Raw genomic sequence first — 144,179 nt, 5'->3', positions numbered from 1 at the left:
TAATGTCGATGTATACTTTCTATGACATTATAATTGTCTTCTGGCATTGTTAGAACAGTTGAATTATATATTAGGGATTTCCTTCACATTTTATCATATGTGTAAAAATATTACGTCATTGAATCGTGTATAAGTTATATATTAACACCAGGTTTGAGTTCAGGCAATTGTAAGTGATAAGTTAGGTATATATTCAGTATGTAGAATATGACATGCACCCTATAAATATGTTGCAAAAATTATGCCCCAAAACGTATAGACTCAGGTTGCGTTTGTTTTCATTTAATATCAGAATTGATAAAGTGCAATTGTTGTTTCAGGTGTTACGAATGTGATGATGACATCACACTGGATGGAAGTCGTAAACTGACTGAATGTGTGGAATTTATCAAGAAACAAGCTGGTGCCACTAAACCAGAAAGACCTTCATCAGGTAAACAGACAATTATATATTTAGACTGATTGTGTAGGAGTTGAACCATGCTGATTTACACTGTAGTATTCATAAATGACTTTGGTATTTGGAGGTATGTATATACATGTATGTATCATTTTAGTATGTACAAGTGATTACTTATGTCAGTGCGCTTGCATATTGTTGCATAGTGTACTGGTAATTGCATTGCAGTGCATTATGGGAAACATTGTTAGCATTTCATGGACTGTGAACCCATAGTTGTATTTTCATGAAATTTAATCTGTTTCAAATAAAATGAGTCACAATGCCTGACAATTGAAGTCACTGATCCAGGAGGAAGTAAAATCAGGTCAGCCACCTTTGTCCTCTTCTGTTTTATTAAGGCCACCATTGTTATGTAAATTATTTGTCATTTAAAAAAAATCATAAGATCCAAGGTCCTATGAAGTATGATCTGGACAACCCACTGCCTCACAAGTACCTTGTCATTACCATAGCAACTGTCATTACCATAGCAACTGTGTTATTACAATAGAAACTGCTATTACCATAGCAACTGTGTTATTACAATAGAAACTGCCATTACCATAGCAACTGTGTTATTACAATAGAAACTTCCATTACCATAGCAACTGTGTCATTAGCATAGAAACTGGTGATTTATGTAGCACTGATATTGCATTTTCTGTACCCAACTACATTGTGCATTGTACTTATGCAAAAATGAAAAAAATGTTTGTTACTGATAACATGACTTCAAAAAAAGCATAGGTAGGTCAGAGTTCATTATAGTAGGTAGGTCAGAGTTCACCACAGTAGGTAGGTCAGAGTTCACCACAGTAGGTAGGTCAGAGTTCACCACACCATTATTAAAACCTGTAGAGAACCCTATGTAGTTTGAACCCTATGTAGTTTGAACATCAAAAGTGTTATTAATGGTAACAAAATGTTTTATATTAAGAAAAATATTGTCATCAGAATTTCTATATATATATTTTGTCTCTGTTTACTTAGTTTCTTCCGAACTGAGTCATGGTTTGATGTATGATTAATTTCCTTGTATTAATGGTGACTGAAATTATTTACTTCACTTCTCATTTCTTGCCATTTTACTTGTGTACAGTTTTCCCTCTAAGTTGTGTGCTAATAACACACTCACATTATCAGCTATCACAGTGAAATAGTGTTTTGCACAACCTGTTAAAATTTGTATGTATAATCAGTTTTAGCATCCACCAAAGTTGATTGACACTCTAAGTAACCTATCAGCATATATATTATAACCCTTGCCCGTGAAAATTGTGTAAATGAAACATTTTTTGCATTTTTTTGTTGTTGGGAGAAATAACGATACAGGGTCTGAAGTAGTGGACAGAACTGTAACCCATATTACACTGTATATTGTGTGTGAAGTCTGTATATGTCTGTGTATCTCATAAAACTACCTCTCTCTTTCTCTGAGTGTGTTGTTCTAAGATCTCATGGCATGCAATAAGAAGTCTGTAATAATCAAATTGTCACTTTTTGTGTATAAATCATTCAGAATATTTAGTTAGGTAGTTATTCATTCATCTTTGTATTTTCTTTCTTTATATACTGTAACCATTTATGATTTGTTCGTTTGTGGAAAATGTGCAATTTGGGCCGCTGGCTTTTAGATTGGCCATATGGATGAGGATTTGGTATTTATTTTGGATTTTTAATTTATAAAACAATTTTATCATGGCTTTCTACTTGAAAAAATCAATGTGAAGCAACATTGATCTAGTCTGTATTTGTAACTCAATTCAGAGCAAAAAGCTAAAAAAATGTGTAAAAAGTTTTGTTATTGTATGTACAATAAACAAACATTGACAGTTATTAATCATTTGCAAATTTTTTTTAGATTTTATACAAACAATGATTTGGTATATGTTGTTTTGCATTGATTTTTCAAGTAGGAAGCCATGATGAAATTGTTTTATGGGCTAAAATTCTAAAATAAATACCAAATCCTCTTCTATATGGCCACTTTAAGAGCAATAAATATATATGAAAGTTGTTTCACTAGGAACTGAGAGGAATATTTGATACAAAATTTGTTGCGGAAAGTTGAAAGGTTTATTTTTAAACTCAAACAGGAAATCAATGTGGGTGTTCCCACCGTAGTTTACTTTTGTTAATGTAGTGATATTAGGTTGTAATAGTCATGGGAGTACAGGGCAGTAATGAAAAAGAGTCAGAACTTTTATACCTGCGTTAGTTGAGATCAACTACCATACATTAATGATGGGGTCTTGTATTGCTGTTACAGGGAAAAAGAAAGAGAAAGAATTAGAATTAGTGGAGAAAGATAAACAGAATGTGACAAGTAAAGCCAGCAGTGCTGTATTACACAAAGTCAAGGTAAGAGTCAACATCATGATATTGTATATTGTTGAAATTCTATGGTTAATTCCAAAATGATATTGATGCCTTATTGTGGATGTCTGCTAAAGTAGTTATTTGTGTGCTATAACACATGTTCTGGAGAATTTAGAGAGTACAGTTACCAGTATAAAGTTTTCATGAACACTATGTACTATAATGTAGTCAGAGCTGTTTGTACCAAAGTCTGACTAAAATTGTTACTAATCAATGTATTTCTATGTTGAACGAGCTGAAAATTGGACTAAAGTCATCATGTGGCTTGTATCATGAACTGTTATCAGTCACAAATTGTGTCTGGCACTGTTTTGCTAATTAATTATTCATGAGGGCAGCCAGGAGTTGTTTGTTGTTGTTTGTTTATTCAAGTGTCTTATGAGTCACATCTAATCCTTAGATTTATAAGACAAATAAAATAAAATAAATAAATTAAAATGAATAGTTGTCACATGTCTCAATTGTAGAAGGTGTGTTTACTGTGATTGAAGGTTTGATTGTGTTTGTGTTTGTTTACAGGGCTTGAATAACCTTGGTAATACATGTTTCTTCAATGCTGTCATGCAGGTTAGTGTGCTGTCATGCTATCTACTATACTGTTTACAATTTTTGACATGTTTTTCATACTAAAGTCAAGTGTAGTATGCTGTCATGTTGTCAATGTTATTGTTTAAATACTGGTCCAACTATTATAAGCAGTTGTAAATAATGTAAAATGGGGTATTGATTTTGGGTTGAAATAGTTCAAAAGTGGGTTTGGGGTTGTCACAGTGGATTACCACATGTAGTCCCATAGGTGACGGACCCCACCCCAGCCACCCAGATGAGGGGTTATCTATGTAAAGTTTGACATAGTGAAAGTAGATATCAACTGAAAGCAATACATCATTCTGAAATTCAGTTTTTTCTTTGTCAGTGCTTCTCATGACATAATATACAGTGTTTTTTGCTAATGTTGGGGAACCCCGGTAACAGGAAGGGGAAAGGGATAAAATTTCTATAGTTTCCATGCAATCTTTCATAATTTTGTGTGGGAACCCCGGTCAAATTATTAGGGAACCAAGGTAGATTTTCCCTGCTTAAGCCCCCCAAAATAATTGTTTGGTTCCTGTAACCCGGCCCAACCTAGTATTTTACTGGCACCCAAAACATTTTTTTTAGGAAAATTCAAAACAACTTTTGAAAAATTGAAAAAATGTGCAAAGTCGCGCATGAAATAATTAGATTTGGAGACATCATTGCCTCATGTTATCAAAACAATATGGTGGAATACAATATAGCACACAATGTCTTTTGCGTATTGTACAGAAAGTTTGATTACATCAATGAGAAGTCTCTGTTGACCTCTGTAAATATGAAGAGAACATTTGAACAGATCCTCAAAGAAAAAAAAAGAAGAAAAGGAAAAAGAGAAATAAATCCTGCCTACCACCTTATTTTGAGATTTGGTGTTTATCTGAAACACATAAGTTTTTAAGGGACCTTACCACCCATATCTAAAAACACTGGTTTTCTAAACCTGAGTGAAGAGAATGGATGACAAGTCAACTTTACAATATTACCAACTTTAATAAACCAACAAATAATACAAGTGTTTGTTTTCCATTTTAGAGTATGAATCAAACCCATGTGTTAGAACCTGTCATGTTAGAACTGAGTAAGAAGGGAATTATGGTAACATTACCACTAGAAATTGATGAACCTGAGAAAAATATCAAACATGAAGACAAAAAATTGGTATGTATACATTTTCTTGTTGCCAGCCATGTCTAACAAGTGTCTGTACATAGTTGATGTCTGTTTCCAGACACCCTTGTCTTTACCATGCCACTTCATGTAACTTCATGTCTGTCTGTTTCCAGACACCCTTATAACATATTGTCTGTCTCTTTCCAGACTCCCCTGCCTTTACCATTTAACTCTGTCACATATAATGTCTGTTTCCAGACACCCTCATCTTTACCATGTAATTTATCACATATTACTGGTCTGTTTCCAGACACCCTCATTTTTACCATGTAATTTATCTCATATTACCGGTCTGTTTCCAGACACCCTCATCATCAACTTGTAATTTTATCACATATATGCTCTTCAGTGTCCAGACACCCTCATTTTTACAACCTCACTTTACCGCATATTGTTTGCCTGTTTCCAGACACCCCTATCTATAGTGTTAGCAGAAGCTGGTTCCTTGACGTCAGCCATGGTATTATTTCTGAAAACAATGAGTGAAAGTGGTAAAGGACCTGTAAGTCCTAGGATGCTGTTTAACCAAGTTTGTCAGAAGTAAGTTTTGATGGTTGTCTTGACGCTCTCTTTCTCTCTGTCTGTGTGATACTTATGACAGTGTTTATATAAAGGGCAGTAAGCAAGTCAAATCAACCTAAGTTCCTCAGGTGCTTTACCAGTGTTTCCAAATTTTGGTACAAATTATTGAAATATATACACCTTTACCACATTTCCCCCTCTGTTAGAAGGGTTCCCAAACCTTCGAACAAAAGTTCTCTTGTTGTGAAAGAAATGTTTGTTTACTAGTATGTTGACTGTTTGTGTTCACTATTTGGATGAAAACCTGTTTTCAAGAAGCAAGTTTAAAATGGTTGTAGCTTGTATGAGCACATCTTTGCTTGTAAGTTCCAATAATAATAATCGAAGTTTGTAATTGTTGGTGATTTTCTTTGGTTATGTTGGCTACAGATACCACACCACTTCTGAACAAATTTGAAAGTCGTTTTCTTTGATATGCATTCATCTCTAGTTTCCTTATTTGAGGGATTGTTAAAGTGAACAGTTTTGTGGTTCTGAGAGAGTGGATAGATACATGCATGCAACCATGTTTTCTTGGTAAACTTATGAGTTATCTTTGCTTTTTGTCCACAGGGCACCTCGTTTTAAAGGCTACCAACAACAAGACAGCCATGAATTATTACGTTATTTACTGGATGGTATGAGATCCGAAGAAAACAAGGTACAGTACAGTATTCCAGTTTAATTTGTCAATGGCAAGAGTTTGTTGTTTTTTGTCTGCGTTGTACTCACTTAATGGTTCTTACTAGTATGTATCTATTTATCTCAATTACCAAACTGGACAATGTATCACATGAAACATGTAGCCAATGAGTGTAATTGTTACAGTTGACTTGGTTGTATAGTTTATTACTTGTACATACATCACATGACCTAGTGAGAACAAATGAACGTAGTTATTACAGTTTGATCATGATGTATAAGCATATCAAATGATTAAGTTTTGATTGTCCCTGCATCATCACATGACATATCAGTTCATGTGAGACCACAGGAAACCATCTTGGTTCTACCATATTGTTACCATGGAGATGTGCATATTTTCCCACAATCCTTTATGGTATTTTTGAGTGGTCGGTTGTCTTGGCCAATGAGAACGCATTCATTTTCTGGAAGAACCAAATGCAAAATTTGTTTTTAGTATTTTACGTACTTCTTCTGATATATAAATCATTTATTGTATTGTTGTGAATAAGTTTGCCTTTCCCAGTATTCACCTTTTTTTTCTGATGTTTTTTGTACACAGCGAGTCAAGGAAGGTATTCTGAAGGAATTTGGATATCAAACCACTGTTAATCCCAAGAATGTTGATGAAGAAACTAAAGAAAAAATTAAAGGTAGGAATGACCTAGGATGAAGTTCTACAAATGTGAAAATGGAAATATAGTAACTAGTGATACTGACACTAAACTTGGTAGCCCTACGACTTGCCATAAGGCATGTTCATATTGCTTTTTTCGTGTGTTTTTTTCTCCGGCGTAAATAGGTGAGAACGATTAGTAAACAAAGGGGATCAGCTGTATGTGTTCACACATGGAATGTGACTCCATTATCCGCCGGCGTAAACGATAAGTTCAACGATAAGTGCATAGTGCGATCACTGTAAACAACATGAGTTGTAAAGATTGCCTTGTGTTTTTTATTGCTGTATACGTTCATGCGTTCGAGAAATAAGCGAAGACATCTTTTCATGCATGTTTACAATTTCACTCGTCGTCGCGTTGTGATGCCCAGCTTAACTTTCGACAAGCCACGCAACACGCTCGACGTTGACATGTCGACCAACGTGTTTTCTATTCGTACAAATTCTGAATTCAGTCACACCAGTTGTTACCTCTTTCGCTGTTGTGGACCATGGGTGTATTACTATTAGCGAGGGACATGCTGTATGCTCTGTGACGATTGATAACCTTGATTCGAATGTTGACTTCGTAATGATAGTTTGACATGTCGACATGATAGCCTACAGTACAGCAGATAGCCTACACAGCGGAGAACCACCGCCGGTTTCAGTATGAGTAAACCCCGGGAGTAAACAGCAAATAACTAATTTCTTTTCTCCGGCTAGTAAGACAGGTAGGAGTGATGGAAATGGTGAACAACCCGCTAATAAAAAAATAATATCGCAACGAGATCGCAGGCAAATTCTGCCTTCCGAAATACTTCCCACGCTAGGCCTTTCGTTGTTATGGCGGCAAATTTGCACTTCCGTATGTGATCTGTGCACTGTGTGCATGTCTGTTACTGTACATGTAACAATATCAGTATGTATCAAATCTCGTATCGTCTTTACTTTAATTTATTTGGACTGAACAATCTTCAGAGGAATAAGTGTGGCGTAGACATTCACTTGTAAAAAAGTCAAAAAATGATTCACGCAATACTCAACTTCCAAACACTTACGGCACTGGTGAAATGACCCAATATATGTTATCAATTTCACTATTGTACGTGATGTTGAGAACAAGCTGCATTTATTTGCAGATTAATTACGTGACGCCATCTGACTTGCACATGTAAAACGGGACGGGTTCCCCTAGTCACCCCATTACTTTTCCGAGTACATTCACATTCAGTCTCAGTAAAAAACGTCAAGATGGAAATATCGTAAAATTAAAATCCGAGGACAAGTACCTAAAACGTAGACATCAATAGCAACTTTTACACAAACCATATATTCACAGACAAATGCTCACAGCGTTTGAACTTTTATGGCTGTGATGCTCGCATGTCGGCCAAAATGTACCGTTAAAACTTACAATCGAGAGTTAATACAAAGGAAATCCACAAAATCTGAAGAGAATATTTACGCAAATTACGGTGCTATCTCGGCAACAACTTCTTTGATAGCAGTTTCCGTAAATACGGTGGCGAAGACATCGTGTGCTAAACATAAGGTATCTTTTCAGATAACGAAAAAACGTATCTCACACGTGTTAAATTTTGGGCAATACGGTGGTTGAAATAGCAAATTAACGAGTCTTGTTCTCCTAATAATATTTCGCGTAGTTTGGCTCTGCAATTCGACGGTTAGGAAAACCTAAAAGTAGCAACATTTTGAAACAGCGTTTTCAGTGTGACCTCGGCCATTTGCGTTACCGTTGGAGAAATTGTAGCGATTGCTTCCAGTCAAACATCGGAACGGAAAAAGGTACAAAAACAGAGGAAAGAACCCCAAAATCACAGTACACGCTAACGATATTTATGATTCATTGCCGACTTCAATGTTTTTTTTATACATTGGTGGTTCTGAATAAAGATTAGCAAGCTTACCAAAGTGTGACAGTAAAGTTGAGTATATAAATACAAATATGTTTATGCCAACTTATAACCAGTACATGAAATGGTTTCTTCCGGACAAAGTTTTATGACTTCACCCATGGTGCTGCACACCACTGTTCTAATAAACAAGAAAGGCCTAAGTACACGGCGACATCAGTTTACAATATAAACATGTGGCTCGGTAATTGTCGATCGAACTCAGATATTGCGCACTAATTAGCTGGCAACATCGGTATGTTGCTGTCCGGGAAATTAGTGCGATGACTGTAATACACCGATTGAGGGTGCTTACACCGGCGTAAAGCGTTCACACCTACAACTTAGTACAAGCTAATCCTTGCCTCCGGAGGATCTGCGGAGCTGAATCAACCAAAACCTCCGCAGTAAAATAATCCACAGATTCTCCGGAGTCGACCATTCACACACGCAAATTACCTCCGGAGTTAATTTAAGTCACTGATTCTCCGGAGGATAGGTCCTAGTGTGAACGGAGTAATAGTGTTACTATCAAGAAGCTCTCTACATGAATACTGTCACACCAAAACAAATATGGGAACCCTTGTTAATTTCTTCTCGTCCGCATCAGACAATTAGATGTCATTTTGCCAACTATCTGTTTTGTGTTATATTTCAGATTACGGTCGTTTTGCCAACCATACATTTGTAGATGGAGTGTTTGGTGGTCAACTGATTAGTACAGTGCACTGTGAGGAGTGTCGTCAGGTAATTCAACATTGAATGTTGTCATGGTAATCTTCAGACAGTTATTTGGCCTAACCACAAGACAGTTAAATTGACTAAAACTACAAGACAGTTAAGTAAAGGAAATACACTGAAGTGTGTTAGCAGCAAGTTGAATTTCCTATGAATACCCTGGTTCCTTTTGTGGTGATGACACTCATTACACTACTGTCTACTCATTTCTTTACACATATTATTATACACTCACATTCACATTGAAACAAACTCTCACAGTGGTTGCACCATGGTATTACAAACATGAACTCAGTGTTGGAATACATCATGTTATATTAGAATTCTATCCAACCACCACTTACAAATAATACTACCCTGGTAGTTATGACTGGTTTTCCAAGATAGACACAAACTAAAACGATTGTCACAACATAGTGATACAACAGTGATAAGCTATTGAATAAACACCAGTTTAATTATAGACTCAGTAGGGAGGTGTCTCTGAAAACTAGTTTATTTTTAGAGTTCCATGAACTTTATAAAGTGTTGTTGTGGGACTTCCAATGTTTACACTATGTTGATCGCACAGTGATTAGAATGGCACAACAGAGGAACCGCTATCACCTCCCCACTTGTGTAATCTACCACAATGAAGAACAATAGATTTAGTTTGCCTCTATCTTTAGTAAACTGAAGGCTGGATTACCAATGTCATAAGTACTGCACAACACTAATGCTACGTAAAAAAGACTTTGAAATTAGTAATTCTTGTCAGACAATGGTGAATATGTACTCAACATACATGACATAGGATACTATAAGTGAACACATAATTACAGTGAAACATGGTCAATGGAGTACCTAACAATATACCAAGTAATGACCCTAATGTTGACCTTGTCATCTTTGTATTACAGCCATCAGAAGTATATGAACCATTCCTAGATCTCTCTCTTCCAATTACTGAGGCCAAAGTGTGGGTAAGTGTTGTCACGGTGTAATGTAACACAGTCTATCTTCTCCAAGTTCTTTGTTTCATGTGATATGTGGTCTAGTGATATCTGTGGCATCAAATCTCAAGATCAGGAATTGGAGGGTATACTATAGAAGCGTGCGTGCGTGCGTGTGCGCGCGCTTACAGGCATGTGTATGCATGTGCTTGGGTTTATGTGTGTATACAGCATATTGTGCATGTATGTGTATATATGTGCATGTGTTCTTGAGTTTAATCATTTGTATTTCTCAGAAGAATATTCACTTTCTATACTTACAACATTTAGATCATGTATCCTATGCTATTTTCACAATCTGTCCCGACATGTACAATGTAGAATATACATATGTAGCCCACCTGTGTACCAGTCTCAGTAGGTCCAACATACATGTACATGTAGATATTTCAATTCCTATTACATTTAAGCAAATCCAAATATTGGAATTGATAAGGTGTGAAAACCTTCCCTGATGTAATAGTTAAAATATGTTTAAAGCAAGGACTCATTGTCAGTGTTTGTATGGCTGTGTCATCACTTTATAATATACATGATGTTAATTCCTGTTTGCTGTTTGTGTTCAGCCTGGCAAAGGTTTATTTCAGAAATGCAGTAGACGTGTGAGTCAGTCATCTACCAAGACGAACGGTACAGAACAAGACGGAACAGCTGACGGTACATTTGTTAAGAAAACAGAAGAAGAAACTGGAATGAGTAAACATCAACAAAAAGCTGCAAAGAAAAAGGCAAAGAAAGAATCAAAGGTAAATGTTGGAGATTGATTTATATAAAAGAATAGTTGAAATTGTTGGAGAGATTAAGTTCATGTTTATCTGTCTGGAAATAAGACTTTGGTGTCCTAAGTTTTGACAAGTTTAGACAGACAAAAACTAAAAATATACATTGATTATGGCATTGTGCTGCGGTGATGTCAATATAATCACCCAGTATATAATCAAGATAGTGTAAACACTGGTAGTCCCTGAAAATGTACACTGTAAGACTACTGGAGTAAAATGTTACATGGCTTCTCCCATAAACTGAACCATTCTACTATGAATGTCATCTATCAATATCCAGTGACAATAGTTTGAGTTTGTGTCGACCTTTAATAGAAAACTGAAGGCTCAACTACCAGGATAATATAAATTTGTTATACATGTATTGGTTTGGGACCAATCATATAACTAACCTTCAAAAAAAACCAAAACCCATTAGTGCATTTGCTTGCTCATAGTAAGCAAGGAATGAGACATTATTCATGCAAAGACTAATAATTAGTGTCAGTAATTCATCAAAGCATAAACACTACAAGAGCCAAGATCCCATGACTTTGTTTACTGGTAGTGGTAGAATACTACATGCTATAGCAATCAAGTACAACTGTTAGTGTTACATTATAAATTCCACAGATATAAACAAACTGATAAAAGCATCACTTGAACCTACATCAGAAGTACCCGCCATGTTGAATGTTGCATCATGGGAAATGTGATAATAAATACTAATAAATTCGTATTGTAAACAATACTGTTACATCGTTTACAACCACGAATGGTCAATTCATAGTTTACCCTGACTATTGTGGGAGGTTTTTTATCGGTAGCTCCAGATTAGGTATTACGATAGCCACAGACAATCCCATAGTCCTTTGCGTCTGAGCATGCTCAGTCTGGATTGTAAGTTCCCTATTTTTGTCTCTCATGCCTAATTTTGTCTATGTATGAAGTCCCTCCTTAGCTCACTTCATTCAAGTAAATGCATCAGTATTTTTTCATGGGTTGTAACTAAGTCAAATCATTCTATCTTCACACACAGCAAAATAAGAAGAAAGGCAAACTTTTAAAATTAGATGACAAAAAGGAGCAGTCAGATCCTGGCTTGCTACAAGATCCCAATGATGCTGATAGCGAGACATCGATAGATAAACGTGATTTACGACGACACACACCCCCTGCTGTACACAGTAGAGATAGCAGTGTCAGCAGTACCTCAACTGGTAGACGGGACAGTAATGCCAGCCCATTACCAGATGAAATCGTAAAAGATGAGTCGTCACAAACTACGCAGATAGACGGTAACGTACAGATCCCTCAAATTGTAACAAATGATGTGATGGGAAATGAGGGTAAAGATAGTAGGACTAGAAATGAATCGGGTGAGAAATGTCAAAATGAGAAAGATGTATCACAAGAAAGTATACCACTTATGAATGGTATACTTGACGATAATGAAACAAGTGACGGGAAGGGAAGTATTAGTGAGAAGAAAGATTTAATTGATGATTCAACTCAACAAAATGGACCACTAGAGGGCGACAGTTTAGATGGATGTGTTAGATCTAAACTTGCTGATGGCACCGACGACGTCACCAAGAAACTAGGTGGACTGAAACTAGATGAACAAAAGAAGAATAAGTCACTTCCAAATGGGGATGTGGTACAGATGGAAAGTGGAGAGGGAGATTCATCTGAAAAATTCAAAGAGAAGTCAAGCGTTCCGTTAGAAGAGCTCGGTGCTGTCGGAGGTCAGGAGGTCATCACCGATATAGAAGGCAACAGGAAAGCTATGGTAGCCCTAGCACCTAAGTATCAAAGTAGTTCACATGAATGCTCTGTGCAATCTTGTCTCAGTCAGTTCACAGCTCAGGAATTACTCACAGGAAAGAATAAGTTTGGATGTGAGAATTGTACCAAGACTAAGTATGGAGGTATGTCAACTTTCAGTTGTCTAGATTTATTTTTCCTTTGATGTCCCCACGTTGATGTAAAATGTAAGTGTGATGCTTAATCTCAGGCAGATAGCTGCTCCCATTTCAACTATGTTTTAAAAACATAGCGCAAAGATGAAAGTCTTCTAAAACTGGGTTGACGAAATTTCACGGAAATGGAGAAAGCCAAATATGCAGCATCAGCCTCTGTTTTACTACAAAAAAGGCAAAATACAAAACTTATTCATAAAATCAATTTTGTGAAAAGACAACTTTACAACTATGTGTCTTGTGCTGAAGTTAAATTGTACTATATAAAAGTTACCATAGTTTTTACTGATTGCATCATTCATTCAAACAATATACCATTTGTAAATTTGTACTTACAGGATAAGATCACATTGCCAGGGAATCTCTCTGCCTTGTAAGATTTCATCACTAGATACATAGAAAATATCTTTTTTATTATATTGACATTTGTATAATATAGGAACAGTTTAGAGCAAAGTATGTTAGCAGTATACTACATGTAGCATGCACTCATTTCACTCGTGAAAGCTGAAAGCTGTATTGCAAGCTTTTAAAAAGGTACTGAAAAATTGAAATTTGAACCTTATTACTCATAAATAAATTATCACCAATTACATAATATGAGATGAAATGTACACTTCATAGTTGTATAATTGTATTTTGTTTTCATTTTAACTTTACAGATAATAAAGGTGATAAGATAATGTATACCAATGCTAGTAAACAACTACTTATCTTTCATCCTCCTCCTATACTGACGTTACATCTCAAACGATTTCAACAAGTAAGTCAATTATCTTTTGATTTGGATGGGGATGGAAGGGGCGAAGGGGGGGGGGGGGTGTACATGTATGCTTGTAAATAGTTTATCACCTCTTGCCATCCTCCAGTACTGGTATTACCTCCTCCAATATTGACATTACCTCCTCCAGGCTCCAGTACTCACATCTCAAATAATTGTAATATTAAAGAAAGTAGCATATTGTTGCAAAAGGACAAACTGAATCTGTTGAGAGAAGATCAATACAGTATTATACCAAATGGTGTCACTTCAAGAATTGCCAACTACTGATGTGAATAACATGCATGATTCACCATGTGGAATATCACAAGAGTATTAACAGCTGTTGTCAGGTTGAATCAGAAATATACTAGAGTAGCTTCAGACCCTTGGGTTACACTACCAAATATGAAAGCAATGATGGTTTGCATAACTACTGAGAACACTGTCTGAGGTGTTGTACAAGACTACAAAGGTCCCTCAACTGGTCATTGAAGAGCACATGTACAAGACTATAGGGGCCCTCACTGGGGCCCTCATCTGGTCATTGAAGATTACTTGTACAAGCACTATAGGGGCCCTCACCTGGTCATTGAAGAGCAGTAGCATTAAACAGTCAAACTGAGTTCTAATTATTGTTAATTTATGTTGTTAGTCTGAAATAAATAAATACATTTATGAAAATTGATTTGAAAATTTGTGTTTATTTATCAGGCTGGATACAGTTTACGTAAAGTTAACCGTCATGTGGACTTCCCATTGACATTAGACTTGGCTCCATTCTGTAGTGAGAATTGTAAGGTGAGTAAAAACTGATGTGGATAATTCATCACACTTTATTGTAATTTACAACGAAAACAGCAAAGGTTTGCCATTATGCTGTATGGAACTTATATATTGTGATCAAAGTTAATTATTTGGCAAGCTGAGATTACTTTGTAGATAACAGCACATTTATTGCTGAATACAACAGAATTGTGATTGCAGAGAGAGTTTTGTTTATATTACCGGTAATTCAGCTTGTTAGATAGTCTCGGTTACCCAGACTCACCACTGGAAGCTCTGTTCTACGAGACCACCCAAATGAGAGTCTTGGGGAAATAACATTCTAATTAACTCATGCCGGAAGTCACATATTAAAGTACACTTCTTCCAATGCATAAGAAATTGGCTTACGAGGCTCGTTTGTAGTAATACAGATGTATCAGTTACTTGAGAAATGATAACCTGTTGTGAAGGTACATAAATCGTTTATGTTGAACGTGAAGTATTCCCCAGCATGCACTGCTCTAGGAGCTAGTTCCTGCTTGGGCGAGTTGAGATTCAGCTTTCCCCAGACTTTCTCTTGGGGCACTCCCGTAGGCATAGCCCCCAGTGTCGAGAGTCTGGGTAACCAAAACTACTTGTTAGGTAACCCACAACTGACAAATAAGGGTTTACAAATTGTACCACTGATTTAATCTATCCCAGAACAAAAATGTTTACATAGATGTTGATAGACTGCTAGAATTGGTTTCCAATTTCTTCACATTTGCTATAACAGTGAAAGACATTGTTCAAGTTACACTAAACATAGAGATAATACCAGCAGTAAACACCATGGTGCACACACTTAGTAATTGCCTTGTCTGGAAATACTACTAGTCCAGTGTATTTTTGAATGATATGGCTGCTATGGTAGTAAGTAATTCTGCTTTGAACATGTGCATTCTGTCACAGTTAAAATTTGTATACGCATCTACATGGACTCATTCATATACAAAATAGATGTGCATGTATCTCTGAAAATCAACGTAGTCGAGGAAAAGTAGAAACCTCCGTCTGTTCATTCAGACAAACGTATGCACAGACAGAAGGTAACAGTTGCTTTATCAGTATCCAACTGAGTTAGATCGTAAAATCATCCAGTATTTTTGTTTGGTATATAAAATGCATATGTGAACAATAGCCAACCTGAACATCAGTGATGCTCCAGTAGGCCAATCCAATGGTTAACGGTGTGCAAATATGAAGACGAACTTTGAAACCAATACTAGTAATCTATCAATATCTATGTAAAGAATTTCATTCTTGGCTAGATTAATTCAGTTGTAAGAATTAATTTAGGATTGTCATAGTATAGAATAAAGGATTTGTATCAACAAATTCTCCTATTGTCTGATTTTGGTGATAGATATATTTATAATGTTTTTTTGTTTTCCTCACAGGATGTTGCTGATGGCAAAAACAGGATTTTGTATTCACTGTACGGTGTAGTAGAACACAGCGGTGGACTCCAAGGTGGTCATTATACGGCATACGTCAAAGTCCGACAACCGTCACAGAGATTGCTTCGATTCGTGCAAGTGATACAAAATGGCAGGAATCCCAAGAAACAAAGCAACGTAAATAAAGAGCAGCAAAACATGGCAGAAACCAAGGGTGAAGATGGTAACAGTCAGGATGTTGCTATGGCAACACAGAAAACTGACCAAGATGGTGGCCATGATTCGAATGGTAATGAGGATGATAAATCTCAGGCTGAAAATGCAAAACTAGTGTCAGATTTTGAGCCTCCTATTCATCCGACAGAAGGGAAGTGGTTTTACATTAGTGATACCCATGTTACGGAAGCCACGGAAACAAAAGTCCTGAACAGTCAGGCATATATTCTATTTTACGAACGCTTACTCTGATAACCGTCGAGAAATCAGGGAAAGCACACTTCAGGAAAATTCAGGGCAAGAGAATCAGTGTTCTGGTGAGCAATATAGTTTCCAACGGGATACAATTTTAGTTGTCCTTCAAGTTTACTTTACTACTGCGGCAGTTGAGGTTTCAACTTTTTACTAAGATAGACAAACTGAAATTACTGTCGTTCAATGTGGTAGATTACAGAAGTGGGCAATAGCAGTAGTGTCTCTGTTGTGCAAATATATTCACCTTGTAATCCAGATAGTGTAAACATTGGAAGTCACCAAAAATGTACACTGCAAGATCACGGAAATCATCAGAAACACCAACCTACTGTGAGTACAATTAAACCAACATCTGACAACAATAGTGTTAGTATGAGGTTATCTTAATAAGGCGAAACATCAGTTGCCGCTGTTGTATTGCAGCAGCTGATGTACTGATTCCAAATCACTTTGTCAAGTTCTTGTCAAAAAACATGCCATAAAATATGATCATGATTATGATATTTATGAATTTTTATTACCCTTGTTGGTGCAATCAAGTGTTTCTGATTTTCTACGATTTTTTTGGTCACACCACGTGACGAAGAAAAAAGTTTTATTTTGCAACTCTGAAATAAGTAATACAAGTACTTCTATGGAAGGTTTTAGTGGATAGCGATTTGCAGTTTGAAATTTGGTCTTTTTTAAGTTTTGAAAATATGTGAAAACTGATCATGAGTCTTGCAGATATTGTAGTCATTGTTAGCATGTAGGCTAGGAATCGTAGGATAAAACCTGAGAAATAAATATATGCAATAAGTTCACCATCATTTTGGGAAGTTGTTTGATATTAAAGTAATTAGAATTATGTCAACTGAAAAAATGGACCTTCAAGGTGGTATTCCTTGAAATTGAAATGTTTATATGCATAGATGTTTGACATAAATTTAATAATCAAATCCAAACTTAGTTATTGACACAATTGCAATATTTTAAACCATCAATTTAGTTGTCACACTCTTTGCATAATTATACAGGAAGTGACATCATACTTGCAATCACAAATGCAGTTTAATAATAAACTCTTAGCATAATTATACAGGAAGTGACATACTTTTAGCCACAGATGCAGTTGTCAATAGACCCATTGCATGATTATACAGGAAGTGACATCATATTTGTAACCTCAGTGGAACTCTGAAAAAGGAAATCAAATCTTCGAAAAGTTTGCATGTGTATGAATATTTCATTTTGTTTGATTTAAATTTTTGTCAATGTTTAGTACTTTCTTGCTTGATATCTATTAGTACATGTACTATTGTGCCTTCTTAGGAGACCAACAGCATAATATCACAAAATGTACTTGTCAGTTTATACTAAAATGTATTCTACAACCTGACAATATGCAATGATTGTGTTCACTTACTGGGACCAGTCGTAAAACTCTTGACTTGGAAGTTAGCGTGACAATATGCAGCCACTGCTATGACAATGAGACATAAAGCTAGCATGAAAGTTTGCAACCATCATTATAATGGTGAGACGTAAAGTTAGCGTGACAATGTCCAGCCACTGCTAGTTGAAAGCCATGACATGTACGTAGTAGTCACAATTGCATTTGTAATGAAAATTTGTTTTGGATAAACATCTAATTAGTAAAAATGAAATTTCTACTCATAGAGTCACAGTAAAGTGAATACCAATCCAAATTTCATTACTAGGTATGAACCCAGAGTCCGTGAACATTCATTATCACATCTAATTAGTACTGTTATCAGAATCTATGACACATGATTAGCCGTGTAAATCCTCAGGTTCTTTGCACTTCTGTCTTTCGTGTTTTCTGCTGTCCTGTTAATACTCACCTCAATTTTGAAAGTAGCTATGTACAGAGAATACTGCAAGCATTTGCGCAAATGCACTTAGTGCACTGACCTGGCATTCGCATACCATTAAAGTCTGTTACATTACCTGCACCGTCATAAATGTAGAAACTCTCCAACATCATCTATGCGTGCATTGAAGTAACAGACCTGATTGGGGTTGAAATGCAATTTAGAATTGAAAAGACATGTATGTATTTCTTACTAGGAACTTGAGTGAATACAAATATAGTATATTGCAATGACAGGTACAGAGTCGTAGAGTTTTTTTCACATGATCTGCTAAAGCTGTGATCATTTTCATCAAATCTGTGTTTTATATAACCTCGTAAAGATACTTGTGATAACCATAAATATGAGAATACCATAGTCAAAAACAGGACTAGAAATGTGAAAAAAATAACCTTTCAAATTCAATATTTCTAGTCACAATTTTAGCCATATTATGAGACTCTCTTCACGTAGTATGTTCCTTGGAAATATATCTTAAACTTTGCTTTTACTTTGTCTAAGAAAACTCCAACACAATGCCAGTTACAATCAAGAAGACAAATGAAGGGGCCCTGACAAATTCTGTATAGGGGTCAAAATGAAAAAAATACTCCATTTTAGAATCCAATATGGCAACCAAATACTTTGTTTAAACTCTGGGAAAGTGAGAAAGTGTCAATTTCCTTAAAATGATATGGGGAGCCCCAAAATTTTCATTATAACTTCAAAAGAACCAGAAACAAAATTGAATAGAAATTGATACTAGACTCCGTTTTTTACAGTAGTAGTAGTAGTAGTAGTAGTACTGTAGTAGTAGTAGTAGTACATGTAGTAGTAGTAGTAGTACTGTAGTAGTACTGTAGTAGTAGTAGTAGTAGTAGGTAGTAGTAGTAGATTGTTATTACTGAAATCTAGTTTTTGAAGTGACTACGATTCCATTAGGAGGTCACCCCACCTGACCACACAGCATACCATAATTTTGCTGATGATGTCTAAATGATTCGAACGAAAGCTACGTATTCACTCCAAAAACTAGATTCCAATGAGGTGACTTTACTACTACACCCAGGAACAAGTTTTCATATGGCAAAGTTTTGAGAAATTTCAAGAATTTTGATTTTTAAGGAATTGATCTCCCAGGTGCACTCTACTGTCAATCAACTATCTACTGATTAAATTCTTCAGTATTTAATTATTTATGTCATGAATTTTCCTCTTCTGATTCCAAAATTTGTACTTTACTATAACAAAATGAGTGTACAAATGTCAGCTGTCTTACTATTAAAAGTATTTGGTACTTGCACAAATTTGCCAAAAAAAAAAAAAAGAATTTTGTACATAACTGTAGTCAACATTCATATACTAACTTATAAATGGTAATTATTAATATCTCCATATTTGGCAGTTAATTATACCTGTGTTGTCATAGTAACAGTGTTGTCAATACATGTAGTTACCATGTTGTCAATGGTTACAGTGTAGTAAATAGTTACAATGATAACAATTGTAACATGGAGTTTTTGTTGTTGTACATAAGCAAGGAATGTTGAAACTTCGAAACTATTCGAAATATTACAGTGCATGTCAACAATCAATCAATCTATCTATCACTATGTCTTGATTTTTCACCCTTTTTCTGACACAAACACTCTTGACATGTCCTCCAAAGAGAGATTTAAATTGATTGGGTCGACACAAACAATGAACTCTCAGGGCGATATATATATATACATTCTAGACAGTTTTGTTATATTACAGTATTTATTTCTACTCATTGTTTCATGTAACAAATGTCTCGGTTGTCTGCTGTTTTTTACTATAGTGTAACCCGGTACTTGTTTATAGCTATGTTTTATATTCAGTTCTTACTGTGGTGAAAAGCAGACACTGAATCAGTATGTTGTGTAGAGGTTTTTGTGACAATATACACATCATATACTCACAAATTTGACCAAGTGACTGCTACTACCTTGGTTTTTAAACAATGTACAAAGCAAGTAAGATAACAATGTTATGAAACCATCATCTAGTTCTCATGGTCAGCTAAATATACAACACACACAAAAACACCGGTACATTTGCTTGATTGAAGCGAGCTAAGGAAAGACTTCACGCAAGGATGAAATTAGGTAAAAACAATATTACAACAGATACAAAAACAACAGGAGGTGCCGCAGATGTAGTTTCATGAGAAGAGGTAGAAGCCATAATGTAACACTAAACAGTCGTACTCAGTGGTAAAACATGTAACATTCTGTCGGTAAACAGAGTTGTGAGATCCTGGCTTCTGTGGTGTTTATGCTTTGATGAATAACAGACATTAATTACATTGAATATTGCATTGTATGTCTTCATGTTTCATGCCTGCTTACCATTAGCAAGCAAATGCACTGGTGTTCTTTTGCTGGTTGTAAAAACAGTTTGTAACACTGTCATTCTTTGTAATCTAAACGTCATAGTTATAAGACTTAGTGTTACCATGTCAACAGAAACTGAATTAGTTTGCTCTTCATCAGTTTGCAACATTGTTTACAAAATTGACGATATCAGAAAGGCCACATGCAAGGCTTGAAATGAAAGCAACAGAAAAAGTGTTCTGTTACACTTGATATGGATACTATAAATGAGCATAGAACACAGTGGAGTTGTTTTACCTGAGTGTGTGTTTCAAGTTGTAAACAATTCAATCTTTCGTCAAAGATTGTTCTCTATTTTAACAGAAGAGGCATCCAGGATAGGACGTGAAACTGTTGCCATTCAAAACAAACAGCAAGTCCAGTAGGATAGATTATAATTACTTTGCTATTTATTCACTCTTTTATTAAGCACTTTCATGTACCTTTGCATGGGATCTCAAACTTCTTAACGACTTTACATTTCTTTCCCTCTGTGCACACTATAAGTTCATTTCTAAGTCATTTCATATACTGGTGGTATGTGTTGTTTTCATCTGCCTATTTCAATGACAGAAGTATTCATAAAAATTTCGAGATGTGAGAAATGTTGTCGAGGAGTACTTTGATATGTGTAAAATTTTGTACAGAAAGTGATTGGGGTATGGGTAATGTATTGAGGAAATATTTTGTTGTTAATTTTTGAGGTTCGACCATTTCAGCATTATTTAAGGTAGATGTCAAAGAACAAATTGAATGGACTATTTTGATACATTGTAACCAGTTTAATAGCAAAAGTCAAAAATCCTTCTCTTTCATGATAGATGTCATTGATTTTTCAAACTCATTTGTAATAACTAAAGATAGATATGTTACAATTGAAACCATTTTAACTGAGACAGAATGCCACCTGGTTCAATGAAATGTTTACTGATGCAACATTTTCTGTGCGTGCCATGTGATACTACCAAGTAACAGCAGATTATTATTAGTCTAAGAGTGTGTGTAAGTAATCTGATAATGAGCTAATGAGATAATATTTCACTCAACCAAAATATAGCACTGATGTTATTAAAAATTTTGTCAGGCCAGGAAATGAAATATAACTAGGAAAGATTTCTGTTGCTAAGCCAGACAATGAAATGTTACTAAGCCAGATGAAGTTTAGCAATGTTTAGTAAGATTTTTGAACCAAAATGTAGCAATGTTTGTAAAAGAATTTGCTAAGCCAGACAATAAAATGTAGCAATGTTAGTAAGATTTTTGTTGTGCCAGACAATGAAATGTAGCAATGTTAGCAAGATTTTTGAGTCAAAATGTAGCAATGTTTGTAACAGAAAATTGCTAAAGACAGACAAGGAAACATAGCAGTGTTACAAAGATTTTGTCAAATCAGATGAAATGTAGCAATGTTTGTAAGATTTTATTTGAGGCAAGCAATGAAATGTAGCAACGTTACTAAGATTTTTGCTAAGCCAGACGATGCTCTGTTTCTGGTAAAATGGTGTCAATTGTTAATCTAAATTTGTCCAATAAAATAGATTAAATTCAAAAACAGAATTATGTAATATTTTACTTGTATGAACTAAGATAAAAATTATTGAAAACTAGAGGCCAAGGAGCAATTCATCAACTTCACAGTTTCCTAGTGAATAAACACAGATGCTGCATTCTGAGTAATCTAAATAAAGATATGTATGTGGAGAGAGAAATAAATTATGTATTTAAAATTCATTATGTGGATTCTGATTTGAAATGTGCCTAAATAAACCAGGTATCCTTCCTGGAACAAAATATACAATGTATATGTAAAAATATGTAGTGTAATGTTAATATTTGGTATGTTGGACTTCCCTCCTTTGTTTCATTCCAATAATTAATGTCATATATTTGCTAATCGAGTTATAATTTTAGGCTATCAATCAGTTCAACTGTTAAAGTATTAATGGAACTTGGAGCAGATTGTTTGAATCTAGTTTTGACTCAAGAAGCTATGTATTGATACTAAGACGTCTTATTCTCTTTGTCAAGATGTTACAGTGTCTTAAAATATTATTATAGCAATTGGTAACAAAATGTCTCATTTTCTGTTCCTTGCTGAGACATTTGATGTCTTTTAAAGTTTACTCTGATACTTTGGTTTACCCATACCAGTTGATTGTGTTTTGAAGTCTGCTTTTAATTTCTGGTATCAAGGTATGACTCTTGTAATCAAGGCTTCAGGTACAAACTAAAACTATTGTGGTTCGATATGGTAGATTACACAATTGGGTGATACAGGTTCCTCTGTTGTGTGATTCTAATCACCCTGTGATCTAGATAGTGTAAACATTGGAAGTCCCAAAACAGTACACTGCAAGTTTATGGGAACCAGCTTTCAAAGAGTCGCCCTACAGAGACTATATAACTAAACCAACATCCATTCAGTAGCTTATCACTGTTGTATCACTATGTTGTGACAATAGTTTTAGTTTGTGTCTATTTTAGTAAAATGAAACCTCAGTTACCAGAGTAATATTTCTGTGTCTGGAAAGAGATTCCTGGAGATTATAGGGTGTCGGATAGATGTTCTGATGGTCACGTGATGGTGAACATCTTTTCAGACACAGATATACCTTGATACTATAAATCAAGACATCTCACCCACTACCTTTAATCCAGGAACCTTTTTTTTCATCTACATCCTATCACTATCCGAGTACATTCCAAGACTTTGTAGTGAGCTGCAAAACACTCCTGTAAAGAAATAAGTTGTGGAATATGTACGAGAAATTTGTTCAATGTGAAAATCAGAAATGTGTAATGTGAGTTTTAAATATTTTGTTATTATATATTGTTTAGTTGTATAAAAAAAATATTGTTTAACAAAGACAAAGTCTTCCATTTCCATGGATATTAATACTTTTTGTTTTAATATTTAATTATTTTCAAATTGTCATTTATACCCACAAGACTTGTATATGTAAATGTTGAGTCAAATCAGTATTGTTTTTTGAAAAACGTTTTTCGATTTCCAAGAGATTTACTATATACTGACAAGTTGTATTTCCCTGAATGGGAAGGTGTTTTTTTTATAACTGAATGTAATGCACAGTATATGATGAATATGGCCATCTACATGTATAGGTATAGTCTAGTTACTATACATGTAGTTGTTCTCTACAATCTCTTTCTAACATATAGTCAAAACAGACAAATTCTATCAAAAATCTAGCTAAATCTCCTGCTATGGAAGGGATGAACAGCGCATGTCAGTAGTAATCCAGCACACACTGACAGGTGGTTGTAATTGGTTACTTTGTTCATTTACTACAAATTCAACCTCCAGCTTGAAAGTAAGTCACATAGGGATGCGATAATGTCACCACCTTTACATCAGTGTCCCAGTACCATAAACTATTGTTATTATTGTTGTTGGTAAAAAACAGAATTCTGTGCTAGAGAAATCCATTTGACTATACAGTGGAGATAATCATAGCATGTGTAGGACTAGACTAGCATAGGCATAGCTTAGAATAACCCCCTGTGAAGAGGAATGGTTTGTGCTGCATAACCTGATACTATATCAAGGCAGTCTTGCATATTCAAATTTTGCATATTATCTACAAGGAACATTCCATTCCAGGACAGGTGTTACAGCCACAAATAACAGGAGCATATTTATGACCTCAGTATTCATCATGTCAAGCTACATTTTGTGCATTTGTTCTCCAAACACTCTCTCAAAACAAACATTATACCAACCAAACAGACTGATTTCTTGGCTGTTTTGGAAACCTAACTCAACACTTCTTAGTTTTATGATGTCTCGTCAACTCAGCTAGCATTTTTCTACCCAAAAAACTACTGTATAAAGCAAACCAATATCCCTACTGCTGTAAATGTTTGCATCCCTGGTAAATGTCGGTACTGTAGTGTACTTTTTAAACATTCATACAAATCACCTGATTGGCTGAAAATTGCAACCTAGGATACAAGTAGCCAATCATATCGAAGTTTGCATTTTCTCCCTCTAGAGATGAAATTCCTCATCGTTTGGTTGAAAGCTAGAATGTTAGTAGCCAATCAGGTCAAAGTGTACATTTTCTCCTTAGATAGATGAAATTGTTAGTACTACAACCTGAAACTTGATGTGTTTGTTGTAATGTCACGATTTGTCATGTAATGTCATGATTTATTATGACAATGTAATGTCATGATTTGTTTAGTAGTGTTGTACAGTTTGTAAGTAATGTCTACTGCAATCTCTGTCAAATAAATAACGGATATGAAACAGTATTTGTTCACTTGTATATTTTGTTGTTGTTGTTTTTGTTGCTGGTGCCTTTGGGTCCCATGTTACGAAAACCCAGCCAGTATTAGAAATAGAGACTATGTTCTGGGTGGAAATTACATGATTTATGAAAGACTCCACGTCCAGTGTAAAATCACATTGGGATCCAACAACATAATCATGTTTATATGAACACTGTAGGAGGGAGCACAGAAATCTGTGCAGACTGTTAGGGCCTTGACTAGACTGGGATAGTGATGAAGTACATTGTAGTACGGAATTCGAATATGGCCCCTGTCAGGAACTAGACTGCATCTTCTTAGTCGTTGGCTGATGAGGACACCCCTGACACAGCATATATACTCAAATGGATGAGAATTTGGTATTTACTTTGGATATTTAATGGATAAAACAACTTTACTATGTTTTTTGACGTGAAAAAAAATAAAATATAACATATACCAAGTTCTTGTTTGTAACTCAATAAATTGCAAAACATAAAAAAACTGTAAATTGTTATTGTACAATGTACATTCAATAACAAACTTACACTTTTTGCAATTTATTGAGTTACAAACATGGACTGTCACTTGCTGTATGTTGTTTCACATTATGTTAGTGTAGTAAAAGTTGTTTTCTATTAAACCAAAATAAGGCATGTTCATATTGCTTTTTTCATGTTTTTTTTTTCTTCAGCGTAAATAGGTGAGAACGATTAGTAAACAGAGGGGATCAGCTGTATGTGTTCACACATGGAATTTGACACCATTATCCGCCAGTGTAAACGCCCTCAACGATAAGTGTGCAGTGCGATCACTGTAAACAACATGGCTGACGTTGTAGAGACTGCCTCGTGTTTTTTATCTTCTCCTCTGCCCACACAGCGAGTAGAATCTGCACTTGTCACACCAGTTATTACCTCTTTCACTGTTGTGGACCATGGGTGTATTACTATTAGCGAGGGACATGTTGTACTATGCTCTATGACGATTGATAACCTTGATTCGAATGGCGACTTCTGCAGCCAACAGGAAGTGATTTCGTTTAATACACTGATTGAGGGCGCTTACACCGGCGTAAAGCGTTCACACCTACAACTTAGTACAAGCTAATCCTTGCCTCCGGAGGATCTGCAGAGCTGAATCGACCAAAACCTCTGCAGTAAAATAATCCACAGATTCTCCGGAGTCCACCATTCACACACGCAAATTACCTCCAGAGTTAATCTAAGTCACTGATTCTGTGGGGAATATGTCCCAGTGTGAACAGAGTAATAAATACCCACTGCTAATCCATATAACCATTTTAAAAACTAGAGTAGGGGTCCACAACTAATCTTTTATTCATTCAGTTTTTCATTGCTAGTTTCAAAAGAAGTAAAAATAACACAATATTTGTAAAAATGGCCTTTATTGTCAAAAGTCAATACCTCATTACAATTCTTTATTATCACTCTATAACTGTGGAAGCTGAGTACAATCTGTATCCTTACAAACTACTCAATAATAATAATAATAATAGCTATCTCAACACACGCTAATACTGTTTATCACCAGAAAAAATACCTCAAATATTTACAGTAATTTTAATCTTTTGTTTCAATATTTCATTTCATTTGTCAAGTGCAAGAAAACCACACTATAAAAGATTCGAATTTTCAGCTATATTGCAATTATATACTATAGTGATAGATTAAAACAATTTATAGGTAACATGATTTATACATAGCTTGATTTAGTATTGCTTGTGTGCGTATGTATGTATGTATGTATGTATGTATGTGTGTATGTATGTATGTATGTATGTGTGTGTGTGTGTGTGTATGAGTGTGTGTATGTATGTATGTATGTATGTATGTATGTATGTATGTATGTATGTGTATGTATGTATGTATGTATGCATGTATGTATGTATGTATGCATGTATGTACGTATGTACATGTGTGGGTATGTGTGTGTATGTATGTATGTGTGTATATGTATGTATGCATGTATATGTGCATACATTGATGTATTTATATGCATACATATGCTCCAACATATCTGCTCAAGATACAAGTGGACAGTGTGTGTATGCATACATGTACATGTACATGTACACGTCTTTTATGTGTGTACGCATAGTGAGACGAAGAAAATCCACACAATAATAAGTCAATAATACAATGCAATGGTCTTACATTTCTGTATAGTGTTTGTCACACTTTGTCAGGTATAACTGAGTTGGAGTCAAGTCAGTCATTCAAGTCAATTTGAATTCTTTGGTCATTTCAACTGCAAAAGAATGAGCTAAGTCTCCATTTATCCAATCTTTGTTCTTGGCCAGGCATTAAAATTGTGCTCCTAAAACCGGTCAAAATTCCCAAAATAGGATTACTATGTCATGTAAATTTATTCTGAGATTATGAGTGTCAAATAAAAGTAGAAACCAAATAATATTAAACGTAAAATAAAAAAAATTGTGATTTCAATAAAAAATGCACACACAAGAAACAAATGGAATGTAAATTAACATATTTCAATATTTGGATTGTATGGACGGATTAGGTCAAAGGTCAGAGGTGAAACCCTGCCAGGGTAAAGAGGTCAACGCAAAACTTGAAAACAAACTTGCATAATGCTGATAATTACCTAGAGTAATCATGGATGGAATACTTAGGAAGTAGACGTTTGAATTGCATTTAATCAAGAATACCAAATGATTTTACAACAGTCAAATTAAAACACAACAAGAGTATTCTGTTGGTGACATGGCATGGTATGCGATTGGGTTGATCAGATGCGAATCTAGTTTCTATCCGAGAATATTATAATTTTTAGCATAGTAAATTGTCTATCGCCATAGACACACAGTTCTTAACAATGGTTCCGTGAATATTGTTACATGATTAGTCGCGATCCTGGTATATAGCGAGATTCACTCCAAATATTTGATTCGCCACAGTTTTCAAGACGTCTCTTGCATTGGCCGCAACGATTATACTTATCGCACTGTTCATGTAACAACATTCCGGGACTACTGGCACGCAGACGTTCTTCTAATTCCCGGTGTTTCTTCATTTCATACGATTTCCTCCAGTCTGATTCAAGGTATTTACGCATGGCGAAATTTCGTTCATGACTTGTAGCCCGGTCAGCTATCAAACTGTAATGAAGAACGAACAAAAATTAATGAATAACCCAAAACAAAAACGTTGTTTTTGTATTTGGCAACTGGCATTGGGGAAAGTATGCACTCTACCAAGTGCCCTCAGACACTTTTATATTTATACCTCACACAAGCCAGGTTGAACACGTTTGACAAAAAAATATGACTTTATACTCTGGATGTACTACAGTATGACAACCCATGTCGACATCATTAGTTCGCAGGTGCTTGAAATTCGAATCAAACTTCAAATCACCTCTATTTTTTCTTAATTTTTCATAGATTATGATTGAGGAGGTATAATTAAATTATTCCCCAATATTTTTCATATGGAAAGTCCCATGGCCTAAGGGGCCTTGTCACTACTTGTCAATCAACTCATAGTGACAAGGCCCCTGAGGTAACTCATATTTGACAGGACAAAGAAAAATAGTGAGGATAATATAATAATATCTATAATGCAAACACATATCAAAGTGTGATAGCTACAATATCTGACTTACTCTCTACGAGTTCTTTCCAGCATATCTACTTCATCTTTCTGTCGTTTTAAGTGTCGTAGGATATTATCTCGTTTTCTCTGGGCTACTGTTTCTAGTTGTTCTTTGTACAGTTCATGTGCACGTCTACGTTGCTCTGCCAGTTTCTCATTGGTGAAGTCATTCTTACCAAATATTGGTTCTTTGGAGTCTGGCACTGCAGCAGGTAGCGGTAGAGGTTTGAAACGTACCTAGGGTATAGTGGATGAAACATGAATAATTTAATGAATGATGTCGTGATAATGCAAATATAACCATAAAGTTAGGTTTCTCAGTCATTTTGAGTAAATAAGGCTCCATCAATAAGTACTTTGTTTTACCCAAAACCTACGAGGCTTTCCCCTACCCAGATGTCTAGCGTTTATTTCAACTGAGTTGAATAATCTGTGTTACTAGGAGAGACCAAAATATCATCCTAACGATACGGACATATTACAAGAAGAAAGTAACTATATATCCATACATATCATCCTGTCTATCCACATATCAAACCTCTTATCTATTCGTCTATTCACCTATCTATCCATCTATTCATGTCTGTCTGTCTGTCTAAGTCTGTCTATCCATCAATCTATTCATCTTTCAATCTGTCTATCTATTCATCTTTCTATCCTGTCTTCACCTCTCCATTTGCTCATCTATATCTATCTATCCATCTATCTATCTATCTATCTATCTATCTATCTATCTATCTATCTATCTATCTGTCTGTCTGTCTATCTGTCTGTCTGTCTGTCTATCTATCTGTCTGTCTGTCTGTCTGTCTATCTATCTACATGTATCTATCTATCTATCTATCTATCTACCTATCTATCTATATATCTGTCTCTGTCTGTCTGTCTGTCTGTCTCTCTATCTGTCTACCTATCTATCTATGTACTAACTATTTTGAATGGTGATTCACTAAGCCTCAATGGACAACCCTTGTTGAATGGTAGTATAATCTTAGGTACTGGTAAAGACAAAGAGCCTAAGTCAGTCCTTCTTAGATCTCTACATGGATAGATTGAATTGACTGGGTCTGATGTACGACTGTCACTTGGATCGGGTAATCTACTACGGAAATGAAGCTACAATGAAGAGGAAAACAGACGAAACACCACAAAGATAAGACACGCGTAACAAAAAATGTGAAAACTAGAATTGAATGTCAATTGCTATACGATAAGGTTGGCAAACATAAAGAATACATTAAGAGCCTTTTGAATGATTGCACCTTGCTACTAGCTTATCTACACCACTGTTCTGTGACTAAGATAACTCCCTAGGAGTACAAGAGTTTTTGGAGATAAAGATCAGTGCTGTGGGTAGACTATCTTGCTGCAGGCAAAATTACTTATAAATATATGATCTGAGAAGTCTCAGGGCAGCCAAATTTAGTTTGATTCAGTTGCAAAGTTAGGAAATATAAAGCTACACAGGTGTTTATTGTATGTTTGCTAGACTGGAACTGACTAGCTATACCCTTGGTAATGGTCAGAAATTACACCAAAGTAATGATCGGACATAATTTTCTGACATTATTTGTGTTGGTAAATAGATACAAACACCACATACTTATATACATGTTTCTCAATTTCACAACCAATTTAATAAACCGGAAGTATGATCAGTGAAATTTTATGACCTTCAAGTTCAAACTGTGCTATCTTCACTGCTTCATCTTATAAGTCTACATTACTTTGAGTTTTGATCAATGCAACAAGTTGTCGACAGGAGTATAAATCAAACCTGTAGCCCAAATTGATGTACGCCATGACATGGGATTTTATACCATAAAACTTACCTGGGCTGATAATGCTCTTTGATAAGCTTCACACTGTTCATGTTTCTCTTTCAAGTATTGTTCTCGTTGGAATGCAAGGCTGCAAAATCAATCAAATTAAGATTTAGTTAAAATAATTTTCCTGAGATAAAATGTCCTCAGTCCAATCAAGTGATAGATAGCTGACATTTTGGGATTATAAACCCTTCTCTAAATGTCTTTCATGTACTGATATACACATGTATGTACGCTTGAAGTTAAAATGTCCTCAGTCCAAAAAAAGAAAGAAAAGAAAGACAGATGAAAATAAGTGACACTTTCGGATTAATCCTGCAAAGAACCCAAGTCTTTACATTTCTGAAAATGTAATAGATATTTTGGTATGTATTTTTAGTAAATATTTACAAATTGTTCACAAAAAGTGGCGCGTTCCAGACATCTCCCTCCTCCCTAGAGATAAATGATTGGTTGAACTGATGGAGGAGTTGAAATATCAATTTGACAACTGACAAATTAAAAAGTGAATAGGGAGGGGGGGGGGGGGGGGCATCTGACAGTTGACTTGTACTCGTAACAAAATTAATACTTGTACTCTCTTGTTTGCATGGGGGGGGGGCAGGAGGGAGAGCAGGGATGTAGGAGGGGCACTTGGAGACTGGAGCAACACTTCGATGTTGTCTTTGTACAAGTTACAAATTAGCACGTATTTTTCTGGGTGGGGAGAAGAGGAAGGTAGGAGGGGCACTTGGAGACTTGAGCAACACTTGGATGTTGTCTGTACAAGATACAAATTAGTACTTATTTTTCTGGGGGGAGAAGAGGGAGGTAGGAGGGGCACTTGGAGACTGACTTGAACATAGGAAGGTTGGAGGAATACGTCTTTGGACAAGTTACACATGACCATTTATTCTTCTTGTAGGGGAAGTTGAGGGAGGTAGAAGGAGCACTTCAGTCTTGAAGACTGATTTGTACAAATGAAGGTTGGAGGAATGAAGTAACAAACTATTACTTACTCTTCTGCTAGTTGAACCTGTTCTAGTCTTTCCAGGAATTCCTGGTCATGTTTTCTTTTAGTGCTGGAAACAGTTTTACTATCCACCTGCTTTCCCAACTCAACTGCCAAATCTTCCTGCTTCATATATCTTGGTGGTGTCAATGGACGATGCTGGAAGACGTAGGATCTCTGTCAGGAAAGGAGACGGATAGATAGTCAGTTATCTATGCAAATTAAACACTTTCCATTTGAGAAAGTTTATATATATACATGTCAATTATTGAAAGAAGAATTATGTCATTTATTACATGACATGAGAGAGAGAGAGAGAGAGAGAGAGAGAGAGAGAGAGAGAGAGAGAGAGACTCAGAGAGAGAGAGAGAGAGAGAGAGAGAGAGAGAGAGAGAGAGAGAGAGAGAGAGAGAGAGAGAGAGAGAGACTCAGAGAGAGAGAGAGAGAGAGAGAGAGAGAGAGAGAGAGAGAGAGAGAGAGTGTGTAAATAAATACAATCATGCAAAATAAGGATAAATTTATAGACATTAATTAAAATATATGGAACCAAATCGACAACCTTTGATAGTAAACCTAAAACTTACATGAAATTCTGAAGATCGTTCTTTCTTCTTGTGTTTGATGGCCTCTGAAACACCAAGGTTAAAGGCAGCAATTTTCTGACTCTCATGTCGGTTGGAAAGATTTTGAGCCTGTAAACAAACAAATATAAGTAGTCATTGTAAATATACATAATTAGAAACTTTATGAATTATTGCATGACTCAGTACAGAAAGATCCCAAACTACAACTGTGTACACCCTGTAACACCCATATTTTAACTGAATCCAACACTGGTCTGTAATATTAATAAGTCTGTCTACCAGAAAATACCTAAAACGCAATTATTTCATCAACTGACAGTCGTTATTGTCATGAGAAAGAAATTATGAACAAATACTTTCAAATGAATAATTTGTTGTGAGTCATTGACTTGAGTGGTTTTGTAGTGCATACAAACTTGCTCAAGTCTATGGACTATTTTCAATCTGTACTTGAATAAATATTTTGAAACATGAATGAGTTCTTTTTCTTTTCTTTGCAACAGTCACTTCAGTATTAGTGAATAAGTGGTGAGATCACATATCGCCCTTGGGAGACTACTATTATGGTAACTGGTAAAAGTATCTTAAAAAGTTGACCAAACATTTTCCTTCACAAAACTTGAAATGAATAACATTCAAAACAAGATTATGAGACAAAAACAAAATCTCCCAAGGGACTAGTGGCAGTCTATAATGCACAGGAAACTGTATCATAGATGTAGGAATTATTTTTAGTATTATTTTCCAACAACAAATTAATTTTTTGTAAGTCCAGGAGATAACTCCTTACCTGTTCTCTAACGATAGCCTCGGTATCCTTCATATGTTGAAACTGTTGTAATAAACGATCTTGTTCCATTTCTTTTCTACGTCGCTCTCTTTCAAATGATATCGGGATGTTACGACTATCACGTTGATGACACAAATAACAAAGCTCCTGTCCAGCCAATCCACTGTGCGCACATGAGGAATGGGGAGGTGATGGTGTTAGAAAAGCGACCTCTGGGGTGTGTACTCGGTCTCCTGCAGAATTGGGTCGGTGTCTTAGATCTATTTCACCATCTGTATGCGGTCTGAGTGAGTTGAGCGGTGTGCGTGGACGTAAGAGTACATCGCGAGGACTTGCTGGTTTGCTATTCGGTGGAGATGGCGATAGTCCCGACCCATGTACGCCTTTAGAAGTGGGGGGAGATAGTGGTGGAGGAAGTAAATCGTCCGTCAGACTGATTCCAGTTGCCTTGGCTGTCGGTACTAACTGCCTTGGTGGTCCTCTCGCAGATTTCTTTTGTAAATCTGAAAATAAAGAATTTGGAAATTATGATTTCTGAAAATTTTTATTGTAACACACCTGATCAGAACTGACCTGACAATCTGTAAAATAACATTCAATGACTTGACTCTGTGACATGAGATAGTAACTCTACTGTAGTTCTAGGTATCAATGGGGAACTTAATTTTAATATTTTTTTGAAGTATCTAACTAGTTTTATTCTAGAAGTAGCAGTAGTAGCGAAGTTACCTAATTGGAATCTAGTTTTTGGAGTGACTACGTAGCTTTCGTCCGAATCACTCAGATGTCATCAGTGTAGTAATGTTTTGAAAAACAAATATAGTTATCTAATCGTTATCATAATAGTTGGTAAGAATTAAACAAGGTATACATATTGTTGTGATGTAGACTAGTAAAACTTAAGCATTAATGTCAGGAAACTAACGACATCAAGTGGCCCTTCTAGGGGATAATCAGACTCAAGTCATTCAACCACCTGTTGAGTTATAGCGCCCTCTGGTGGCAACAATGATATTACTGTTGTTGTAATACATTTCTCTAGGACTAAAGTTCAACAACTCCCTACCTTCACCCTCTTTTGTCTCTCCTTCACCCTCTGCCTCCTCTCCCGTCTGTGTAGCTGATGATTTTTTACCATCAGTTGGGTAGTCCTCCTCATCGTCTTCCTTGATAGCAGGCATACGAGGTGTATCCTCTGGTACTAGTCCATCAATAGTAGTTCCAATCCTACAACACAAGCAGACACTTTGGTTAGAAAATCAAGTGATGATTTTGTACAAATGTAATGGATATTGCAGGCTATCAATTGTCATTTCGGGATGACTTTTTCAGAAATGTACATTTCAGATTATTTCAGTAATGACTTTTCTAAAATTGTAAAGTAGGTAGATCAAAATGTAACGAATATTGCAGACTATATTATAAATTTGTCAATTTGTGTTCACATTTCTAGAATTGTTCTTGTATATTGCAGACTATACTTTCTCATTTTGTGCCGGCGGACTTTTAGAAAACTATCAAGTGTGTTTAGTAAAATTAAGCAATGCTTGACACCTCACATCACTAAATATATTTGCACATTGAAGATTATGTGTGTGTTTTTCTTATTTGTATGAATTAATTTTACTTAGTTCAGATAGTTTGCTTCCATCTCTGAATGTGATGTCTGTAATAATAGTTTATTGGCAGAGTGCACTGTTAATGAATCATGGTTGTCTACATCAACTAACCAATGAAATAACCTGCTTTATCTAGCAGCCATTGTTTGACTTATAAATGCTAACTAGCAGTGTGCCCCCACCACTGCACTGATAAATTACAAACATTTTTGTTATTGGTCAAAATGACAAAAAATGCAACAAAAATGTTATTTCTCACATTGTTTCCTTGATAAAAAGTGGCTTTCTATGAATTACCATAATCATGGTAAGGGAAGGGAGACCAGATTTTGATGTGTCTCTCAACAAATTACTGTGCATAATTAGCACATCAAATTGGTTTTAGAGGGGCACACTGCTAACCTTTATACATCAATTGTACTTGTTAAATTGATTTTCTACAATTTTATTCAGGAGGTAAGAAGAGTGTGATTATTGCATTCCATAATGTCATTCAGTATATAAATACAATAATGTATATTACCATTAGATCTATGGCATAGTTTAGTTGTGCAGGACTTGCAGGATTACAGGTGCATGCATTGTAGTGTTATACTAGAAAGTGAGATATCTGTCTGATTAGAAATTGAGAAATCCCTCAATTCTTTGTTGCTTAGCAACTTTAAGATAATAATGCAATGCCAAAGTGATGCAAACAAATTGATTAAGCTCTGCTCTCCCTCCCTACCCCCCTCTCTGTCTCTCTGTCTCTCCCCCCTCTCTCTGTCTCTCTCTGTCTCTCTCTCTCTCTCTGTCTCTGTCTCTCTCTCTCTCTCTCTCTCTCTCTCTCTCTCTCTCTATCTCTCTCTCTCTCTCTCTCTCTCAATCAGTGTGAGAAAATGAAGGAATTGTGGACATTTAAACTCAACTATTTTCCAACAAAGTAAATACTTTTTTGTCATTGTTATGTCACAGCCAAGCCAATCAATACCTATTCAATAGATTATCTGGTATGATTTGAGAAGTAGGTAATCTCTTAAAAACACAATGTACTTGTGTCTTCAATCTCATTGTGATGTACAACACTCAAGGGTGTCTATTGACCACAGTCTACAATGCTAACATTATAGGAGACATTTACAGTTTATAGCAAACACATCATGTACTGAGTTACTATGTACATAATCATGTATTGTATTTCTCACCTATTTACAAACCTGTCTACATAGATCACTCTTCAATTTCTATAACTAAAACTACTCCATGGTAACAATAATACAAAATTCCAACGTAGCAAAATAAATTTGAAATCATTTGTCAAATTGATCCTTTTACTAGTAAATAATATTAGTTTGTGCTTTAGAAATATCCATGGTAACAGTAACTAATACAAATTCCAACAGAGCAAAATAAATTTGACTTTGTTTCTGAAATTGATAACAAAGATTATTTTCTTTTTAGAAAGACATGTAGCCATGGTAACACCAAATTATACAAATTCCAACAAAGCACAATTTCATTTAGTTTCTGAAATTGATCCTAAATGATATCATTTTAATATTTAGAAATATCCATGGTAACAATGATAATCATAAAAAATAAAATGGACTTTGTTGTTGAGATTGGTCCTGACAGCAAATAATTCTTTTTTTCAGAAATATCCATGGAAATAACAATACAACTTTCAACAGAGCAAAATAAAATTGATTTTGTTTTTTGACACTAATCCTAATTAATTTTATTTTGACATTTATTGATTGAAATCATCGATTCTTAACCAGTTTTTACACATAAAGGTATATGTGAATAGTAATTGGTGATGTCAACTTTAGCATTAATATTTTGATGTTTGAAAAAATAAAATATCTTTGAAAAAAATCCATATAGGCTTGAAATAAATTATTTGAAACTGTACCTATGCAATGAAAACATTCAAAACTGAAATCAATCTGCAAGTGAAAATTTCTTCAATTTCACATTTTTGGGAAATTTTCATTATTTAATTATTTTTTGACAGAGTAAAATTTGTCATGTTTTAATATACATGTAGGTATGAACCAAACCATAAAATCTATGAACATTTAGTTTGTAATAGACACTTAATTTCTTTTTTTTTTAAATACCCCAATATATTATGGATTCTAGTCCTATCATTTATGTACCGACACAAGTTTTGAATTAATCCAGAGACTTGGCTATCTGGTTTGACAACGCCGTTGTTTGTATAATATCAAGCCATATAGTCTAGAGGCTATCCGTGGCTTCGAATCACTTCTGGAGATCTGGAGATTTGAAGCCACAATTAGCCTTTAGATTAGTCAAGCCAGTATGTCTAGTCAGTCAAGTCTCTGAGCTAGTCTCAAATGGGTACAAAATACCTACTGGGTGATGTCTAATAGGAAATCAGATGACTGAGTTACTTCACAACCATGGATTTTTAACAATGACATTAGTAAGACAGGATTGAAGGATATCAATCTATTCAGGTAGCAGAGGTACAAATTACAAGAATTTATGTAATAGAGAGAATATATTAACTGCCATTGCTACTAGGCAAGTATCGTACCTGGTAGTCATGCATGGATAGATAATACATCATCATCCGACATCAATGTTTATGTTTTCATAATACAGATAAATTTACTGAATATGTTGACATTTATGAATTCACTTTTTTTAATTAAAAGTTTTTATTTTGTCCTAGTAACTGGTAAAAGAAATAGACATAGGAGAATGTATAATAATTAATATTTTGGGGAAAAATGACAAATTTGACAACCCTTTTCTCTGTCTATATTAAATATTAATCTATATAAGTATGCTTTTAGTTAATTAGGTTTTTCATCAATCATTTGTATCATGATATTATGTTTAGGGTTGATGGATGTCTGCCTGGGTAGACTACTTCTAGTACGTTTGGTAGCATACACTCATCTACGTGTTCAGTCTCAGGGTTTCGAGTCCCAGCTAACTTTTCCCCTCCTTGACTACAGCATCATCTTTCATCTATTTGGATGTTGAACTTCTTGGCACCACAGGTATGTATACTAACTACTCACTGACAAGTTGACATGTATCTGACATGTAAAGTCTGTCACCTTAGTAACAACTGACATCAATTGTCATTCACATTATATCTACCTGACAAGTCTAACAATACTGGACTTCAAGTGCACGACTACAGTTAGGATGAAGGCAAGACTGGACAACTTCAAGGTTTTAAAACATGACCTGTTTTGTAAGACATGATATGTCTTGTCACTGTATCACTAGACAGGTTATGGATCTTACAAGTTACACTAACAGTCTACTAGTCTAGTTTAGCTATATGTGTATTCAAAGTCTACTTTTTTTGTACTCCTTTATTATTGCTGGTACATGCACGTAAAACTTTAAGTTAACAAATACCCCCAAGGTAGAAAGAGGATTAGAATTCAATATTTTCTCTGAAGGAAAAAAGTGTAAACAGTTTTCAAAATAACTGAACAATGAAGATGAGGACAGTGGACAAAACAAATTGTCTAAATCTGTTAATAGAATTTCACTGGTTTTTAAACACTTTACTATAATATTAGTGCTACAGTAACTAATTCTGATAGACTATTGAACTGTCTCACATTTTACCTCTTACTGTTTCAATCCTGCCACAACAAAACTGAATAAATCATCATTTTTTTTGCACTTCAAAGACAATTTAGTTATTAATACTTTCCACCTAACAATATTAGTCAATTATAATATCATACATTTCACACTAGAAAATGAAAAAGGTAGTTGTAAGTGGAGTATTTCCACATTAAGCAGCTTTTTAAATCTTAAATTTAAGTGCAAGCAATTTGCAAAGCAGGCCCTCCACCAAGCAAAGCACACAATAATTAATTAATATACACCACCATACTACTAGTCGTTAATTTCAAATGAAATGAACTTACCTCCTGTGAAGGAGATTATTTAGAAAATGGACAAATAAATGAAAAATGAAAATTAGAACAAAAAAATAACACCAACATGCATGCATTATCAACCACAAATATTGATTAAATTAATCATATTTAAAATATTAATCTGTCAATCTTCACGCGGTTAGAATTTAGTTATCTAATTTCGTTACAAGTTTAATCAAATACACAGTTTTCTATGGGAAGTAAATCACGTTAAAATGGATAACAGTCAATTTTAGTGAAAAAATTTAGTCAGATCAAACATTGTTAGTATTTCAAATTAATTGAATGCTGTTAACTACTCAGAAACTGGTGGCGACCAACTTTGTTATTCTTGTTATTGTAAACAGAATAGACTGCAACTAACCATAAAATGTTAACTATATCAATTACACAGAGTGACATCTCTAATAAAGTGGAAAATAACTACTAAAAATATCTCTTGAATATTTATTGCTTTTATCAATAAATGACAAGGCCAAATTACTTTCATACTCAGATGTGATATTCACTACAAATAGAATCACTCCAATATGCTGTATCTTAGCAACAAAACCTATAGTTTCCATATATATGTTAAACTTGATCAGCTGTTTCAAAAAGTTTAGTTTTGATGTAGAATATTGTCACACAGGCTACGTTTGGCTTTACTAGATCTAAATCACATGTGTTTGCCTATTTTCTATTTTGTCACTGTTTTTTCCCTTTATACCTATATCAATAAACAAGGATTGTCTTAAAACTTAAAATAAATTAAAGTGGGTAAAATCTCGCTAAGTTCCGCTGTCATTTTACTAGGGTTCTCTCCTCGTAATTTTGTTAAAGATAGGTAAAATATACCTTTGTCACCCAGTCATTTTACCAGAGTTGCACACCAAAATTACAGTGTTATATAGTACACTGAACAGGAAACTGTTAATTTTACCTGATTTGCCCCTTTCTATTACCCAGGTTACCAAACTCTAACCAAAACACTGATAAGAATGATACTACCTGTGTACTTTATGCTTCATGTACAAAGTTTCAGTAGTATTATGGAGTTGAACCAAACAATATTGAGTACACTAATTCTGATCATTATGTAACATATACAGACTACAGTCACTTATGGTATGGGTTTAATCTTAGAGTTCAATATTTGATAAATTCACTAAACAAACTATTTACCTTGGTAGCACTAATGTATTTGTTGTTTGTGGTCTACAGGTGGTTGCTCTTGACATCACAGAATCAGCTGTGTCTGGTCTCTGAAAAAATAACAAGAAAGAAAAATAATCATAATTATTAATTTAAGAATAGTATACACACGATTTTATTTAATTTTACCACTTTGATTATTTTCATTATGCACAGATATTCATAACACATAATGGGGGTGGGGGGGGGGGGGTGGGGGAGTGTGAAAAAAAAGTCACAAAAACGAATAAATAATTTCAGATTTCTCCATATTTGTGATGGATATACAGTTGTACATCAAAACATAGATGTTGGAGAGAGAGAGAGAGAGAGAGAGAGAGAGAGAGAGAGAGAGAGAGAGAGAGAGAGAGAGAGAGAGAGAGAGAGAGAGAGAGAGAGAGAGAGAGAGAGAGAGAGAGAGAGAGAGAGAGAGAGAGAGAGAGAAAGAGAGAGCGAGCTCGCCATAGTCTATGATATCAAAGGTATATTTTGTTATACAAGTTCTAAGTCCAATTACTGAGTACTGGTACTTTATGTGTATAAACACAACAACTTAATTATGCATTCTTGTGCTAGATAGAACTCATTTGTAAAGCTACATAGAATAATTTCAAAAACTTTACAGGTTTTGTATCAATTAAAATTAGGCAGTGAATCATATATGAATGGGACATAGTACAATAGTAGTATTATTATTAAACAAGTCAGTATTTCAAAGGGGTAGAGTCCAACCTGTCTTTGTCAACCTTGTAACTATTTGAATAGAATGACTGTATTACAACACAAAGTACACACATTGTACCCCTGGGGGGTTGGCAACAACATCACAAACAAGCTATTAAATTCCATCATTAAAATACATGCACCATTGGAACCAGTCATAACAGCTAGCCTATGGTACTACGTAATACAGTGTAGGACTCTTACATGTAGATTATATGAAGTACAGATAAATGAAATCGAATAAATGAACTTTTTTTGAAGATTCAGGAAATGAGTAAATGCAATGATAAATGACTTGTTGGACTTTGTTGATAAAAAACACTTAATGATAACTAAATTTGAGTTAATAATCCTGTGTGAAAAGGTCCGAGGGTTTACATAGTACCTATAGATAGAAGCTTATTAACAGATTAGTTGTTGATAACTTAATTGACCTAGAAGTCACAAACCCCTGTGGATTCTAATCATGGCCAACAACAAAAATCCAAAGTCAAATCTCAGGGGGTTTCCAACAATGTAACATCACATTGGTTACCTAGGCAATCTCCTAGCAACTATCTATTGTTTGTTAGCTGATTACCTTATTGTACACCATTTTGTTTGTTCTAATAAATCAACAGTTACACACAGAGTGTGAAGTTACTTTAGATAACTGTAAACAGGATATCTTTAAAACCATTGGAGTGTCAACTCTGTACTGGTCACTGAGTTACAATAGTTTAGATTTGTAGTGGCCCGTAACAGAGTCTGGGTTCTACACTCATATGATATGGATTTAGGGATCTGAGAAGTCTCCACCCAACACTGAAGTAAATGTACTTTATTAACTTTGCGGTGTACTTGTTCAACTGTAAACAACCTTCATGACACAACTTCACTGTAGGTCTGTGTGGAATTTCAATGAATGGCAATGGGCAAATTTCTAACAAACAGTTTAGCCATGATTTAGAAATATCAAAACTTAGAAATTCATTTTCTGTGATAGAACGTAATAAAATCTGTTAAAGTCTAGTCAGAGGGTAAGTTAGCTGTCATGGTGTTGTGTTGAATTGAAATTTAACATTTTTTTTTTAAATCACTATTTCATTGGAAATATCTATCATAGTCAATTTATTGTAGTGAAAGGACATTATCTCAAATTACAATTACAACTTAGTTTACATAAGCAAAAATATGTTACGGTTCCATTATACTTGCTACTGACCTGATTTTTAATGAGTGATAAATAAAGGCTTCTAGTCTCTGTAATTCATTTGTTTGATCATATGATAACAGTTGAGTAAACTTATTGGGAATATTATGATTTTATAAAATTTATCAGGAAAATATTGTCCCTTCATACAAATAGAAGTATAAAAATGGTTGCATACTAGATGGATGCATAGAATTGTCTAAGAAAGAAGAGGGAAAAAAGTGGCAAAAAACTTACATTCCTGAGTGCTTCTGCTAACTGTCCACTTCCATCCATCATTTGTAAGAAATCTTTATAAAATTTCATTTTCACTTTACCATCACGGATAGCTAAGCGACCGATGCCAGAAAAAGTAAATTCTACATTGCGACGAGCACCAACAGCTCTGGAGAGAGCTTGCAGAACTTCTTTTACACATCCTTCAACAGTGTCTCTGTCAAAGGGTGTCTCCGTTGATAAGGCTGAGAAGTTGAGTTGCACAATTGGAATTTGTCCTGGAAAAACAAAAAACAAAAGTTTATTTTATATCAAAATTTCAGATGTTGATTTCATAATTATAAATTGTCAGGATAAACAACAGAAAGGTTTATTTTTTGTCCAATAGATTTCAGTTGTCAATTTGATGATTGGAATTTGTCCTGGAAAAAACAACAAAAAGTTTGGGTTTTTTAAACAAGATTTCAGACTTAATTTTCATTTCTAAGTGATTCTGTATTCATTTAAGTACCGGTAGGTACATTGTAAGTCCATGACATTTTTTTTAATTCTCTTTGATTGGGTTCACCTCAAAACTTGTCATGAAATACAAGAAAATCTAATTTTTCAAGACTCACATATAAATGGCATACATATATATTCAAAAGCAATTTTTAAAAAAATCGGGATTATCATCCATCCGAAATTGTCTATTGTGCTATGATTTGTAGACTCCTCCATTCAATTTACAGAAATGTGCTGCGTGATTACACTTTTGGTCAGCAGGATAGACATTTTGGTTTTCAGTGAAAATTCATTTGACATGTTTGGGGAAAAAAACCATCTACAAAAAGTTACCAATGTTATAAGTCTGGTGTATATATAACATACAAATTGTTCATACATAAAATATTTAGTCTGTATGATATGAATACATCATGTCACCTGCTGTCCTATCAATCATCATTTTGAGGGCTGTAGATCAGAATAATAATATACCCTATCTATAATCCTACAATCTAATAAACACAACAAAACTCACACCCAGTTATTTTTCTACCAAGTACAAGTTAGAATAAACACTACATAATAATATTCCATAAAGACCACTGTGACTATTTACTCTCCAAATACAACATCAACATTTGAAAAAAAGAAGAAGCTGATTATACATTTAATAACTTCAAAAGTTAGAATAAATCTCTCACTAGGCAAAAAATGTTTGGTTCCAGCTACCCGACCCCACATAGTTTTTCACCTAAACTTTTTTTATATAGTCAAGAAAAAAAACCCTAAACTGGCATCAACTTAAAAAGACGATATAAAACTGTTCTTCCAATCTTCCAATCTGTAATGGCTGTACATCTGATGAGAAGAAACCAATAACACAGAGACCATATTGAAAACAACGGAAAACATAACTACCTGAACTACACTCACTCAGGAAAAAAAATTCTCTAAAATTGAGCGCACTCGGAACTACACAATTTTTTTTAGGCCTTATCTATTTTAATAAAATATCTCTCTCTGTCTTTTTAATGAATTTTAAACATGTACCGATTTGGTAATTGTCCAATTTCAATTTTTTTAAATAAAATACAAAATACATCTTTATTAAAGTTGATCCAAAGTTATATGAGTTTACTATGTGCAATTAAATTCAATAAAAAAATATTTTCCACGCTGAAAAACAATTACTCAAAGCATTAGTGTTGCATCCCTTCCGAAATGTACAGTTGTGAGTGAGTGAAAGGAAATGAAAGGTAATAAACACCCTACCTGTTGTATGATATTTTGAATAATTCAATGCATGGGTCATGGCAAACTTTTCCGATAGTATAAACACCGGCCTTTGAATTAAAATGTATTTATTATTTCCTATGTCCAACTTTTTCTGAGTGAATGTGAAAGTTCCAAGTCCAGTTATTTGAACTCCCTGTAGGTAAACAAAGAAGAAATTATCAGTACTTCGACTAAAAATATTCACATACCAGAACATGAAAGCATGGTGTATCGGGACGGTAAACATAAACATCCACACGGTATTGTAACAAGTTTTAAAATTAATCAAAAGAGTCTAATATTTCGCTAAAGGAAGTTACAACACCTTCAAAACAGACAAAAGGCGTCGGCTGGTTTATCGCTTAAGGTTATACATTCAATTAACATTAACGTAATCGAGGCATAAAATGTCTAGTGCACAAAACAAACAATTCAAACTAATCACCGGCGACGTCGTCATGACTCACATTGACCAAGAAAACTCACCTTTTGCATGCTCATATGCCGCTCCACGAATTGTGAAACATTATCCCAAACACTGACAACATCTGAAATTTGAAATAAAAGAAGGTATTATTAACGACTGTGGCTGCTATACAAAGACACAGGTGACATATGTATATTAGTGAACGAAGTACGCCTCAGAACGTCGCCATGTTGGATACCTGCTTCGAAAACACCTCCGAGAACGAAACTTACCTTCGTCTGTCAACTTGGGAATTGTCGAAAATCTGTTCTTTTTCGCCTCCGAAACTAAAGCCTGCATTACATCCGTCATTGTGACAAGCTAATATGTGTGGGCACAAGGCCCAGCGAATTGTGAGAGCCTTAAAATTTACTCAATCTTCGAAGGCCTTGGTGGAAAATTGCCTCAGCTGATGACTGTAGTAGCGAAGTGTTGCTGGTTCCCATTGTCGATTGCATACACAACGTTACCATGACCACAGTGTTACGCGATTGGATGGACTTCGCTCATGAATATGCTAATCCCAATATTGAACTCTGACCCATTAGATCTTACGACCTTTGACCTTCTTCAGTAAAATGCACAATCTAGCGCCCTCTTTGAAGAAAAGACAATCTTTCGTGAAATGCAAAGCTTATTTTGCCAAATTCTATTGAAAACTCAATTCACCGATAAATTTTGACCTTCCATATCCCTTAACAAGTAACTACAGACATAAACGAACCGATATTCACTTCGGTTTTGGCTAAACTAGCTTGCCGAAAAACCCGACCGACAACATCCGACAACTTCCCGAAGACGTAACTTGAGCACATGATGAGGTAAAGCATGCGTGGTAGCGTAAAGTGTGCTGGCGAAGTGGGTGTGTAAGTGCAACACACAAACTAATTTCGCAAGTTTCTGCGATGCCACAGCATCTGAGAGAGTACTAACTAAGGTTTTATGATACTTGACAAAACGGAGAAGAAAGAGTTATGCAAAAAAATCCAACTTGTCCTAACTGTTGCCGAAGTTTTGGCACTCAGGGTAAGGCAGTCTATTTGTTTATATATTGTCAAACTCGTATTGGTAGATCCTGAGATAACACTTTTGACAGAGAAATGGAACAGATTTGCGTTTTAGCAAAGAAATACTGCATGTTATTGACGCAAATGAACAATAACGTATATCTCTAAATACTCACTCCGCCGTGGAGCATTTTTGTAACATTTGTGAAACCCTGATCTGATCAGACATGGAGAAGACAGGAAGTGATGACGTCAGAAAAAAGATTCAGCTGTTAGTCTCGTTTCGAAATTAACCCACACCATAATTCGAAAATAATCATATGTATCAATAATACTCTTCAACATCGACTCGATATTATCCACAGAATCATAAAATTAGAATAGTAATATAATTTATAATAATATAGTAGTAATTTGTTTGTTGAAATTCATTGGCATTTTGATCACAAGACTTCATAAGAAAGATTGCTATATCATGTTGTTGAGAGAGGTGTAAGTGCTCGGGGGTAGTGCAGAACTGTGGTGTAGCATACATTGAATACTGCACAGAGTAACAAAACCAAACGTTTATGCCACCAGAAAATACACCGGTATGTTTGTAGGAAGATGTCAAAATCAGCAGCAGTGTTTTTGTGCTTTGGGTAGAATCATTCCATTAAATCAACTGAATTTACACTTTATAAAAAATAAATTCTTTTACATCCATAATTGTTACTTTGGTAGATCCTGCAAGGCCACATGGACCTCGTATTCCATTACTATTAGGATGTGGTCACACTTTCTGTGAAGGATGCTTGTCAAAATTCGGCAAAAGTAAAAAGTCTGTACATTGTCCAAAATGTGAGGTAAGGAAAAATCATTTGGTGCAATTATATGTCAGTATGTATTTTTAAACAAATGAGTTTATCTGATTGAAAGAAGGGTTTACACGTACTGTGATGACCTGTCATTTCTTGTGTTCATGTCATAGTAAGTTGTGTACTTTGATTAATATCTCAGTTACGGTAGAATAGTAATTGATACCTGCCACCTATTTAGAGTAGTCTGCAACCATGTGACTCTACTAGGGGGTCACTTGAACATCAGATACCTTAACATCATTTCACTGATGATGTCAGTATGATTCAAAGGAAATGTACGTATGTAGTCACTTTGAACTGAATGCCAAAAGGATAACTTTATCTCTTGTATCAAAATGTTACAGTAAATGTACTGTATTGTTCTTACTGTTGTCTTTCTTTCTGCTTCTACAGATCGTAACACCACTTGGAGACAATGGTATAAAAGAATTACATCCAGACATCTATATCCTGGGATTGCTATCTTTAAACAGGAAATATAGCCATGAAGGGTATGTTGTATTTGTTGTCATTTTGTCCTAAACCATTGATTATATATTAGGTAATAGCGTTGAATCATGTAAACCATCACAATCCACCACAAATGCAAGTTATACCAATGTAAGCTGCCATGCATATGCTCATTCGTATGCAAGTTATACAGTAACCAAAGTCAGTATGCATATATGTTCTTTAATATGCAAGTTATATTGTAACCAAAGCCAGTATGCAGATATGCTCATTAGTATGCAAGCTATATTGTAACCAAAGTAGCCAATGTGCATATATGCTCATTAGTATGCAAGTTACACTGTAACTAAAGCCTGTATGCATATATATGCTCATTAGTATGCATACTATACTGTAACCAAAGCAGTCAATGTGCATATGCTCATTAGTATATACTCATTAGTATGCAAGCTGTGATAACAAAAGCTAATTGTAATATGCGTATATGCTCATTAGAATGCAAATATCAAGGAATGTGGGTTTGAGTGGTCGTTTTGAATTGTTCAGCTCACACAGTTACAAAATACATTCATACAATTATTACGAGAAATAGTCTAAAGGCATCGTTACGATTTACACCGCAACTCACGTACAGTTTTGTATAGTGAAAGTCATTACGCTAGAAGTACTGATATGCATGAGATGGCCAATTTAAAATCATCCACAGCCATGCATAGTCATTAACATAATGTCTTTTTGTAATTAATCACAAAATTCTAACCAATAACACAGAACCCCATGCCACGTGAGTGCCAATGTGGGCACCAGGGGTATTTACACTTGTGCTTGCAGTGTTTTCTGCTGCCACTATGCTTGTGAAAGTGCTGCCACAGAGAATACGGCAAGTACTCACGCAAATACCCTGAGTATATGCCACACTTTACACTTGCACTCACTTGTCATGTGTCATAGTATTGCTGCATCCATTAAAGCCAATCTCTGTCAAATAGCTACATGTCTGCTACATTCTGTATAATGGAACTAAGTCCTAATAAAAAAAAAATGTGTGGTTCCAGTTACTCTCAGTTTTAAAATAGGTAGGGTAGGTAGATTTTTTATTTTAATATATTTTTTTTTTCTGTGTTAATGTCTAGTTCAGGTTTTCCTTTGTTTTCCCAATGGTCTCTGTGTTATTTATTTTTTCCTTTCGCATGTATAGCCATTACAGATTTGAAGAACAGTTTTAGGGTGTCTTTATAAGTTGATGGCAGTTTCCGCATCCACTATTTCTCGTGAGACTTCACAATTTTTGCAATTTTATTATTTTTCTATTGATACATAAAAAAAAATTTAGGGTTGGTAGTGAAAAGCTAGGTGGGGTCGGGTAACCAGAACCAAACAATTACTTTTTTTGAGGCCTAATTTGGTATGATTTGTATTTGTTATAAGGGATTTGATATTGAGGATTTCAAAGCTGATTGATGACAAAGCTAGGAAGGAGAAGAGACGGAAAAAGAAATTGAATAAACAAGATGCATGGACTACTGAAGGTAGGCGTTAAAAATCTGTCAAGTTGGTAACTATGCATAAATTTCATATCGCTATGTGATTGAACAGATGAGAGATTTTTCAGTACAATGGATGGTTCAGAAGAATTGTTGGTTTGATATAGTTTTTGTCCAATGATCTATTTCCTTTGTGACAAAGATAGGGAAAGGATGGGATGGAGAATGTGAAAATATTTAGTTACCAAAATGTCTTTTGTATAGTAACACAGTTCATCAACTGCAAAATGTGCCAAAAATTAGTCTTTGAGAGCAAATTGAACACATCAAAATGTACAACATTTTCCCATAGCAACACATCTAGGTTTATAGTAGTATTTATTACTGTCTGTTGGCAACAAAATACCAGAAAGAATGTCCTATTAACCAATCAGTTCTTTTTTCGTTTATTATAGAAGCCATAGCAACAGAGGCACTGTGCGATGAATGTGGTAAGAAAGCTGCCAGCTGTCACTGTGTTAAATGTGAATCAAGTATGTGTGGTGTATGCTTTGATAAAGTTCACAAAGCATCCAAGATCCTAATGAAACATCAAGCCATTCCACTCCGTCTAGAGAAGTAAGTTACCTTTGTCCTGCCACATAAATACATCTAGTAGACAGTGTTTTTGTTAAGGTAGAGGAACCCTGGTGACGGAAACAAGGGAATGTTAAAAGTGGCATAGTTTCCAATGTATTGTACCATAATTTTTGGTGGGGAACCCCAGTAAAATGTCAGAGAAACTCGGGTAGATTTTACCTGCTTAGTGTCCTTAACAAAAACGCTGGTAGACGAAGTCTCCTCAACTAGCTGAACAAATTGGGACCTGCTAGGACAGAGGTTGCTATGTGAATGATTTGACCAATGTGTATACAGAGACAACATGGATTGAAAAGTCCACAGTGAGTTTTGTAGCAGTGTTTTTGTAAAGGGCAGTAAGGATGTAAAATCTACCGACGTTCCCCAGTAATTTTACCTGGGTTCCCAAACATAATTATGATAGATTGTATGTGTATGAGAAACTATGCAACTTTTAACCCTTTCCCCTCTCTATTAACGGGGTTCCCCAACCTTAGCTAAAACACTGAGTAGAACAAGACAGGGCTAAAAATTAATGTATTTTGTTTGTTCTTACTATGGGCTACCATTTTCCGAAATTTGAATAATGGTTCCATCTTCCTGAACTGAAAACAGGGGACCCCTATAAGAAATATGTGTGTTATTAAAAATCTTTCATGTCCTTAAATCTTCTGTCTACTAAATTGTCACACAATCAACTGTAAATTGTGGTGCTCCATTATAAGAATTGCTAGTGTGTGAACTTAGGACTATCATTAATTTCAAGCCCTCATAGAGCAGTCTTGGAATTATAGAACTTAACTGACCCAGACTTGATATTTTTGGATTTCAGGTCTTCAGTGGCTGTTACTTGTACAGAGCATGCAGGTCGTAAACTTGACCTGTACTGTGATGACGATGAGAAACCTATCTGTACAAACTGTGCTATCTGGGGTCATCATAAAAATCACCGAATCTTATCCATGGAAGAAAAGGTGAGTAATAGAGCTCTTTTATTCAAGACGTTTGACAAACATTTGAAATGTTTTCACATACTTTTGCATGTAATGTTTGATTCTTTAATGATGGTATAAGCCATGTTTAACTGAATAAACATAGCAAAGGTAATTTCAAGGGAAGGTGCAAATAGAGAAAAATTGTCACAGGCATGGAAAGGAAAAGTTAATTCCAGTTGTGAATTCCATATTGCATTCACTTCTAGCCCATATGAATGTATGATTTGACAAATAGAACTGTACCATAGCTATATGATATGATATGATATATGATATGATATGATATGATATGATAATTGATATGATATATGATGTGATGTGATGTGATGTGATGTGATGTGATGTGATCTGATTTGATGTGATGTGATGTGATGATATATGACATGATATGATATATGGTATGATATGATATATATGATATGATATATGATATGATATGAGATATGAGATATGATATGATATGATATGATATGATATGATAAGATATAAGATATTAGTCATCTACAAAATAGAGGGATTATTCCAAGAGTAGAAAACTAAAGCTTTGACATGTGTGCCATAGAGTGATGATAATAGAGTTTTATGATATACATCAAATCTGAGAAGAAATATGAAAGTGTTTTCATTTAGAATGTAGGAAGGAAACACAATTCAAAGTTAGCTAATTTATACTTTACAGAATATGGAAGTTGCAGCTGATATAGAGCCTGCTGTACATGTTGCCAAGGAAACCATGGGTAAACTGAAATCTGCTGATAAGGTATATATTTATGAAATTTATCCTTTTGCTGTAATTTTGGGGCAAGTGAAAAATGACAACCCGAGGCTGTGTGTGGTGCTTTATAGTATATGTTGGTCAATCTCTTGTACCATGCTTGTAACTAGAATTGCAAACTATTGATAATATGGAGTATGACAATCTCCACACATAATTGCCCATTCAGATTGTCAGCTAGAGGGGTGTCGCATATGGTCATTCAAATGAAGTGATAAGTAGATGAACACATGGACACGAAGTAACATTAACAAATAAATAATGCAGGCCCCTATCTCGATGTACAAGCATCACCAAAAATACAGTAAAGATTACCTCTCAGTGGTTCCCAATTATTATGGTGAAAGGATGGCAGACAGCCTTGTGTTTATAGGGAAGGAGAACCCTGAAAAGAAAACAGATTGCACAAATTGGTAGAATGACCTTTGATTGAACCCTAACCCCTTTACATGTACACAGCCTTGTCTATCTCAGTAGTATGTGTTCATGTACATGTTCATTTTGTTAGAACGATTATATGTGACACCCTGCTAGCTGACGCACAACCTGATAGAGCAATTATTCATGGACATTTTCAAACCATACATGTATTGTCAGTGGTTTGGAATTCTAGTCACAGGTGAGGTACAAGAGGTGAAATGGAATTATATATTGTAAGCGCTGGAAATGGGTACAAAAAACTTCAACTTATCAAATAATGGAGTTAGATCAGAAATTTAAATATGGTTAAACATAACTTGACCCTCTGGTGTCCTGTAACCCTCTGGTGGATCTTTCCTGTGTAGCTGTATCAAGGTTATGTTTTGTTGGATAAAGCTTTAAAAGGGTTTCAAACTTCCAAACTAAACTTTTTCCAACTTACTGCCCTAAAAATAAGATACATGTTTTTATTTTGATGTTCTACTAGGTGTTATCAGATGCTATCCCTGAGGTGAAACATCAAGTATCATTTCTGTTGAGTGAAATCAGAGCCTACTTCAGATTACTGCATGCATTGTTACAAATTAGGTAAGTGTTCAAATCACTTTGAGTTTGGACAAAAGAAATTAGAGGCTGTTTCAGAGTACTGCATGCATTGTTACTGCATAAGTTAGTATAAGTGATCAGATCTCTGAAATGATATCCATCATTACAACACAGGTAACTTTAGAATTGTTTACAGACTAAATGATATCATCACACACACCATGAACTTGTTTTCAATCTTTGAAAACATAGACACCCCTAAACCAATTACAAATGGTGACAGCCAAGCAGTTACAAGCTGAACTTGTTACTAACAGAGAAATTAAATAACACTTGGCACACCGTGTTGGAACTACCGAGCCTTGAATTTTACATTTCATTGTCTGGTATGGACAGTTTTTTTGCCTTTTTATGTTTACCTGAAATGCCAGGGGAACTTGAAATTTGTTTGTGAATGTGAACTATTATGTAAAGAGGCCATAAAACTGCTCTTATCAAATGATGGAAAGCAGGGTTCTCACGGTCCTGGAAAACCCTGGAAAACCTTGGAATTTCAAACCCTCCCTGGAAAACCCTGGAAAACCCTGGAAAATGATCATGATCAATCGATCGATTAATATTGACGATCGTCATGTTTGCTTGAGCCACCCATTCAAATGATTCTGAATCTCGTAAATGTGAAATGGCGAAATTATTTTCAAAGTCTTTCGCCACGGTGGTGAATCAAAATTCACGCCAATTGAACCCAGACAGTCAAACGATCGGTACACGAGACACTTTGCCCCACTGACCGTGCCTATGCGTAGTTGAATGGGGGGGGGGGGGGGGGGGGGCAATGTTTGTTTCGATCTTGCGTATATTGCTACTCCATCTCCCAGTCGTCATTTCAGGTCTGCTAACAAGATTATCGTAACATTGTAGCGAGTATCAAAGCATCATCAACCACGATTAGAAATTGTTACAAGTTTGGCGCACGAGTCGCTATACTACAAGCTCAGGCATGGCAATATACGAGGGCTAGGGCATCGGGAAGTGCAGTTGAATTTCCGGGTTGTGGAAGTACGGTTGTGACTTTTATGTCGTCGATGAATGGGTATTTGTGTTACATGTTCTAAAAGAATAAACTACTGTTTTATGTTGTCGGTACAGTAACATACGTCAATGGTCAAGTTGAGTTGAGAAATCGCGATGTTCCGCAACTCATGGCATCCGTACATAAACATCGAGACGCAAGCGATGAATGTATTCAGTTATTCATAGCTCGAAATTTCGTTACGTAAATGACGTTTTTATTCTAAATTTTGAAGTAAAAAATTATTTTAGGTGACTTATAAATCTAGTAACATCAAACCATACAATAACGAGGACAAAATTTAGTTTTTAATTTATTTTTCTGGATATGTCTGAATTAGACTGACGAATGCTGCGACTCAATCTTACACGATCAATGTACCAGCTTGACGAAACGGCTACTTAGGGGGTATGACAGAGGTTTCTCCGTTAATCTTAGCGTGCAAACGTGGTTTTGAAACCAACATTTTGCATAGTGTCGATTGTCTTTAAAATGTTTTGTGACATATTATAGGAGCTGTTGTTAATTTTTTTCTCGTCGACATCAGACAATAGTAGATGTCATTCAAAAAATATACTTTAGTGTCAACACCCCTGGAAAATGGCCAAAATCAATATGAATACCCCTGGAAAACTGACGAAAAACCCCTGGAAAGTCCTGGAATTTTGTTTTGCTTTAAGTGTACGAACCCTGTACAAGTCTCTGTAATTCCAACATGCTTTGCAAAGTGCTATTAATCCAATTCAGTTATTTATTTTCCCTGTTTGTAATGTCTCACTTGTAAATATTTGTGTATTAGAACTAATACCTTATGTACATCTGTATTAAAGAGGAGCACCACACAAGGGAATAAAGGTATTTCATAAACTTTGGATTCTGGCAAGTCATTTCATGATTTCCCATCACATAAACTTCGTGAAGTTACCTAGGGAACACCAAATTAATACTGTATTTCATCCTCATTTTGCTAGCAATGGTCCACTGCTGCTTCATGGAACTTAGCAGACATTTATCTGTGTTAGGTGAACAATGAATATTCATGACTCCTAACTGCTTATTACCTTCAGATAAATGAATGTTTATTGTCCATTTAAAACATACATGCTCATTAAGTCCCATGATGCAACAGTGGACAACAGGTAGAACAAGAGAGGTGAAATAAAGTTGCAATTTAGTGTTACTTGGCAACACAGGAAGTTTATGTGATGTAAAAATTTGTGAAAATACCTTTATTTCCTGGAGTGGTGTGTTCCCCTTTAACAGTTGTCTACATCAATTATATTGCAGGGAACAGAAGTTGGTAGAAGAGTTGGAGGAAGCAGGTTTGAATAAAATTGACCCACTGGAAGATATGAAAGATAGCATCTCTATTAACTTGAAGAAGCTAAGCCTCTTGATTGAAGGTGTGTGCTTCAAAATGTTTGCTATCTTGTCACACTTTGGATTACATTCTAGTGTTGTGATGTAGTGACTACTCATTACGTGAACTTTCATCACAAGTAGTCTGATTGCTGGTACAAAAGAGGAGAAATAATAATAATAATAATAATAATAATAATTTATTGTTGAAAGACCACTACACAAACATGTCTCAGCAGTCTGGACATTACAAAATGAGAAAGACTGGCAAAAGAGCAACAACAAAAATCTAGCATAAGAACACAATGAATATTTAAAAAGCGTCACTAAAACAAAAAAACGGATTTATAAATTAGCAATCAATTTAAAAACATAATTAATAGCATTGTCGGAAAATATACGTTTTAAGACTCTTCTTGAAAGGAGCAAATTTCTCAAGTAGTCGAAGCTCAAGCTGTAAACTATTCCACAGTTTAGGAGAGGAGCATACACACTGAAAGCCCTGTCACCATATGTAGAATAGAATTAACATTATAATGTGAAATTTGGTGTCGACGATTGCAGCCAAAGTTCCCACTTTTGAAGCAATATGAAAAGTACAAACCCAGTTCTCCACTGCTGATCAATAAAATTATTTAGTATACATGCATCAGCCCATTATTGAAATTGTCATTTTGTAAAAGCTAATTTGATTGGAGCTCACTGCAGCATGTCATCTTATTTAGTGAAGATTATCCAATCAGTGACCCTTTCATGAAATGTGTTTATTTATTCAAACTTTCATCCAAAATTAACCTTACACAATACTGGTTTTAACCAAAGTTCATCACTGAGTCAGTAGCAAATGTTCAGAGTCAATATTTGTACACATCTCTGGCAAATGTTCTGAATTAGTTTTATGAAAACATCATATTTGGTGTATATGCTCACATTTGTCTACTCAACCTGTATTTGTTTTCTGTAGATGTTCAAAAGGCTAAGAAAGCTGGCAGTGAATTGGTTCTAAATGCTAAAGAACTGGTGGCAAAGCTGTCAACAGCCAATGATATTCCATGTTATGTTGTACCTGCAGAGGGGTGTGATAAGTTTACATTCAGCTTTGATAAGACAGTTGTGAAATCATTAGTAGTACTTGGGACAGTGGAAGGTTCAACAGCACCAAGGTAGGAGAAACCACCAGCTGTAAAAAATATACTCAAATGTACTCCTTGAAATTTGAAGGGGTGTGTACTGACAACTAATATTGCAAATTAAAGACCAATTCCTATGTAATGTACTTGTATGAAAATCGAAGAAAACAGAGACATGATTCAGAACAGATTTATAAACAAATATATCTGAAAAGTAGATATTCAAATAGTCTATAGTCCAGCGTCCTCAAATTTGTTCTCGTGACAGGGTGAAGAGAGATCTTTAAAGCCACTGATAGCCTCAAGACTAATGTTCAGTCAGTGAGGTTTGACAAAGTTATAAACCTTGATCAACTCACAGAATTACATAAAGACTGAACTAGACCTCTGTTGTCAGTCATCTTATGTATTCAGTTCTTTGTACCTGAGTCAGTAAATGTAAAGAAGAGACAAAGTTTTTCATTTATAAGAGAGTTGAAAAAAAGGATATGCCAATTAATTCATGGACAGATCAATGATATCTAGGAAAGTATAATTATCACATGTTCTGTTTTGACAAAATTGAAAACATTTACTGAGAAGTATCCCACAGTTATGTGATGACTTGACTGGACCTCCATCATCAACCAGTCTATGTGTTCTTTCTACACTGAAGGTACATGTACACTTTGACATTAACATTGATAACTGAACTAAGACTGTCATTAACCAGTATTTATATTCTTTCTGTCTGTAGGTACACTTTGAAATGTTTTAATGAGTTACCTGTTGACTGGACACCACCTCCCATACCAACCAGAACACTGGAAATCCCAACAATTCAAATAAATGATGATGGTGAAAAGTGTATAGCTGGAAGTCTAGGTAGGAAAAAAAAGTATATACATGTAGCTGCAAGTCTAGGTAGGAAAAAAAATGGATGCTACTGAACAATGAATGAGGAACAAGTTTCAACTCTTATGTTTCTTCACAATTCTTCATTTTGTCACAGTGATGTAAAATTATCAAATGACTATCCAGAACCATAAATTATTAAAAATGCATTTTCTGAAGTGACGTTCCACTTTAAATTGAAATACTGAGAATTGAGAAAAGTGCTTTATTTGTAAACATTTCTGCAATGGGTAATGGAAGCTTCTCCAAATAGGCCTTGTCTGTCTGTATATGTGTGTATGCTCGGCAGTCTGGCCAAGAGGTTTGGTTAACATTGATATACTGTATATATTGGTAAACACTAAGCCCTTGAGAGACTATTAGTGCTACTAGTAAACTGAAAAATAAAAAGAGTTGACCCCATTTTCCTTCACAATATTGAAATGAAGAACAAATTGAAAACATTTGACGATTTAATGAGACAAAAAAATTCTTTCAAGGGACTGGTGCCAATCTGATTATTCATTTAAATTTGTGCCCAAACCTGTATACATGTATAGTACTAGTAAATTTACAAACCTGTATACATGTATAGTACTAGTAGTAAATTTACAAACCTGTATACATGTATAGTACTAGTAGTAAATTTACAAACCTGTATACATGTATAGTACTAGTAAATTTACAAACCTGTATACATGTATAGTACTAGTAAAATTACAAACCTGTATACATGTATAGTACTAGTAGTAAATTTACAAACCTGTATACAGGTATAATACTAGTAAATTTACAAACCTGTATACATGTATAGTACTAGTAGTAAATTTACAAACCTGTATACAGGTATAATACTAGTAAATTTACAAACCTGTATACATGTATAGTACTAGTAAATTTACAAACCTGTATACATGTATAGTACTAGTAGTAAATTTACAAACCTGTATACATGTATAGTACTAGTAAATTTACAAACCTGTATACATGTATAGTACTAGTAGTAAATTTACAAACCTGTATACATGTATAGTACTAGTAAATTTACAAACCTGTATACATGTATAGTACTAGTAGTAAATTTACAAACCTGTATACATGTATAGTACTAGTAGTAAATTTACAAACCTGTATACATGTATAGTACTAGTAAAATTACAAACCTGTATACATGTATCGTACTAGTAAATTTACAAACCTGTATACATGTATCGTACTAGTAAATTTACAAACCTGTATACATGTATAGTACTAGTAGTAAATTTACAAACCTGTATACATGTATAGTACTAGTAAATTTACAAACCTGTATACATGTATAGTACTAGTAGTAAATTTACAAACCTGTATACATGTATAGTACTAGTAAATTTACAAACCTGTATACATGTATAGTACTAGTAGTAAATTTACAAACCTGTATACATGTATAGTACTAGTAGTAAATTTACAAACCTGTATACATGTATAGTACTAGTAAATTTACAAACCTGTATACATGTATAGTACTAGTAGTAAATTTACAAACCTGTATACATGTATAGTACTAGTAAATTTACAAACCTGTATACATGTATAGTACTAGTAGTAAATTTACAAACCTGTATACATGTATAGTACTAGTAGTAAATTTACAAACCTGTATACATGTATAGTACTAGTAAATTTACAAACCTGTATACATGTATAGTACTAGTAGTAAATTTACAAACCTGTATACATGTATAGTACTAGTAAATTTACAAACCTGTATACATGTATAGTACTAGTAAATTTACAAACCTGTATACATGTATAGTACTAGTAGTAAATGTACAAACCTGTATACATGTATAGTACTAGTAAATTTACAAACCTGTATACATGTATAGTACTAGTAAATTTACAAACCTGTGTACATGTATACTAGTAGTAAATGTACAAACCTGTATACATGTATACTAGTAGTAAATTTACAAACCTGTATACATGTATAGTACTAGTAAATTTACAAACCTGTGTACATGTATAGTACTAGTAAATTTACAAACCTGTGTACATGTATAGTACTAGTAAATTTACAAACCTGTATACATGTATAGTACTAGTAGTAAATTTACAAACCTGTGTACATGTATAGTACTAGTAGTAAATTTAAAAACCTGTATACATGTATAGTACTAGTAAATTTATAAACCTGTATACATGTATAGTACTAGTAGTAAATTTACAAACCTGTATACATGTATAGTACTAGTAAATTTACAAACCTGTATACATGTATACTAGTAGTAAATTTACAAACCTGTATACATGTATACTAGTAGTAAATTTACAAACCTGTATACATGTATAGTACTAGTAAATTTACAAACCTGTATACATGTATAGTACTAGTAAATTTACAAACCTGTATACATGTATACTAGTAGTAAATTTACAAACCTGTATACATGTATAGTACTAGTAAATTTACAAACCTGTATACATGTATAGTACTAGTAAATTTACAAACCTGTATACATGTATAGTACTAGTAAATTTACAAACCTGTATGCATGTATAGTACTAGTAGTAAATTTACAAACCTGTATACATGTATAGTACTAGTAAATTTACAAACCTGTATACATGTATAGTACTAGTAAATTTACAAACCTGTATACATGTATAGTACTAGTAGTAAATTTACAAACCTGTATACATGTATAGTACTAGTAGTAAATTTACAAACCTGTATACATGTATAGTACTAGTAAATTTACAAACCTGTGTACATGTATAGTACTAGTAAATTTACAAACCTGTATACATGTATAGTACTAGTAAATTTACAAACCTGTATACATGTATACTAGTAGTAAATTTACAAACATTTATCGTAACATGTTTTCCGTGTTATTAATCCATATCCCCAGTATTTGTACTTCATCTTGTCAAAAATGTTGGTTTTTCACATAGAGCTTAATTATTAGTGATTTAAGACGTGGTGCAATATTTAGATGTAAGAATTCTCTGTAAACTTGTTATCTTAGGGGCGACATCGAAATCAAAAGCATCGTAATTACGCGTCATAACGAGTAAAGACGAGTAGCTACTAGTAGTTACGATGTACTACGGTGAATATTCATAAGTCTCAACGCATATTCATGAACCTTAGCTTGAAGACAATAAAAAGTAAACATCCATTGTCTGTTATTCATGAGCCCAAACTACAACCATTTACGCGTAGTCTTCCTCATTTCATTATCATGTAAAAAAAACAAACTTTATTTCCTGTACAAGTCACATTCACGCATGCTTTTTGCAAAGTTGACATTCATTCTATAGCTTTCGAACAGTAAACATGTCTTTCCTCCGTCATTTAGCCCAACGAAGATCAGAAGGTACGGGGAATATTTTCCCCTTCGGCCCTTTTCAGGGCCCTGATCTTCGTTTCAACGTTACGCCTTACAACTAACTTACGTTCACCCCAATCGTGGACAATCAAGAGTTCGCCAAACCAAAGCAAGGTCGTGGTGGTAAGAGAGAAGGTGCTGGGAGACCGGAGACATTCAAACTATTCCCCTCAGTGATAACAGATGCAACCGCATTCATAGAAAGTAATGGTTTCAAGGCCCATCAGCGAAGACGGGAAACGACTAGTAACTGTGGGGTGACCATTAAACAAATCCAGGAACAACTTTACGAAAATGACCCGAAGTTAAGGGAGCACGGTGTCAGCATTACTACCATTTCCAGATGGATGGTTGCACCAAACAAGCGGTTCAAAGTTGCAACCAACTATACCGCCAATATTGATGCTAAAGCGACTACTATACGAAATGACACGCGGAAAGTGGACGAGAATGATCACTACTACTTTTTGAGATATTGAGATATATCATGGAATTTGCAGCACAACATTCTGACAGTTCACTGGCTGGTGTTGATGATGGCATGACACGCGCTTCAACAACACTGTCACCTGTACACAAATATATAAATGTAGGAAAGGGTTGGAGCTTTCCAGGCCAAACGATTCTTAGACTAGTCAAACCACCACAAAGACAACATCACCCATGCAGAATTGTTCTTCACACACTGAACACTTCACAACAGCACACATTAGTCAGATACAATACACATATCACGAAATTTTTACTCCGCTGTCAGGCTTTCCAATAACGACTTCTTTCCCGGTTAGTGCTGCAAATACCGGTGTTGGTTTTGGCTGAAAAAGCTTTCTCATTGTGTTGTTGTCATCGGGTATGGCAGGATCAACGATAGGAGTAGCGGATGGGAGAGGTTGGGCCAGAGTATCATCGTCATTTTTCATTCCAATAAAGCGTTGCATCGCATCCATACTATTTTTCATGTCTACCGTCATGTGGTACATTCGTACCATAACTTCTGTTTGGGATAGGCCCAGAGTGGTGAATGATTTGTGTTCTGGCAGCAAAAACGGAGTGAGGTTGTCGAGTTCTGGAAGTGATAGTTCAGGTTGGATTGGTGAAAACTGAAGACGGGAGGCTGATGTTGTATTGTAACGGGTGGCGGGGTTGGTGATTTTGGTGACGGCATTGGTGATATGCGGATCAGGGACGATGTTCTTGTACGCTGTGGCGGAGTTGGTAATCTTGGTGATGACATGCGGAGCGGGGGTGATGTTCTTGTAGCTGTAGGCAGCGGCGGGGTTGGTGATTTTGACAACACTGTTGACATGCGTGGTGGAGATATACTATGTACAGCTGATGGTGAATTGGTCGGTCGAGGAGTTGAAAGTACTGGTGAAGGATGTGTAGCCGATAGTGAAGTAATCGGTTGGAGAGTTGCAAGTCTTGGTGCTGGTGAAGATGAACAGAATACTGGCGGTTGGTAGTGGTTTGGTTCTGTCACTACTATTAATACAGGATAATGGAACATCATCCTCCTCATCTGAGCTGGATTCTGACTGCTGACTAGACTTGTGTGCTGTTGAGATAAAAAAGAAATGATATCAAAATACAAATCATGTGTAACAACCGTCTTCCTCAGTTTTCAAAGACAACATAATCGCAAAAAATTATAGTGGATATTTTTTAAATATAGTACTTTAATATCCAGTATCGAAGTGTTACAAGATTTAGTGAGGGTCATTTCTGAACGAAATTTCTGATAAATGTCGGACAACTATACAATATTTGTGTATACTCAGTATCTACTATCGTCTCAGTATTGAATATACATTGTATATATCCGACTTTCACAAAATGTTTGGGCATTCAAAACTTTATGGTGACCAACACAGCATAGGGACAAACGTGGGTTATTTAATGTTTCTGCCTGATCGTCATTTCAATTGTTTTCAAATAAAAGCAAGACAGGATTATTGGCAATCAAAAAGACGAAAGTTGAAAAGTTTAAAAGTAGTTACGAACCATTTGTTCCAAGCACCTTCGCTTTGTACCAGGTCTTCCTACATTTTACCTTGACAACATCACCTTGGTGAAAGTTACGGGGACGAACGTACCTAACTGAAATTGACGTGACTTTTCCCTTGTCTCTGGCTGGCTCTAACCACTCTACCTCTACACGACTACACGGCATTTTGAAATTAGAACGTTGGTGAACTGGATAGAAACTATTAGATGGTGTTGCTTCGAAAAGGCGAGCCAGAGTGAAGTAGATGTGAAATGTACAGACTTTTATACAGTGTGTACAATGTCGGCATCATATGTTGAAAGTGAATGCAGTATAAAAGCCTGTGAATTTTTACTTTTGTCTGTGCGGCAGTGGTGGTGTGAAACTTCGGGAAATGTGTGATGGCAAATATGAAAGCCAGTCCGATTCTTTTATTATCAGTCATACAAAAATATAATCTTACTTAGTGTTAAGGGGCGGCGTAAACAAATGATGATCAAAGATCATGATGAACAGGCGGTTAAATCATTGCATGTACCGGTAGTGAATTTCCTATTACAGTAAATACATCCAATTACACTTACATGTTTGAAAATTACGCTAAACAATTACAAAACAGGCAATAGATTACATGATTACAAAGAAATAACAGAACACTCAGAAGATGCAATACATGGTTTTAAAAAAAAATTAGTCGAAAAACAGTGTTTATAAAAACTAGTAGTTCCTTTCAACGATAATCCGGCAGCGGGAATGTCGTATCTGCTGTATAAGAAATGTTACATTAATACTACGTACACATTATTTACACTGTCAACAGACGAAGTGTAGCCATTTTATTCAGTGGTTATGAGGGACACAGTAAAAATACTTTCGTAGTATACAAATGAAACATTACAAAACAAAACGAGTGTGTCTTTCTGACACAAAGTTGTTAGATTGTGTGTGAATTCTTGGCGTTCAAAAACCCATAAACGTATATGATATTGATAATCGCCCTGTCTCCCGATACATACCATACCAAGGGTGTATTTGTGAAAATGAATCTGTTATTGTAAAATGAAAGACAACAGAGTTAATAGTAATTTGTTATCATTCATCTCCCCATATGAAATACAAAGGAGCGGTGTTACTGAATGGCAATCAAAGGCCACAGTGAAGCACTTTCCATACTTGCCGCGATACCTATGATACCAAAGGTGTGAAACTGAAATATACGATCGCAACATGAAAGCCGATGAGGTTGATTGTTTTCAGTCATATTTACATGAAGTGCCAAGGAGCGGCTTTCATAAATAGCCTTAAAAAATCAGCCGATGGATATGGAAAACAAAGCTTTGAAACATTGCTAAAACAGAGATGTCAAAACAGTGGTATTGTAGCCAATTTTGTTTTACAAAAACGTTTTGTGGAGGATGATTTCACTATGTTGCAAGAGTATAAATAGTTACTTTTAGTATAAATTGTTGCGGTATATGCGTGGTACTTTTCAGGCTTGTTTGTAAAAAATAAAATATGTTCGCACACTCCGAATTACCATTTATCAGTGATTATGTATGGCACAGTAAAAATATTTCAGTCGTACACAAATGAAACATTACAAAAAAACTGTGTCTTTCCAATACAAAGTTGTGCTGTTATATTTGAATTCTTGGGAATTAAATGAAACCATAAGCGTATATGATAATCTAATCACCCTGAATCAAGATCATTCATCTCCGATATGAAATACAAAGAGCGGTGTTACTGAATAGCAATCAAAGGCCATGGCGAAGCACTTCCCATACTTGCCGATATGTATAATACCAAAGGTGTGAAAATGAAAATGTACGATCGCAACATGAAAGCCGACGGGGTTGTTTTCATGAAGTGCCAAGGGGCGGCTTTCGTAAATAGCCATATTAAACAAATCAAAGGCGAAGGCGAAGAATACAGCAAACAAAGCTTTGAAACATCGCTGAACAGAGATGCCAAAACAGTGCTATGGTAGCCAATTTTTTGAAACAAAATTGTTTTGTGGATGACGATAATACATGTGTCGCAACAGTATATAAATAGTTACATTTTAGTATAAATTGTTGCGGTCAATGCGTGGTACTTTCCACGCTTGTTTATTCATATATGGGAACATTCGTTCACCTTCGTATATGATGCTGCAGTATTGAAACTTGGATTTCTTGCGTATTGATTCTCTTTGATGATACCTTCAAATATCGCCAATGAATTTGTACTCATGAGAACATGTACTTCATTAGCACATTTCTGGCTGCAGTGCATGGATTTCTTTGACGATCGAAAACTACGACCTACTACGATAAAAGACGATTGTCATTATTGGAAACAAGGAAGGTGAGAATCACTATCTATTGTGTGTCGGCAACCACAAATTACGTGCATCTACGCGTAAAGATGACATCGTTAAGGGAAACAAAGAAAGGTAAACTTATTATCCATTGTCAGTTATTCATGAACTTGAACACCTCATTATCTCCCGTTTCTCGTAGTACATCGTCACTACTAGTAGCTACTAGTCTTTACTCGTTACGACGCGTAATTACGATGCTTTTGATTTCGATGTCGCCCCTTACTAGATGCAGAGACTGATAAGTTTGAGAATGAATCTACTGTTGTTATCTTACTAGATGCAGACACTGATAAGTTTGAGAATAAATCTAACTGTTGTTATCTTACTAGATGCAGACACTGATAAGTTTGAGAATAAATCTAACTGTTGTTATCTTACTAGATGCAGACACTGATAAGTTTGAGAATGAATCTAACTGTTGTTATCTTACTAGATGCAGACACTCATAAGTTTGAGAATAAATCTAACTGTTGTTATCTTACTAGAGGCAGACACTGATAAGTTTGAGACTGAATCTAACTGTTGTTATCTTACTAGAGGCAGACACTGATAAGTTTGAGAATGAATCTAACTGTTGTTATCTTACTAGATGCAGAGACTGATAAGTTTGACAATGAATCTACTGTTGTTATCTTACTAGATGCAGACACTGATAATTTTGACAATGAATCTAACTGTTGTTATCTTACTAGATGCAGACACTGATAAGTTTGAGAATAAATCTAACTGTTGTTATCTTACTAGATGCAGACACTGATAAGTTTGAGAATAAATCTACTGTTGTTATCTTACTAGATGCAGACACTGATAAGTTTGAGAATAAATCTAACTGTTGTTATCTTACTAGATGCAGACACTGATAAGTTTGAGAATAAATCTGACTGTTGTTATCTTACTAGATGCAGACACTGATAAGTTTGAGACTGAATCTAACCAATCAGAAAGTACTGTAATAAGTAATGTCAGTAGCAAGGGAAAAGGTTTGAAGTTATCCCCCAGATGTAGAATAGCCCGGAAGTTAGCAAGGAATGCACATGCCTCTAAAGGTAAGGAAAGTCATAGTGAACACACTCACCTTTCAGTACAGATTTCTAGGAAACTACACACCTAAAGATTAGAAACTTATATAAATAAGTGTCAATTTGAAAAAAAAAATGCTAGCCAGGTATGCAAGGTAAAAAAAGTCAGGTAGAATGCTCTCAGCTCTCAAAATAAGGTTAAACTACTTGGAATATGCACATCTCATGAAAGGAAAAACATGTAAGAATGCACACTTTCTCAATTTACTAAAAAAGCTTGCTGTGATATAGTTAGTCCCCGCCGGATGAAGTCCGGGACGGGGACTTATGGATTGGGTTCCGTCTGTCTGTGCGTCCATGTGTCCGTCCGTCCGTCCGCAGCCGTTTCTTGGAGATGCCTGGACCAATTTTTTTCAAACTTGGTACAGGGGCAACATACAATGGCATACATATGCACGTCAATTTGTTTCATGATACGATCCAATATGGCCGCCTAGCAGCCATTTTGTTTGCAAATTTTCCCTGTCTAAAGCCATAACTCAGACATGCTTGAACAGATCTCATTCAAAGTTGGTATTAGGACATTGTTCTATGGCATATATGTGCATATTCATTGTTGTCATGATACGATCCCATATGGCTGCCTGGCAGCCATTTTGTTTGTGAATTTCCATGTCCAAAGCCATAACTCAGACATGCTTGAACAGATCTCATTCAAAGTTGGTATTAGGACAGTGTTCTATGACATACATGTGCATATTCATTGTTGTTGTGATACGATCCAATATTATTGCCTGGCAGCCATTTTGTTTGCGATTTTTCTATGTCCAAAGCCATAACTCAGACATGCTTGAACAGATCTCATTCAAAGTTGGTATTAGGACAGTGTTCTATAGCATATATGTGCATATTCATTGTTGTCATGATACGATCCCATATGGCCGCCTGGCAGCCATTTTGTTTGTGAATTTCCATGTCCAAAGCCATAACTCAGACATGCTTGAACAGATCTCATTCAAAGTTGGCATTAGGACAGTGTTCTATGACATACATGTGCATATTCATTGTTGTTGTGATACGATCCAATATGGCCGCCTGGCAGCCATTTTGTTTGCGATTTTTCTATGTCCAAAGCCATAACTCAGACATGCTTGAACAGATCTCATTCAAAGTTGGTATTAGGACAGTGTTCTATGACATACATGTGCATATCCATTTTCGTCATGATACGATCCAATATGGCTGCCTGGCAGCCATTTTGTTTGTGAATTTTCCATGTCCAAAGCCATAACTCAGACATACTTGAACAGATCACATTCAAAGTTGGTATTAGGACAGTGTTCTATGACATACATGTGCATATCCATTTTCATCGTGATATGATCCCCCATACCCGACCAATCCTTTATTGTTGTAGGCATGTTCCATGTCCAACAAGCAGACACAACATATCTAAGTCTGTTTGATTTAGGTTCACAAATGTTGTTGCGTGATCAGAGTAGTGATAATTCCTTAAAAGCCAATCATAGCGGGGGACTATGTCATTCTCAATGACTTGTTAGTTTAATAATATAGTTTCATAGGTATTTGGATTACATGGTACAACATTTTATAAAGTTGTTACAAATTATTAGAAGGTTTGTAGCTGTTTATAAAAGTTAATCCTGTCTTTCCAACCTGTAGTTTTTTGTGTACAAACAAATATTCACTTTATTACGCGTGTGACTTAAAATGTCAATAGAATGGAATTATTGTGAGAATGAAGGTTGAACTTCATGGGCTGTGTTCATAGTTACGTTGTTCAAAACAATGTTCAGAAGCAAGTCCCCAATCATCAGGCATTAATATCCCATCTGTATCACTCTCACTCAACGCTCATAGCCAGAACTCTAGGTTTGTAATTGATTTGGGCAATTGCTCACAACTCACACTTGTGAGCTGTGGGTAGTACTATAGCCCAGATCAACTGCAAACACAAAATCTAGGCTGTCAAACTCATTTCATGTATGAGACATGATGCAGACCCATTGTAACATTGTAACATAATGTTATGTTCTAAGCACAATATTTGACTTAATTGTATCCTTACAGCTTGTTGTGAACTGGTTAGTGTGACCCACATCAAGTCACCATGTCATTTCATGATACAACGATGTTCAGATCATGACAAGTTTGAAAGTATGAGACGAGCTATCAATAAACATTGCAATGATGTGAAAGCTGAATTAGTTGAAGATGTGGACGTTGGTAAGTGTGGATGAATGCAAGGTAGTGTGACATTCATAATTTCAAAAAATGGAATTTCTCGGGATGAAAAGAAAAACTAAGTGAAAATCAATGGTCACTGCTGATTGTTCCTGCAATAAATTTAGAGACACAAGCTAAGCTAAGTTCATACGTTGTCACAAGGTGAATTTTGTAAAGTATACTAGGCTGACCCTTAGTCGGTCGATTTCCCGTTTATGTAATTTAATAGGATGGTTGGTGGCTATTTTTAGCATATTAGTTTTACTTTTTTCTCCTTTAGCAAAAGTTTAAAAATTTGAATTTGTTTTTTTTTCCACATAGGTGAGCTGTTTTGTAGTCAGTACAATGTTGATAGACACTGGTACAGAGCTAGAGTGAAGAGTATAGTAGACACCAATGATAACGACAGTGGTGAAGAGATGGTAGAAGTGGTGTATGTAGATTATGGTAATACTGAAATTGTACCCATCTCTAGGTAAGAAAACTTACTCTATTGTCATGTCACACCTATGTGTTTAGTACTTTGTACATGGAAAGAGTTGCACCACATATAGGAATTGTGTTAGTGTTAAGTGTGGTTTTATTGTAGCTGTCTTGTCTGTCTAGCTAAGAATCTTGTGTAGTATAGTCATGACATCACATCTCTGTATTTTTAGTATTTTGTGGATGTGAAATACCGCACCATAAATGAGAAGTGTGTTGTAGATTTATGTGTATTTAGCCAAGCTGTATTGTGAGGCAACAAATTGTAGAGTGTTGATGTAAGTAACACCCCCACCACCCTACCATAGCTCCAAGTATGGCCATGACATCATTTACATGTCTATTAAAGGGGAACACTCTCCATGAAATAGACATTTTCATAAACTCTGGGTTCTTGAGAGTCATTTCATGATTTTACATCACCTACAATTATTTGTGATTTCAGAGAAACATCAAGTTCATCTTGTGCATTTATTTTTGCTACATGGGCTATTACATCATGGAAATCAGCCAGAAATAATATCTTCAAGTTGCAAACTACTGAATATTCATGAGTCCTGAGTACCGATACCACTCAGTGTAAAACATGACTCTCCAGGACACATAGTTTATGATAATGACTTAATTTCCTGGAGTGGTGTTCCCCTTTAATGCGTGTGTTATTTCATAAATTGTGTATACATGTACTAGTTATCACAGTAACCAATCTAATGTTTTACAGTAGTGGAGGGGAATCAAACTACAATATCAATGATCCCCATGGCATGTGAGTGCAAGTGTGGCATACTTGGGGTATTTACACAATTTCCTTTGATGTTAACCTTGACTGTCCTTTCACTGGCATAAATGCAGCAGAAAACATCACAATCATGAGTGAAAATACCCCGGAGTACACCAACACTTGCAATCAATTTGTCATGGGGGGTGGGGTGGGGGGGGGGGTGGGGGTGGTGGTGTTATGTTATTATTAATATGTTTATCCAAAACAAATTTCCATATAAATTAAATATACAATCACACACTTTTGTGTACAACGAATGATTACATACTCATTTGCATATCATTCTCATACAGGTATGCCATAATGTTTGCAGTATTGTACTGCAGTGCAATTACCATATTAGTATGCACAATTTCCAGGACATATTTAATCATGTGTAGAAGATATGATCCAAGAGATGTTAGTAAGAGTATATTCCAAAATGTCAACAAAATTTGAACATTATATTGGGCACTGTGCAATGGTTTGAGTCTTGAGTTTGAGTCTCCTACAAGTCCTCCTTGCTATCATTATTCAGGTTAAGAAAACTAAAGACAAAATACCTGAATAGTCCGGAATTAGCTGTACACTGTTCACTTGTTGACATTGTACCTACAGAAGTAAGTATATCATTATTTTAGAGAATTACATATTATTTCCCAATATTTGTCTTCGTTTAGTTAAGGAAAACTGAGTGACCTAAGGGGCCTTGTCACTGCGAGTCACTAGACGATGATTAATTATCTTGTTCACCTGAGGAGATTGCAAGTGAGAAAACCCTTGTCACAGTATTTTCTGACTAAATGATGACAAATATTGGGACTAATCAGAATATATTCCATACTTTTTGTTTGAATGCATAATGCATAATAATAAGAATATATATATCCCATACTTTTTGCTTGAATGCATTCAACATGGCCACTGTAAATGATCATACTGATAGTCAGACTTGCTGGTATTTGTGTAGATAAACTTGTATAAAAGTGATTTGTTTACAGTACAAATAGTTTATCAAAAGCCAGACCTAGTGTATGGGATATTAATTTGGTTGATCATGTCTTTACTACATTTGACATCACATTTTCATTATTATTCTACGTGGAAAGATAACGACTTGTTTTGTGTAGTTGTTTTTTTAATTGAGACAAATACTCCTTTCTTGACATTTCATTACCTTGCATTTACTGTAGCATTACTAGGAATTTAAAAAAACACCATATTTAAAAAAAAAAGATAATGACTTGTTGAAAATGATTTTGATTTTGAGTTGATTTCACTTTTTCAGGGAGATACATGGAGTGATGAAGTCAGGCTTGCGTTCGCCCAGATGGTGTCAAATAAACCTGTACTCATGACGGTGAGTAATTTGTAACGTACAGAAGAACATTAGTATGAATAACTTAGAATCACACAATTTATACTAAGTTGGTTTATTCAGAAGTACACATGTGAAACATTGTATGTTGACCTACAGAAACCATCCTGTTATGATATGATGTTGACTGCTTTCCTCATTCGTTTAATTTTGAAGCATGTCATATTCCAATTTCCCACTTTGTAGGTATTTTTTAAATAAGTGCCACAAGAGGGTGGTGTACATGAGGGAAAGTGAGGGCTAAATCATCTCATGGCAAGACTTGGAGTGTTCAGCAAAATATGGCTAGAACAAGTCAATTGTTGAGTTATAATCTACAATATTTATTTATACTGGATAGTTCTTTAAGCGTATAAACACTTATCTCCCAAGATGTCCAGTGAAGGCCATCCATCATGGGTTCAGTGTTCAGTGTTAATGCAGGAGGAAACCGGAGTACCCGGGGAAAACCTGCGTTGTTCAATAGAGTCAAACTGATCACACTCTTCTTACAGCGTGGTTAAATATAATCAAACGGTGAATGGGTTCGAACCCCAACCAAAGTGGTAACATGCAATTGGTTTAACCACTCAGCCACCGACAACCCCATTTGCAGTTATTAGAAAAATGTAATCTGAAACAAATTTAGCAGAATGCTCTAACTGCTTGAGAATGTAACCAACTTTTGTCACGAAATACTGGAAAATTACGACCTTTCAAAGGAAGCTGATATATTCAACTATTGTAGCCCACACGTCTGTCTCCAACAGCGCCCCCAGTGGCTGAACTATCTAAACTTTTGTCTTTATAATTGGCATTGTTGTATTTGTTGTCTCCATTACACAGGTTGTAAATCATATTGGTGGTATGTTGTATGTAGACCTACAGAAACCACCTAGTGATGATATAGACAATGATGTACCAGTGTCAGTCAGGGATGCTATGGTGTTCTTAGAGTTGGCTAATTTTGTATCACCAGCATCTAAACCACTACCAGGAAGTAAGTAACCAGGCTTACAGTATAGATGTCATGTGTATATAACAGTTATATACGTTGTTTGATATTCAAACAGTTTTAGACCAGTATTTCCATTCACCAAGTATGGTGTAATATAAAGGGAAGATTTAAACTTTTTGAAAACTCTGTCAGATGTGGAACTAGGTCAAGATTTAAGCCATTTTAAATTTGTAGTTGTTTACAGCTGAAATAAAGGAACATTTATCTTATCAGATTTTCATTCTAGATCTGTAACTAAACTAGTGGTACAGTTCTATAACCTTTGCAAAATAATTTTGGTTTTATGTGGAAAACGATTCAGTTGGTGCAAAAACTACATTCTGTAACTTTATTCAATGTTACACACTCACTTTGTTTAGATGTTTGAAGTAAAAAGTTGACATTTTTTGTGTGCAGAATTTGCCTTTGTAAACAACAGTGTTACACATAGTAGTGTAACACCTTGCCCCCACCCCCACGTTGCATAAATGGACTTATACCTTTGACTATTGAGCTAAAAGACATTTTGTCACCACACATTTATTTTTGCTTTGAATACGATTTTTTTTAATGTAAAATTTTTAACATGGTAACTATGTTATATTATCAGTGCCAAGATTGACACCACCTCGGAAATTCATCCAACCTAGTGTCCCTAAGAAAGAAGACTTTGTGGACTCCTTAGTGTCTCATATTAGTTCACCAGACACTATATACATACAGAAGGTAGGTTTACCAGATACTATATACATACAGAAGGTAGGTTTACCAGATACTGTACACATACAGAAGGTAGGTTTACAAGATACTATATACATACAGAAGGTAGGTCTACCAGATACTATATACATACAGAAAGTAGGTTTACCAGATACTATATACATACAGAAGGTAGGTTTACCAGATACTGTACACATACAGAAGGTAGGTTTACCAGATACTATATACATACAGAAGGTAGGTTTACCAGATACTATATACATACAGAAGGTAGGTTTACCAGATACTATATACATACAGAAGGTAGGTTTACCAGATACTGTACACATACAGAAGGTAGGTTTACCAGATACTATATACACACAGAAGGTAGGTTTACCAGATACTATATACATACAGAAGGTAGGTTTACCAGATACTATATACATACAGAAGGTAGGTTTACCAGATACTATATACATACAGAAGGTAGGTTTACCAGATACTATATACATACAGAAGGTAGGTTTACCAGATACTATATACATACAGAAGGTAGGTTTACCAGATACTATATACATACAGAAGGTAGGTTTACCAGATACTATATACATACAGAAGGTAGGTTTACCAGATACTGTACACATACAGAAGGTAGGTTTACCAGATACCTTATACATACAGAAGGTAGGTTTACCAGATACTATATACATACAGAAGGTAGGTTTACCAGATACTATATACATACAGAAGGTAGGTTTACCAGATACTATATACATACAGAAGGTAGGTTTACCAGATACTATATACATACAGAAGGTAGGTTTACCAGATACTGTACACATACAGAAGGTAGGTTTACCAGATACTATATACACACAGAAGGTAGGTTTACCAGATACTATATACATACAGAAGGTAGGTTTACCAGATACTATATACATACAGAAGGTAGGTTTACCAAATACTATATACATACAGAAGGTAGGTTTACCAGATACTATATACATACAGAAGGTAGGTTTACCAGATACTATATACATACAGAAGGTAGGTTTACCAGATACTATATACATACAGAAGGTAGGTTTACCAGATACTGTACACATACAGAAGGTAGGTTTACCAGATACTATATACATACAGAAGGTAGGTTTACCAGATACTATATACATACAGAAGGTAGGTTTACCAGATACTGTACACATACAGAAGGTAGGTTTACCAGATACTATATACACACAGAAGGTAGGTTTACCAGATACTATATACATACAGAAGGTAGGTTTACCAGATACTATATACATACAGAAGGTAGGTTTACCAGATACTATATACATACAGAAGGTAGGTTTACCAGATACTATATACATACAGAAGGTAGGTTTACCAGATACTATATACATACAGAAGGTAGGTTTACCAGATACTATATACATACAGAAGGTAGGTTTACAAGATACTATATACATACAGAAGGTAGGTTTACCAGATACTGTACACATACAGAAGGTAGGTTTACCAGATACTATATACATACAGAAGGTAGGTTTACCAGATACTATATACATACAGAAGGTAGGTTTACCAGATACTATATACATACAGAAGGTAGGTTTACCAGATACTATATACATACAGAAGGTAGGTTTACCAGATACTATATACATACAGAAGGTAGGTTTACCAGATACTGTACACATACAGAAGGTAGGTTTACCAGATACTATATACACACAGAAGGTAGGTTTACCAGATACTATATACATACAGAAGGTAGGTTTACCAGATACTATATACATACAGAAGGTAGGTTTACCAAATACTATATACATACAGAAGGTAGGTTTACCAGATACTATATACATACAGAAGGTAGGTTTACCAGATACTATATACATACAGAAGGTAGGTTTACCAGATACTATATACATACAGAAGGTAGGTTTACCAGATACTGTACACATACAGAAGGTAGGTTTACCAGATACTATATACATACAGAAGGTAGGTTTACCAGATACTGTACACATACAGAAGGTAGGTTTACCAGATACTGTACACATACAGAAGGTAGGTTTACCAGATACTATATACATACAGAAGGTAGGTTTACGGGATACTATATACATACAGAAAGTAGGTCTACCACATCCAGTGACAATACATAGATTTACTTTGCATGTATTATAGTAAGCTGAAACCTGGATTACCAGAGTAGTAGTAAATGCCAACATATCCTAAAGGTATCATGCCTGTCTTCATTACTTTGTTATATTGTATTTATGCTGTGTTGTTGTACCTTACAGCTACTACCAGAATTGTCCTATCTAACTTCATTGATGCATGAAATGCAGACAACGTTCAACAAAGATAGAGGTGACGTCTGGCAGATATTGCTACCACAGATAGGCATGATATGTGCTGCTAAGTACGATATGGACAATGCATGGTATCGAGCTCAAATCATTGGTAGGTGTTCTAGAAATGTCAGTAGAGATTGGAGAAATGTTTAGAGTAAATGAAGTGATTGTCAAGTTGTGATATGTAGTAGCTAGTCTTGGTTGAATTTATCCATCAGAAATTATAATAAAGTGATCTAAGCTTTCATGAACCATTGAATGAGTTATCGGTACCTGAAGTAGAATATTACTGACTTAGGTGTATCATAAAATTAACAAACATTTGATTTCTTTGTCAACAGAACGTATCTTCTGCTCCAGTGCTTCACATGCATTATGACTTGTTCTCTTTTGACTCTCTAGCATAAACTAAAAAGCTAGTGTAGGCACTGAACATTTGATGGGGTTAAACCTGAGTACTACATGCATTAGTTTACTTGTACTAGCATTGAAGAATGGAGGGTTAGAAATGGAATTCACATTCGGACCAATGAGCCGGCATGCATACATTGGTCATATTAGAATACCTGTCTATGGACGTGAAATACTGACTCAGACACAATGTATTTGTATGTCATCAAAGTAAATGTAAAGTTTACCTTCTTTTCTTGTCAGGTTTGCCAGGAAAACGTCAAGTTGAAGTGATCTATGTGGATTATGGTAACACAGAAATCATTGATACTACAAAATTACAGAAAATACCAGATGATTTCTGTAGGTTAGAAGTACAGGTAGGTGATGTGAACTCTTTAAGTTATTTACAGTCTTTTCAGGATAAATGTACTTAATTTACATTACTTAATTACAACATTGTTTGGGCAAAGGTAAAAGAGGTGTTTAGCGCCAAAATTACTGTGTTTCCCAGAATGCCTCAGCCCAGTGTATAGCATGTTCCTCATAGTCATTTGATTGTAAAATTGTAATGCTGATGGATTGAATGAATGACACAGACAGACAGACAGACAGATAGACAGACAGACAGACAGACAGAATGAATGAATGACAGACAGACAGACAGATGGAATGAATGACAGACACATACGGAATGAATGACAGACAGACAGACAGATGGAATGAATGACAGACAGACAGACAGACAGACAGACATACGGAATGAATCACAGACAGACAGACAGATGAACAAATTAGCATGTGCACAGACAGGCACTCAGACAGAATGGTAGGCACATTAACAGACAAGAGTTGAACGTTTTGACACTTTTTATAAATTGATTGATTCAATTTATCCTATAAAGTACGTTCCTCACTCTTCACCCAGGCATTGAAATGTACACTGGCTGACATTACACCAGTGGAGGATGACTGGACTGAGAATGCACGGGTTCGCTTACATTCACTGGTTCAAAATAAATCATTGGTGGCCCATGTACAGGGTAAGTTGAATCCTCTCCATATATTAATTATTTCTTATTTTCATAATCTCAGATTAATTCCCTCAGAAGCTATTTAATGACAGTATGAAGCTCAGAAATGGAACTCTATATATTTTGAAACTTGTTAACTCATTTTGTAACTCAATAAATCATTATTGGTTGAAATGAAGAAGAAAAATGAGAGAAAAACATACAATATTATGAGTATAGAGGAGAAAATGATCTCAAAGTGTATCGTATTCCATAATATACTCAAGATGGCTACATTGAAATTATTATTGGATTGATGTTTTACTTGAGACCTGATGGCGAACAATGAAACATTAATAACGGACTTTAATAAACTTTAAAAAAAAAAATTTGCAGGAAATTAGCGACTGCTAATACTGAGGTTTAACCACATTGAAACAATTGTTAACAAACTTTCATATGTGAATAGTTTTTTGATGAGTAAACTACTTTACTTTGATATTCAAACAAATGAAGTGCAATATTGACAATTTATGATCTAAAATATCTGATAATTCTTATTCTTCATCAGCGGTGACAGATAATATACCATCTATTGTATTGTATGACACATCATCCAAGGTTGATGTCTGTATCAATGCTGTACTAGTCAGTGAAGACCTGGCTACTAGTACAGGACCAGGGTAAGTGTTTGTACAGGACCAGGGTAAGTGTTTGTACAGGACCAGGGTAATTTTTTTGTACAGGACTAGGGTACGTGCTTGCTCTGAATTTGTAATTCAAAAATCTGAAAGTGTACAAGATGTTTAAAACATTTTTGGTGCTACAGCATCTCAAACTGATGCCTTGATAATACTAACATTATCATCTATTGTAAACCTAGATATTTTCATTGCTGGAAAATCTTGCGAGTTTACAGTCTTCAACTACATTTAGTTCTGAAAGACTAATTCTTTTTACTGATTACCAGGTAGAAGGCATTTTAGTCACTTCTTATTTTTGCATTTTTGTTTTCCAGCAAAATATGCATAAATGAATCTTTTTGGCAGAACTTTCCAGGTTTATAGTATCTTGGGATGATAGTAAATTATTGCCGTGTATCCCTTCCTGTGATGATAGTAAAAACATCAATTGCTGTCCATTCCATGAATTCCAGGTCTGTGAGTAGCAAAGCTGTCACTAAACCAGCTCCTGTGATTGAGAAGTCTGAAGACAGTGAAGATGAGTGTAGTCCAGTGGGTCCAGTCGGCACAGCACACAAACATCCTGCCAAGTACAAACCTAAAGTGATACCACCAGACCATCTATCCTACACACAAGTACTTGTCAGTCATATTGAATCACCATCATGTATCTATGTACAGTTAGCCACTGCTGAAGAAGATGGCTTGGACTGGTAGGTAACCCTGGTAAAATGACTTTGAATTTCAGTGGTAGATTTTACTGACTTTACTGCCCATAATATGACATGGGAAAGAAAACCTGGTAAACTGACATGGGAATCCAAGTAGATTTTACTGCCCATAACAAAAATAATGTTAGGAACCCAGGTAAAGTGAGTGGGGAACTCAGGAACGTGTTACCTCCTCACTGCCCTTGATGAAAACACTAATAGGAAATCTTTACCTAAGCAAAAATACTGGTAGGGAACCCACACAAAATGGCTTGTGAAGACAGTAGAGGTTATCTTCATTGTGCTTGGTGGAGGAACTCTCATAAAGTGACTGGGTAACACTGGTAGATTTTACTCAGTACTTGATGACCATAATGGAAAAAATCCTTGTTGGGAACTCATAAAGTGGCCGTGGAACTCTCATAGATTTTACTAAGTACCATGGAAGTAGAACCCCAGAAAGGACAACTGGTCATAGATCAAAGGGACAGTCATCGCCTCCGCTGTTTGCTAAGAAAACAAGTTTCTTTTCGTAGTACTGGGGTGTGAACAGCAACTTTTAAAGATCGTAACAAGCTTAGCATATTGATGAGGGCGTCCAGGTTTTGTTCGGGTGTTCTCGACTATTATCGGTAGCGTCATGACGCATCATTGATCTAAACATGGCCATCGACAAGCAATTCTGTGGCATGGCATGCGTGACTTCTGACTTTGACTATGAGGAAAATTCTTTCAACACGAACGATGCTGATACTATTGAAAGTGCTATTGTGGAAGAGGGGTGTTTTTGTGTATGTAAGGGCCCGGAGTCGGGCTCAATGATAACGTGTGACGGCGAAGGTTGTCATGTTGGAAATAACGAAATAAACATAAACAATCGGGTGTGATCACAACATTAGGCGTAATAACCTTGAAAATCGGCGACTTTTGACAGCCATTTGAAGCTTTGCAGCAATCTGCAGCTAAAAGATTTTGGTGTCATCGGAAAGCTTATAATCAGCGCTTCAAATTTTACTAAGACACTTCTTTCGGAGATTGTCGCGAAGAAAACAGTCGGAAGGTGGAATTAACTCACAAAAAATGGCATGGAAGTTAACAATCTTCATAACTTATCTAGTTGTCGCCCGATTTTCAAATGTTTGGTACGACCAAGCTCGTAGTGACGCTATCTAACTGCTGAAACACTCTGCGCAGTCGCATTGACCCCCCTATTCAACTGCGCTTGCATAGCAACGACCCTGGCCTTTGGAACGCCTTAACAACAGAAGAAGGGCGTTCTTGAACCGCAGAGGCGATGACTGTACAAAAGGGACTCAACACAATAGAGACAAAGGGATTAACTTGGTCTAAAACAAAAGATTTTAAATCGGATTAAGCCAGTTGTCCTTCCTGGGGTTCTACTTCCATGTAAGTACTAAGTTACTGACCCATAACAAAAACACTTGTTAGCAACTTCTACTGAAAGTGTTGTCTGTTTCACCTACAAAGCAACTTCTACTGAAAGTTGTTGACTGTTTCCTCTACAGCCTAATGAAGATGATGACAGCACATTATAACCAGATAGCAGGAGAACCAAAAGCAGACATGGAATGGAAGCAAGGTGTTATATGTGCTGCTTTATTTGTACAGGGTGATGTCTGGTGTAGGGCCAGACTGTGTACTTTGTTACCAGGAAATCTATGTCTGGTAAGTGATTGTCTAGCTAGGGTCAGACTGCATTGTGAATCGGTATGGTAGAAAGATAAAAGACCAATTAAGACTAGTAAACAATACCAAAACACAGCAGGTAATGTTTGTGCACGTTACCCTAGTAACAGAGAGGAGAAAGTGATAAAACTTAGATATACAGTACTGTGAACTTGATGTTAATCTCGGTAAATAACTTTCAGTGGAAACTATGGTCTTACCAAAATTGCTTAGGTAGTTATTGAATAAAATGATGAAAACATACAATGCAGACAACATGATATGAGACAAAATAAGTAACTTGAATATTATGACTTATTTTAGGTTTTGTACATTGATTATGGTAATTCTGAAGTCACATCAATGTCCAATATTCGTGTATTACAAGAAGAATTCAAGAAGCCACCTCCGTTTGCCATGTGTTGTAGTCTAGCTGGTATTCAGCCCGCTGGTGGTAAAGATTGGACCAAGACAGCATGTGAATTTCTAGTTACTTTGATCTGTGGTGTGGAGTGTTATCTTATTGGAAAGGTAGGTCAGAGGTCACACAAAAGTCAAAGGTTAGAGATTTATCAAGATTAGTATTATATGAATTTTGTTAAATTATTTTGTGCATTTCTCTTTGATGATTATTTTGAACAACACCTGAACAGTACTTGCTGAAAACAATAAATACACTGCATGAATACATTGTCAAAAATATATCTTTGGAAATGATGGACCATAACACATGGCAGACTAAGTAATTGCTTACTCACTGATGTCATGTCATGGATGACATCAAGATTTAGTGAACATCGCCCTCAACAGTTCATTAGACAATCTACTTTTGTTTTTATGTGATTCTGCATAGGACCCTGACGGTTCTGGTGATGGTGACTCTAATACTCTACCAATAGATTTACTATATGAGATGCCAGAGGAAGTGACAGATCTAACAGAGGATCCTGAACCTGTATTGATAAGTGCAGCTAAGACACTGACACTACAGGGATTAGCTCTGCCAGTCAAAATGTATGTTACCTGGATTTGTTGTGTTGTGATGGGTTGTGTTGTGGTGTTATTTTGTATTGTTACAGCATTGTATGGTATACTGTTTACATTGCATTGCATTGTATTGTATTGTATTGTTACAGTATTGTATTGCATTACTGTATTGTGTTGTATTGTGCCTTATTGTATGGTATGGTATGCTGGTATGGTATTGTGTTGTATTATGTCAACATGTCATATTGAAGTGAATCGTATATTGTATTGTATGGTATGGTATTGTGCTGTATTGCATTGAATTGTATTGTATTGTATTGTATTGTATTGTATTGTATTGTATTGCTATATTTTCGACACTGTCTTAATACTTAACTTACATGAGAAATCGCTCTAACGGAGTCAATGATGACATCATGCTCCACCCTCTTGAATAAACATTTATACCACAATATAGAACAACATTACACTCAGCAAGAATGTATCATGTAGTCATTTTAGTTGTCCACTTTGTCTTGGCACTCTGTGTGCTTGTCAACAAGACAGGCGATTGTTGTGGTAAATATGATGTCATCTCCAAAGATTTTCACAAAAACCCTTATATGAAATCCTCAGAATGGCTGAACATGTGGCAAGTACAGTAGGGTGTCTTTACAGATTTTCAAAATTTAAATAAGTTAATACCAAGGTGCTATTTTATCACAGTTATTTGATATGATGATCAATGTAAGTATAACAAATAAATATATGTAGAAATGTTGCTATCTGGGTAATTTTCATAAAGCAGCGTTTTATTGAACAGTAAAGTCATAACATCTATTGTGTTTTTCCTTACAGGAAGCCAGGCCAGGAAGCATCATCTGATAGGTTGAGTGTTGCCATCCTTGGCAAGAAGATAGAAGAGAACAGTGCTGAAAAGTCAAAGGTCAATAAAATGGTGTCTTCCCCTGACGTGCTAGAGAACAAAGCTGTATCGCTATTGAAACTTGAACAAGGCAATGATGTGATTTTATTAGAGGAAGACAAACACAGTGATCACAGTAATGATGATATTGGTATCTTTGATGACGCAGACGACTCGGAGTCAGAAGAAGAGGATAAAGACAGTGGGGAAAAAGAGAGCGACATGTCTGATGACATCAGTACCCACACTGAGATTGAGAAAGTAGACACAGATATGCCAGTACTTGCCACTGATGTGATGGATGGCAGTGATGATGAACCAGCAACCAAGGCTGGTGATGTTGCTGGCATGGCAACCAGAGAAAGCAGAAGTGAAGAGGACACATCAAATGTTGTTACTAGTATAAGCCCTGATAGTGTGGAGAGAGAACACTATAAACCATCGGACTTACCTAAGTCTAATGTTATAACTTTATCAGTTACATATGTTGATAGTACTGGTATGATTTATGGACATCAAATCACACAAGGTAAGATTCATGGTAAAGAAGGTTTCTCCTCTCTACTGTATATGACATTACAATCAATTAGTCCTCAATATGCTATGTAGATTCAGCGTTTGAAATTAGCAGTGGTCATGTGTCAAAAGACCACTAGATTTCTTTTTTGGACTACCAAATTCAATTTTCAGTTGTCCGTTTGGAACACTTGTTATTTTAGAAAGTAAAAGAAATTAAGAGTCTGTTGAAAAAATTCTGTACATCGATGTCAGACAAATGACACTTTATATCAAGAGTGTGTGTGACTGAAACTCAAAAACTGCCAGACTGATTGCCTTGGTATTTGGTTGGGACATTACTTTTGGTTTCTAGTTGGGAAATTGTTTAAAGCAAAATGATTGCATGACAGGTGTGTGATTTGGGTAAAACAAAATGTCATTTTTGGTCAAAAAACCTAAACTCAAAAACTACTATGTAGATTAAGATTAGCATGAGGTAAAATGTTATTACACAGAATGATTTGTATCATTGCCTCAAACTTCATGTTAGTACATTGTATGTTCATTTGTACAGAATCATCCCTTGGTTGCCATTTGATTCACATGTCCTAATTTCTGTCTATTTCAGGCAATAAAACATTGCTGCAGGTAATGGAGAATTTACAAACTAAGTTTAAAGACAGTTTACCTTCCCCCAGTGGTTATGAATGGCAGATAGGTCAGCCATGCTCTGCTTTATTCACTGAAGACATGCACTGGTATAGAGCTAAGATACTGGACATCACAGACCAAGGAGTTGAAGTAAGTAAGGATAATAGACCTTTGAGATAAACAGTGCCCTCAAGAGTTGTGCAGTAGACATTTAAAGTAACCAGTGAAATAGTGTAATAGACCTTTGGAATAACTAGCACCCTCCAGAGTTGTGCAATACACCTTTAGAGTAACCTGTAATGTAGTGTAATAGACCTTTGGGATAACTAGCACCCTCTAGAGTTGTGCAATAGACCTTTATCCATTGCCCTCTAGAGTTGAAGTAAATTTTAATAACAAACCTTTACCAGATTTAAACTGAATGCCTCCCCGTAAGGGAATCACTAATTATTCAAATAACTCATTAAACTAAAAAAACTATGGTAACAGGCTTTGTTTTTTGGACAAGCGTGCTTTCTTAGGTTAATGTATGTAAGAGTGTATGATACTGCTTAATGCAGTCTTAAGATATAGCCTAATTACCGAAAATCATTAATTATGCAAATTATTCATTAACACTGTAAGGTACATCAACTAACTTTATAGGACATACACAATTTGTTATGGTTAATGTATGTACTGAATTGTATTGAAATTGAAGCATGCAGTCGTAAGATATAGCCTAATTACCAAGAATCATTAATTATGCAAATTATTCATTAACACTGATAGGTACACCAACAAGCTTTACAGGACATATGTGATTGTTATGGTTAACGTGTTTACTGAATTATATTGGAATTGAAGTATGTATTCTTAAGATATAGCCTAATTACCGAAAATCATTAATTATGCAAATTATTCATTAACATTGTACGGTACATCAACAAACTTGATAGGACATATGTGTTTTCTTATGGTTAACGTATGTACTAAATTATGTTGAATTTGAAGTATGTATTAAGATATAGCCTAATTACCAAAAATAATTAATTATGCAAATTATTCATTAACGCTGTAAGATACATCAACAAATTTTATAGGACAAATGTATGTTGTTATGTTTAACGAATATACTAAATTATATTGAAATTGAAGTATGCAGTCTTAAGATATTGCGTAATTAGTTGATTTCATTAATATGCAAATTTCTCTAATTAAACATTAACAGATCTGGCTCAAAACCTAATAAGGTCTAGCTATTACCCTGAAGATTATATATCCCTTACGGGAGGTAAAAATAACTAGTGCTCTCTAGAGTTGAAGTAGGCATAAGTGATCTTCAGATGTAAAGTATATAGTTGTGTTGAAGTAATTCAGACAAATAAAACTTGAAAATGAACAACACTCTCTTGAGTTGAAATGGGCATAGTGTGATCTTTAGGTGAACAGCACCTTCTAATAAGTTAATGCAAACATATCACTTGTAAATGACTGAACATTTATCACTCCTACTCAGCAGTAAACTATGCAGATGTGTTGTTAAAAACTGAAGAAATTGTAAGTAACTTTCAGAACTTTGAAACTTGCGAAAAATTATGAATAATAGATGCATTTGTGTTTTCAGGTGTCGTATATTGACTTTGGTAATACAGAGACAGTACAGAAGCACAATCTACGTTTAGAAGCCGTTGATCTTGAAATTCCACAGCAGTGTTTGCAGTGTGTTCTACATGGAATCACTCCAGTAAGCAATCATAGTATAAAGTATATAATAGGTGTCATTATCTGTCATATGGATTGTTTGCTGGATGAGTTGGGGTTAAGGGTGCTGGGGTGGGAGTGGGAGGTGGGGGGGGGGGGGGGAATTTGACATGATATGACATGACATGACAGTTGACCTTGAAGTCCCACAGTAGTCACGGTTTGCTCCATGAAATCACTCATGTCACTCCAGTAGTCAAAGAATGTTGTATCCTCAATCTTTCTAATGGGGTTAGAGAGTTAACCTTACACAGCAGTGTGTCTTTTAAGTCATTCCTATCTCTATGGAATAGCAAGTAAAAAATACACTTGATATGTGATTTGTCTTTCCACTAATATTGAAGATCTTCTCATGAATTTGGGAGTGGGGGAGGGGGGGGGGGGGGTGGAGGAGGCTAAGGAAAGAGTTACAGAATTGCCAAAATAAAAAGTTTAAAATAATGTACTAATTGATTGCAGATTGTTAAGTTGATGACATAGAATGATGTAATATATGCCAGTCCTTTTAAATAGCTTTGTGAGAAATCACACCTGTCCAGTGATTTGATAAGGTGTTGTAATAACTGTTACTGGGCACTTTCTTACACCCACCCAGGTACACATGTATAAAAACCAGGAACTTTGTCAACAGGTACTTAGATATGCATTTTGAAAGTCTGTGTTGCCAATCTTGGTGTTTAAGTTCATCACCTATGTTTGTTGTTGTTGTTGCTGTTGTTGTTGTTGTTGCTGTTGTTGTTGTTGTTGTTGTTGCTGTTGTTGTTGTTGTTGTGGCAGGACACAATGTTTGTCCTGAATTCTATAATTAAGTTGCTGTGTTATTCAAATCCATGTTGTTTTCATCTTCACTTTGTTTTGTTTTACTGTAATTTGAGTTGCATTAACACTATGGCTAGTTACTCCTTAACACCACCAGTTTGTCTTTTCTCCAATTAATTTCTTAAACTTGTAAATATTTAAAGCGTTAACACTTGCTGCAGTTTGTAAACTTAAGTCATTTCATATCGGAATCACAAACATATATTATGCACTCTTGGAATAGCCTCTTATTTTAAATTGCTCATGAAAAAAAAAAAAATTATTGTCCAGGAAAATTAACTCAATAAGTCCATTAAATTTTTTTTACAGGTTTGTAATATCTACATTGTTGTTAATTTTATATTGGCAAGATTATTGTTATTAGATTACAATTAAATATATATGAGAATAACAAAGTCACATGACCCCTTAGGTAACTTGATGTATTTAATATACTTTCTTAGCTGAATGAAAGACAAATATTGGTGATAATATATTAATATTTTGGTATTTGACTTGGTATTTCAGAACAGTGGTAGTGGACAGTGGTGTAAAGAAGCTATCTATTTCTTGATAGAGACGTTGCTAGGCAACATTGTGACAGTGCTTATCAAGGTATGGTATTATTAAATCTTAGCAAACAAAATGTAGTCAATCTTTTTAGGCATTATTTAGGAGAGTGTAGTAGCATTCTGTTGTAGTACAACTGAAACAATAGTAAGTTCAGTGTTTTCGTTACCATGGTAAAGTACTAGGTAAAAATCTATCTTGGTCCCCAAGTCATTTCACCAGAGTACCTCATCCAAATTATGACACTGTTGATAAGGAAAGAAACCAAGGGCAATTTACCCAATTTCTCCCTTTCTGTTTCCAGGGTTACCAAACCATAGCAAAAATATGAGTCTGCCATGTTTAGTATTTTTGGTATGGTTTGGTAACCCTGGTATTTGAAAAAGAATTGTTGGTACTGGTGATCAGATTGGCAAATTATGGTAGCATCTTATCTTCTTTCGAAGGCAAAGAATTTCTTGAAACTAACTTCATTCTCCTCTAAGACTTGTACCTTTAACTGTCCAGTAGCTAGGCTAAATGAAAATTGAAAATTGTTGGATTTGTTTGTTTCCATAGAAACCAGCAATGATTGGAGAACCATTACAAGTTGATGTCCAGACTGAGAATTCAGCCAGTTTGTCACAGGTTATGGTCCACCAAGGATGGGCTCGTTGTTTTAGTGATAGCATAGATATTAAAGATGTCAACGCCAATCCTATGAAATCAGTCTACAAACAGCCAACCTTACCAGATGTAGGCACTTTCTTTTCAATCAGTGTCACCCAGATCAATAACCCAGCAGAGGTAAGTACCGATAGCCTAATATAATACCCAGATATGGGTACTTTTTCTAACCCAGTAGAGGTAAACAATGTACCTTACCAGGTGGGCCTAATTGCATTGAAATCTGTCTCTCTGTTTAATAACCCAGCAGATATACATGTATACATCTGACCTTTGACCTTTTTATTAACTAAGGGTAATGAATAAAATTATTTGACAGAAGCACTGTATAGCTGTTTCAGTCATTGCATTCCATAGTTTGATTAATAAACTCGTACAGGTAAAAAATCCAAGGATTCATGTCGGAAACGCCACGGTAAAACCAAACTACAGATAACCCGAGTTCATCAATAGGCAAGTCAGGTTGTTGACAATCTCTAAATCTGTTTGCAATGTCAACTGTAATAGGATTATAAAAGTTGTAACAGCTGATAACGTCCCTTGACTCAAACGATTCACTCCTTGAAAATAACCTTGCACTCGGAACTACAGTTTTTCTCGTTCCATAGTTAGTTAAATAATGTTTTGAAAAATTAAGCACAGAGATACTTAAATAGCGAATTCCCTTATCTGATGTCCATATACCACATGTAACATCGTCAATGTACGGTGCACGATGTATCCTAATGTTATGATCGTGATTGGATCATGACCTTTCACCCAAGCCAAATCGTGACCTTTCACCCAAGCCAGTTGTTCCTCGCAGCGCAGTAACACACTCACTAGTACTTGCACACATTCGGTCGACAGCATTTCAGTCTTGACCTAGTACCTGTACCAGCAGCGACTCAGGCTTATCAGATGTAATTACAAAAGGCAAACACTTAAAGTTATGGTAATGAGCTGATAAGGATTGATAAGAAAGTGCAAGAATTGCACTTTGCTGGTAAAGGCGATGTTCCCCTCATGTTATTGTACTGTAACAGTATATTATGTTGTTATCCAACTCAAAAATCTATGTGCTGAACAGAGTTGTGATGATTGAATTTAAAAATAACAATACCAGATTTATATAAAAGTAAATTTACGAATCCATTTCAAATTGTCAGTTTACCTCCTACTTTCTTTAGAAACCCCAGAAAACCTTTGGAACCCTTCATATTTCTGATTTTGTAGATGACTGATAATTTTCCTTTTTTATCCCCCAACAGATTTGTTTTCAGCGTCTGGGTCCAAAAGGCAAAGGTGACAATGCAGCTTCTGGGGCCGTCCACCAATATGAGGAGTTGGAAAGGATTTCATCTGAGATGAACAAAAGAGCTGATGAGTTTGAACTGATTGAAAACCCAGTGCCTGGTATGTGTATTAACACAACTATCACAAAAAAATAGTATTGAAAACCCAATACCAGGGGTTGATAAACAAAAGCCGTACCTAAAAAGTATGTAAAGCAAAATTCATAAATGCTTTCTGGTATTTTGTCTCGATTCCTAGTAGAATGTCTTGGGAATTTGAATTTACTCCTGGATAAATTGTAATTTACTCTTACAAGCTCCTTGATTGTGACTGAAATCCATGAAATGATAAGCCATAAAATGTTTAGAATTACATTACATTGAAAATTATCATCAAGTAAGGGACGACATCGAAATCAAAAGCATCGTAATTACGCGTCGCTACGAGTAAAGACTAGTAACTACTAGTAGTTACGATGTACTACGGTGAATATTCATAAGTCTCAACGCATATTCATGTACTTTAGGTTGTAGACAATAAAAAGTAAACACCTATTGTCCGTTATTCATGAGCCCAAACTACGACCATTTACGCGTAGTCTTCATCATGAAAAAAATAACGAAACAAAAAGATTTTCTTTCCTGTGCGCAAATCAGTTTCACGCTTACTTTTTTCAATGTTATTCATTCGATGCCTTCTTAAAGTTCTATGGCATTCGTACAGTCGGCTAGTAAGTCAACTAAGTGTTTCAGATATATTCAGATGTTTACCTAATATGTCTTGCCTAAAAATACCTTGAAGAAGAATTTTTATTCGAAACGTCGGATTTTACATCTATTTATTCGGACTGCCTCACAAGTTCCTTATGCACTTCTCGGCTGGTCAACAAACATGTCGACCATTTTCGTCTGGCTGCTGAACGGTGCATTGATCGTGTTAGATTCTAGTCGCAGGATTCGTCAGTCGAAATCGAACATTGTCCACAAAAACAAATTAAAAACTAAAGCTTGTCTCGCATTTATATATCGTTTGATTTGATTGATTTAGAAGTCACCTAAAAACGTTTTGTTTCTTCAAAATTTTGAGGAAAAACGTCATTTATATAACGAAATTTCGGGCTACGAATAACTGAATACGTTCATCACTTGCGTCTCTATGTTTATATATCTACCGACATCATGCATCACGCCACGTGTTGCCGAACATTGCGATTTCTCAACTCAACCCCATCATTTAGGAATGTTACTGTACCGAGAAACATAAAAAATTAGTTGTTGTTTTAGAATATATAAAACAAATCCCGTTATTCGATGATATAAAAGTCAAAACTGCACTTCCGCAACCCGGAAATTCAACAGCATTTCTTGGCCCTACCATGGCCGCCAAGCGTGAGCTTGTAAGTTGTACTGTTAGTTTGTACTGAATATTGAAACTTTGATTTCGTGCATATCTTATTGTTTTTTTTTTAATGAATATCGCCCATGAACTTGCACTCATAAAAACATGTGCAGTACTAGTTTCATCAGCACATTACTGGCCGAGTACGTGGTTTTCTTTGACGATCGAAAATTATGACAAACTACGATCAACTACGATAGAAGACGATGTCATCATTGGAAACATGGAAGGTGAGAATCACTATCTATTGTGTGTTGGCGATAAAAAATTACGTGTATCTACGCGTAAAGACGACATCGTTAAGGGAAACAAAGAAATGTAAACTTATTATCTATTGTCAGTTATTCATGAACCTGAACACCTCATTATCTCCCGTTTCTCGTAGTACATCGTAGCTACTAGTAGTTACTAGTCTTTACTCGTAGCGACGCGTAATTACGATGCTTTTGATTTCGATGACGTCCCTAAATCAAGATAACAGTTATAATGGGATATTTATCTGTACAGGTATGGCATACACATTTACACGTTTTGAGGGAGGGGATGGAGGGGTGACTTGTATCAAGACTTGTTATTGTGTAACCCTTGTCAAGATTATAATGATGGTGATATCTTGTGTACAGGCATGGCATGCTGTGGTCAGTATACCTTTGATGATGAGTGGTACAGAGCAGAGATTCTCAAAGTCAAGTCTGTCAGTCCACTGAAAGTTGAAGTGACGTATGTTGACTATGGAACTGCAGAAACTATAGGAGTTGACAGGTTAGTGAGTCCACTTAAAGTTGAAGTGACTTAGGTAGACTATGTTATGACAGAAAGTATAGGAGTTGACAGGTTAGTGAGTCCACTTAAAGTTGAAGTGACTTAGATAGACTATGTTATGACAGAAAGTATAGGAGTTGACAGGTTAGTGAGTCCACTTAAAGTTGAAGTGACTTAGGTAGACTATGGTACTGCAGAAACTTTAGGAGTTGACAGGTTAGGGAGTCCACTTAAAGTTGAAGTAACTTAGGTAGACTATGTTATGACAGAAACTATAGGAGTTGACAGGTTAGTGAGTCCACTTAAAGTTGAAGTGACTTAGGTAGACTATGTTATGACAGAAAGTATAGGAGTTGACAGGTTAGGGAATCCACTTTAAGTTGAAGTAACTTAGGTAGACTATGGTATGACAGAAACTATAGGAGTTGACATGTTAGGGAGTCCACTTAAAGTTGAAGTGACTTAGGTAGACTATGTTATGACAGAAAGTATAGGAGTTGACAGGTTAGTGAGTCCACTTAAAGTTGAAGTAACTTAGGTAGACCATGGTATGGCAGAAAATATAGGAGTTGACAGGTTAGGGAGTCCACTTAAAGTTGAAGTAACTTAGGTAGACTATGTTATGACAGAAACTATAGGAGTTGACAGGTTAGTGAGTCCACTTAAAGTTGAAGTGACTTAGGTAGACTATGTTATGACAGAAAGTATAGGAGTTGACAGGTTAGGGAATCCACTTTAAGTTGAAGTAACTTAGGTAGACTATGGTATGACAGAAACTATAGGAGTTGACATGTTAGGGAGTCCACTTAAAGTTGAAGTAACTTAGGTAGACTATGTTATGACAGAAACTATAGGAGTTGACAGGTTAGTGAGTCCACTTAAAGTTGAAGTGACTTAGGTAGACTATGTTATGACAGAAACTGTAGGAGTTGACAGGTTAGTGAATCCACTTTAAGTTAAAGTGACTTAGGTAGACTATGGTATGACAGAAACTATAGGAGTTGACATGTTAGGGAGTCCACTTAAAGTTGAAGTAACTTAGGTAGACTATGTTATGACAGAAACTATAGGAGTTGACATGTTAGGGAGTCCACTTAAAGTTGAAGTGACTTAGGTAGACTATGTTATGACAGAAAGTATAGGAGTTGACAGGTTAGTGAGTCCACTTAAAGTTGAAGTGACTTAGATAGACTATGTTATGACAGAAACTGTAGGAGTTGACAGGTTAGTGAATCCACTTTAAGTTAAAGTGACTTAGGTAGACTATGGTATGACAGAAACTATAGGAGTTGACATGTTAGGGAGTCCACTTAAAGTTGAAGTGACTTAGGTAGACTATGTTATGACAGAAACTATAGGAGTTGACAGGTTAGTGAGTCCACTTAAAGTTGAAGTGACTTAGGTAGACTATGTTATGACAGAAACTATAGGAGTTGACAGGTTAGGGAGTCCACTTAAAGTTGAAGTGACTTAGGTAGACTATGGTATGACAGAAACTGTAGGAGTTGACAGGTAGCATATACAGCTGTAAAACCCAGGTTAAAAGCATGCAAGTATTGATATGCAACACTTCTGTAGAATTCTTGGCATAGGGGTTGATGAACTGTACACTTTGATTGTAATGATTTAGTGAGTGATGCCATTCAAATCAAATTGAAAGTTGAATACCACCAAGTCCTACTAAAGTACCTAACTAAATTCTGATAAAATCAGTGCTGCAATATTTATGTATCAGAAACATAATAACCCACCTTCATTCTTTACATACTGTCAACTTAGAGAGATGTCACCATGTACATTTTACATGCTACATGTAATATTTTTTATGGCAGGTTAAGAAAGTTGCCAGATGAGTTCAAGGCATTACCAATGCAAGCAATCAAAAGTGAACTCATCGGCCTAAAACCACCAACACAAGTACCTGATGGTGTTGCCATGGTAGCAGACACCAATTGGCCACAAGGATCACAGCTTGCAATGACTAACCTAGTGATGGCCAAGCGTCTTATTGCTTGTATTATGGTAGGCAATACTATCTTATATACATATTATTTTGTACACGTTTTGTACACCTGGTAACACTTATGTAAGGGACCTTCACACAATGTCACACAAGCTCAATAAGCAAACATTGTTCATATTAGGGTGGAAGGGGTCTGATGCCAATGTGATTTGCCATAAAACATCATTTTCACACTTCTCATCAAATTTCAAAAACTTTCACAGCTTCTGTATATACTTCTAATGTGAGACACAGTGGTGAGTTTCCAGTAGTATTTTAATGTGTTTACCAGCACCTCCTGACAGTAAACAGGTTCATAAGGTTGGAACTTCATGTTTAGAATCAAATTTTTACATTGCATCAATCATACTGGTGTGACTGCTATAGTTTTCGTTGTGGTTTACATCAGATAAAAATGTGTGATGCCGTACTTGTGGATTTTCATTTAGGGGGAGGGGGTTTGTCCTAAATGAAGGATGTTAATTTATTGAGCTAGTACGACATTGTGCAATGGTCCCTAAAGCGTTGGCATGATTTAGCACAATTATTTATAGCATCCATATCAGGTGTAATTTAATGTACATTGTTCTAATCATCAGCCCAGTACATGTACATGTAACACCAATGTAATCAATTTGTAAACAAAGCAAGTGAATAGGCAATGACTACAGTAAAATTATAGATACCATAAAACAGTGATTCCCACCTCGTTAAGAGCCAAATATAATCATGCTTGTGATGGTAATCATCTAGTATTCATTAGCAGAAAACACTGTTTACAAATTGACGAATGTAGAAAGGCAACATACTAGGCTTATAATTAAAACAATTGAAAAGGTATACTTATCTACACTTGATATGAATGCTGTAAATGAGTGTGAGAAATGGAGAAAGTCCTTTACTTGTCAGTGAGTGTTAGCAGGTGTAAAGTCTGACCATCAAGGTAAAGAGATCCCTTTCAACATTAGCTAAGCTAGAAATAAACTGACACTGTGGTGTGTAGGTAGATTACATAAATTGGATGATGTAAATGTAATCCACCAAGTATTTGAAATAGTGTAAACACTGGACAGTTGATGAAATGTACTCTGGATATGTACTCAAATAATGATCTGTGTCTATTAAAGGTTATTGAAAGTGAACTTTGCTGCCATTCTACTGTATGGTGCATGTATGTAGTGACTAGTGACAGCTCACCCAGGTTGAACTTAGCTCACCCAGGTTGAACTTTTACTTACTTGCAGTGAACAATAATTTAGTGTGATTGGTTTTGCCATCTTTTTAAAGATGCCAAAAAAAACCTCTTTAGAGAACTTATGTGACTGTCATGTTTATTTACAGGAAGTAGGAAGTCCAGTGAAGGTGTTATTATATCAAAGTTTACCATCAGACAAAGGATCATCATTAGCATTCCAACCACTAGTAGAACAAGGACTTGCTGAGTTGGATGTCACTACCATTAATCAGTAAGTTTATCACCTATGACCTCTGTAGTCACCTGACAGTAATCAGTAAAATTATGACCCATGACCTTTGCAGTCACCTGACAGTAATCAGTAAGTTTATGACCTATGACCTTGATGGAAATACCCAAATACAACTAATGATAAATCATTTAAAATTTATTATAGAAGAAATTGAATTGATGACAAAAATTTACAGTATTTCATGGTTTTTACAAAGTGACAAAATAAGAGATTCAAAAATACACCATGGTTACTAGTGGTGTAGTATTATTGGCATTCTCTTTTATACATGTATATAACACATATTGTCTTCACAGAGTTCATATTATTCCTTGTTGCTAACTCTTCCAGGTTTATCAAAGAGTTTCCCAACATTGTGTCCCATTCTAAGATGGCTGCAACAAGAGCTGCATCACCAACAGCTCCTTAGATGAGACCAAGAATAGGGCTGCATCACCAACATCTCTTGAGAACAGACAGCAACTAGAGCTGCATCCCAACAGCATCTTAGAGCAGACTAGAATCTCTAGAACAGACTTGCAACAAGAGCTACATCACGCACTGATCTGTTGAACAGGTTACAGTTGCTGGAACAACTTTTCCTGTGACAGATCCGATAGGAATTCAGTTTGTTAAGTTTACCTCAAAGTCATTATTTTATCAACTACCTCTTTTCATTGCCTGTAATTTAGTTTCTACATATATTTTCACTACAGTGTCATCTCAAGAAACCCATTATTTAGACAATTCCATTTGTGCTGCCAGTGACTTCCTCCTATCAAAGGTTTACAATTTTCTCAGTCACTCTCTCAGTCCTATGGCTTGTTTTTGCTGATGTCATTTATTTTATACCATCTTGTCCAAATTTTCAATAGCTGTGAATTCAACAAATGTCTCTGTAAATCACTTTCATAATGTACTCTCTGTTATTACGTAACATTTACAAGCATAAATTAATTGTCACAAACAGGGAAAGTAAGTAAATTAATTGGATTAAGAACACTTAGCACAGTATATTGTAACTAAAGAGACTAGTGTTAGATTTCATAGTTTGATATACAAAGTTTTATGGTCTCTTTATGTGTACATGAAATGACACAGGGACTTGACATTTGTGAATGTGAGCTATCATGTTAAGATATTTCATCAAACTATGAAATGTAATATAAGTCTCTGTACATCTAATTGGCTGTGCCATGTGTTATTAATCCAATTCATTGATTTACTTTCCCTGTTTATAACAAGTTCCATTTATAAATGCTTGTCTATCGCTGGTTGTTGTTTCCATTTATGTAACCACAAACTCCAACCCAGTGTGGTCCATCCCAGTGTAGAAGTGGTCCAACCCAGTGTAGTGGTGGTCTCACATGTGGAAACAACAGTTTATATCTTAGCTAGAAAGCTTGTCAAGTTGAAGTCCTGTATTATGTTATCATTGTGAGGACTGGGTCATCATAAAAAGGGATTTACAGAACATTTGTTGAATTCACTGCTAGTTACATGTACCTTATCTCTAAGCTATGTGTAAAATATGACAATTTAGCAAAACCAGGGGACGGAGAGTGAGTCCTACATGTTCCTCCAGTTTCACATCAGAAGTCCATTAGTTAGATAATTGCCATTTGTACAACCTGAAATTGTCAATCGATAGCTTTCCATCATTGTCTACTTCATCTCTAAATTCCATAATGTAGTTGATAACCCATTACATGAACATTTGTCATCTTCCTGGGAGTTCGGCAATATTATTTTTTTCATTTTTTAACTGCCAGTAGGCTCACATCCTACCAAAGTTTTACATCTTTTTTTGTTCAAAGATAGTGAAGCATCCGACTCAAGATCTGATGACGATCCTGATCAAAGCTGTGTGGGCTTTTTTCATACTCCTGTTTCAATTACTGTTTCTTGTGCCATTGTCTTTATTTATATAATAATATATTATACATTCTACAAGATATTATTTTTTCACATATATTGGAATTTCTGAGTGATCCGAAAACTTATTGAATGCCCATGAAAACACAAAATGTGTAATGTCAGGATTAAATGATAGTCACCTAAACATCATGTGACCATCAGCTTTGTGTCATGGGAGGAACATGTGATGATCATGTGATTATCATGTGATGACCCTGTGTGTATAGAGATACCTACTTATCAAGTTTCTAAGACAGTTCATTATTAGAGCAGTTACGATTGTGAACAACTCAAAGAGTTTTACATGTACATGATATGGTATATGTAAGGTTTAAATACAGAAACATTCCAGTCATCAATTGGTACATGTAGGAAAACTTGGAATGAACACAATAAAGGTGAAACTCATTCCTAAATAGGTGCTATCAGGATAGTATATATGGAATTCCATGTACTGTATTTTTGTTTCTTCCTTTTCATATTTCATTAAATGTAAGTTAAACATTATATAGTTTTCTATTCACATAGTTTATATCTCAAAAGTTTAGTAATTGAGAGTTTTGTTTTAGTGTATGAGAAGTGTAGATTGATAATATTATATATTTATTTACTATTTTGTCATAACTATGTGTTCTTCTTAGTGTTTTATAACTGAGAACAGACAAAAAGACAGATATATGGTCTGTAAACTTGCATATCTTTGACAGTGTTCACTGCCAGGAGAGTGGTACTTGTGCATCATGTGACTGTCATGTGATTATCATGTTCCCAACATGATAAACGCCTGCATATTAGGTACTGAACATGTGATAATCAGTTGTTTATCATGTAAGGAACATGTGATGATCATGCACATAACATGTGATGATCATTTGCCAACACAACCAGTGCCTTATCAGCTATTAGAATATATCTCTGTTTCTTATAAAAGTATGAATAGCAGAGAAAAAAAAAGATGATTAGTGTAGCTTGTAGATTGAAAATGTTTTGGTTACTATTATCAATAACTATATTATAGTTGTAGTGATTTGTGTATGATGAAGTCCTACAGATTTTGCATGCATAAACCTGTTGAGTGTTTCCCACACATACTCATAAACCGGCGTTTCCAACACATACTATAAACCGGTTGAGTGTTTCCCACACATACTCATAAACCGGTTGAGTGTTTCTCACACATACTCTTTAACCTGTTGAGTGTTCCCCAGATAAGTTTCCGTCAGGGTATGAAACACAAGTTTCTGATGAATAAAGTTAATTTGATAAATGTTAATTCTTGAAGTGTCTTTATTGTAAGTGAAAGTATCAGTATGTCTTGCATGGGCCATGTTGGATTGGTGTTTCACCCATGGGATATTAATAATGTTTTGACAAATGAGATCTAAAGGATGCCACCAGTGTTATGACTGTCTGATGATAATCCCTTTTTGATGTGTACACAGTGTAGAAGTAGATGTCCCTAAAAATACAGACAAGCCTTACTTGTGTACTAAAAAGTGGTAAAATCAGTGCCGACATTTCTAGTTAAGAATCATTACAAGGTGCTTGTAAAACAGAGAAAGAAAATTTATTGGTCCACCAGAAAAAGTTGTTTACAATATCCACTACCAAGCCTATATACTAAATAGAGATCTTCAAGTAGAACACACATGAAAACAATTTTAACTCCTCAAGACTGAAAACAAACCATGCCTTCTGCTGGTCTGATACTCCTAACCATTATCTAAACTTAAAATAGCAAAATAGTGTCATCAAAAAGTTTGAGTTCTTTCAAATTTGCTTTTAACTGCAAAGAAAAAAGGTCATGAGTTAAAAAACCATTACATTTAAAGTATTACTAGCACATTGTTGTGTACTAGTCTTGTATGTTGTTTGTAAATCAAGTATCTATATAGTAATTGTAATCACGTACAGAAATAAGTTGGCACAGACTTGTATATCATTTACCACATACATGTACACACCATACATTGTTCAAATCAGTCATTATAGAAACTCTGCTACAAGTTCTTTACCCACTCCAAACAACAGACTTTCAAGATCTCAGAAAACCAAACTATTCACTTTTTATCTGGTTTTGGAATTGATAAGTGTTTCCATCGTCTCAGACTGACTACATGATTGCCTTTATTAGTTTTTTCATCGTTGATCTTCTTTAAGACAACTCTCATCACATTCATGGTTCCTTCTTCACTGCCCTGTCTTGATTTAATGAGATCTAAAGCATCATTGAGTTCAACCTGCATCAATCAATCAATAAATAATCAATCAATTACTGTATAGTAAATCAATCCAAATCAATCAATCAAACTGATCAAATCACAATCGCAATGATGAAACAAGCTCTCAATCGAAGACATAATCTTCAACTTGTATGTTTTATGGCAAAGTTATTGTGCAAATCTGAATGATGTCTCGAAATACAAAACATCATAATTTATTGGCATCGTAATTTATTGACCAATTTCCTATTTGACCTTGAATATGAAGATCAAAGGCAAAGGTCAAGATATGAAAAAAAGCTGTACCTTTGGTATATAGACATTTAAATGGAGTCTTTGTTTATTCAACTTCTTGAGTATTATAACGTAAAAAGAAAATTTTTGGTCATTTCGAAAATGTTTGTCAAGGTCAAAGGTCAATGTCTCATTAGAAAGCTCATCATTGATAATGTGGGTGTAGACACTTGAATGGTGTCCATATGTATCAAACTTTTAACGATTACAGGCAAAATGTCCTAACCTTGTTTAATCACAAACATGGCCGCCATTCAGGTCAAGGTTGTGACATACATATGCCTCACATAGTAAAAACCAAGACATGATTAAAATATCATCACTTTAAATATTTGATTCAAAACGCTATGAAGAAACCCCAAATTTGGCTATTTGACCTTGAAAAAGACTTTCAAGGTCGAAGGTCAGGGTCTTAAAAGAAAGCTCATATTTGATAATATCATGGCGTCACTATGCATTATACCTCCAAAGTTATGCATATTGTGAAATTTAACTACAAATATGGCCACCATTCAGCCATATTTGATTTGGTCGTAAAACAAAGTGATGTGCATATGTCTCACATAGTACTGTATGTTACCTTTATGCCAGGTTTGGTTGAAATTAGTTGGTGCATGCCAGAGATATGATGGTGTGCGCATGCACAGACAGACCGACAGACAGAACCCAACATATAAGTCCCCTCTGGGTGGTGCCCAATGGCTAATAATGGTTTATTTTGCAAAGATGAAAACTGGAAAGGGTAGGCAAATTAATAAAGATTCCAAAATCGTATGTAAATATGCCTAGCAACAAGACCACGCTCATACCAACAGCCAAATACAGTTGTGCTACAGTGCCATTGGTGGTATTTTTTGTATTTTGAGTTTCTACACACACACACACACACACACACACATATACATGTAAAATAAATCACAAACGATTTCACTTTCATATACAATTATACTAATCAAAGAAAAATTTACTGATTACAATGATAAACTGATTTAACAAAAGCAATGGAGGTAACATAACAAAATACTCACCCTTTTACTTTTCTTTGTCAATTTTTCACCATTAAATCTTAGTTTGCCAGAAAGGAAGGCAACTTCTACTTGTCTGAAATCAAATATAGAGAATGATTGTCTTTGATTTGAAGAATGAACAAGTTTATTTAGATGTTATTCCCAAAACATTTTCCTTTGTTCATCCAAGGAAAATATGAGTGACCTAAGGGGCCTTGTCATTACTTGTCTAGGGACTCTTCTTGCAACTTTCCAAACCCCTTAGGTCATGAGTATTTTTTGGCTGCAGGAAGACAAATATAAAGGTACTTTTCATAAACTTTAGATTCTGAAGAGTCATTATACATGTATGACTCCTAAGTGCTTAGTGCTTTCAAATAAAGTCATGTATATGTATTGCTCATCTGATGCATATGCCAGTCTGCTGCCAGAACAATTGCGATAAAAAAGTGGTTCAATTTAGTATTTCTTGGCAATCATGCAAAATTTGTGTGATACGAAATGATAAAATAAATTACAAACCTTTACTGCTAGGAGTGGCATTCCCCTATTTATGAAATTATAAGAAATAAACAAATTATAAAGTTTACTCCTTACTTTCTTGAAATTCCAAGTCCCACTGCCAGCATCTGATCAGCTCGGAATCCACTCACACTGTGTACAACATCCTTCCACGATTTTGGCTCTCCACTAGTGTCACCCTCATCATCTGACTCTTCATCACTTCTCAGTTCATCATCGCTGTATTCCTTACTGCTATCATAGTCAACAACGTCTACGTATGATTTCACATCACCTCTACCCCTACTCTTTGCTGCAAAACTTCGCACACATTGAAAATACATATTGTGACATCTACCAAAATGGCAGTGATGTCTTCCATATTCACTGAGTGAAGGTGACACATTTCCATGGCAACTTGATACTTTCAGAAAATCGAAAAGTGGATTGTGGGCTTTCTGTACGCTGTTACTCACATGACGTTGGTGGACAATCCGCTGTTTCCTGCACTGAAGCTCTTTTGTAGAATTCCATGAAACATGGAGACAACTTCTGTGCGTACGAAATACACCGACAAGAGTGTAAGCCTTCGGACGGAGCATGGGGGCGGACTTCAAGTTTGAGTTCTAGCTATTTCGCCAGTTTGTATCCTCCTGCTAAATAAATACAGTTCTGGATAAAGAATTGCCTACTAAAACACTCAACAAATACGTCTCGATACAGACAATTTAGCCTTGCCTAGCCCTGTCAGTCAGTGTACATCATGAGCGGCTCAATGCAATATCAACCAACAGCAACATGTGTAACCTCTGACCTTTCACCTCATAGTCATATTAACATTGGTACTTTAAAGCGCGGTTTTTTTTGGGTTTTTTATCTTTAACACAAATTGTCATTGTAAATTTATGATTTGTCATCATGAAACAAAGTTTTCAAGAAATTTCTGGTTTTTAATTCTTGAGATCTCGCGTTGACCCGTCGAGGTCAAACTCACCGAATGAAAAGATGGCGGGAGAGATGAACACAGACGTTGTGTCTATGTTATTCAAAAATGCTGTGTCTGTTGGTGAAGATGACGGTTCAGACGATATGGCCCAGGCAGAATTCGTTATCCAATGTAGTGGATGTCTCCATGTTTTAAGTGATTCAACCATGGTTGGCTCAACCGAAGAACAACTCGCTGTCATCGCAGTGAAAAGTGAGTACGCGTACGATTCGGATCAGAGCCTTCATGAATTCAGACCACAGGCATTTGTTTCCCGAGTTATGTCTCAGAATATTTATATCAGAATACAATAAAATGTCGATAATATCGTTAATATTGACGTATTTGGCCAACTTTATATGAAAGGGGTAAAAACACGCTTGTTTCTGTGTTCGCACAGGTTCACTCACCGCGAAAGTTTTCTACCCAACTGCTCCCATTTTACGCCTGTCAGACCCATTCTTCTCCTGACACTGCAACCATAGACAGTGGAGGGGATTTAATTACTCATTACTTGGTTATGAGCAGCAATTTGATATAGGCTGATATCGTGGTAGATGCAATACTGTAGCAGTTTTGCTCCATCACTCTTGGTCCTTCGCTAGAACATTCATATCAGAGTTACGTGAACTATTATGTAAAATGGCCATAAATCTGTTCTTATCAAATGATGGAATATGATACAACAAGTTTCTATACTTCCAACATGCTGTGATATAAGTGTTATCAATCCATTTACTTTCCAGCTTTTTGTAACTGTTTGTCCACGGTCTAAAGTTGGCAGTTGTAATTTCCTACATACACAGTATCATGTATGTTGTTGTTGTTGTTGTTGTTGTTGTTGTTGTTGTTGTTGTTGTTAGAATTAGAAGTAAAAGGAAAAAAACAAGGATTGAAATAACTGACAGCCTCCTCAGAGATATTTTGTGGCTACAAGAAATTGTACCAGTGTATAATTTAAAGATTCAGTATGGATACAGTGAACCACAGTAAATGATATCACCATTGTATTATCACAAGCTCTTGGTTTTCCCATAGATAGTGGCCACTTGGAGAATTGAATTCAGCATTAGAAAAAGAATTGTATTCAAATTGTATGAATGCTCCCAGGCATGTCCTAATATCAGCTCAGGCAATAATGATTAATATATGTGTAATATCAACACAGAGATTAAATTTATGTTGTACACTGGGTAGTCAGATTTAGCCGAGTCAGCTATTTTAGCTACAATTTTCAATTGATTTCCAATTGGTCTAACAGACTACTAGTCTGTAAGGTATGCTGTGACGGGTCAACCCCTCCCAGTGGAGGGCACAATGATGGAGGGCACAATGATGGAGGGCACAATGATGGAGGGGGCAATGATGGAGGGGGCAATGATGGAGGCCGGTGGGTGGGGAACGACACGACATTTCTTGCAAGTTGCAGCCTAACAGACTGCTACCTTATAAATTGGAAGCCAAGATACAATGTTTAGTTTGTGCCCTAGGCTACTGCTACATTCCAGCCCTTCACACATCATGCATCAGTTTCCCTCAGGTGCATGTTAGTCACCACCCCAACACAGACTGTTTTCCATAAATTCTGCCTTTGAGAAACAGTCTGTTTTGAGGTGTAACCCACTCACTGTCCTTTGGGTAAACAGTCATGTGATGTCTTCCTAGCTATACATGTAGTATCAGTCAAATGGACATACAGAAGTCTGCAACTTGTAAGTATTCTTTGTCATTTTTGTTTCCAAATAAAAGGTTACTTATATTTTACCCTTCACTATCACTTGTTTAATGACTATAGTAGTCGCTGACAAAATTCCTACCAAATTAACTAAATGTATTCTCATACTGTATGAATAAAATGACATCATTTTATTCTTGAAATTTAAATATTGAACTACATTATCACAACAGTTTATTTACATGGCAGTAGTTTTGTCAGTGGATACTGGTTTTTAGACAAGTGACAGTGAAGGGTAAAATATTAGTAACATTTTATTTGGAAACAATAATGATGACAAATACTTATATACATGTAAGTTGCAGACTATGTCCCTTTGACTGATGTATAATATTTGTAGGCAAGTAGTATGAGTAGTCCATGTACAATAAGTCTGTCTTTGCTCTAATAGTCAACGTTTCTATTCCAGGGGTAACAGACAATGTGACTGAAGACAGGAAGATTACAATTTCCCAGAGTGGACTTGATGAAGCCAGGTAAATAACAGGGATTATACCATAATGCCATAAGTTTAACAAAAAAATATGGAATATATACTTAGGTCATTCTACGTCACGACAGCACGCGCCTTTGTCATGACAATGCGTGTCTACGTAACTCATTCTGCTGTGGTCGAAATATGAGTCAAAACGTTCAAAATTGCCAATACTTTCCCTAATTTTTCTTTGATGTTACTGGTGCTGGTATTCATTTTTTTGTGGGGTGACATCACTTTGTCCAAATTTCAACTCGTCCCAATTCAACTCATTCAATTTTCAACTCATCCTAGTGTCAGCTCTCCCCAATTTCAACTCACCCCGATTTCAGTGCATCAGATTTCTAGGGGGATTGTTTGTTAAATTTTTCAGTATCTCTTAATGATGAAGGTCTGGTTTTCCTACCAAAACAAGGGAGGGATAAACCAAACCAAAAAGTCAATATATCTGATGTACTGTATTTTAATGTTTTAGTATAGTAATGTCTTTTATAACTAAAATACATTGACACATAAATCATATTGCAAAGATCTGCAAATTACTTTACTACATGATTTGATTTTAAAAGAGTGAGAAGAGTTGAAAATGGGGCGAGTTGAAATGGAATGAGTTGAAATTGCGACAAAGTGAAACACAATCTTTGTTTTGTATATAATGCAAATGTTAATAATGGCCGTGCAAGGTTGACTAATAAGAAAGCCCAGCTGACTATTCAAGTGGTTCACTACAGCTCAGCAGAGTAATTAAAAACAGGATATACACAGATGAAAAGGATAGAATTAAATGATAAAAATTTGAAGGTTTTAAATGCACATAAAAAATGTAGCTGTCAAGGTCTTATCAGCCAAATCCTACCAAGAGAAAGTAAACTTAAGAAGAAATTCATTTTAGAACATTTGCTAATAATAATATGAATAGTGCACTTTATGATGCACCTCTCCTGAAAGCTCAAGTTGCCCACAATTATTACCTCTGGCATGGATCAATGGCAGCACAACGGCCCTTTATACTTCCTCAACTCCCTGGGGAGCATACATATTGCAATCAGGTTACCTCTATCCTACCAGGTCCCCAATTATACAGCTGGGTTGACCGAGGTACAATCATGGTTCAAATCTTGCCCAAGGACTTTAGCTATTCAGAAACAAACTGCAGTGATGGGTTTTAAACCTGCAATGTACAGATTCCAAGGCGAACATGCTAACCATTCACCCATCATGACTCCACAATGGGTATACCTTCACCCATCTTGACTACACAATCGTATACCTTTTAAGTTTTAGTTTTTGTAAAGGAATGGTTAATGTGTTGTCTGTATACTTTTGTTTCTTACAGTTGCTTTCGATATTTGAGGTGTAAGAAGTGTACAACAGTGCTTGGTAAACGTTACAGAACAACAACAGTAGAACTTGATCATATTAGAGATCATTACTGTCTCTATGTGGATGAAATTGATTGGTAAGTAAAACTTGTAGTAAAATCCTGGCAAAAATGTGGTGAACTCAGGTTGCTTATGTCTTTCCACTGCCCTCAACAAAAAACACTGATGGGGAACCCCAGTAAAATGATAGGGGAACTCAGTTAGAGTTTACCAACCAGAACACTTGTAGGTAATCCATGTAGATCTAGTGTTGAAATCAGAAAGCTTTTGATTTGTACTCGCCATAGTCAACACGATTTCAAAGACTGATGATATAATACATGATTTGTTGACAGTTATGAAGTTGGTAGTCTACAGGAAGACAGTGATGGCTTAAAAGACCAGGGAGTACCAAACCAGAAAACAATGTATGAATACATTTGTAAGGTAAGCTGTTGGATCTACCTTGTTGATAGAGTTTGCCAACAACAATGTCAGGTTAGATAATACTATACAGAGAAATTGAACGTTGTGTACATTCCTTTTAAATTATTTCATGTTAGTTTTCAGTGAATATAGTAAGTAGTAGCACCGAAAAAAAGATAAGTTTTTTTCAGTCTTTGGCTGTTAAAGTTTCATGGAAGATTTAGAGAGATGTTACAAGTAGGGAATCATCTTTGTGAATGGTTACAGGGAAAGAATACCTTGTAAGTTGTAAAATTAACTATGTATGTTTGGTTGCAAATTGAATGTTGAATGAGATAATATGCATTGCTGTCACTTAATTATCAGTACAGAGCTCTGAACTTAGGCAAAAGTGATGTACAGGCCTTGCTAGGTAACTTTAGTTTTTTGTTGTGGACTGTTTCTATTGTTAGTGTAATCTATAACAATACCAGCTGTCAACAATATATTTAACAGAAGCTCCTTACCAAGGCCTGTATGTCACTTCCATCTAAGTTCTGATTGATTAATATGATTGGCTGTATACAGTTCATCGATGTAGATTTGTCATATGACCACAAGAGGGCGCTGTATCCCACCAGTATTTCCATCCCCTTGTCCATGTTATTGACAGTTGTTGCAGTTTGATATTAATGGCTTCTTTCATTCACCGTTATCATGTAATGATCTTCACATACGATTAACCATGTGTATTTCTTGAATCTGACCCCTACAGCTCTGCCAGACAATTAGATTTCATACCCTAAATCTATATCTTAATCCAAAGGGGGGGCCATCAGTGAAAATCAGATATGTTGGAAAAACAAGAGATCGATGATTTTTGAAACTTTTTTTTTACTACTCTGGTTTACAGCTTCAAAATGTTGTGATCACATTATCGGAACGAATCAAAGAACTGGAAAAACAACAACAACACATCAAGAAAAATACAGTGAAACTAGTCAGCAGTCCAAGGAAACAATTAAAAACGTCTGTCAAGAAGACTCCACCCAGGGTATATATGGATTCTGATTCTGACACTGATGCTAGCACAGACAGAAATAGTACTATACATATACCAAGAACACCACAACGGCAGATTTCATCCTTGAAAAGAAAACGATCCAATAAAGGCAAACAGTAACCAAGGTGATAATGGTGATTTAGGTTGGCCATATTTAATTCACCATTTCTCATAACCTGCCCTATACATTACATGAATCTGCCCCCCCCCCCTTTCCCCCCCGCCATGATAAATACTGCCCTCTATCAAACAAAAGCCATCATTGATGTAGTGATAAGATGGCAAAACTACAAACATTTATCCGTTAGAAAACTATCATTTATAGTTTATGTTATAGACCTTTGATGGATCCAGTAATTCATAGTATTCTTAAAGATTTCAGGTGTCGTTTCTAAGACATCTTGGTGCATTTAAAAGCATGAACAGAAACTATTATCAACATGTGTTCACATGCAGTTGTACACTTCTGTCTTTATTTAAGTAACTTACTGACCCATATCACTATTTTAATACGTTATCTTGAGAAACAAATTGTGACCTGGTCAACCCAGCTGTATAATTGGGGGACCTGGTAGGATAGTTGTTGCACTATGAATGCTTTAATCCTATGTGCTTATATTGGCTGCAATGGGTCATATACTCCCCAGGGAGTTGAGCAAGTATAAAGGGCCGTTGTACCGCTATAGATGATATCCATACCAGGAGTAACAATTGTAAAGCAGTTTGAGCAGAGTGAGAAAGCGATATTTTTTAAAAGCGCGTATAAAAAACCCCAAAACATTACTATTAACCGTAGATTGTTGTAGCTACATGATATATAGCATTGTTACTTTTTCAAAAACCTTTTCCTATGTTGTTGTATGATCATGGCTAATACTTCCTGCAATCATGTCTTTGAAAATATGAAATTGTCTGAATTATACCAGTAAATGTACTTAATGTAGTTCTGTTATATAAAAGTAGTGTTAAAGCTACACAAGCTGCAACTAGAGTATATTTTTTGGAAACAGACAACCAACAATATATTTACTGAAAATTACAAAAATACTGGTAATTAAACACACTACATGTAAATTACAGGTTTACTATATATCCATATGTTGTACAGTATTAGGTTGAAATGGTGATTGTGTTGGAATATTGATTTTAGGGTATGGACTCAAAAATCAATTTGATTGGATATATTGTACTATGTCATTATATCTAACACAAGTTTCTAAAATTGATTCAGTTGCAGGTACATGTACCTGTTGTGTACCTTTAAAGTTCAGTCATACACATGTTCAGATAAAATGCTATTTGTTTGTTGACCACATTGTGATCACTATTTACAGTACCGTACTTACTCGGGTTAGCGCCCTCACACGGCAAGCACCCAGTGCTTGTGATCAGACAGTTTCTAATTGTCCTAAGTTCTGATCGCCACTTTGGATTTAGCTAATATATGTATTTGCATATAACCAGTGTTTACTGTGCGGTTGTGTTACATCGTTAGCTGTTGTACCTTCTAGTACCTCATCTTCATGCACCTAGCTTGTCTTGAGAACAGGTCATAGTTATTGTAAAATGTGTGCCTCATAACCTGATTACAACCATGACATTATTCAAATGAAGTCATTATGTAAATGTACACACACAGCAGAGATGAACACATGAGTTAACACATGACGCATGTGAAGTGTGCATGTGATAATTTACATGTAATTATGCAAATTAAGTCATTATGTAAATGAACAGAAATGAACACAGGAGTTAACAGATGACGCATGTGAAGTGTACATGTGATAATTTACATGTCATTATGTAAATTCAACATACAAGTGTTTGATAATTATCTTTACGGCCTGGATATGGGTTTTGTAGATGAGGTTGTACCGTAGACACTGGTTGTATGGTGGAAGGGCCCGACTTTAGGAGGGCCCGTAAAGGTTTTATCGTGTACCCCATGTAGTGGCAAGGAAACATCATTTGAATAACATAATTGTATAATTTGACAGTGAAATATTATTTTGTTTGCAAAATCATAAAAACAGTGAAGAAATTAACAAAGCCAAATCACTGAGTGAATGTATATATTGATAAGCGTGCCACTTGCTATATTTGGGCAAAGTATTCTGGGGCGTGTCACAGGTAATTATTGCTCGGATTCAATGCGCATGCTTTCCATTGATTAGAATTACATTGCAAGTGATATTGGGTATAATATGATAACAACGTTTTGGGATGTGACTTAGTGAATCAGTTCTAATGGTTCTCAAGACAAGCTAGTTGGTTTTTTAAGGCTAGCAAGTATGACAACAGCTGCCGATGCAACACAAGAACACAGTAAACAAGCTAATATCTACATGTTTGTAGAGTACAATTGGGGAAAATGTCTTCAGTACACCATCCTCAAGATTTACATGTACAGTGTTTTCATTTGAACTTTTACATCCTTCACTAGTGAAAGTATAGCCACAGAGAAACACTGGAAGCACTCATACGACAGACTTAGTGTTTATCAAGTTATACCACAGGATTGAATTTACATTGTTATAGTAGTCAGACTTGGTTGATGGAATATGTATGTATTAATATAATTACTATATAAAATTGTTTTTGTTTTTTATGTTCATTCATTGTTTGAAATTAAAAGGAAATGATATTTGTGCTTCATAGCATTTGGACAATGTTTACAGAATAAGTACTAAGTATGTGATAGTCTAGTTCCTGACGGACCGTATTCCATACTATGTTATCTTCATACTATTCTGTCTAGTCAATTCCGTTACTCTCGCACAGAATTTTGTGCTCCCCCTATGGTGTTCATATAAACATGATGATGTTGTCGTGTCCCCAAATGATTTTAGTTTAAATAGACTGGAGGTGGAGTCCTGGTTGGACATTTGCATATCATAGTCAAAACTGAATCAGCTGTACCAATTAATGAATATTAATGAGCGATGACGACAGCCCATCAATTTGTGATGGATTACTACTGACATGTGCCGTTTGCGCTTCGCCCACTATGGGGTTGAACCACATTTAACGCCTTGAGTATCGGGATTGACTAGATGGAATAGGATGAAGATAACTTTGTACGGAATATGGTCCGTCAGGAACTAGACTAGGTATGTGAGTGAGGGTCATGTAAGATTGATCTCCTGTGTATGAAGGGGTCAACATAGTGAAGCCATTAGGATAGAGGGTCATTGGAATATTTCAAAACATTTGTTACACCCAACCCCTTCCCTCCAGAATTATGACCTGTATAATGTTATATTTTAACCTAATTTGTATACTTAACCACAGACTGTAGACATAGACTATGGTAGATCGTTCACCTCAGTCTATGATTGAACAATTGGGTGATGGTGTCATTTTTTAAGATAGGTCAACAATTCATCATATACATACACTTATCACACATTCACTTTATGTTTCAGGTCAACCTGCTAAGTATTGTTGACCTAATACACATCTTCTAATCAGTTTTCACATCAGTATTTTGATCACTGTCACTGATAAACATTATCAAAGTAATATCCCAAATAATGACACTGTAATTGACACTGGATATTGACTGGATAGTCCACTCAAACTCCCACAAACACACATGCATATACATTACATACATACATACATACATACATACATACATATACATCCTCATGCTCACACACACACACACACATATGTACGTACATATATATACATACATACCTACCTACCTACCTACCTACCTACCTACCTACCTACCTACCTACATACATTTTACCTCATCTGTGACTACTAAACCTCAATTCAGTTTTGCCAAAAATGATTAATTAGAGTAGTCTACTAGTAGCAGTATGTGTATGCAGTCATTTATTTAAGGCATCATAATCATATACATAAACTTAAACCACAAAACAAGAATTTATTTATTTTTATAAACATTTAATATACTTGAAATGAAAACTTCATTCCTGTCCAACAGTTGGATATTTTCCATTTGTTGTTTGCACTAAATATTACTTGGTTCGACAGTGATGTACATCTATATCCAAGTTTTCCTGTCAAAAGTCAAGCTAAAACTACCTTTTTTTGACGAGTTCCTGTTTAAAACTATAAGTGTGTCTCATTATCACTATAAATACAAACTGTTTGAGTCAGATAAATTTCACTATCACTACACAATCACATGGCTTGTTACACAGCATAGAACACCAAACATGCACCGAGTTTGCAGTTTTCAGTGAACTTGTCAGTTTCCTGCATGGATGTGAATAATGTAGTTATAGGCTAGCCAGCCTTAGTCTTACCAGTAATCTGCTTACAATTTAACACCAGGGAGTGAAAGATTACACTGTGATAAATAGAGAAACTCATTGCTAGTACATGTAGGTAGATTTAGTACAGCTTGAGACAGGCTAACTTGGATGCTTGGTTGAATATTTAGTTGCATAAGGGTTAGTCTTGCTGCTAGACGTTCGGGCTTTCTTTCGATACTATAAGCGAAGAAAGTTCGCAGTGAGGGCTTGCCTGAATGTTCCATCCTCGATAGCGATGTTCGGTCGTGTGTCATATTCTATTGGAAGAACATCTGAGGTCTAGCAGATAGACTACATAAGGGTCTGACTTGAAAGTAGAAAGATTTAGTATTAAAAGTACAAACATTTGCACACATATTACAACACCAATCATAGAATCCTTACACAATTAACAATTCACAATGTTTATAAAACATTTTATAAGTTTTCATAATCTGAAATGCTGGACGGATTTTTTGCAATGAAATATTTACAGTCATATTGCATACACTTATAATGATACAAAGAGAATATTACAATTTTTTTTTCCAGTTGTACTGCTGAAGAACACAGAGTCTAGCCTTTATTTTACAACAGTGTATGCTCTAGTGTTAATGATGGTTGATCAGAACACAGTCACTTTGATCAGTCAGAACTACCATAGCACAACTATGCAATCACATACCACAATATTATAATAATGATGTAACTACAGTAGGTATGTAGAGAGAGATGGTGGTTGATCAAAACTATGACAACTGTGCAATCTCATAGAAAACAACAAACACAGTATGTTTGCGAAGTATTGAGATGATAGTTGATCAGATATAAACAAAACTTAACAACCATATACCTCAAGTGTAATGGCATAACTTGTACATATACATCATATACTGCAGATATCAGACTATGGATGAACAGAACCCATTATAAACAGGGAAAATAAGCAAATGAATTGGATTAATAACACTTGGCACAACATGTTGGAAAGGCAGAGACTTTTATTACACACCATGGTTTGATAAGAACAGTTTTATGGTCTCTTTATGTGAACATGATATGTCAGGGGAACTGAACATTTGTTTGTGTACAGAAACTGTTATGTAAAGTGGCCATAAAACTGTTCTTATCAAATGATGGAATGTACCCTCCCAATAAACGTCTCTGTACTTCCAGCATTCTGTGCCAAGTGTTATTAATCCAATTCAGTTGTTTACTTTCCCCACTTGCATGACTTGTAACAGGTTCCTTTTGTCCACTGTCTGATGTTAAAATTTAGTACTGCAGTTGTTGTTTGTGCTGTTGTATCACCTTAATTGATGCAGTGATACCAGTCCTATCCAATATTACACTGACGTTTGAACTGTCCTAGAAATCTCACGACAAACATGGTTTATACACCATCTTGGTGTAGATATCAACATAGCATCATTTGCCAGGATCACCATCATCACCATCATTCTATTTATTTTGTTTCAATTTGTTGTGAGTCACCTTCCTCAATTTGAGTATTTTCTTTATCTTTATCACTGTCATTGCCAGCAGTCCCTGCTATTAATTCCGATGGTTTTGATGGCAGTATCAACACAGATTCAGGGTATGTCTTCAGTGCATCTTGTATGGCACTTGCATTAAACTTTACAACTAGGGTCGCTTCTCTGGCCTTTACATATCCTGATACTGGCAGCCATTTTGAATTCCCTACAATGGTAATAAAAACAAACTTTTAGTTTCAATTCTGGAACCAGGGTGTCTTCTTCATCCCTATTGTACTTTACTCTTGGCAATCATTTCAAGTTTACGGCACTGGAAATTATCACTGATTTGGTTCATAATACACTATTTGTGAATCTTGTAAATTAAGACAGATTACAGGTGATATCTGACTACTGTATGTCGTATGCTTTATCTAGCTGTCAACAATTTAAGTTTGTCTTTTTTATGCCTTTAAATTTGGACATGCATGTCAAACCTTTGGCTGAACCCATATGATGTGCACTTCACACACACACACACGCATACACACACACACACACACACACACACACACACACACACACTCACAGTCTGACAAAATCCATGCCTTCAGCTTTTCCAAACTTAGTCCAATGGCTAATGATAAAAATATACACTTAGTATCTGGTCAGTATTTTAACTTACAGAAAACATCACCAGACTTGAGATCTAGTATTTTTTGTTTTTCAGACAAAAACATCACAGATCCACACACCAATAAAAACAGCTGTTGGTTTTCTAAAAACAAACAGAAATATTAGACAATGCACTCAAGGTAAAATACCAAAGTAAGAAAAAAACTTTTCAGTGCTACAGAGCATAAAACCAATAACATATTCGCAATGAGCAATGTTCTCTATTGCAAGTACATGTATCTGTAGCTGATGTACAAGAAGTACTGACTGGCTAAAAACTTCTAAGTTAGTTATTGAATTTGAAGAGCGATTCTTTTAGAATTTTCTTCGGAAATAAAATAATTGGCACTGCATATTAGTTACCCGAGTTACGGAAAAATTAAATCATTTTTGAAATACTATACACAGAATTATTTATTAGGACTGGTTGAGAATGTTAATTAAAGACTTCACATGAAACATATATAGAAAGGGTGACTTTATAAAGTATATAAGTACTCCACTACCACACCCCATATAAAGTTGTTTTTTTCCGAAGAGCACTCCTAGTGGCTAAACGATGGAAATCTTTTGTTTTTCTAACTGGCAGAATTATGTTGTATTGTATGCATATTGGAATTTAGATTTCTTGCCTCAAATCCTCCAGAGGGCAGGTATTTTTTTGATGCAGATAAGTAACTTGGTGAATGAAGAATATTGGGAAATAAAAGAATTGTAACTTATCTTATATACCTCCTGCTAACCAACTTCCTGAATTGGATATGTTGGTTAATCTAACTTACGGTATATGTGATAAATCGAAAATATAGTGGTCACAATATATCTATGGACATAGTCAATCATCACCAGTATGTACATTTGTCACTAAGTTCTCTTTTAAAGATTGAGATCTGCTATAATAAAAGTTTGATATGTACCTGTTACTGTATAAATATATTTTATATAATAATGACCAGAAAACATTGCAAAGCCTGTACTGTGATAGTCTTGGTTACCCAGACTCTCGCCACTGGGGGCGCTGTCTATGAGACCTCCTCACGCGAGAGTCTAGAGAAACGAGATTCCAACTCACCACCGCAGGAAGTAGCTTCTAGAGCAGTGCATGCTGGGGAATAGTTCCCGTCCAACCTTGTATGCTAAACAATTTGGGTACTTTTGCGACAAGTTATCACTTCTCAAGCGAGTGATACATCTAAATTACAACACACAGGCCTCATAAAGTTTAGTACATCCATTTTTCATGACTTGCAAGAAATGTACTGCGTTACTCCTGGGTGGGGAAGTTGAAACGTGGTTTCCCCAGATTCTCATCTGGGCAGTCTCATGAAAGAGCCCCCAGTGGTGAGAGTCTGGCACTGTGAACATAATGCAGTACTGAAACCAAAAGAACACTTAGTCTTGTTAATAACTGATTTTCCGGTTCTAAGATGCATCACACGTGACAATATAATTTAAGTCGTTGTTACGGTTAGGCCCACGAATACGTTTGAAATAACATGTTTATCATAAAATGATAGAAAGACATGATGATGTCTTTAATTGTGAGTGATTTTATAGACTAAAGACTAAACGCCATCAGTGACATAGTACGATTTCACTCAATTTGATTCAAATCTGACGCGGTGAAAGTGGCTAGATGTGTTTATTTACCTCTATTTCACTTCCTATCGTATGTTTTGTTTTGGGTGATAGACATGAACAAAACAAACAACACAAAGCGAAATAGAGGTAAATATAGATATCTAGCCGCATCCACCACATCATATTTTAGCCAGATTGGATTTTTAGTGGTATACACCCAGGGTACGGTCAGGTGACAACCATCTCCCTAAGTTGTCTCCCTGCACATGTGGCGTTGGCACAGGGAGACACACGATGCATCTAGAACTGGCAACAGGTCTATTCTAACTAATAGAACACATCAGAGCATTCACTATATTGTGTTAATATATGCTTAAAATCAAAATCACTGTTATTGAAACTCAAAATATGGTTTAGACTACTCCTGACCATTCTCTCATATGTTAGTTTGAAAGTGAGCAACTAAAGCCAAGGAATTGATAATATTAGTTTTCATATAATTTGTATGGCTGCTTATTTTGGGGTAAAATCAAATAAATAAGGCATGCTTACGCTGCACTGACATTAAAATTATCGTGAAAATAAAAAGTGATACTGTCAGCTGGTGATAACATCATGCAGGAACGAGTGCACTTCCAGTATCAGTGAAGTCTGTGGTGCAGAAGAGCACAAACAAATCTCAACTCAAACTATGACAGTGTGCTCTGTAAATCAAATCCAAAATAAAGAACTTAGTTTTCGAATACAACAGGATAAAATTATAGGAATTCAATTCTTGCCTTCTTGACAAAATAAAAGGGAACATTACTCCACGAAACAGACATGTTCATACTGAAATTATAGATTCTGGAGAATCATTTTATGATTTTACATTACCTACAATTACTTGCGATTTCAGAAAAAAAAACATCAAGTTGATGTTGTGCATTTATCGGGTATCTTTGCTATGGGCCATTGCATCATGGGAGTCAACAGAAATAATATATTCATTGACAACTTTAACTTGATGTCTTTCTTTTGGTGTCTCTGGATGTCCAAAGATACAAAGTGTGTTGAATCACAAGTAGTGTATAGAGCTATGGTCATTGACATTGTATGTACCATTCTTGATTTTGATATAGCAAATTTTTTTCCAAAGTTCTTCATTATGTAACATATAGTGGTACAATAGCATAAATTATAATCACAGTTCATTCACAAGGACATAATAATAATGTAAGCGTGTTCTCAACAGCAATACAAACTGTTACTATGGTAACGGCATTACATGTTCACTACTACAGTCTAAGTTTATGATGTATGTTTTTTATTATGACAAGACTTGAATTCCAACATGCAGTAAGTAATATCTGGGGAGGTGTGTATAGTCGATTTCTTCCCAAGATGCATTGCACGAGAGGGCATCGCTCATGTTGTTACATTTACTCTTTATTATGTTTGAAATAACATTTTTATCAGGAAATGATGGAAAGACGAGATTTTAAAGAACAAAGACTAAATGCTATCAATGACAGAAGAATTTGACTGGTGAACTCAGGGTACCGTCAAACTCATCATAATACATGGCGTTGTATGGAGAAATGTGCAATGCATCTTGGAACCGGTAACAGGTCTATTAGGACAGGGTTACTGTACAGCATGCATAACTCAGGTGATGGGAGGGTGTGGAACAGCAGTGTCTGCAGGGTGTAATTATAACATGCATTATTGCAGTGCCTATAGCTTACTCTGAAACATGTCTAATGCTTGAGTGGAGTCTACGGTCCATCTCTGTTCTACTTTACAATGACAACCACTACATACAAAATCTTGAAGTGACAAAAAGAAGCAAAAGAATTATCATTCAGGATAGCAAATTATGCATACAATTATATTTAACATGAATTATATGATGACAAGCAAAGTTTATGGATTTTCATAACAACTGGTGCATAGAAGTTAGGTACTAAGCACCGTACCCTCTAATACACTACTGACGCACACAATTTCTAGTAAATTTAGTGTTCCCCTTCTCTTACTATGTGGTGACTCACAAGAAATGACAGTTTTATCATTCTGACTCACAACAACAACATTTTTGCTATCATTTGAGGGCACGCTGGTACTAAGGTAGTGAACATAAACATCAAAATGGGGTACGAATGATCTAAGTTGAACCAAAGGGAAGGAAGGGGTATTCCTGTAGGAAGGGGAACAAGGACGGCTGTAGAAATGGGTACTAGATGATTTTTAATCTGGTCAGCCGCACTTGGATCTGAAATAAATTTAGGAAGTATGGACAACGTGAAGGTTTCATGCTACAAAATTTCTACCTTCATTTTCTATTTGGAAATAGTTGAGAAAATGATCCATCCTCATACCATAATGTACATCAACAAAGTGTTAAAATCATATTAAATAATTTCGACAATCTTGTCAATACATGATAAATGGGAGAATAGATGGGTCTATCAAATTACCAAATTACCACGTTAATGGCACCTACAATAGAACAACTTCAGCACTCCGTCACATACATGAACACATTTTTCGAAGATTTTAGAAACCAAGTCCAAGACCTCCTCGAAGAAAACATAGTCCTACGTCAGAAAGTAGAAGAGACAGACAGACAACTCAAAGATAAAGACAACGAAATTGAAGAATTGCAGCAATACACACGACGGAATAATCTAGAAATACACGGAGTACCAGAATCCCAGGGAGAAAACACTGATGACATCGTGAAAAGAGTGGCAGAAGATGTTGGTGTACCACTATTAGTGAGCGAGATTGACATCAGCCATCGACTTTCAAAGAGAAGAGACCAATCGACACCCGCCATAATTGTTCGGTTCACCAGAAGAAGTGTTCGTAACAGAATATATAAAGCAAAGAAACTCTTACAAAACAAGAAGACATCAGACATGGGATTAACAACTTCAGGGCAGAACAATAACAGAGTCTACATAAATGAGCAGTTAACCATCAAGAGTAAGAAGTTGTTTAGTGGAGCGAACAGAATGCGTAAAGAAGCAAGATGGAAGTATCTATGGACTCAGAATGGTAAAATATTTGCTCGGAAAGAAGATGAGTCGCCAGTCATAAAGATAAATTCTGAAGAAGATATTCACCGCATAAAGTAATATATACCTGCAGTTATTGTTCATTTGACTTTACAACTTTATTTCTCCATGGACACGAGTTCACAAGAATCTGTCATTAAATCAAGTTGTACTTCACTTTCCGTAGATGACTTCAACCAAGGTAAATGTCTAAATAGCAACCATCCAGCATTCTCAGCTTTTCATTTGAATATTAGGTCCATAAACAAACACTTTGATGAGTTCCATTCATTGTTAAATGTCCTTCGACATAAATTTTCCGTTATCGCACTTTCAGAAACATGGTTGAATAATATTGTTGATTGCTCTCTTTTTGACTTGCCATCATACCAATTGCACACCTGTAATCGAGAGTATTCAAAGGGTGGTGGTGTTGCTTTGTATGTACATACGTCATTACCACATTCCCGAATACATGATCTCAAGATTACACACTGTGAGTCACTTTTTGTAGAAACCGTTGTTGATAAGAAAGCAGTTGTAGTCGGTGTTATTTATAGGAGGCCAAACACTTCAATCAACGAATTTCTTGAGAGTTTTGAAATTTGTTTAAATCACATTTCGTCTAAAAATAAGAATTGTGTTATTCTTGGTGATTTTAATGTTGATGTCAATTCTAATTCTAATGTAGCCACTTCTTACACAAGCCTAATACATTCATACAACTTTGAACAAACCATAAACATTCCAACAAGGGTCAATGACGTCACAAGCACTACGATTGACCACCTGCTTACAAATGTAACTGATTATTATTTAGAATGTGGCTGCATTGAAACTGATATAACTGATCACTTATCAACATTTGTAATTGTCAAAAATATGAGGCATGTCTTTAATGAAAATAGCTCTTTTACCAGTTTCAACTTCTCCCGCTACAATCGTGAATCGTTTCTTAGTGATCTGAATGACGTCAGCTGGCAGACAGTTTTCAACAGCACAAACCCGGATGAGGCGTATAATTTATTCTACGCTAAATTCCAAAGTTTAGTCTCTAAACATATCCCCCTTAACACGAAAACTGGGCGAAAGTCATTTCTCCATAAACCCTGGTTGACAAGGGGAATTCTCATTTCGATTAAAAAGAAACACACACTGTTCTCTAAAACTAAACGGTCGCCAAGGAACAATGTTTTACAAGAATACTATAAAACGTACAGAAACATTTTAACACGTGTCATGAGAGCTGCTAAGAGACGTCATTTCTATAATAAATTCACTTCTGTAGCGGGTAATTCTTCCAAAACCTGGAAAGTTATTAATGACATTTTAAATAGAAATGTGAACAAGAATTCTACACCAAATAAGTTGCATTTGCCAGACAGAAATGAGATCGAAACAGACCCTACAAAAATAGCTAACACTTTTTGTGATTTTTTTACAAATATTGGTCCTAACTTAGCATCTAACATATCGTCCGATATCGATTTTGAACAGTTCGTAACAGGAAATTACAACAACTCTTTCTTTTTTAGACCAGTTGTTGCTGAAGATATTGCAGAAGAATTACTGTCCCTTGACACAAACAAAGCGTCTGGTTACGATCTCATCCATCCCTTGTTGGCCAAGCATGCAGCTAATCACATTTCTAGTCCCCTTTCGCATATTATTAATATGTCACTTACCAAAGGAATGTTCCCCGAGGCACTTAAGTTTGCAAAAGTTACACCATTGTATAAGAAGGGGTCCCCTCTTAACGTTGGGAATTACAGACCTATTTCAGTACTACCTGTTTTCAGCAAAATTTTCGAAATTATCGTTAATAAGCAAATTGTTTCCTATTTAGACAAATTCAACATCCTATCAGATATTCAGTATGGTTTTCGCAAACGCTACAGCACTAAATTGGCCCTTGTCGACATTGTCGCAGAATTAACTAATACGATGGACAATGGAAATACAACCTTTGGAATATTTATCGATTTCAAGAAAGCTTTTGACACCATAAATCACGAAATTTTATTACGCAAGTTACATATCTATGGGATTAGGGGTGAATCGCTAAACTGGTTTCGTAGCTACCTTTATAAACGTCATCAATCCGTAATTGTTGGCGGGAAATCTTCAAGTCCACAGCAAATCCAGTGTGGCGTGCCTCAGGGATCAATTCTCGGCCCGACCCTTTTTCTCATTTATATCAATGATATTTGCAACTCCACCAACTATTTCAATTTCAGACTTTTCGCCGATGATACAAATTTATTTCGACCATTGTATTCCCCAAAACTTAACCTCAACACTATCAATGAAGAGTTCCAACATGTGATTAGATGGTGCATGGCTAACAAACTTACTATTAATGAAGGGAAAACCAATTTCATGTTGATTAAAACGCCACAGAGAAATATAACTTTGGAAGGTAATCTTTATGTTGGCAGTACGACGATAGAGCAAGTTTCATCTGCAAGTTACCTCGGTGTTTCTATTGATCCTTCTCTTTCTTGGAAATCTCACATAGAAAATATCATCAAAGTTGTTAACAAAAAAGTAGGAATTATTTCACGTTTACGTCACTTTGTTCCCAGATCGACCCTTATCATGATATATAATTCATTTATTTTACCACACTTTACATATTGTTTAGAGATTTGGGGCAATACTTACCAAACTCTTCTCGACCCAATATTCCGACTACAAAAGAAATTTGTCCGCTTGATAACATTCACTGATTTCAACGCACACTCTGAACCCCTTTTTAACCAACTTAATGTTCTAAATATATTTCAACTTAGTAAATTTTCCTCCTGTATTTTCGTGTATGATCTTAGAAATAATCGTTATCCCCACAACATAGAAAAGTATTTTGACCGTCCCATTCATACATATCAAAACCGTTCAGCCTCCAGTGGTAACTTTCGTCCACCATCGATAAAATTGACCATCACCCAACACAATTTCAAATATGCAGCGACAAAGCACTGGAACTCTTTACCAAGTCACCTAAAAATTAACATGTCCAGGCAACAGTTCAAAAATGAACTAAGAAATTATATTTTAAATTCTACACACCAACCTTAATTTATACTCTTTGGCGTTTTTACAACATTTCTGGTTTTTGCTTTATTTCTTCTCGTGTGTGTGTATGCGTATGTATGCATGTGCGTGCGTGTGTGTGTATGAGTGTGCGTGAATGCGTGCTGTGTTTATTTTTGACTTAATTTTCTTCGTTGCGTCCATTTATGAATTTGAATTAATCTAAAATTGAATGTACGGGCCATGGACACGACTAGTTCTGCTGAACTATTTTCATGGTCCCCATTAGATAACACATGTATATTTCCATTTGTCCAATTTTTTTGAAAGTGTAATGTATTATTTATTTATTTATTTCTTGTTTTGTTTTTGTTATCTGATGAAATAAATTTCAATTCAATTCAATTCAAAACCATTATCATCATACAGCCATTTCACATACATAGTACACAAATCAATCTCGCAATAATTTGGACCCCACTGAAAACAAGGCTTTGACTTTGAGGGTTATCCAAGTAATTCAACAATTTATACCAGTGTTTTATTTGAATATCTCTCCTTATAATTTATTGATTTACTAAAATAAACTAGTCTATTAATTAAACACATATATATCAAGCCTATGGTCATGTTGCATGCACACATGAATTACACAGTAAATAATTTGCATATATGTTAATCATTTTAACATCCCATATATCAATCTCACAATAACATGTATACATTGTGCAAGACTTTTACGTAATTATTTGGCATACACATTAAATAATTTGTCTTCAAAGCTGTACCAGATTATCAAATTTGACAATAATGACATCACACTTACTGTAGTCTGCTTCTGTCAACACTTTGCTATCTTTGGGATACTCATAGGCAGTGGCTGTCATGGCAACCATGTAAATAAAACCAGCAGGTACTTCGCTGAATATCAAACTGTTCCATAGTATTTGCATAATGACCTTTGACATAGATAAATAATATATCATGACCTTTGACATAAATAAATAATATATCATGACCTTTGACATAGATAAATAGTATATCATGACCTTTGACATAGATACATAGTAAATCATGACCTTTGACATAGATAAATAGTAAATCATGACCTTTGACATAGATTAATAGTAAATCATGACCTTTGACATAGATAAATAGTATATCATGACCTTTGACATAGATAAATAGTAAATCATGACCTTTGACATAGATAAATAGTAAATCATGACCTTTGACATAGATAAATAGTAAATCATGACCTTTGACATAGATTAATAGTAAATCATGACCTTTGACATAGATTAATAGTAAATCATGACCTTTGACATAGATAAATAGTAAATCATGACCTTTGACATAGATAAATAGTAAATCATGACCTTTGACATAGATTAATAGTAAATCATGACCTTTGACATAGATAAATAGTATATCATGACCTTTGACATAGATAAATAGTAAATCATGACCTTTGACATAGATAAATAGTAAATCATGACCTTTGACATAGATAAATAGTAAATCATGACCTTTGACATAGATTAATAGTAAATCATGACCTTTGACATAGAAAAATAGTAAATCATGACCTTTGACATAGATAAATAGTAAATCATGACCTTTGACATAGATAAATAGTAAATCATGACCTTTGACATAGATTAATAGTAAATCATGACCTTTGACATAGATAAATAATAAATCATGACCTTTGACATAGATAAATCATGACCTTTGACATAGATAAATAGTAAATCATTCAAGAAAATTAATGGTTTTTAGTTATTTCAATTAACCACTTCTAAAGAGACAAAAGTATGCAAACAGTGAAAGTATTTTTTTTTCTTGAAATGTCTGCTCTCTGAACAAAAGTAATAGGGTGCCAAGCCTTTTTTGTAAATTCTGACTGTCCTCTTGACAAAATGAGAATCACACTCCAAACTATTCCGTATTTTACAAAAAATGGTATCTAAACAGTCGTCACACTCTAGTGTAGATGACTTTCTGATCCTAAACTGTCATATGCAGAGGGTGTTATCAGTGTGTGTGTGTTTTATTACACTTTACAGTTCTTCTCAAATAAGCTTGGACTTAAACGAAGTATCAAGATCAGTGAGACTGATCACAAGGATTCATGTTGAGATAGACACAGTAAAGATAACACACAAACATCCCTTACAAAGTGTCTGCTATGTAGACACAATAAAGATAACACACAAACATCACTTACAAAGTGTCTGCTATGTAGACACAATAAAGATAACACACAAACATCACTTACACAGTGTGGACTCTTTATTTAGTTAACGATATAAACAGGAACTACATGAAAGAAAGAGTTCAGTTGGCTGCTGGCCATGGATTTTGTTTGAACTTCAAGAAATTATACCTTACATTTATTGCAACTGTAGGACCGAATGTACATGTTGTTACTGTTTAAAACAATAACTTAATAAATAATGTGTTGACACTGTAAGTGATGTCTGTGTGTTATCTTTATTGTGTCTACAGAGCAGACACTGTGTAAGGGATGTCTGTGTGTTATCTTTATGGTGTCTACAGAGCAGACACTGTGTAAGGGATGTTTAAGTGTTATCTTTATTGTGTCTACAGAGCAGACACTGTGTAAGGGATGTTTGTGTGTTATCTTTATTGTGTCTACAGAGCAGACACTGTGTAAGGGATGTCTGTGTGTTATCTTTATGGTATCTACAGATCAGACACTGTGTAAGGGATGTTTATGTGTTATCTTTATTGTGTCTACAGAGCAGACACTGTGTAAGGGATGTTTATGTGTTATCTTTATTGTGTCTATCTAAACCTGAAACCTTGTGATCAGTCTCACTGATATTGATAGTACTTTAATAGCTTGGGCAAGCTTCTTCAAAAAGAGCCGTACTATGGGTGTGCCAGCTCTTGTAAGAAAGGTTCTAGGGAGAACATTGGAACCAAAAACTAATTGTACTGTACAGTTACTACATAAAGAGTGAGCATATAGATAAAAACTCAAGGATCCACCTACTTCCAGTTGTAGTTCTGCTGTACGGTCCTGGTAAACTTTTCTGGATTTCCATTTGTTTATTTTAGTCCAGTAGTCCAGAGATCTGGAATAACATACACCTGCTTCATCCTTGTACTATCAAAAAAATACAAACATAAAAAAAAATGTAAAACTATAAAAAAATAATATTATATCTTAAAAAACAGTGCCAGGCTTTGTAGCTCAACAGCATATTTTGTACCAGTTTTAGAGTTGGATTGATGGATTCATTGTACTCATTATTAGGGTTATTTTTGCAAAAGACATTTGTTTGGTTGTTGCTATGGGCACAGTCATGGTTGCTGTGCACATTTGTGTTAATTTTTGAATGCTCATTGAAATACCTATATAGCAAAATATAGTGGTAATTCTCTATAAACTCGTGAAAGACTAAATATTTTTAATTCTTTCACCTTCACTTTGACAAGATGAGTCATATTTCATATGTTACCATACTAGCACCTGCATAACAAAACAAAGTTATTCAAAAGAAAACTTTCAATCATAGTATCTTCAATTTGTTGGGATTCTTTCAGACAAATGTACAACTGCTGACATCAGACAGTTGACAAACTGAACTTATTGCAAACAGGGACAGTCGGAACGCAACCACCCACCATAGAGGGCGTTCATCATGCAGAGGTCACATGATTATTTTCAAATATGGCAGCTCCGTAAGACAAATGTTCACGTACGCGAAACACGGGCTGATTTTCACAGTTAAGTCAGGTTTCCATTGAAATGGCCGTAGATTTGGTGAAAGTAGGTATTTAGGACAATTTATGAGAAATTATATGCCTCCTGCACCGTGCGATCACACTGTGGACATTTTTTCCTAGAATGACCTCGTCGGAAATCTTGTGTGAAATTTACCATTTTCCACATTTGACGACCTGAATCTCAAAAAGTTTTGATGGTAGAAAAATAAGTATCACATGGAAGATAGACAATGTATTCATCTGTAATTGAGCCAAATTTGAATGTTGGTGGACTTTTTATATAAAAGTGCTGCAGTTTTTTGTGAACGATCTTGGTACCAGCAATGACGGTACTTACTGTATTACATGCATGGGTGAAAGATCGAACACATACCGATACGTATGTACAGGGATTTGACCACCCGATAGATAACTCCATGATCTTAAATTGGAAATATGCAAATACCGAGTACAAAAGAGAGAAAAGACTGAAGATTGAAAGTCAAAAGGTGAAGAAATCAAGTAGTAAGAATTGAAGACACCATTAGCAAGGCAGAGTAATTGTAAAGCTATCAATATATTGTCATTTTCACTTTTAACAGTGCATATATTTCCACTGCTTCTCGTGCTACTATATGAAAATAGGAAATAATTAACAAAATCGAACAGTGTAAAGACAGTGGAAGGAAGTATTACGACTACTAGAAATAGAAGTATAGGCAGGAGAAAAAATAAAAGACAAGAGGTCATTTGATATCCAAAAGAATGAACTAAAGTAAGATCAACTTGTATTTTATAAGGATCAGAATGCTTCTCATCATTGAACAAGTTGACACCGATTCTATGACACAAAACTTGGTCATTTCTTACACCAATTTCATCACAAACATTTTGGATTATAGCGTCTCTTTCATAAGGAGATTTCAACTGTCTGAGCTTCAATTTCACCAAAATCAAACGAGAGGACACTCTCTGAATGTAGACCGTGTTCAACTGTCCCCTGATGTACATGGCCCAATGTAGGCTTTGTAGCTCAACAGCATATTTTGTACCAGTTTTAGAGTTGGATTGATGGATTCATTGTACTCATTATTAGGGTTATTTTTGCAAAAGACATTTGTTTGGTTGTTGCTATGGGCACAGTCATGGTTGCTGTGCACATTTGTGTTAATTTTTGAATGCTCATTGAAATACCTATATAGCAAAATATAGTGGTAATTCTCTATAAACTCGTGAAAGACTAAATATTTTTAATTCTTTCACCTTCACTTTGACAAGATGAGTCATATTTCATATGTTACCATACTAGCACCTGCATAACAAAACAAAGTTATTCAAAAGAAAACTTTCAATCATAGTATCTTCAATTTGTTGGGATTCTTTCAGACAAATGTACAACTGCTGACATCAGACAGTTGACAAACTGAACTTATTGCAAACAGGGACAGTCGGAACGCAACCACCCACCATAGAGGGCGTTCATCATGCAGAGGTCACGTGATTATTTTCAAATATGGCAGCTCCGTAAGACAAATGTTCACGTACGCGAAACACGGGCTGATTTTCACAGTTAAGTCAGGTTTCCATTGAAATGGCCGTAGATTTGGTGAAAGTAGGTATTTAGGACAATTTATGAGAAATTATATGCCTCCTGCACCGTGCGATCACACTGTGGACATTTTTTCCTAGAATGACCTCGTCGGAAATCTTGTGTGAAATTTACCATTTTCCACATTTGACGACCTGAATCTCAAAAAGTTTTGATGGTAGAAAAATAAGTATCACATGGAAGATAGACAATGTATTCATCTGTAATTGAGCCAAATTTGAATGTTGGTGGACTTTTTATATAAAAGTGCTGCAGTTTTTTGTGAACGATCTTGGTACCAGCAATGACGGTACTTACTGTATTACATGCATGGGTGAAAGATCGAACACATACCGATACGTATGTACAGGGATTTGACCACCCGATAGATAACTCCATGATCTTAAATTGGAAATATGCAAATACCGAGTACAAAAGAGAGAAAAGACTGAAGATTGAAAGTCAAAAGGTGAAGAAATCAAGTAGTAAGAATTGAAGACACCATTAGCAAGGCAGAGTAATTGTAAAGCTATCAATATATTGTCATTTTCACTTTTAACAGTGCATATATTTCCACTGCTTCTCGTGCTACTATATGAAAATAGGAAATAATTAACAAAATCGAACAGTGTAAAGACAGTGGAAGGAAGTATTACGACTACTAGAAATAGAAGTATAGGCAGGAGAAAAAATAAAAGACAAGAGGTCATTTGATATCCAAAAGAATGAACTAAAGTAAGATCAACTTGTATTTTATAAGGATCAGAATGCTTCTCATCATTGAACAAGTTGACACCGATTCTATGACACAAAACTTGGTCATTTCTTACACCAATTTCATCACAAACATTTTGGATTATAGCGTCTCTTTCATAAGGAGATTTCAACTGTCTGAGCTTCAATTTCACCAAAATCAAACGAGAGGACACTCTCTGAATGTAGACCGTGTTCAACTGTCCCCTGATGTACATGGCCCAATGTATGCATGCCAACGGGCAGTGATGCAGGCAGCAATGCGAGGAGTAACACAAAAACAGTTCCACTAATCACTGCCTGCGTAATCAGAACTTTAGAGCTACAAACTATCATTTTGAACACCAGTACAAAGTACACCGAGTATGTGACAGCACAACACTTGCCTGGTAACAGTAGAAGCAAACAAAAAGACGGCGTTTTTCACTGATAACAGCGATCGTAAAACAAAAAGTACAAACTTGACCGCCCAAAATAACGATCGTAAAAATACCAACTTGACCGCCCAAAATAATAATGGCGGTAAAGCCTCAGAAAGCGTGTACGACAAATGGGTTTCTAACACGAACAAAGTAAAGAGATCAACCAACCATCAAATAAAATTAAACAAGATAATATGATAACAAAATGAAAAAGTACAAACTTGACCGCCCAAAATAACGATCGTAAAAATACCAACTTGACCGCCCAAAATAATAATGGCGGTAAAGCCACAGAAACCGTGTAAGGCAAATGGGTTTCTAACACGAACAAAGTAAAGAGATCAACCAACCAACCATCAAATAAAATTAAACAAAATAATATGATAACAAAATGAAAAAGGACAATTTTGACTTGTTACATGTAAAAGTATCAAAAAAATGACGAACACAACTCAGAATGCAGAGAGGTAACAAGTACACGTCCAGCTCCTGGGATGACCGAGCGTGAAATGACGTAGTTCAGTCAGGCCAGGGTCAAAGTTGGGTTTCGCAAATGCTTCTGGGAGTAGATACAAGAAATTTCCTAGACTTTTACAAAAAATAATAAATTTTTCAAAAATAATCTTAAAATGCAAAAATTACTGTTTATATAAAAGTGCTGCAGTTCTAAAAAACCCGGAAGTGCGACAAAAATTACTTCGGCTTGTTATGGGGTCATGCAATTTATTTCTTCTTTTCACCAGAAAGATACGCCAATTGGACATGTAAATGCAGAAACATAAAGCTCAGTTATGAAATTGAATATACTGTAAATTTCAGTCGAAAATTTTCAACAGTTGTTTACAGTAAACGGCTTATAAAATTACGCGGGAATGTAACACCGTACTTCCGGGTTTGATTACTATCTGACGCTGAGGGCGCCAGCAAGAATAGAAATCGTCATGAATAACGGTCAAATGGGTGACCTGCGTTCCGACTGGGAAAGTAAACAAATGAATTGGATTAATAACACTTGGCACAGCATGTTGGAACAGAAGAGACTTGTATGGCACACCATGATTTGATAAGAACAGGTTTATGGCCTCTTTATGCTTTATGTGAACGTGAAATGCCAGGGGAACTTGTAATTTGTCTGTGAATGTGAACTATTATGTAAAACTGTTCTTATCAAATGATAGAATGTAATACAAAACTCTGTAATTTCAACATGCTGTGCCAAGTGTTATTAATCCAATTCAGTTATTTACTTTCCCTGTTTGTAACAGGTTCTGTTCGACCACAGTCTGATGTCAGCAGTTGTAACTTATATCCCAAATAAAGTAAAATTAAACCTCACCTGTTTAATAGCCTCTATGATAACTGTTTTCTCTAAGATGATCACATGACATACAGTTATTGCACGGAAACCCACTTCTCGCTTTTTCCCAGTGTACAGACCTGAAAATATAAGACACACAAACAGTCCTTATATAGTTACCTTTAACTGATTGGCTGTGGTTGGCTATGATTGATATCTTGTGATAAATTCAGGCAGTCCCTATATGGTCACCTGTAAATTGATTGGCTGTGGTTGATATCTTGTGCAAATTCAAGCTATCCTTATATGGTCACCTGTAAATTGATTGGCTGTGGTTGATATAATCTGATAAATTCAATTAGTCCTTATATGTCACCTGATAAATTTCACAAGTCCATATATGGTCACTGAATACAAACAATATGTAGTGGCTGACATCGTATGCTAATAAGCTCTATGGATTACTTGCATATCATTAGTATTCTAATTAAATATAGAACAGTATTATATCAGTATTTACCTTCCTCACCAAGACATAGGGGAGACTTCTTAGCTTCAAGTACTATTATCTCCTTACGTCCATCCAGTACTTTCACTCTGAAATAGAAATAACATACAAATAGTGAAGTATTCAGTTGTCTCTAGACCACTTACATGTACATGTAGGGGCAATCAATATTTGCTGTGTATTCTCAATATCGAAATTTAGGAACAAGAAATTAGGAAGATAAATTACACTGTATTTATGGACTTATATGAAAGACTTTCCTCTCCTCGTATGCACACTTTTTGAAATAGGTCATATTGAATCAGTAAGTTTGTCTGTACTTACTTTCCTCTTAGCAGTATACACACTTTGTGTAATGGGTCACACTGAAGCAGTAAGTTTGTCTGTACCTCATTACATGTACTTACAGGTAAAACATCGAGGGATTGCCGAACGACTGTGTGCGTATCATACACATTTTATGTTCCCTAAGAACAATTTAGATAGATAAGAAACAGGCTAATTCCCACAGACCACTCAATACAAATATAAACAACATCATCCAACCCCTACTGATACACAGACACACATACATCGTCCATGGAACAAACCAAGCTATTGAAAGTCATCACATTGCAGGCTCAGATTTTGACACATACAAGTGTATTGACTCAAAGTTACAAGTGATATGTGTGTGCACATACAGTGCCTGCTTGTTGGCAGTAGTGTGGTGTTGTCTATATTTGTATTGAGTGGTCTGTGGGAAGCCTGTTGCTTATCTAACTAAATTGTTCCTGGGAAACATAAAATGTGTATGATACGCACAGTCTTTCGGCGATCACTCAATGTTTTACCTGTACTTTCCTCTTAGCAGTATACACACTTCATCAGATGGGTCACGTTGAATCAGTAAGTTTGTCTGTACTTACTTTCCTCTTAGCAGTATACACACTTCATCAGATGGGTCACGTTGAATCAGTAAGTTTGTCTGTACTTACTTTCCTCTTAGCAGTATACACATTTCATCAGATGGGTCACATTGAATCAGTAAGTTTGTCTGTACTTACTTTCCTCTTAGCAGTATACACACTTCAAGAGATGGGTCACGTTGAATCAGTAAGTTTGATTCTGCTGGATATATCAGAATTGGTTGATGTATTTGTTCCATATGTGATATCATAAATGCTAATGATTCATCATTCCAACCTTCCAACATAGGAATCTGAAATAAGACGAATTGGCAACATAGTTGGAGACAACAGCTAGAGTATGATGACGATGACGATGATGATGATGGTGGTGGTGGTGGTGGTGGTGATGATGATGGTGATGCTGATGCTAATGGTGGTGGTGGTAGTGGGAATATTGGTGGTGGTGGTGGTGGTGGTGGTGGTGGTTAATAATGATGATGATGACAGTAACTACAATCATGATGAGGTTGGAGATTATCTAAATGAAGAAACAGTGGAGCCATCAACACAGTGCTAAAAAGTATAAAAATGTCTTACCTGTTTTAGTGCACTTTTTGTGATTTCAATTTGTAACTCCTTCTGATCTACACTACCATCAGTATCAAGGTATCGTCTTAAGACATAGTACTCCTTGATGTCTATCTGTACTCTGTGTAGGATTCGTTTAGCTTCGTCTACATGTAAAACAAGTAATAAGGCCCTGAAAACAACAGAGAATTAGTATTACAGTAATAAAAGTGTCTCTACAAAATAAAGTGCTGAAATTTGTTCATTAGATTTGATCTACCATGATGCTTCATTAACATTAAATAACATTTACTATAATCTACGGTGTGTAAAAGAATGAAAAGTAGTTCTGGAATAGTTGACCTTGTTGCAGTATCACTCACATGCATGCACGCACACACACACACACACACACACACACACACACACACACACACACACACACACACACACACGCATCCACTCACGCACGCACGTACGCATGCACACACACGCACGCACGCACACAAACACACACACACACACACACTCTCAAACCAGTTGTTGTATAGGTGACAACTTTATTTATATTGTAGTGTAAACCCCTCCTTCCTTCTCCTTCTCTCTCTCCCTTTCCTTCTCTCGGATAAGATCCAAACACACAAACCAAACACATACATGTATATACTGTGTGACAAATACACACACAAACCTAAATTAAACTTACTTCTTCGGTACTCTAACTGTGGCAGTGCAGGGTCTATTGAATAAAACAGATACTTCACCAAAGTAGTCCCCTACTGATAGCGTTGCTATGACATCCTTCCCTGTTTCTGACACCACCTCAGCTTCTCCCTTCACTACTATGTAAATACCTGAAGCAGCCTCACCTGTTAAAATCATAAGAAGACATTTCATATCAACCAGTTACAAAGGTAAGATGCAATTTATCTTAACTTCATTTAAAGCACCTAGGAAAGTCATTTTCATCAATTCTGCAGTGCATAACCTCTGTGAAATTATGACTTATCAATATTGTCATATCTGGCTTAGAAGTGACCTGCTGTAAACTAAAATGATGAATTGTGGGAAATACACATGGTTAGGTGCTTCATCTCTCTTAAATCCTTGCCCAAACAACACTGAGGCAATTGTTTGAAGACATGTATGTGAAGCTCTGAACTTTGTACCCTACCCACAATACCTCACCCAGCAGGCCTCTATTAACAGCCTTGGCGCCCACTTTTCAACACATTCCAGGGAGAACAGCAGACTACATTCACAGTATTCTTGGTTAACGGTGGTATACATAATTAAAATCTACCTGAGTTCCAAAGTCATTTTTTTCATGGTTCTCCATCTAAATTATGGTAAAATGTTTTACCAGATTTTCTCCTTCTGTTACCAAGGTTCCCAGAATATAGCTAAGTATGTATTGCATAAGAATTTCCCAGTCATTTTACATTGTGAATTTCCCAGTCAATGTTTTTTAGTCAACTGTATAGACAACTATGTAAGTTATACCAGATTTCTGCCTTTTTGTTACAAGGATTCCTAGGCCTTAGTACAAAACACTGCTGCAGCATATTACCTTTTTTGATGATATCCCTTGGTTCTAGTACATCAATTCTGTCTACATGTCTTGCAATCCTTTCACAAGTCCTGTCATTAACACCTTTACCTGGCGGCATAGGTAGACTATACAGACACTGTTTTAACATCTCAAACACAAAGTCAGGTAAGAAGTGCTGCTTGTTGTCTTTGTTTTCAGATTCGGAACTAATGATGCTGTTCCTACGAGAATTCTTAGACGGAGTTGTTCCCATGGTGATACAGATTAGTGACACTGGTTACCTCGCTCTGTAGGAGACAAAATGGTTATTGTGAACATTTAGTTGAATGTGTAATTTATTCCCCAGAAAATAATTTGAACACATAACCACACAGAAACTAACAGCAAATCAAAATTTTAGATCAGGCTATGCCACTGGTTATACATCAGTCTGCCCTCTAGGCCAATTTGACACACCACTGATGCATGCAATTTCTAGTGACACACCACAATTTGATTTTCTCTTACTATGTGGTGGCTCATAAGAAATGCCAGTTTTTCTCATTTTGACTCAACAAAATTTGGCTATCATTAGAAAGCTCATTGCCAAGATGCTTATCAAACTCTGTGGTCAAGAGGTACACATACATTTTGATTATGTTACTTTTTACAACAATTTTTCATGTACATTGGTGTAACTGTGCTGTCAAAAATTCAGACGTCTTTGTGATGACAGCAGACCACTCTCTATTCTTAGTGGGTAAATTAGTTTGGCTGGCAAGAACGCTGTTTTGTTGGTTTTCTCAATGTGTGAATTCAATACTGTGACATACCATTGAATATAGAGTCTGTATTACACTACATTACACAACATTTGTATACTATACATTCTGTTTTCAATAAAACTCTAGCTTCAAGCTTTTCACAAAAACCTAATATGTATTCTACAATTGAATCATTGTAAGACTTGGAATCAGGGTAAGTGACACACGTACACCGATGATGTTGTTGACTGACTATCACCCGACAACGTACAATACACTATTGTTTCAAGTTTTCACTTCATCCCCAGACATCTGACAAAGGAGGCTGTATGCTCCACTAATACATGTACAGTCTATTTCACAATACCATGCAGCTTTTTCTGTTTGATACAACCACCGTACAGAAACCAGCAACAAACTGCATATACCACACTTCAATAGCAAGATTGCATTTTCTTGCTACATTTAGTGTAGATGAAATAAATAAAAAAGTATTACAACTCCATGTAGACATTCGGGTGCCAATGTTTTTCTTAGTATCAAACACCTGATGAAGGGCACGTAAATGTCCTTTGCGGTTTTCATTTGATGTCTGTATGTTGGCATGTGTAGTTTATTTCACTTAGACAAAATGTAGCAAGAAACTGTACTCATTCAATCTTGCTATATTGAAGTGCAACATGTTGATGTCCCAGTTTCTTGTTGGTTTCTGCGTGGTTGTACCCAACAGAAAAGCGGCACGGTATTGTTCACTGTACGTATTTTTTATACACAGTTACTCTCAAGAGTGCTATTGGATCATTTTAATCATAAATTCTCAGTACCTGAAATAGAATATTACTGCATAGGCTGGTGCATCATAAAAATAAGAAACACTCGATTTCTTGGTAGACACCATATAAACTTCCACTCAACACTCTTCACATGCATTACCATAAGAACGTGTGAGAATTAGTCAACCTTGTTCTATTTTGATCCTCTAGCATGAGATAAAATGCTATTGCAGGTACATGCACCAAGAATTAACAGTTTCATCTACATGTAATTGTGACAACAACTTGTTTTCTACTTTACATGAAGAAAACAGAAATTCCTTCCCAACACAATATACTTTTTATTTATTTACTTTTTGGGTGTGATTCTAACACCTTTTCATCAGAATGTCAAACATGATAGATGCACCAATGATACGACCTAACTGTCAAATCTGTTCATTGACATTTTCAAACAATATGTATCAGTTGAACACTCATTCATTCAACTGCACCGCCTGAATGTATGTCAAGCATGTCTGTATAGTATATATACCAAGGTACTCTCTGATGTGGATTTGATAAATCCGTTTATTCAAGTTGTAGCGTGTAGTGACTTCAAAACATATAAGTGTGTGTCTATGTAAGGATGGGGACAGGTCCCATTTTTTGAAGTAGATGAACTGAATATCATCAATCTGGTCTGTAATATTCAGATGAGATGTCCATTTAGTAAAGTTTTCAAATCAAACAAGTCTGAAAGCAACATGTAGCGTTACAATTTTAACAAAAGTTATTTATTTCAAGAGTATATCCTGAATACATGAGCATGTTTGTACTGTTTTGTTAACTTACTGTACTGTACTACTACTCAGTGCACTGCAATGTAAGTGTACTGTACTGTACTCAGTGTACTGTAATATGCTGTACTGTACTGTAATACTGTGCTGTAATATGCTGTACTGCACTAGTAGTAATACAAGCTGTACTTTATACTGTACTGTACTGTACTGTACTGTACTGTACTGTACTGTATTGAATTGAATTGAAATTTATTTATTTATACTGTACTGTACTGTGGGTTTGATGAATCTATTTATTTAAGTGTGCTGATCGAACAATATACGACAGGTCCATTTATTGAAGTTAAAAATATATGGGTTGAAAACTATCAATCTGGGTTGTAATAATATGTAGACGAGATGTCCATTTATTCAAGTGAACAGACTGAAAACTATCAATTGCTGTCTGTATATGCTATAATGATATCATTGTATCCAGTTAGTATCCAGGACAGAGTGGTTTCTAAGTCGGGGTTTCCAGGTGGTTGGTATGTTTGCAATACAATACAACATGTCAATTACTATCTGTAAGTATCATGTACTGGTGTTGAAAATCACCATTGTACATTTATACAAACATGTATTCTAACATAAACATTAGGTGGAGGTAAAATGGAAATTACCCAAATACTTAGTAGCAAAACAGCAGTACTCCTGGGACAATGATATATAGTTTTTCCCCTGGGCATTATAATGTATGCCCTATGATATCAATTTTTCTACTATACTGTATACAAGCCACTTTATGGCACTGTTCAACTTCACAGTGTGCCAACAAGATTTTCAGTTTTATCAGCAGAAAAAATATGTTCTGACTTGCAAGAACAAATTACCAATATCTAAACTTATGGAAATGTCTATATCAATTTTAACAGAATGTGTATAAAATACACTTTGTCATACGTTAAACAACTTATAAGAACTTCCAAGAACCATAATGTTACAGATGTCAAATTTCTCTTCCCAGATAAATTCCAAAGTAACACTCGAAAACATAAAATAATCTGGAGATAAATGAAATATGGTCAATGTTTTGTCAAGATATAAAACAAAATATTTTTTATTTTTTATGTAAACATTACCTACCAGTAATACATTTACAAGTATAGTAGCCGAACTGACAGAAAGAAAATGTGCAAATTAGTAATACTCACCACTAAAATTACAGATTTCTCTACCCTCTAGACTAGATAACTTGTTTTTTTAATTTGATCTATTCAGCATCTTGGTTCCATCTTATTGGCTGAAAAAATAAATGATGAACAGACAAATTGAAATATTTCATAATGCAGAAGTACAGGTACAGCAAATAGTACATCATGTTCACAGGCACTTGTTTCCCCGAGATATGTATCACTATCAGGATGTTTCTATCAGAATACAATAAAACATCGATAATATTGACGTGAAAGGGGTAAAATAACACTTGTTTCTGTGATCGCGGTGAGTGGACTTGCGCGATCAAAGAAACAAGTTTGATTTTACGGTACCCTTTCATATACACATTTGGTTAACTACCTCAATGTTTTATTGTATTCTCAGACTGAGAGAAACATTTTGATACATATCTCGAGGTAACATGTAAGCAGGACTAATGCACAACCACAAGATATGCAGTGTTCTCCAGAGTTCCCCACTATATTGCAAAGCACGACAATGAGTCAGTGTGGTGGCACGACTCGGCACTACTCCTGTAAAAATCTGCATTGTGGTGTTCGCAACCGTTTAATTAGATATGGATACCGTAGATTGCTAAGTTGTTGAAATATTTAGGTCAACAGTGAAGCTGAAAGTCACTGTCAACATGTCGGTTCGTTCAACAACAGGTTGTTGACGATACAATCTGTGAGACTGAGAAATCACTGCAGTGCCGCACAAAAACCATGCCCCAAGGACTATCCTACCACATGACATATGGCATGCAGCGAGTTAATCTTTGAAATCTCGACTTCAGGCTTGTCCTGTAAGTATTGTAACCGCTTACCTGATCTAATGAGATCGTGCGGCTCTTTGCTCAGTGTTCGTTGTAACCGATACCTCCCTGTTAGTGTTACCCCTAGGCCCCATGACAAACAACGACTAATATGCTAATATATGACCCTTTATCTTCCTCAAAATAGCTTGGGTCATTTGGGGTTGTATATTTTGTATGCTGCAGGGTGGATCTAAGTGGATCTGTTTTAACTTTTATTTTTTTAAATATAAATTGATCAAATGTAATCAAGTTCCTTACAAGAATGAAATATAAAATGTCAACTTAATGAGCATTTTGGCTTGCCAGCCGAATATTCCTGGTTACTTTGTATAGAAAATGGAAACATAACTAGGGAGGCCTAATCACTGGTTGGTTGAAACTTGCAAAGTATCATTGACTATCCTATCATGTAGTTTGTTCTCCATCACTGGGGCACGTATTGTAGCTTACGGCTTTTTTCACCCGATGAAAAAATCGCACGAATCTTGCTGCTAGCAATGTATCATGCACTGTATACTAAACTAAGCTATAGTAGTGCTCTCTAGACACAATTTTCAGATACAGGTAGGGGAATATATGTTGACAAGTACTCGTGTATCCCTATATTTGTATGATCTCGATGCCCTGCAGCTGGTATGTTCATTCGCTGGCTCAAGTATTCTTTATTCTTTCGACAGGATGTTAACAGTTTGTTCTTGCACCTAGCTTTGCTGTATGTGTTGGCTATCTGTCCGTCTACTTACTCCCATAGGAAGGGTCGTATTTCCGCAAGCAATCTTTGAAGACCCCCCCCCCCCAGGTTTTCACTCCAAGGAGTACTACAAAGTTTCATATTTTTCATCACTGAATGAAGATGGCAGTCGAGATGCTGTTTTGTTGCTAAAACGATTATCCGTTCACCTTTCAACTCGAAGAAAAAAAAAAACAGAGTAAAAAAAGCAGGTGAACGAAGCAAACTTCTGCAGACACAATCAAGTTGTAATACGTACTGATGGCAAAGTAATGTTTAAAACAGCAAAAGGAAACCCACATGTCTACATGAAGTGTAGCACAATTATTATGTGTGACGAAATTATAAAAATCAACGGTAGTATTTCCCATCATTTGGTAGCCTTTGAATTTGCGTGAGTGTGTATAGCTAGAATTGCATTGACCAGGATTATTAAACAAAAAGCGACACATCTTTACATACAATGTTACAGTAGATGGTATAAACCTAAACTATCAAATCAAAATATAACTTTCCGATAATGATTTAATAAAACAATAACAATTTGAAAACTATGTACATGTAGAGTGCAAAGTGTGCATTTTTAAAAAAGATTCAATCTAGTTTTTAACACCTCTTTGCTTTTCTATCTATGCTGCATGTCCCTTCAGAGCAAGACTAATTTAATGGCGATTTTAATGGTTATATATATATATATATATATATATATATATATATATATATATATATATATATATATATATATATATATATATACTAATTCAGTGTAAGAGGTAAGTCATAAACTGAAGGAAAAGCGCTCAATACTGAGAAGTAGAGCTGTATTACACAAAATACACAAGTTATGGTACGGAGCCGTTACTCAGAGTTTCACGCTTGAATGCGATCTTCGGACGACTAAATTTTAACGGAAATTCAAGTGATGGAATTCGAACTCGCAGAAGAACTGGTACCCGGATGTGATGCGCGTTGTGGTTTGACATGGTGGAATGAAAGAATGTATTTGTTTTCATGGCGGCACTTTGAAATCAGTTCTGATCGTTTATTAAGGAGTCCCAATTTATTTGCACTGATGATGAACATCTTCTCTGTAAGACACAGGTTGCACCTTTTTGTTGCATTAGAGTAGGCGGCTGCATGGGCAATGATAGCCCAGTTGATGGAATACTGGTGGCCCGACTCCTTTATTTTCCAGACACACTTTGAAAGTTCAGTACAATTTCCATATTTGTTATTGGCGAAAGAACACTTGTGGTTGCCGTAACGCGTTTTGAAGCTGTTTTCTGTTGAGCCAATGTAGGATTTAGTATCTCTGTTGTTTATTTTGACCTGGGCTCTGTAGACGATATTATCTGATCGGCATTTCCCATCAAGCGGGCAAGTTGATTTATCACGACAGTTGCATGTCCCTATGGGAGCTTCATTTCCGCGTTTAAGGATCATAGTATTGTGAGCTTTGATGATGGAAGCCATGTTATTCATACAACTGTAGCTCATTTTCACATTCCCCTTGTTGAAAATTTTATGTAACTTGTGCTCCTTAGGGAAGTGACGGCCAAGAAGTTGGAGGAAAATTCTCCCGATGTTATTGCTTACGTTTTGACTGTATGGGGGATTAAACCAGATGACATTACGTTTCCTATTTCTCCGTCTCTTGATGGTGTCAATTCTATCTGTGTAAGCAAGGTTGTCTTTATAGCCACTTGCTTTGAGTGCGTCATCATAGAGGGGTGCTGCCTGGTTGAAAACATTATGATTACATGAGATGTCACACAGTCTTCTATTTATGGCTGCTGGTAGATGCTTGATGATAACCGGTGGGTGATTTGACTGTGAATTGATGTAGACTGGGTTGTCGTTTGGTTTTCTGTATGGGTAATATTTCCCACTGGAAAGGTCTAATACGATATCGAGGTAATTTACAATTTTCAGGTTAGCTTCAATGGTTACTTTCAGACCGATGTCATTGAAGATCTTTGTGATATTTTTCTTTATCCGCTCTGCCTTGTTACCCGATATTTTGTGGAAAACAGCTAAACCGTCATCCCTGTATAGACCTACATGGTCTTTAGAGTACTGCGATGTAATTTTACTTAGGATGTAGGAACCCACTAGTTCGCAAATCTCGGCTCCATCATAACTTCCCATAGTCACGTCAAACATATCTTTGTTGTCTCTTTTAACCCATGGAATGTTATCATCAAATAGGAGAGATTTCCTTGCGTGCATAAGAATTTCTATTTCATGATCTGGGATATCAACATGTTGTTTTGCGAAGCTTAATGCATTACGTAAGATATTTTCTGTTATAGATGGATAAAAATTAACGATATCGAAGATGATGAACGTACAATTAGGTTTGTCTGGTAATTTGGTAAACCAATCAATCACAGATGCCGTATTTTTCCACTGATTTACCCCAGTGGAAGACCTGATCTTGGCATTTATTCTATCAAGAATTATTTTACTCACTCTACCCATTTCGCTCTTTGTAGGATTGATCAATCTGCAGGTAGGGTTGTTGGCGAAGTTGTCTTTATGATCTTTGAGAGTGATAAAAGCTTGCCTCTTCGCCATTATCTCCATTCTGTCGTCAAGATCGAGGTCAGAAGATATTCTTTTGGCATCCATGTTGATTTCATCATACATTGTTGGGTCTGCTTTCTTGTATGTCTTCGTGATGTTGTCTCTAAGGAGCTTTGCATATTGTTGTTTTTCAACTTGGTAGAAGTTACGTGTCTTATCCGCCGGAATAAACATCTTGTCAGTTTTTTTGATACGTTGGATGTCTGATCCTAACTTTTTCTGGAAGTCGTTATTTACCTTTCTAAATTCGATGTTTTCAATCATCTTTAGCATGTCTTCCTCGAAAGGTATCATGTCAGCAATCTGTGGCGGACACTTTCTAGTTTTAAAACCAAATTTTTCTTCTCTAGGTAGATTGTCATCGTCGTTTTCTCCTTTCAAGAAATGAAAGGCTTTCCACCTCATACGCTTGATAACGGATTCCACCTTTTCCACGAGACGTTTTTTGTATGCATTCTTAGATGGTATAGGAATGTTCTTCATAGAGTACTTGAATCTAACTTGTTCCATATCTTGCTTGAATATTCAGCTTGACAAATAGTGCTCAACCGGTAACAGGAGCATAAAATACTAATTCAGTGTAAGAGGTAAGTCATAAACTGAAGGAAAAGCGCTCAATACTGAGAAGTAGAGCTGTATTACACAAAATACACAAGTTATGGTACGGAGCCGTTACTCAGAGTTTCACGCTTGAATGCGATCTTCGGACGACTAAATTTTAACGGAAATTCAAGTGATGGAATTCGAACTCGCAGAAGAACTGGTACCCGGATGTGATGCGCGTTGTGGTTTGACATGGTGGAATGAAAGAATGTATTTGTTTTCATGGCGGCACTTTGAAATCAGTTCTGATCGTTTATTAAGGAGTCCCAATTTATTTGCACTGATGATGAACATCTCTGTAAGACACAGGTTGCACCTTTTTGTTGCATTAGAGTAGGCGGCTGCATGGGCAATGATAGCCCAGTTGATGGAATACTGGTGGCCCGACTCCTTTATTTTCCAGACACACTTTGAAAGTTCAGTACAATTTCCATATTTGTTATTGGCGAAAGAACACTTGTGGTTGCCGTAACGCGTTTTGAAGCTGTTTTCTGTTGAGCCAATGTAGGATTTAGTATCTCTGTTGTTTATTTTGACCTGGGCTCTGTAGACGATATTATCTGATCGGCATTTCCCATCAAGCGGGCAAGTTGATTTATCACGACAGTTGCATGTCCCTATGGGAGCTTCATTTCCGCGTTTAAGGATCATAGTATTGTGAGCTTTGATGATGGAAGCCATGTTATTCATACAACTGTAGCTCATTTTCACATTCCCCTTATAGATAGATAGATATCAAAAACATAGCGTTATTAGCCAGATTCACTTTAGAGAACAACTTCTTTACATTCAATGGTAAATACTTCAGGCAGGTCTCAGGTACAGCGATGGGGATACCATTTGCCGTTTCGTATGCAAATATATACATGAGTTGGGGGATGAGAAAATATTACTTTACCATACCAAATCATCCAGAAGTAACGGATCGGTTCATCGATGATCTCGCTGCCTTCTCAACAGCTACCGAGAAAGACCTACATGTTTTTCTAAACCAACTCAACAACCGCCACCCGAAAATTAAATTCACCGCAGAAATAAGCTCAACCTGCGTTGCATTCCTCGACGTCAATATACACCTATAGACAACAATAAATTAGAAACTGATCTCTACAGTAAACCCATCGCACACACCAATGTAAAATAACAAGCGCTACTGCAGACATCTTGAACATGGCTTTCTAGGAAGGTATAAATTTAGAGATTTTCAGACTTACGTATATCAAATGTTCTGCTAATTCTACTTCCTTATGTATAATAGAAAGGTTGCTGTTTTTTGTTGGTTGAGGTGTACACACAACGACGTGTGCTTATTTTTTGCTCAGGTCTATTTCTGTAGAAGTAACGTTAGAAATTTTTGTTGGCGTTTAACCATTTCAGAGTCACATGGTTTTTTTTTCGAAGTGACGACATTCTGTCCCCCCCACAAGTCGACAAATATCCATTTTCTGTACCCTGTCATGTATCATTGAATCAACGCAATGCGCATAACAATTGTACACCTTATATAGCCAGCCAGCTGATAGGTGAAGTAAACCAACATTACACAAAATCTACAACTCCGAGGATCCCCATGAGTATGTTTTCCAAACAGCTATTGCATGGAAATAAGAATGTTTATGTATAATTACTGAACGAATTAACTGCTCTACATGTCCATTCATTCGACTCCATCTTGCCCATGTGAATCTGTTTTCCGATATACATAATTTGTCAAGAACTATTTACATATCGATGGGAAATGTAGTATAATACAATACCAAGCTTGTTTACTACATTTCATGAGCATATGACATTATCTTAGTCTTAGGATTGAACTTTCACTTATACGATTCCCTAAAATATGTGGGTTTAGTCTATTTTCTATATTGGAAATACTTGGGAAGGAATTTGAATACCCATCGTGTCATATATCATATTCCGACAGAACCCATTCTAATCGGACTTATGACACATTGCCCTTATTTGGGCAACCCTTATGATACATTTACCTTATTTGTTTAGCCCTTATGGCATATTTACGTTATTTGGTCAACCCAAAGGCAAATTGGTCATATTTCGTTTACCTTATGGCTCTATGACCTTATTTGGTTAACCTCTTTAGCATTTTTTTTACTTTATTTGGTCAACCCTTTTCGTCGGTCTTATTTGATCAAGCCCTTTAGCCCATTCACCTTCTTCGATCAACTCCCTGTGATGTTGACCATATTTCTCAATTCAATGTTGTGCCACACTGACTGTATTTTGTCAATTTATTTGCAGATTTCTCTGCGTCAGACGTACAGTCACATCTTGTCTAGATTCATATGGATGACATGAATATTTATTTTGGATATTTGAATTAAAAAAACAACTCTACTACATTTTAATACTTGAAAATACAATGTCAAGTAACTTTATACTAAATCCTTGTCAGTAACCCACCCAAAAATGCAAAATATTAAAATAAAAATTCATAATAGTAGTTACTGTACTTACAATAACAGACATTTTACACACTTTTTAGCTTCTGTGCATAAAGTTACAAACACGGATTTGGTCGATGTTGTTTCACATTGTCCTTTTCATGTAGGAAACATAGTAAAGTTGTCCTAACAATTAACAATAACAAAATAAATACATATTTGTCATTCATATAACCACTTTAAGGTAACCAATGCCAAAAATTGGATGAATGTCCATTTGATTGTTAATAGACGCAATCATAGATTGTGGAAGTGAAATAGTAGTTTTTCCTTTCTCGATTAATACATGTACCTCCCTGCTTTACCACACCACCAACATCAAGACTTGTATAATTGTGCATACCAATACAGTAGACAGTTGTATAGATCATTATTTTAATCATCTTGATTATAACATATACAGACATGGATAGTTCTATCCTTAGCACTGGTGATACGAGTCGTTATCTATATATTCAGACTTCCGGATGTCTCTGTTTTGACTCAGCACTTTTATACAGTCTCTGTATCCTATTACAACAACCAATAAGGTAAACTTCCAATACTCATAATCTGATGTCATAGTTCATAGAAGTAAATTAGTAACTGTTTTTTATGAAAAGAAAGTCATCGTGATTATAGCAATCGATTATAGCAACAATATCACTGCAGCATTATATCGGAAAGATTTGAGGCGATGTATAAGCATACACCTTCACGACGAAAAGAAACAATCAAAGGTAAGAATCTCGGTACTTGACACAATCATGTAACATTTATGACTTTAAGCTTACAAAAACAGTGTATATATGCCGCTAAAGTTACAAAGCTAAAATATCTGAAATATCTGGCAGTAACATTCGTTAAATAGTCATCTACAAATGACAAAATGTCCTTATATAAAGAACGCTTATCAAACTTTTGTAGCATATACTTTCACGATGAAGTATTGAGGAGAAACAATCAGCCGTGATGAAGTCTATAACAATGACATAAATGGTAAAAATCTCAGTACTTGACACAATCATTTAAAAGTTATATGACTTTCTAAAACTACAAAGCAGTGTATATTTACCGCTAAAATGAGAAAGTTATATATTATTTTTTCTTGTACATTTCATGATATATATTGTATGATATCAATTATTTTGTTCTGCCATCGATGGTATCTAAAGCTTACTTAACGGAAACAAATATCGAGCCTCTATTTCTGTAATGCGATACTAGACTGACATATAATTCTGTCGGTTTCAATGGAAAACACAAAGTACTGCACTCAAAGATAATGGTCAGTCATAGTGATTTATACATGCTGCTTATTTAGAGGAAAAGTAATTTAGTCAGTGCAAAGTGTGCACATTATAACTGGAATAATCTATTCGCTAATATTACATCTACAACATTATCAACACCGATAAATGTAAACATAGGTTTCTTATTCCATGACAGAAAATCTTAGGTTAATTACATTTACTTAATTAATAGTTCATCTGGTATTCAATATCATGGACTTGGTTACTTTAGCATGTAAATATGGTGAAAAAAGTGGAGACTAGTTTCTGCTATGGATTTGTTTCTAAATCAAGTCATATATAGAAATTGAGAATAATATTCCGAATAATCTTCGAAGCACATGAAATAATTCATTTGTTATTGAGGTTATAATAAAGAATAACAGTACATGTTATATGGAGAATAATCTGAGTCTTACAATCTTAACTCAGCATACACAGTCTCAGATGGTTTCTTGGATTCTCGTCTTGGTCGTCGTTGTCCAGTGAAGTCTAACTCGGCGTAGGTCAAACCTTCGACATTCTGTGATTGTGGATTTTCTTCTTTCGGGACTGTTTTAATACTTGCATAGTTTGATTCTGTAACCCTTCCAAATATGCTATGTTCTTCTGGTACATGTCTGATTATATCCAGGTTTTCGTATATAGATTTTATATGTGGTGGTAAGTTTATTCCGTCGTCATCCTCTCCTGCTTGTACGTCATTTTGCATTCTGATTCCATGATCATTGCAGGACGACGTTTTCTTCGGAGGATTAACATTTGCATGCATCCAGTTATCCGGATGATTGATGTCTGCTGCCGTTTCCAACTTTCTTGAACCCGATTCATCTCCATTTTCTATTGTGATATTAGTGGAATTCGAGATAGCTTTATGCACTTTTGTTTTTGATTTGCATTTTACTGGTTTTGCATACAGACTCTCGATGTCTTCTTCATGTGATTGAAATACATTAACTTCACCTTTCGTCTTTGTTTTCACTGTGTCCATCGCTGTTGTTGCTGATTGTTGGTTTTCAATTCTATTGCCGCTATCGTTGTTCGGCGTTGACATACTTATATCTGTTAAATTATGCTCAGGCGCTATTTCTTGTTGTGGACTGTTTTGTTTCTGTCGTCGTCGTCGTCGTCGTCGTCGTCGTGTTTTGATAAAGCAAGCAACCATCACCAGTAAAATCAGAAATAGTAGTACACAACAAATTAATGCTCCTGCAAGGATAGGGGTGTTGTCACTACTCTGTTCTTTATTTCTATGTCCTAGAGATGGGACGGTCGTAGTCTGTTTATTATTCGATGTTGATAGAACAGTATTGCTCAACGGATTTGTTCGGTGTATACTTAAAGTGCTTTGACTATGTTGTTTGTGATCAGAGTCAGAAGTAGTGATCGTCATGGAATCAATTGTACGTGGCATCGAGGTCGCAATTGGCGTAGGTAATGTTATTGTATTGGTGATCATCTTGGAGGCAGTAGTGAGCTTTGTTGTCATCTGTTGCTTGATATTTGTAGTTGATGGTGTTATCATGGTAGTTGGAGTGGCTGCTATTAGGACCGTTATGTATATTGACGCTGTACCTTTTCCTATACTGTTCCAAACATCACAAGTAAAGTTATAACGCCCATTATCAGTAATTTCCAAATTATGAATATCCAGGTAACTGCGATCTCTATGGATATTAAAAATGTTACTGTATCTAATTTTCCTTCCATTAATTTTCCATACATATCTATTGACAGATGGATATGCTTGCACCAAACAATGTAGTCGTATCCAGTCAGATTGAGAGGAAATCACAACTTTATCATCTTGTGTTTCAATTGTGACCCTCAGTTTGTACTGGACTAGAAATCGTCCAATCGTACATACTTTGGTTGATGTAAACGTTGGGTGGTTTGCTTCACACGTAAAATAGGTATATTGATCTTCTATAGAGGGAGACCACATGTACAATGCATCAATGACGTTTATTCTACGATGATTCCAATGTGACACTTGCATGGTGTATGATGATGGTGACGATGTAGTTTCAAGTTGAACATTGTCTTTACGTAATTTCACACCAATTTGTGGATATGCATCGGCATCAACGCGACAACCCACTTGTATGCTCACACCTCCTGTTACTGTTGTGTAGTGTCCAGAAAAAGTGAAATCGAAATTGCGCATCCGGCATGTAACAGACTGTAGGTACGGAGCCATGTAAATTGTAACAACGGCTTTCCTTGATCTTGATACAACATAATTGCTGTACTTGTGTATCACTACACATTGGTATTCACCTTGGTCATCGTGTATTGTCGTGTTACTGACTCGGTCTATCTTCAGATCATACGTAGTTTCATGCCCATGTAATATTGCATACCTGTGATCCGTGTATTCTTGAGTATTTCTATTTATACTGCCATCAGTACTGATCACATCATCGTTCTTCTTCCATGATACCTTGTAGTCAGAATCGCTGTGATCGATTACACATCTTAGGGTTATACGTCCACTTCTTCCCTGTTCTAAGGTTAGGGTCACATCTTCAGGACCGTACCAAATACTTGGTTGCCTTGCAACTACACTATTATAAATGACCAACAGATTTAAAAGGAAACCATACCAGGAATGCATTATTCTCTTTTAAAAATGTTTTCGCCTATGGTCCTCTTCAACAGTCTCTCATAGAGAATACAAAAGTTCAGTTTACTCGAGTCCAAATATTTGACAACAGCATCTTCACCGTTGGCGTCGATCGGGAAATCTCTCTCGTCAATGGTGATCAATTGAATGTTAACTATGTCAGTATCTGTTGTAGCGTCTTTCTGTATTCTCGGTAAGCTCCAAGGGACTCCGAGACAAAGCATGTGTTGATCATGAAATCAAACTAATGAATAAATGACGAACGACAACTCTGTTGAACATTAACCATAATGACAGGATATACACTTTCTTTTTATAATACAAGTTTGTGGAACTTCCGTGTATATATACTTTCATGGTTCAAATATCGCATGGAATAGCATGCCTTGCGTTGCCTTATATAGAGCAGGCTAGACTGTATTTCCAACATATGTAAGGTAGTGTGTTAACGTTAGAAAGGCTTTGGAAAGACGCAGGGGTATGAGACAGGAGAGCGAAACTTTGAAGATTCACATACCCTTACATGTTAATTTAAGCTATTTTTTTTATAGATATAAAGAATCCTGTTGACAACATTCGTCAACATGTTTTTAAGCATCCCTATTGACAATAACAAGTGATAAGAAATACATGATTCAGAGATCTCTCAAACGTCTAGATTTCGTCTAGACTCGGCACTTTTATACAGTTTCTGTATCCTATTACAACAACGAATAAGGTAAACTTTCAATACCCAATAATAATCTGATGTCATAGTTCATAGAAGTAAATTAGTAATTGTTACTTTATGAAATGGAAGTCATCGTGATTCTAGCAATCGATTATAGCAAAAACATCAATGCAGCATTTTATCACAACGATTTACAATGTTTTCAAAATATGTAGTAAATCAGTGAAATATCAGGCAGTAACATTTGTTAAATGGTCATCTACAAATGACAAAATGTCCTTAAATAAAGAATGCTTATCAAACTTTTGTAGCATTATACACTTTCACTATGAATTGTTGAAGAGATACAATCAACCGCGATGAAGTCTATAACAATGACATAAATGGTAAAAATCTCG

General features: G+C 35.6%; 6 protein-coding genes and 1 long non-coding RNA gene across 7 annotated transcripts in view; 4 read left to right on the top strand and 3 right to left on the bottom strand.

Moving 5' to 3' along the window:
- LOC144432584 (ubiquitin carboxyl-terminal hydrolase 16-like) overlaps positions 1–18,855 on the top strand; it is a 23,291-nt gene extending 4,436 nt beyond the window's left edge. The window contains exons 6-19 of the mRNA XM_078120828.1: positions 321–433; positions 2,712–2,803; positions 3,341–3,388; positions 4,433–4,558; positions 4,980–5,110; positions 5,705–5,792; positions 6,378–6,468; positions 9,048–9,136; positions 10,027–10,089; positions 10,686–10,865; positions 11,920–12,811; positions 13,525–13,625; positions 14,337–14,423; positions 15,830–18,855. Of these exons, the coding sequence (XP_077976954.1) occupies positions 321–433; positions 2,712–2,803; positions 3,341–3,388; positions 4,433–4,558; positions 4,980–5,110; positions 5,705–5,792; positions 6,378–6,468; positions 9,048–9,136; positions 10,027–10,089; positions 10,686–10,865; positions 11,920–12,811; positions 13,525–13,625; positions 14,337–14,423; positions 15,830–16,297 (2,569 nt within the window). The 3' untranslated portion in view covers positions 16,298–18,855. The remainder of the gene's footprint in view (positions 1–320; positions 434–2,711; positions 2,804–3,340; positions 3,389–4,432; positions 4,559–4,979; positions 5,111–5,704; positions 5,793–6,377; positions 6,469–9,047; positions 9,137–10,026; positions 10,090–10,685; positions 10,866–11,919; positions 12,812–13,524; positions 13,626–14,336; positions 14,424–15,829) is intronic.
- An 8,626-nt stretch (positions 18,856–27,481) lies between these two features.
- Positions 27,482–44,160, bottom strand: LOC144432546 (coiled-coil domain-containing protein 81-like). Its single transcript, XM_078120783.1, has 12 exons — positions 43,957–44,160; positions 43,744–43,805; positions 43,255–43,411; positions 41,518–41,774; positions 39,357–39,436; positions 33,717–33,877; positions 32,651–33,153; positions 31,861–31,968; positions 31,284–31,453; positions 30,292–30,370; positions 28,470–28,696; positions 27,482–27,963 (listed from the first exon to the last, which is right to left on the bottom strand). Exons 1-12 carry the CDS (start codon positions 44,033–44,035, stop codon positions 27,699–27,701), a joined length of 2,148 nt encoding a protein of 715 aa, XP_077976909.1. The 5' UTR covers positions 44,036–44,160; the 3' UTR covers positions 27,482–27,698.
- Positions 44,161–63,082: 18,922 nt separating this feature from the next.
- On the top strand, positions 63,083–91,656 carry LOC144432710 (RING finger protein 17-like). Its single transcript, XM_078120977.1, has 26 exons — positions 63,083–63,110; positions 63,938–64,084; positions 66,149–66,304; positions 66,626–66,779; positions 68,086–68,167; positions 68,836–68,907; positions 69,751–69,904; positions 70,512–70,627; positions 72,910–73,072; positions 73,618–73,733; positions 74,282–74,396; positions 74,938–75,049; positions 75,523–75,762; positions 77,286–77,445; positions 77,770–77,976; positions 78,299–78,459; positions 79,270–79,865; positions 80,463–80,635; positions 82,092–82,211; positions 83,555–83,641; positions 84,155–84,382; positions 85,513–85,657; positions 87,559–87,697; positions 89,530–89,719; positions 91,041–91,165; positions 91,517–91,656. Exons 1-26 carry the CDS (start codon positions 63,083–63,085, stop codon positions 91,593–91,595), a joined length of 4,065 nt encoding a protein of 1,354 aa, XP_077977103.1. The 3' UTR covers positions 91,596–91,656.
- Positions 91,657–94,927: 3,271 nt separating this feature from the next.
- Positions 94,928–97,872, bottom strand: LOC144433406 (uncharacterized). Its single transcript, XM_078121712.1, has 3 exons — positions 97,203–97,872; positions 96,627–96,699; positions 94,928–95,322 (listed from the first exon to the last, which is right to left on the bottom strand). The coding sequence occupies exons 1-3, from the start codon at positions 97,706–97,708 to the stop codon at positions 95,143–95,145; spliced, it is 759 nt and encodes a 252-aa protein (XP_077977838.1). The 5' UTR covers positions 97,709–97,872; the 3' UTR covers positions 94,928–95,142.
- A 239-nt stretch (positions 97,873–98,111) lies between these two features.
- On the top strand, positions 98,112–101,764 carry LOC144432709 (protein Mis18-alpha-like). Its single transcript, XM_078120976.1, has 3 exons — positions 98,112–98,304; positions 100,236–100,302; positions 101,638–101,764. The coding sequence occupies exons 1-3, from the start codon at positions 98,112–98,114 to the stop codon at positions 101,762–101,764; spliced, it is 387 nt and encodes a 128-aa protein (XP_077977102.1).
- A 253-nt stretch (positions 101,765–102,017) lies between these two features.
- LOC144454028 (uncharacterized) lies at positions 102,018–103,271 on the top strand. Its single transcript, XR_013482472.1, has 2 exons — positions 102,018–102,109; positions 102,981–103,271. It is a non-coding gene; the product is annotated as an uncharacterized LOC144454028 (long non-coding RNA).
- A 3,813-nt stretch (positions 103,272–107,084) lies between these two features.
- On the bottom strand, positions 107,085–132,895 carry LOC144432814 (uncharacterized). Its single transcript, XM_078121095.1, has 12 exons — positions 132,843–132,895; positions 132,013–132,101; positions 128,540–128,808; positions 127,676–127,838; positions 127,000–127,162; positions 126,559–126,713; positions 125,525–125,601; positions 125,044–125,144; positions 120,229–120,342; positions 118,033–118,165; positions 109,562–109,654; positions 107,085–109,102 (listed from the first exon to the last, which is right to left on the bottom strand). The coding sequence occupies exons 3-12, from the start codon at positions 128,772–128,774 to the stop codon at positions 108,867–108,869; spliced, it is 1,470 nt and encodes a 489-aa protein (XP_077977221.1). The 5' UTR covers positions 128,775–128,808; positions 132,013–132,101; positions 132,843–132,895; the 3' UTR covers positions 107,085–108,866.
- Positions 132,896–144,179: the final 11,284 nt, after the last annotated feature.

This window comes from Glandiceps talaboti, chromosome 3 (genome assembly GCF_964340395.1).
Source record: "Glandiceps talaboti chromosome 3, keGlaTala1.1, whole genome shotgun sequence".
NCBI classification, from domain to species: Eukaryota; Metazoa; Hemichordata; class Enteropneusta; family Spengelidae; genus Glandiceps; species Glandiceps talaboti.
Note: the sequence above shows the minus strand (reverse complement) of the source record. Positions and strands in the feature narration are given on the sequence as shown.

Excerpts from the sequence above, each read along its gene's own strand:
- LOC144433406 (XM_078121712.1), bottom strand. The coding sequence starts at position 97,708 with ATGCTCCGTCCGAAGGCTTACACTCTTGTCGGTGTATTTCGTACGCAC. Across the intron at positions 96,700-97,202 it reads GGACTTGGAATTTCAAGAAA|ACAAGTAGAAGTTGCCTTCC; the intron begins GTAAGGAGTAAA and ends ATTTGATTTCAG. Across the intron at positions 95,323-96,626 it reads TGACAAAGAAAAGTAAAAGG|GTTGAACTCAATGATGCTTT; the intron begins GTGAGTATTTTG and ends TGATTGATGCAG.
- LOC144432814 (XM_078121095.1), bottom strand. The coding sequence starts at position 128,774 with ATGGGAACAACTCCGTCTAAGAATTCTCGTAGGAACAGCATCATTAGT. Across the intron at positions 125,602-126,558 it reads TGTATACTGCTAAGAGGAAA|AGTGAAAGTACTGGATGGAC; the intron begins GTAAGTACAGAC and ends TTTCTATTTCAG. Across the intron at positions 109,103-109,561 it reads CAAGTCTGGTGATGTTTTCT|GGAATTCAAAATGGCTGCCA; the intron begins GTAAGTTAAAAT and ends TTACCATTGTAG.
- LOC144432709 (XM_078120976.1), top strand. The coding sequence starts at position 98,112 with ATGGCGGGAGAGATGAACACAGACGTTGTGTCTATGTTATTCAAAAAT. Across the intron at positions 98,305-100,235 it reads CGCTGTCATCGCAGTGAAAA|GGGTAACAGACAATGTGACT; the intron begins GTGAGTACGCGT and ends TTTCTATTCCAG. Across the intron at positions 100,303-101,637 it reads AGTGGACTTGATGAAGCCAG|TTGCTTTCGATATTTGAGGT; the intron begins GTAAATAACAGG and ends TGTTTCTTACAG.
- LOC144432546 (XM_078120783.1), bottom strand. The coding sequence starts at position 44,035 with ATGACGGATGTAATGCAGGCTTTAGTTTCGGAGGCGAAAAAGAACAGA. Across the intron at positions 43,412-43,743 it reads GGCATATGAGCATGCAAAAG|GGAGTTCAAATAACTGGACT; the intron begins GTGAGTTTTCTT and ends GTTTACCTACAG. Across the intron at positions 28,697-30,291 it reads AAAGAGCATTATCAGCCCAG|GTACGTTTCAAACCTCTACC; the intron begins GTAAGTTTTATG and ends ACTATACCCTAG.
- LOC144432710 (XM_078120977.1), top strand. The coding sequence starts at position 63,083 with ATGACATCGTTAAGGGAAACAAAGAAAG. Across the intron at positions 73,073-73,617 it reads GTATCGAGCTCAAATCATTG|GTTTGCCAGGAAAACGTCAA; the intron begins GTAGGTGTTCTA and ends TTTTCTTGTCAG. Across the intron at positions 80,636-82,091 it reads TCACAGACCAAGGAGTTGAA|GTGTCGTATATTGACTTTGG; the intron begins GTAAGTAAGGAT and ends TTGTGTTTTCAG.